This window comes from Rhineura floridana, chromosome 7 (genome assembly GCF_030035675.1).
Source record: "Rhineura floridana isolate rRhiFlo1 chromosome 7, rRhiFlo1.hap2, whole genome shotgun sequence".
In the NCBI taxonomy this organism is placed as follows: Eukaryota; Metazoa; Chordata; class Lepidosauria; order Squamata; family Rhineuridae; genus Rhineura; species Rhineura floridana.
The window spans coordinates 94,269,607-94,394,998 of NC_084486.1; the positions used below are offsets into that span (position 1 = coordinate 94,269,607).

Here is a 125,392-nt window from a genome sequence, read left to right on the forward strand (position 1 = left end):
CACAAACATCACTACATTTTCTGTAAACAGCTGAGAGGTTTCTCACAATCTAGCAGTATATAAATTTTGTTAAATTAAATCAAATCATTATGATATTGCCACTAAGTTCAGAATCAAACTATACATTCCACAGAAAAAGTTGATAGAATGAGGTGTTAGAATTCTGTACTGTACCACTTCAGACAGCTAGAAAATGGAAATGGACTGCCTTCAAGTCGATCCCGACTTATGGCGACCCTATGAATAGGGATTTCATGGTAAGTGGTATTCAGAGGGGGTTTACCATTGTCTCCCTCTGAGGCTAGCCAGTCTGCTGGCTAGGGTCTGTTCAGCTTGCCACAGCTGCACAAGTCAGCCCCTTCCTTGTCCGCAACTGCCAGCTGGGGGGCAACTGGGCTCCTTGGGACTATGCAGCTTGCCCACGGCTGCACAGGTGGCAAGGCATGTAACCCCTGAGCCACTCACAGTGGGGGTGATCTTTAGCTGGCCCTTGACACCCAGAAGACACAAGCAGGGATTTGAACTCACAGACTCTGGACTCCCAGCCAGGCTTTCCTCCGCACTGTACTATGCCAGCTGTTCAGACAGCTAGTGGGAGATCATATTTCTGAATGCTTCCCCATGTAAAATACTCCCTGTATGCTGTAGTAATCTATAGAGCATGTCAGAGAAAAAGGTTTATTATTGGGAATTTTTATATGTAACATTATTAACATGATTCCCCCATCTGTTGTTTTAAGAGATATAGTCCAGAATTCCACCTTATTCTGCAGATCAGCTTGCAATATGTAGGCCAGCTTTCAACAGTTTACTCTCTTATATCTTCTGTCATGCAGAATCTCTTTGCATTGTATTTTCTTGTATTACAGTTTGCATTCCATAGCATTCAAATGGTAATATAATAAAATACGATATAAGAAATAAAAGAAGCAATAAAATAACATTAAAAATCATCATGAATATTTAATAGGCCATGGACCACCTGAATGAAGCTCATGGACCACTGTTGGTCCACATACTATTGTTTGGTAACCCTGCTATAGAGAACTTACGTCAAGAGTTCCAGGGCCACCCTCCAGTACTACACAAACAATTGGTATTTTAATGGCAACTCCTATGAGGAAACAAAAGCTCAGTCAGTCCCAAATGCATTCATATACGAAGGCAATCATTCTTTTCTTCCTGCTGGTGCCCATCACACCAGAGAGGCAGACTGGCAGTTACCTGAGTCCAATGAAAATGAACAATATTTATCTTAAATAATGTTAAAAGCAATTAACAACAACCACTTAATTGACATTAACAACTTAATTAACATTTGTAATTAAGAACAAAACAAGAACACACAAATAAGTTAGCCTTAAGCCACTGCTGGTTACTCGCAATGGTGTCAATTATTTGTCTGTTTAAAATATTTTTTAAGGGACGTACACAATGAGATGATAACATCCAATATAAAAATATATAAATGTTTAAAACTTTTTTTATAAATTTAAGTTAACTTAATCTAACTTGCCTATCAGTTTTTATAGGTTTTAATTTGTTATGGTTTAAATTTGTATACTTGTTTTTAATGTTCTTAATTGCTGTAAACCACCCAGAGAGCTTTGGCTATGAGGCGGTATATAAATGCAATAAATGCAATGAATGAATGAATAACAGACTAGAGCAACAGCATGAAATGGAAATGGACTGCCTTCAAGTCGATCCCAACTTATGGCTACCCTACGAATAGGGTTTTCATGGTAAGCGGTATTCAGAAGGGGTTTACCATTGCCTCCCTCTGAGGCTAGCCCTCCCCAGCTGGCTAGGGCCTGCTCAGCTTGCAACACAACACAGCATAGAACTTCAAAAAAACTATTTTTGTAGTTTTTTGCCCCTGCCATAAAAAGCTTATTTCAGTTTTGTTGCTCATCTTCATTCTTCCTCTTATTTTACTACTACTACTACTATTATGAATAATACTTCTAACAAGAAAAACCGCATAACAATAAGATCAGTAATACCCAGTTACATATATTTCAGCTTTGTTACATATCAACTATTGTTGTGGCACTTGTTTCCCAGAGTTTGTACAGTATTCCTGAATACATGGAGATGAGAGTCAGTTGCTCCATGGCTGCCACAAACCACCGCTTTGTGCACTATCCCTCCAAGTTAAGACCATTAGCACCTTTCCATTTCTGCATAATGGTTAGTCACAAGCATAAACTGTACCAATTCTTTAAAAACAATATTTGAATTTGTACTCACAAAAATAGATTACAAACATAATTTCTGATTTTTTGCAATTTTGTTGTTGTTGTTATGTGCCGTCAAGTCGATTACGACTTATGGCGACCCTATGAATCAGCAACCTCCAAGAGCATCTGTCATGAACCACCCTGTTCAGATCTTGCAAGTTCAGGTCTGTGGTTTCCTTTATGGAATCAATCCATCTCTTGTTTGGTCTTCCTCCTTTTCTACTCCCTGTTGCTTTTCCCACCATTATTGTCTTTTTAAGTGAATCATGTCTTCTCATGATGTGTCCAAAGTATGATCATCTCAGTTTCATCATTTTAGCTTCTAGTGACAGGTCTGGTTTAATTTGTTCTAACAGCCAATTATTTGTCTTTTTTGCAGTCCATGGTATGCGCAGAGCTCTCCTCCAGCACCACATTTCAAATGAGTTGATTTTTCTCTTATCCGCCTTTTTCACTGTCCAACTTTCACATCCATACATAGAGATCGGGAATACCATGGTCTGAATGATCCTGACTTTGTGTTCAGTGATACATCTTTATATTTGAGGACCTTTTCTAGTTCTCTCACAGCTGCCCTACCCAGTCCTAGGCTTCTTCTGATTTCTTGACTATTGTCTCCATTTTGGTTAATGACTGTGCCGAGGTATTGATAATCCTTGAGAAGTTCAATGTCCTCACTGTCAACTGTAAAGTTACACAAATCTTCTGTTGTCATTACTTTAGTATTCTTGACGTTCACCTGTAGTCCTGCTTTTGTGCTTTCCTCTTTAACTTTCATCAGTATGTGTTTCAAATCATTACTGGTTTCTGCTAAAAGTATGGTATCGTCTGCATATCTTATTGATGTTTCTCCCTCCAATTTTCACACCTCCTTCATCTTGGTCCAATCTCGCTTTCCGTATGATATGTTCTGCGTACAAATTAAACAAATAGGGTGATAAAATACAAACCTCTCTCACATCCTTTCCGATGGGGAACCAATCGGTTTCTCCATATTCTGTCCTTACAGTAGCCTCTTGTCCAGAGTATAGGTTGTTCATCAGGACAATCAGATGGTGTGGCATCCCCATTTCTTTTAAAGCATTCCATAGTTTTTCATGATCTACACAAAGGCTTTGCTGTAATCTATAAAGCAGAGGGTGATTTTCTTCTGAAATTCCTTGGTCCGTTCCATTATCCAACGTATGTTTGCAATATAATCTCTGGTGCCTCTTCCCTTTCTAAATCCAGCTTGGACGTCTGGCATTTCTCGCTCCATATATGGTAAGAACCTTTGTTGTAGAATCTTGAACGTTACTTTACTTGCATGGGATATTAAGGCAATAGTTCAGTAATTACTGCATTCTGTGGGATCTCCTTTCTTTGGAAGTGGGATATATATTGAAAGCTTCCAGTCTGTGGGCCATTGTTTAGTTTTCCATATTTCTTGACAAATTTTTGTCAACATTTGGTCAGATTCAGTCGCAGTAGCTTGTAGCAACTCTATTGGTATGCCATCTGTTCCTGGTGATTTGTTTCTTCCAAGAATTTTAAGAGCAGCTTTCACCTCACATTCTAAAATTTCTGGTTCTTCTTCATATGGCTCCTCCATGAATGAATCTGTCATCCTTGCATCTCTTTTGCGGAGTTCTTCAGTGTATTGCTTCCATTTTCCTTTTATTTCATCTCGGTCAGTCAGTGTGTTTCCCTGTTGATTATTCAACATTCCTCCTCTTGGTTTAAATTTCCCTTTCATTTCTCTAATCTTTTGGAACAGGGCTCTTGTTCTACCCTTTTTGTTGTCCTCTTCTATTTCTATACAATAACTATTGTAATAGTTTTCTTTGGCCCTATGTACTAGTCATTGTATAGTTGCATTTAGGGTTCTGACCGTGTTTTTATCTCCTTTTGCTTTTGCTTTCCTTCTCTCTTTAACATTTTAAGAGTTTTGTCAGTCATCCATTAAGGTCTTTTTCTCATTTTAACAAGAGGTATTGTCTTTTTGCATTCTTCCCTGATAATGTCTCTGACTTCAGTCCATAGTTCTTCTGGTTCTCTGTTAACTAAGTTTAAAGCCTCAAACCTGTTCCTCATTTGATCTTTATATGATTCTGGGATGTTGTTTAAATGGTATTTTGGCATTATGATTGCTTTGTTGTTCTTCTTTACCTTTACTCTGATTTTCGATATGACCACTTCATGATCTGTACCGGAGTCTGCTCCTGGTCTTGTTTTTGCAGAAAGTATGGAACTTCTCCATCTTCTGCTACCAATTATATAATCAATTTGATTCCTATATTGACCATCTGGTGATGTCCACATGTACAGTCATCTTTTTGGTTGCTCAAAAACTGTGTTGGCAAGAAACAAATCATTGGCTTCACAGAATTCAGTAAGTCTTTCTCCTGCTTCATTTCTGTCACCTATGCCCCATTTCCCCACAATTCCTAGTTCTTCTCTGTTCCCTACTTTTGCATTCCAGTCCTCCATGATTACCATCATATCTTGTTTTGGTGTGTGATCAATTTCTTCTTGTACTTCTGCGTAAAATCTCTCCAATTCTTCTTATTCTGCGTTTGATGTTGGAGCGTAGACTTGGATGATGGTTATGTTAATAGGTTTCCCGTTTAATCTCATTGATATCACTCGCTCAGACCTTGCGTTGTAGCTAATTGCTTTTGCTACATCACTTCTCACTATTAAAGCAACCCTGTTTCTTAATTTCTTATTTCCTGCATAAAATATTTTGTAGTTGCCTGATTGAATTACAATTACAATTACATGGTTTATAGTAAGATTTATTTATTATTTGATTTATATCCCGCCCTTCCTCCCAGCAGAAGTCCAGGGTGGCAAACAGAAATGCCAAAAACACTTTAAAACATCATAAAAACAGACCTTAAAATACATTAAAACAAAACAACGTTAAAAACATTTTTTAAAAAGCTTTAAAAACATCTTTTTTAAAAAGGGTTAAAACATATTATTAAAAAAACATATTAACAAGCAATTCTAACATAGATGCAGACTGGGATAGGTCTCAACTTAAAAGGCTTCAACAACATGCTCCCAAAAGCATTCCACTTGAGGACAGCTCTACTGCAAGTGCCAGTATCCACCCTTATGCCTGAGCTTCTCTAGCACAAAGTTGCATCTTGCCTTGTCCTCTTAGCTAATTGGACCTAGATATAAAACCATCTGTGGAGAAGTTTCATGAAATTTTCATGAATATTGGCTCAGATGGACCTGAGAAGTATACATTCTCGCAGGTTTTTGCCCAAGTTCTTCACCAAGGTCATTTTCCCATTGATTTTTGAGACCTGAGAATCCTTTAATATTGATATATATCAATAAATCATTTTTAATGCCAGTCCTTTATAATTCTTTTCAAATTCAGTTTCCTCTCATTTCTGATGTCTGTTCATTTTTTTCCTCCTCATCTTCCCCAGGTCTCTACAACTTCTTCTCTTCAGGATCCACCCTCCAACTGTCACCAACTGACTTTTTTCTGCTTGCTCTTTCCCATCATTCTATGCCTCTCTTTTTACTTGTTGGCATTCCACCATGTCATAGGAGTATCCATTATGTTGTCACAAATGGGAACATAGGAGCTGCCTTAGTCCAGGTCAGAGAATCTAGCTCAGGATTGTACACTGACCAGCAGCCTCCTTCCAGCGTTTCTTCAGGCAAGCGTTTTCCCCAGCCTTGCCTGGAGATGTTAGGGATTAAACACAGAGCCTTTTGAATGCAAAACATGTAGCCCTTGCTAATAATTTGACATCAGAAATACTAAAACTAGTCTCCTCAAGATTGCAGTCCCAATGGAAGAAACTTCATGCCACAGGAAGCACTGTCGAAATCTGAAGAAACCACTGGTCCTCCCTTCTATCTCCAAGAGCAATAGTGTCCCAATTATGCCATACTATAAGAGCATCAATCCCATTATTCAAGTCTTCTGGAACCTCACCTTAACAAGCCCTGATATTAATCATGGTCTCCACTTCACCAGCAAATCCTAATGGGACTATGGATAAGCCTACAGAAGGTATGGGGAACCTTTGGTCTTCTGGATGTTGATGGACTGCCATCAACCCTAACCATTGGCCATGATGACAGGAGTTGGAGTTCAACAGAATCTGGAGGACTATGGGTTCCCCTTTCTTGGCCTGCAACCTGGCTAACATAAATGAACTCAAATTTGCCTAGTCTTGGAAGCTAAACAGGCCTTGCAAGGTGGAAGAGTTAAGGCTTTTATCAGCAATGATATACCCTTATAATAGATTGCCATTACCTCCTTTCACCTTGGTTTGCTCCGAAATGAACTTCTCAAGTTTGGTCCTCAAGAGGATCTCCACACCGTATTTCCCATGTGTCCCATCATCCACTAGAATGAAGTGTGAGTGATTACTGTCCAGGCAAGAGAGATTCCCTTGGGTTTCCTCATCCAGCACATATTCCGCTGGGAAGCTACCCTGTAAACATCCGGGGGGGGGGAGGAAGTAGTCACAAACTGACCAAAGGCTTATCAGGGCTCTAACCCTTGCTTGTGTATGGCTTTGTATGTATCATGTTGTATTAAAATCTTTCTGCAAAGAAATTGCCTGACCTTTTGGAAAGGTGGCATGTTCTGCATATTGAGGTATTTTGCTAGTGCTAAAGCAAATACTAGAAACAGTGTTCACTTTTCTCAGAATTTGATGAGGCAGCAATGGGATCTGCAGGATGTAAGAGCACAAATCTTCCCACTCTACAAGGAATGGTACATTCTTGCTCCTTGTGGTAACAAATCCACTCTCTTTCATTTCTACTGAGAATAAATGAGAAGACTTAACATGGAAAAGGCAATGCAGAGAACCCCAGTGCCATACATTTGGGCGTTATATTGATTAACAATAAAACCTTTGTCTTAGCGCTGCTCTAGTGTGTCTTCTGGATGCACACCATCAAGAGCAAGGATCATCATACCATCCACATTCACAAGGAGGCGATATGCTTCTGAACACCAATTACTGGAAACGGTAGGAGGGGAGAGTACTCTTGCCCTCAGGTCTTGCTTGCAGGCTTCTCATGGGCATGTGGTTCACCATAGTGAGAACAGGATGCTGCAACAGATGGACCATTGGCCTGATCCAGCAGGCTCTTCTTATGTACTTAAGGATCCAGTTATCATTTATTTATTTATTATTTGATTTATATCTCACCCTTCTTCCCAGCAGGAGCCCAGGGTGGCAACTTATTAATTGAGCTACAGAACACATAGTAGCGTATATCCAGAGTGGCAATTTTCACTGGATCTGCAACAGATATTCACGTGAAGAGGGAGAACAATACGTACAGCAGCTCAGGATCTCTCCCTGTTTGCATTCCATTGTTGTTTTTCTCCATATGCCTTACACATTTGTACTTCTTTGTTAAAGTAGAATATGAATGGCCTAGGTTTATATTTTTGTTGCAATTGCCCATGCTGCTTCATCCATCATCAGAATCTTACCAAGAAAAATATACTTCTTTTTTTTACAGGGTACATGCGAGACTGTACACTTACGTTAGTTTTATCTGCTAATTTCTTTTAGCAGAAGTTTAAATGCAAACTGGATTAAGTATATTGTGGAGGGGGGGAGTATATGAATATAGCTGCACACATTCAGTATTTATTAAGAAGCAAATCCCTCCAACATCTGAATCTGCTAAATTTAGGAACAGTAGGCACATTTGCATGTGGAACGCATTCATATTTGTTCTAAGACAGAACAGCAAAAATGAAATGCAATCTAACAGGAATACTGGTCTAGTGTACACTTATTGTGGCATCTCAATCACAGCTATTGTTAATAATAATTATTATTATCATCATCATAATCTTGTGTGTGTGCTATGAGCCTTCAAGTCAATTATGACTTATGGCGACCCTATGAATCAGCAACCTCCAAGAGCATCTGTCGTGAACCACCCTGTTCAGATCTTGTACGTTCAGGTCTGTGGCTTCCTTTATGGAATCAATCCATCTCATTTGGCCTACCTCTTTTTCTACTCCCTTCTGTTTTTCCCAGCATTATTGTCTTTTCTAGTGAATCATGTCTTCTCATGATGTGTCCAAAGTATGATAACCTCAGTTTCATCATTTTAGCTTCCAGTGACAGTTCTGGTTTAATTTGTTCTAATACCCAATTATTTGTCTTTTTCAAGGTTCATGGTATCCACAAAGCTCTCCAACACCACATGTTTCCATAAATCTAGCTCAGGGAAATTTAGGCTGCAATTCTATACTCAGATTCCTGGAAAAAGGCCCATTGAACTCAAAGGGACTTACTATTGAGTAGATATGTATAAGATTGCAATGTGAGCACTCTGTTCTTCTAATGACATGGTCTGAATATGGCTCACCATAGGGCAAATGAGGCTGTTGCGGTTGTGTATAGTCCCCCATGTTGCAATGCCAATGGTGATAACCTCGCCTTTGTAGCAGCTACTCATGCTGAATTCCCGTACTGCTTCTCCAACTTGTTTCATCACACCAGCATGAGAACCACCCGAGATGATCCAGGCACCTGAGGAACAAAGAACATAACTAGAAAAAGCCAGCTGCTTCATTTCTCCAGCTTCGTTTCAGATTAGTAGCTAGACCGTTTTGTCTGGGTGCTGTTTGAAATGACTCTGCGCCCGGCACCCGGCTATACACATCTTTACTATTTGATTCATTTTTTATCATATTGACTCTGTGCATTTTAAAGCGATTCTGCCATCTGCTAGCCATACCTCCCTTCTCCACTGCTGACTTTAGACCTTTCAGGACTGCCCACAGCAAAGTGTTGGGCCAATCACTGACTGTGCCTGAGCCTGCAGCAAAGCATTTTCATTAGCCCCACCTGGAAGGCAAATAGGTTGATCTACCAATCAGTTGCAAAATCTGCCTGAAGCTGAATTAAAAAAACACATACATTCAAGCTGATCTGACCAGAGTTTTAGAGTAAAAAAGGGTGGAGTTTGACTAGTGTCATGTGTCCCCGTTTCAGAAAAGAGAAGTGGAGACACACTGGAACTGGCACAACAGTAAGTGTGTCTCTACCCTTGATCACTGGGTTGATCGATCAAAACGTTTTGAAGTCGGTGTGAAGCTGACTTGAAATCCATCCGATCGCAAAAATCCCAGAATTGGAGTAAACAGAGGCAGAGTTTGAATGATATTGTGCGTACTCGGATTCACAAAGCAGAAGTGGCTGAAACCAGTAAAACTGCAAGTATGTCCATAGCCTTAGAGAAATAAATAAGAGAAACAATACACGAACGTTCCCTTTCTCATGCTGCCTTACCTGTTGTCTGTGCCACTTTGACAAGCCCCCTCCGGAATATGCTCTTCAGTCTCAACTTCATGTTGAAATTCTTAGCACCTCCTGTCACAGATATTAAGAGGTTGGGTATATCAAGGCCCCAGTGCTGTGTCATCAGCTGGTAGATGACTCTCGGTGGAGTGTTAGAGGAGACACGCACATACTACAACAGGAGAATAAAACACAGAAAGGGCATATGATATGAAGTATCTGTTCCCTGATTCTAGCAACTATGTAAAGATGCCCAGGGTCATAACAGTGCCAGGCTCTCCAATACTTCCTAGTTTATTCAACTGCCCAAGGAATCTTATGAATCAGTGACATATTCCCAAAGCTTTATGTGTGAGTGCAATAGGGAGTAACAGAAGCAATGGCAGGAGAATCTTCTGTGACTTCCTTGCAGAAATCCATTTCAGTCTACACAGGGCTCCTCTTGTCTCAGAGACAACTATTTTCTACCCTTCTACTTATGTTATTATTTATTCATCTATTTTTTTAAAAATAAACTACTTCACAAAAAAAACCTCTAAGTGGTGCACATAAAACAACTGCCAACAATACACCGATAAAATCATAAAATATTAAAAACAAGTATACATAACTAGATTATGGGTTGTATTCAACTAAGAGTACTATTCAGAGTAGACCCATTAAAATGAATGAACTTATGTTAGTCACATCCATTAACTTCAATAGATCTACTCTGAGTAGGACTGGCATTGACTACTACCCCATCTATCTGGAAAGACTTACTGAAACAACAAAAAAGGTTTGAGCAGTATGTTGAGGGTGCCTGCCTAATAACACTTCCCCTTCTCTATGCCATGAAAGCCCTATTCAGGCATTCTGAGAACTGGAAAAAACAGCATGTAAGGGTGGGCTGCAGGGACAATTGTGCTAGCTTTGTCCCTCCTCTGTGTGTTGAGGGTGACTGTCTGAAGCAGATAGCCTCCTGTATTGATGGAAGCTCCCCACATGAAGCAGAACCCTGGAAATAACAATAACAATAAATAGAATTTATATACTGGCCTTCCTCCCAAAGGAGCCCAGGGCAGCAAACACACCAACTAAATAATTTAACAAAATTCTGCATTATGTGGGGAGCAACCACTTCAGACAGTTGCTCTCCTTATCAGAAAAACACTGTTCAGTTGACATGCTCACATGATGAATCTACGAGTGGGGCTGTACCAACTAGTATCTCCCAGCTTAACTCAGTCTGAGGTTTATGCATTCAGTGCAAATGTCTTCAGTGAGGAACCATTTGCATGTACAGCTGTATGTGTGAAAGCTTCCTCACTGCGGGCATTCAAGCTATCATGCAGACAAGAAGCGCTGGAGCAAGCCATCAAGAATTACATTGGGGATGAGGCTAGTCTGCAGGGCCTTGTTTGCTGCTCAAATGTGTTGATTCAATGCATAAGCATTTCAACTGAATGGGGAGTTACCTTCAATCCTGGTCAGAGTACAATTTTGTAGTGAGACACATGCAACTGGTCCTGCCCACATCGTTGTGAGCCTTTAACTGTTACCGCAACACAGTAGTACTGTATGTACCCATGGAACAGGGGCTCCCTTGGAACTAGGGTAATATTTAAAGGATACCTAGTAAGTTAGAATTCCACAGTATGAGTATGGTACCTTTTGATGCCATGAAGCAAGTCTCAAAGAGCCTTTTGCCCTTATAAGCTATTCAAACAATGCTCTCAGCTTTTGAATCTTACAAGAAATCCTTGTGGCCTAAGCAACTTTCTAGTGCTGTGAATGCTGACTACTCATGTTGAATGAGTGGACTCCAGTCCCTTGCATGGTAGAGAGTCATGTGCTAACTCACCTTCCCTACTTTCTGTCCCAAGCCTATGAAGCTGAGATCTCCGAAAGCATCTGTTGGCACTTCCTGGACATGTCTTCTGGGATTCCATTCTTTCCCCTGGAACATGGCAGGTTTTATGGCTTCCTCTAAATGCTGCTCCCTCACATAGCCACACTCACATACCACTTTCCTGAAAGAGAGCACCACCACAAAATCTCAGGAACCTCTTGGTAACCCTATAAGAATAGCATGCTGTTATCCACAAAAAAATGATAGACAAACTGGATTGCATATTCTGCACCAAAATAAATGACATTGCACTGTATCCATCATGAAAAGCTTATTAACTGGCTTTGCTGGGGATGTCAAATTTCTTATAGCACAGAGCTTCTGTGTCTTTAATCATTGTGCCAAAGAGTGGATTTTGTCACAGTCCCTCAGTACTACCCAACATTCTTTGTTTCTCATAAGCAATAGTAAGTTAAGAAATTAGATTGTGGCCTGTTAATAGTGTCATTATATACATTAGTCACTAGGTACTCTGGACAGTTGAATCTGGGACCTGCATGAAGTCATAAGTTTCTTGTTGCTGTTTTATTCTTGTTGGAGATAGATAACAATAAACTTTTTGTTTAACTCCCTGACTGGTATGCCCTCCAATCCTTCTAAGATGACAGTGGGTTTCTTGGGCTCCTGGTCTCACAATTCCATAGTTCATAAGTTACAGTATATTTTCTTTTCCAGAACTTAGGATTCTTCCTATGGCACCTTAAAAACTCACATATGGACTGAGACACAAGTTTTCATCAGATGCATCTGTTCTATATAAACATGCATGCAAGCTGATGACTACTGAGAGTATGATGATAGCTGCTTAAAAATATTGTTCATGCTGGATTTCAGGCCACCTGTCATTATGTACACCATTGATCTCTTGACAAGCTATCACAAACATCACTATTTTGAGTGTCTGCTAGCACATGTTTATAGTTGAATTGAAGTGGCAGATACACTTGATCAGCTGGCGAGCTGTGGGGTATTAGTAATAGAATTTTCAAGTGATTTTTGCCACAATCACCTCCCCCAACCAGGAAATATGAATAGGTCCACAAATGTTAACAGGAAAGCCCCATTCTCTAAATACAAAGCAAGAAAATGTTTGCATATAAAGCTTAACAGCACAATTCTGTCCATACCTACTCAGAAATACATCCCACTGAGTTCAATGGAACTTATTCCCATGTAAATATATTTAGGTTTGCAGCCTAAATTGTTTTTGTTTTAAATTGGGTCCTAGGACAAAAGTAAAAACTTGCATGGGCTGGAATGCATCTGATTTTACTTCTGAATTTTCTACCACAATAACTGCATTCATAACAAGACAAACATGAAGTGTGAGCAAAGTTCAAATGCACTTAAGTGTCATGTATACAGGGGCTTTCAGCTTAACCAAACACAATTTACCTAATATAGAACTTGTACTGAGTTTGAATTGTAAAGTTTGGGACTTTATTTTAAACTAACTTTTAAAATCCTCCTCTAGGATGCACAGCTTAATGTGGTGAGGGGTTTGAGAGTGTCGAAGAAGCTGACAGCAATGCCGTTAGAAGTCTGGACCAAGAGGCTAGACTCCTAGCAGGGGCACCCAAGGCGGAATGGTCAAAGCTGAGACACCAGACTAAGATGTATCCAGACTCAGAGGAAGGCAATGGTAAACCACCTCTGAATACCTCTTACCATGAAAACCCTATGAACAGAGTATCCAAACTGCAACACGAGATAGTGGTGGAAGATGAGACCCCCAGGTCAGAAGGCACTCATCGAGATACTGGGGAAGAATAACGGTCAAGCACGAGTAGCACTGTGACAAATGACGCAGCTGGGTCAAAGCTGAAAGGAACCCCAGAGGCTGATGCACACAGATGCAAAAGGAAAGTCCAGAGTTGTACAACGTACACAATAGGAACATGGAATGTGAGAAGCATGAACCAGGGAAAGTTAGAAATTGTCAAGGAAGAAATGGAACGTATCAACATTACAATACTTGGGGTGGGTAAATTAAAATGGACGGGAATGGGACACTTTCATCAGGCAACTACAAAATATTTTATACAGGAAATGAGAAATTAAGAAGAAATAATTTAAGATATGCAGACAATACCATACTAGTAGCAGAAACCAGTAATGATTTGAAATGAATACTGATGAAAGTTCAAGAGGAAAGCACAAAAGCAGGACTACAGCTGAATGTCAAGAAGACTAAAGTAATGACAACAGAAGATTTACATAACTTTACAGTTGACAATGAGGACACTGAACTTGTCAAGGATTATCAATACCTCAGCACAGTCATTAAACAAAATGGAGACAATAGTCAAGAAATCAGAAGGCGGCTAGGACTGGGGAGGGCAGCTATAAGAGAACTAGAAAAGGTCCTCAAATGCAAAGATGTATCACTGAACACTAAAATCAGGATCATTCAGACCATGGTATTCCTGATCTCTATGTATGGATGTGAAAGCTGGACAGTGAAAAGCGTGGGTAAGAGAAAAATCAACTCAGTTGAAATGTGGTGTTGGAGGAGAGCTTTGCGCATACCATGGACCGTGAGAAAGACAATTAATTCGGTGTTAGAACAAATTAAACCAGAACTATCACTAGAAGCTAAAGTGATGAAACTGAGATTATCATACTTTGGACACATAATGAGAAGACATGATTCACTAGAAAAGACAATAATATTGGGAAAAACAGAAGAGAATAGAAAAAGTGGAAGGCCAAACAAGAGATGGATTGATTCCATAAAGGAAGCCACAGACGTGAACTTACAAGAACTGAACAGATGCTATTGGAGGTCACTGATTCATAGGGTCACCATAAGTCGAAATCTATTTGAAGGCACATAATTTTTAAAATTACTTTTCTATAAACAGTAACAAATATGATATCTTATGAACCAAGAAAATGACAACAAAACAAATGTTGAATAATTATCTTCTATACAAAGCAAATCTGAGATATTATCTTAATAAAAAATAAAATGCAATAAGAAGCTGAGGCCCTTCCTGGCCAGTGGCAGGAGTAATGGTTGAAGCAGAAGCCTGTAGTGTATGCAGTGAGAAGTGAAAAGAAATTAAAGGAAGACAATATCAAAGTGATTCCCTTACCCAGAATCTGACGTCTGGGAACTTTCAATAAAATAAATACATTCTTTTTTCCGAATGTTTTCAGGAATCCATGAGCTCAGATTTTCCTGAGAGAATGGGAACAGAACAGCCAAAGATCACTAACAGAAAGAAATAAAATGTGCAATTTTTTTTAATTTTTTCATGGTGATTTTTTTAGGGTCATAGTTCAAATTGTATCTAAGCTATCTATTTATGATGGGATTGTTTTCTTCATTCTGCACTCATGCTTTTTATTTCATGTCAGTTCACTCCTTCACCACAAAGAACCAATGTCTGATTCCTTTTTCTTGCACTTACCTTTTCATTGGAGCCACTTCCGGAAGGGAAGTGAGCTCTCCTCTTGTTTTTACTGAACTTGCTATTATTTCGTCTGAGATTTGGGACCATGTCAAGATCATAACAGCTTGTAGGATACACAGGATAGCTGTCTCCTTCATCAGGGCAGACCTTATTCAGCTCCATGGGGAGTTTTCCGATACGCCTGCCTGGCCCAGCCATGGCTATGTTTCTGAGGTCTCTCACAGAAGCTGTTCAAACTTCAAACACAATTAGAAGAGAAGCCCTGGAAACCATCATCTCCAAGATCATGATATACAACTGGAGTACACTACCTGTATTTTGGAAATACGGGAAGACACCAAAATGGATTTGCTGGTTGAATCACTTCCACTGAGATCTCATCTTTCAACCCAAACAATCTGAGGAATTTGCTAGATTCTCCTATGTTCAGAAAGTACTACAACACAGAAAACTACAGGTATTCAAAGTACACAAATATGTTTTGGGCACTGACATTTTGAAAAAGCACTTAGAGCTACAGCAACAAAAGTTATCTTGTTGATTAAACAAATATGGGGAAAAAAGATTTAGGAACATGAGAAAAGCCTTGTTCGATCAGGCCAGAAGCCATCTAATCCAGTATTCCGTTCTCATAGTGACCACCAGATCTGTGGGAAATCAGCAAGCAGAACCTGGGGCCAACAGCACTCTCCCCACCTGCGATTCCCAGCAACTGGTATTCAGAGGCAGAATATAGTCATCATGGCTAGTAGCCACTGAAGCTTTATCCTCCGTTAATTTGTCTAATTCTGTTTTAAAACCATCCAAATTATTGTCCATCATCACTACATCAATTGGGAGCAAATTCCATAGATTAACTTTGTGCTGTGTGAAAGAACTTTGTTTTGTGTGTCCTGAATCTTCCAACATTCATCTTCATTGGATGGCCCCAAACAACTTCTGTATGAGAAACACAGACCTGTCCATTTCCCCCAAACCGTGCATAATTTTATACACCTGCATCATATTCCCCCTTATTCAACTTTTTTTCCAAACTAAAAAGCCCCAAATGTTGCAACCTTTTCTCACAGGGGAGTTATTCCAGCCCCTTGATGATTTTGGTTGCCCTTTTCTAGCTCTACAATATCCTTTTCGAGCTGAGGTGACCAGAACTTTACATAGTATTCCAAGTAGATTCATAGATTCCATCATAGATTTGTTTAACAATATTATGATAGTGACAGTTTTATTTTAAATTCCTTTCCTAATGGTCCCTAACATGGAATTGCCTTTTTTCACAGCTGCTGCACGCTGAGTAGACATCTTCATTAAGCTATTCTCTATGACCCCCAATGTCTTGTTCTTGGCCACTCACCACCAGTTCAGACCCTATGAGTGCCTTTTGGTGGCACTGAGCCTTTTTTTCACGTCATACCATTAGCACATCCAGGTCCCTCATTCTACAGGAAAACTAAGTACTATTTTTAGGGCTGCCATCTGGATGGTTTAAATTTACTCTAATATGTTTTTGTATTTGCCTCTCATAAGATTTTTTTAAAACCTCAATTGCAATGCCACCAAAAGGCAGTTTAAATATTCATATATTTAAATGAATAACATATGCAAAAGGAGAGATATAGCAATTTTTGTTGAACCTATCTGTTACATACCAGGAAACAGCTTGTCTAAGGACCAGCACAGCTATACTCTTCAAGACCTAAACCAGGCCTGAATAACTTCTGAACCATCAAATCAAATGTATATTGTATCCTGTCAGCTGTCTGACAACCCTCTTGTTTTTGCAGTTACAGATATGCAGAATAAAACAAAAGGAGAATTAATTCCCCATTGCCATACCTAGTGGGTTGTGATGAGTTTTATGGATTGTAAGCTATGCAGGACTAATTTGAACTGAGTTCTGGTCACGACAGGAAAAATGCACTAGGAAGGAATGAAGAAGCCCCATCTCAAAGGGTGGATATGCAATCTTGGAGACAAAAGGAAATGGATCTGAAAAACTGAGGCATCCTCTCATCTTGGTTTAAATAGGGTCCATAGACTTTCTTCATTTCACTCCTTGAACATTCTACTACCACATAGTACCCAGTTTGGACACAATGTTAAATTACTGTTAAGCATTACACACACAAGTAGCTTGCACACTCTCCTCCCCCTCAACTTCTGGTATGGCCACAAAGACGACATCAGAAGCATTCACTTCCCCTTTTAAACTACCAGAGTTTCTCATGAATTGGGGGAACTATGATTAGTTTAAATGAGGTGTGTGGTACCTTTGCTTCTCCAGATGAACAACTCCCATCATCCCTAGCCAACTCTTATCATTCCTGGTCATGGCTATGCTTGCTGGGGCTGATGGGGACTGTAACTCAGGAACATCTGAAGGGTTAAAGGTTCCTCACACCTGACTTAGAGCTTTAGTAACGCCCTTGTTGCTACCAGTCACTCCTTAAACCAGCATTGGTACCCAAGATATCTGAGTAGAGGATTAATATCCAATAAAGTTGAGTTTCTCTGCTGTGAACATGCTTCCCGCGCAGACAACAGCAGAAAAGTCCTGGACAGGACCCTGTAGAGTGATAATAGTGAGGTACGGATCAAATCGGTTTTGCCATGATTCCCATAAAATGTTAAGACAGACGAGGAAAACCTGTGTCCTTCCAGATGTTGCTGGACTACAGCTCCCATCCACCCCAGTGAACATGGCCAATGGTCTGAGATTATGGGAGTTGTAATCCAGCAACACAGGCCTGTAACTAGTCTAAAAATGGGGGGGGCACCCAAAAATTGAGGGGGTGAGAAAAATCCTGCAATAAATTTATTTATTTATTGTAAAAAAAAATTAGGGGAAGAAAAATTTAAAGGGGGAACAGACCCACTGGCTACAGGCCTGCAGCAACATCTGGACAGCCACAGATTGTCCACCCCTGCTCTAAGGCAACATGGCCCCAAGTCTTTGATAAAGGCAAATTCTTGTATCTGCTACTATTTGTAATATCCTTTCCACAAGAAGCAGCACAACAACTGTTTTTCATCTTAATTCTGAGGATACTTTCAAAGCAGCAAGTCCCTTTGAATTCAGTGGAACTTCTAACATGCTGCACACCTACTGTAAGTAGTGTTTCTCTCTGCACACTACCCTGATCTGTTTAGTCAGGAAGCATTTGAGAAATTTTAGCCCAAAAGATACGAAACAGGGAAAATATGATGACTGAATGTCATCATTGATAGCAAATATGCACATTTCGTGGCTACAGTTAGCATGCAGCACCTTAAACTGTTTTCTCAAGATTACTAGTTCAATTAATAATAATAATAATAATAAATTTAATTTCTGTGTCGCCTATCTGGCCAAAGGCCACTCTAGGCGACGTACAAAACAGTTGAAACACAATGAGATAAAATACAATAATACAATAAAAAACAGTATGAGAATAATACAGCAGCAACAATATTAAAACAGGGTAGGAGGCATTTCAGTCACAGTAATTAACCCTCCCCGGAGATCCCAAAGGCCTGTTGAAAGAGCCAGGTCTTTAAGGCTTTACGAAATACATTTAGGGAAGAGGCGTGCCGGAGAACTTGTGGGAGGGAGTTTCAGAGAGTGGGGGCCACCACTGAGAATGCCCTCTCTCTTGTACCCGCCAATCTAGCTGTTTTTGTCGGCGGGATTGAGAGAAGGCCTTGAGTGGCTGATCTTGTTGGGCGGCATAATTGGTGGCATTGTAGGTGCTCTGTAAGATAAACTGGGCTGAGACCGTATAGGGATTTAAAGGTTAATACCAACACCTTGAATTGGGCCCGGAAAACAACTGGAAGCCAGTGTAGATCGAACAACACTGGTGTGATGTGATCCCGGCGGCGACTATTCGTAAGTAGTCGAGCCGCCGCATTTTGTATAAGTTGTAATTTCCGGACCGTTTTCAAGGGTAACCCCACGTAGAGCGCATTACAGTAGTCCAAACGAGAGGTGACCAGGGCGTGTACTACCAGGGGGAGCTGATGAGCAGGAAGGTAGGGTTTCAGCCTTCGTATGAGGTGTAGTTGATACCAGGCTGCCCGGCTCACCGCCGAAATCTGAGCCTCCATGGACAGCCTGGAGTCAAGTACAACCCCAAGGCTGCGGACCTGGTCCTTCAGGGGTAAACTCACCCCATTGAACTTCAGGTCAACATCTCCCAACCTTCTTTTGTCCCCCACAAGTAGCACCTCGGTCTTATCGGGGTTCAGCTTCAGCTTGTTCCTTCCCTTCCATCCACTCACGGCTTCCAGGCACTTGGACAAGGTCTCCACAGCCAACTCTGGTGAAGATTTAAACGAAAGATAGAGCTGAGTGTCATCTGCATATTGGTGACACTGCAGCCCAAATCTCCTGATGATTGTCCCCAGCGGCTTCATATAAATATTAAATAGCATGGGAGAGAGGATAGAGCCCTGTGGCACACCACAATTGAGAGGCCAAGGGTCTGAAACCTCCTCCCCCAATGCTACTTGTTGGTACCTATCGGAGAGAAAGGAACGGAACCACTGTAATACAGTGCCTCCAATTCCCAATCCCTCCAGGCGATGTAAAAGGATACCGTGGTTGACAGTATCAAAAGCCGCTGAGGGATCGAGGAGGACAAGAAAGGTGGATTCTCTCCTATCTAATGCCTCAAATCATCTACCAGAGCGACCAAGGCTGTTTCAGTTCCGTGACCAGTCCTGAAACCCGACTGGTATGGATCCAAGTAATCTGTTTCATCCAAGTGTGTTGACAACTGGTTGGCCACCACTCGCTCAATGACCTTGCCCAAAAATGGTAGGTTCGAAATTGGGCGGAAGTTATTGAAAACGTGGGGATCCAAGGAGGGCTTCTTCAGGATGGGCTTTACAATTGCCTCCTTGAAGGCTGATGGCATCACACCCTCTTTCAAGGAAGCGTTTACCACCGCCTTGATCCCCTCGCCCAATTTCTCTCTGCAGCTCATAAGGAGTCACGATGGGCAAGGATCAGTTAGACAAGTGGTAGGCTTCACAGATGAAAGCATCTTGTCCACATCCTCAGAAGGGAGAAGCTGAAACCGATCCCAACTTACCAGCATGCAACTGGCCAACTCTGGTTCATCCACTGTATCCACGGCGCACGGGATCGAGCTCCGTAAGTGTTCGATTTTGTCAGCGAAGTGCTTTGCTAATATATCACAGGAGGCCTTTGACTGTTCCAAGGGTTCCTGAGCAACTGGACTGACCAGGCTTCGGACCACCTGGAACAGCCTCCTGGGACAGCACTCCGCAGACGCAATAGAGGCAGCAAAGAAAGCCTTCTTTTCTGCCTTTATTGCCACTTGGTAGGCAGCTACTGCTGCTCTAACCTGTGTCCGGACATCTTCGGAGCGAGATTTCCGCCACAGGCGCTCTAGTCGTCTCACCTCCTGTCTCAAACTACGCAACTGTGGTGTATACCATGGTGCTAGTTGAGTTCTATTCAGGGGGAGAGGATGTTTCGGAGCCACCCGGTCTAATGCCCTGGTGATCCCATCATTCCACTCCTTCACCAGGGTTTCGACCAGGCGACCTTCAGCAGGTTCCAATTCCCCTAGCGCAGTCAGGAATCCATCCGGATCCATCAGGCGCCTGGGGCGGACCATTCTAATAGGTCCTTCACCCCTGCGGAGGGGGCATGGCATCGAGAAGTCCATGTTTACCAGGTAGTGATCTGACCATGACACAGGGGTGGAATGAACCACTCCCAACTTCAGACCACTTCTCTTAAGGAAATGTCTGAAACAATTATTATCTCACCAGGAACCAATAATGTCAGATGGTTAAATCAAGGTAGTATTTATGATGCTGGAAATGTTTCTGGCAAAGGAAAATAGAGATATGATTGGGAATGGAGTCACAACTGGCAGGGCTCTCATCAGCTGACAGACCAGTAAAAAGCACTGGTCTTTATTTAAAAGTATCAGCATGTGCTCTACCACTGAGCTACAGCCCTTCCCCTAAGAAACTGAACACTTCTTTCCACTGCCCTTTGCACAGTGGCATCTTGAGAACTTCATGCTAATTCTGAAAACCCAAAAGTATTTTTCCAGCTCTCCATAGCTCATTGTTGGACTCCTCATAACTACTCTGCAAAGGCTTTTTACAGACATGGGTTTCAGTCCTCTGCACACTTACTTAGGAATAAGAACTATTGAATCCACTGATCTCCCAGTAAATATACATTGGCTCAGGGTACACAGCTTGAAAAGAGAAAATGCATAATGCCAAGGTCTCTCTCTCTCTCACACACTCACACACACACTCAAACATGAACACACAGTTAACATGCATTAAGTTCCATGTGCATAGCACAAAGCAACCTCAGACTGTTTAAAATGCATCATGGATGTCTCCTCACCTTGCAGTGCAGAGCATTTCAGTCCAGTCAGTACAATTACTAAGCAATTTCTGAAGAGTCTGCTTTACATTATCCCAGTTGTGCAGAGCACCAGTTACTCTCCACATTGGCCGGGATACAAATCCCCAGCCTTTTGCTGCTTCAGAGGCCCATTTTAAAGGTTCTTAGAATTTGTGATGAAAAGCTACACAAACAGCTGCCTGTACCTTTCCTGCAGCATCCTGATCCCACTCGTACTCATGTGCTTCCTGCCAGACATGGGGGACATACCTCTGTCTCGTACTGCAAGCAGGTGACTTTATGGCTGGAGATGCCAGGAATCTGAGGAAGCCTCCCCGAAGTGACTGCAGTTAAGAGGAGGAGACTGCTCAGGGGCTGGCAGCTTGCCAACAAATCACACTGCAGAAACCATCCCCAGCCCTGCTGGGACAGAAAGACAAATCAAGTTTGCTAGACTGTGGTGTGTGGAGTCACACATCTGTCTGTCTTGAACAACTGCAGAGAAAGCAGTCCTGCCTTTGGAACGGCCTGCTAAGGAGGAGCTTCTTCGACTGAGCAATACAAATGATGGGGCAAAATTCAAATTGCATTTTCAAAGCTGTTCAAATGTTGCTACTAGTCCACATGCATTAGAAACAAATGACACCCCAAGGACTTGGGAAGATGCCTGTAGAGTGACCCTCTGCATAAAGTATGTATGGCTGCAATAAATTTGACTGCAGTTAGCATGCATTCTTTCTTGAGAAAAGCTGGCTCTCCTTCCTGCTAGTGTTATGCTATCATTCTATAAATGAGACTCAGCCGTGGCCCCCATGTAAAAATAGGTTAACAATTCCCCAGAGTGAATAACTGCATTTAGCTCAGGCTGTTCCATATAATTAGGATAAAATGTACAAAGTTTGGAAAAGAAGCCAAGGAATGGCCCAGGGTAGTTGGCAGATACAGCTCTACCCTACGCTACAATCTTAAAATCAGCAGTGACCACATGCAGACACAACAGTCCAGCCTTGTGGACACTACAGCCCAGCGTGTACTCACCCCAGTACATGCTTCCCGCTGCCATAATATTTGTTGGCTCCTTTGTGTTTATGAACAAAGGTCAAAATTACTTCTTCAGGGGTCCTCCCTTCATATCAACATAAAACAACATAAGCTGTGCCCAAAATAAATAAAAAGGCAAAGAGTATTGGGGGTAGGGGAAATGTTTGTTTACTTTTTAAATTTTATTTAAAATATTTCAAGCCTTTGACCATGGTATCCTCCTGGACTGACAGTGGGATGAATATTGGAGGCACTGTATTATAGTGGTTCTGCTCTTACTTTCAGGGTCACATCCAGAGAGTAACATGGGGTGAGTGTTCCTTGGCCCGTGGCACTTGTGCTATGGAGTTCCGCAGGGTACTATTCTCTCCCCAGTGCTATTCAAAATCTGTGTGAAGCCGTTGAGAGCAGTCATTAGGAGTTTTGGAGCAAGGTGTCAGCAATATTCCGATGACCTGCAGCTCTATTTCTCCATAGCATCTGAATCAGGAGAGGCTGTAAATGCTCTGGATCGGTGTCTGAATGCTGTAGTGGACTGGATGAGGTTCAGTAAACTGTGCTTGAATCCTGGGAAGGAGACTCTTGGGTAGCTGGTTCCCATGTCCAGGAGATAGGCAGGTTACCTATTCTGGATGGAGTCACACTCCCTCTGAAGGACCAGGTCTGTAGCCTTGGGGTACTCCTGGATTCATCTTTGTCACTAGAGGCCCAAGTATCCTCTATGGCTTGGAGTGCCTTTTACCTGCTGTTCCTGGACAGGGATAGCCTGACCTCTGTAGTCCATATGTTGGTAACCTCAGGGCTGGATTACTGCAATGCGCTCTGTGTGAGGCTGCCCTTGGCCCTGGTTCAGAAGCTCCAGCTGGTGCAAAATGCAGTGATCAGACTGCTGATGGGAGCATATGGCTGACAACATGTGACACCACTTTTAAAACATCTGCACTGGCTGCCCATCTGATACCAAGCCAGGTTCAAGGTCCTTATATTAATTTACAACCTCCTAAACAACTTAGGTCCAGGGTATCTTAGGGAATGTTTGAACCCTTATTTCCCAGCTTGATCACTGAGATCTTCTGCAGGAGCTGCTTTGGTCACCTCCCGAGTTGGTGAGGCTCATTTAACATCAACATGAAATTGAGCCTTCAGTGTCATCGGCCCAGTTCTCTGGAATGCTCTGCCAACAGAGATTCAGCGAGTGCCTTCTGTTTTAACTTTTAAGCACCTGCTGAAAACCTTTCTGTTCTGCGAGGCTTATGCATGGAATTAAGAACATGCTTTTCTCACAACAATTGACCTTTGTTTTTATTGTATTTTTAATGTTTTTTTAAAAAAAATTCCATGGTGGTTGATGTTTTAAGCGTGTTGCAAACTGCTTTGATGTTTTTAACAAAATAGTGGTATACACATATTTTTATAAATAAAATAAATAAATGCATAACTATTTATTTTAACTTTGCATACACACACAAGCATGCAAAAACATTTTGAATCACATCTTAAACAAACAATTGAAAGGTGAAGACCAGAGCCAAAATGGGAAAAGTTGTAAAGCAATAATTCTCTCTTCCTACACACAATTATACTACATTAAACTAAGTACTCTTTTCCTAGTCTTGTATAGTAACCTATCTTGTGACACATCCATTTTTCTGTGGAAAAAATGTAAAAGTACATGAGGACACATGTGAAATGCACATGAACCATTGGTGATAAACACCAGGAAAAGATAGCTAGTGTCACCAAAGAAAGGAGGTCCAGAAGTGGTTGTGGGTGTGAGTGGAATTGCATATCCATACCCATACATATTTAATAGACCATGCTAGCTCCCATTTTCCATCTAGTAAAGTCAAGACATACAAGACTTTCTCCTCTTTGTACTTTTTCATTCTTATCATAAAATGAGTATTGTGGAGAAAGATCATATATCATTCCCTTTATTTCTGATGTTCAGAGGTGAGTGCCATTGCTAGAATCATAGAATAGTAGAGTTGGAAGAAGCCTGTAATGCCATTGAGTCCAACCCCCTGGTCAATGCAGGAATCCAGCTTAACGTATACCAAGCTGTCTCTTGAATGCCTCCAAGTGTTGGAGAGCCCACCACCTCCCTAGGTAATTGGTTCCATTGTTGTACTGCTAAACAAAACACACGAGAGGGAGGTATCATGAGGCTCAGGGAAAGGCCAAGGTTTTTTGTTTGCTTTGCAGAAGTACAAAAAATATTTTTGGGAAAAACCCAAAACCCTTAAACAGCTTAAAGAAGACTGAGTGTGCTCAGTGGCCAGACTGTTGGAGGGAAATGAAATGGAGTGGATGGAATTCTAAATAGCAGCACTCCACGCTGCAATATTTTGATGCAAGTTCCTCTTGTATGGTGAACTCAGTTATTTAATACCCATTACTATGTAGCCATAACGACACTATCAATACATAAGAAGGATGTATCAGCAGGCTTTGGGGAACTCAAAAGTTTCAATATGTATAAAAAGTTATCTGGGGAAAACACTCTTAAATGGGGAAAGCCCCCTCCCCGTGACATTCCAACTAAATCACTGCACACATGGAATGACTTACATGAGTGCAACAGAACTTCCCCTCCCTCTCCCCCCTCCACGCCATCCCCAAATCTGCTCTGGAGGATTGGGGGAAAACCCAGATGAGATTTGGGTGGTGAGCAGGGGAAGGAGAGGGAAGGGAACCTCTGTTACACTCATGGAAGTCATTCCACCTTGTGAATGCTGGAAGCAGAGGGATGGAGAACAGGGGGAAAAGTGAACAGAGAATCCTGGAAAAGTGAACATCTGGAACTCAGAACAGGAACACTCCAACTACAACATTTTGTTGCAGGTTGCAGTAATTAAAATGTTTGTTACTTCAGAGGTGATTGTGATGTTCCTATATTAACGTATATATGGTAAGTGTTGGTTGTTTAGAAGATACATGGTAAGTGGAGTGAAAGAGGAGGGGGAGTGAATGGGCAGTAGAATGCTAGATGATTGGCTGAGTGTTTAAAATGGCTGAACGTATAAAAGGAAGAGTGAGAGTGGAATCAGGGGGGAGAAGAGAAAGAGTGGGTTGCTTGGTGGGGTTTGAGAGAGTTGTTTGCCAGGAAAGAGTGGAGAAGGAGGGGGGTGGAGTTCGGATTAGTATTGAGTAAAACCATATGCTTATGTGCCTTAAGAAGAAATCTTGTTAATCTTGTTAGCTTTGTTATCTTTAATAAATACTTAATTTGGTTTACCAAAGGCCTGATCCTTGGCTGGGGTTTCACAGACCAGAAGGGAGGGTAAGGTAATGACCAAGGCTGAAGGGGAACTGTAACAAATGGTGGCAGCGGTGAAGAGAATAACAATACCAGTATTCAGAGTCTCTGGGAATACTAGTATTAGGACGTGACTGGTGGTTGCCTAGCAGGGGGATCTGTTGAGATCTGTGCTAGAGCGGGGAGAGAAAAAATAAAATAAAGGACAGTCCGGACTGGTGGAGTCCCTGGTGGTGCCTAGTGACAGGCAGTAGCCACGCGCAGGTAGGAACCTGACAGGGAGAGCCAGGGAAGGACGCCTCACAGTGATCAGTCCCCCAAATTACTGTTCTAATAATTCTTTACAGTACTGTTTAGGGGCACTGATGGGATGAGTAGTCTTTCTCAAGATTACGCTACATAACAGCTTCTAGATTTCTGATAAGATTCATGGTAATAAAATTACTGGTACAATTAATAACTGTGTGCAAAAAAAACACAGTAAAAGTCTTAACCCTCAATAAAAATTAAAAACCTTAGTGACAGTGTCTACTTGCCACCCATGGCTCCTTCAGGAGGAATATAAATTCAGTAATAATCATAGTTCAAATATCTTCAAAATCTAGATTATCAAACAAAAGTCCAGCCTGAATTAAATCTGGAATATCAGTAGTGAATATGGGATACGCATAATGTACTCCAAAAAACCCTCATGTAACATGTAGACACATTACTAGTCTGTTTCACCTCCACGTGTAATAACTGTTTCAATAAGGAGGACCTACAGCTGGTTGGGACAATGCGAGCTGGAGTTCCTAAGTTTAACCTAGAGCACTGATGTTGATTGAGTACACCATGAACTTCCATTTGTGCAAATGAATGGGATGGTAAACATTTATTCCACTCATCAGGGATGCTCTAAATTTTACCCAAACTAAATATTGTCTTGTGCCTTAGGGTGTTCATCACTCAGGGTGCTTCCAGATGGGGGCCCAATACTGCGAACAGGTAATTCAGATCTGCTTCTTCTGTGTTTGGCACATTAACTTACACATAATTGTATTTTTTTGATTGTAATATTCATTGGTAATTTGCCACTTGCTGTCCACAACAGTGTGCAGAGCCTGACAGAATGTGTTTTTTTTTGTTCCTCCCCTAAATCACCTTCTCGTAACTTCCACTACCTTCTTCTCTTCTGGCCATGCATATAGATATTTTTGTACCTGTGCACACACACCGGAAATGTGTAAGAGCAAATGTTACCATGTAAGATGCTTCATGTCACCATGTTTCACAATGGACAAAATGGGGGCTTGTACTTGTTGTTGTTATGTGCCTTCAAGTCAATTACGACTTATGGTGACCCTATGAATCAACGACCTCCAATAGCATCTGTTATAAACCACCCTGTTCAGTTCTTGTAAGTTCAGTTCTGTGGCTTCCTCTATGAAATAAATCCATCTCTTGTTTGGCCTTTCTCTTTTTCTGCATTTCCCCCAGCAAATAGTGAATCATGTCTTCTCATTATGTGTCCAAAGTAGGATAACCTCAGTTTCATAATTTTAGCTTCTAGTGATAGTTCTGGTTTAATTTGTTCTAACACAGAATTAATTGTCTTTTTCACGGTCCATGGTATACGCAAAGTTCTCCTCCAACACCACTTTTCAAATGAGTCAATTTTTCTCTTATCCGCCTTTTTCACTGTCCATCTTTCACATTCATACATAAAGATCGGGAATACCACAGTCTGAATGATCCTGATTTTAGTGTTCAGTGATACATCTTTGCATTTGAGGACCTTTTCTAGTTCTCTTATAGCTGCCCTCCCCAGTCCTAGCCTTCTTCTGATTTCTTGACTATTGTTTCCATTTTGATTAAGGACTTTGCCAAGGCATTGATAATCCTTGAAAAGTTCAATGTCCTCATTTTCACCATTAAAGTTACATAAATCTTCTGTTGTCATTACAGGCGGGCCCCACTTTACGGTGCTTCGCCTTTCGGCCTTTCTCTAATGCGGCGACTTTCAATTAGGGAAAGTCCCCACTTTAAGGTGCTTGTTCCGCTTTTACGGTGGTTTTTGCTTGTCGCACATCAATTTCACACGACACACACCATTATCGTCAATGGGTTCCGCTATTCAGCGGCAGCCTGGAACGGAACCTGCCATATAAGCGGGGCCCACCTGTACTTTAGTCTTCTTGACGTTCTGCTATAGTCCTGGTTTTGTGCTTTCCTCTTTAAGTTTCATCAGCATTCATTTCAAATCATTACTGGTTTCTGCTAGTAGCACAGTATCGTCTGCATATCTTACATTATTGATATTTCTCCCTCCAGTTTTCATACCTCCTTCATTTTGGTCCAATCCCGCTTTCCATTTCATATGTTCTGCATATAGATTATACAAATAGGGTAATAAAGTACACCCGTCTCACACCTGTTCCGATTGGAAACCAATAGGTTTCTCCATATTTTGTCCTTACAGTAGCCTCTTGTCCAGAGTATAGGTTGTGCATCAGAACAATCAGATGCTGTGGCACCCCATTTCTTTTAAAGCATTCCATAGTTTTTAATGAACTACACAATCAAAGGCTTTGCAGTAATCTATAAAACAGAGGGTGATTTCCTTCTGAAATTCCTTGGTCCATTCGTTTATCCAACGTATGTTTGTGATATGATCTCTGGTGCCTCTTCCCTTTCTAAATCCAGCTTGGACATCTGGCATTTCTTGCTGCATATATGGTATTTGTTGTAGAATCTTGAGCATTACTTTACCTGTATGTGATATTAAGGCAATAGTTCAATTATTACTGCATTCCCTGGGATCCCCTTTCTTTGGAATTGGGATGTTCAATGCTTCCAGTCTGTGGGCCATTGTTTAGTTTTCCATATTTGTTGACAAATTTTTGTCAAAATTTGGACATATTCAGTCTCAGTAACTTGTAGCAACTCTATTGGTATGCCATCTGTTCTTGGTGATTTGTTTCTCCCAAGTATTTTAAGAGCAGCTTTCACCTCACATTCTAAAATTCCTGGTTCTTCATCATATGGTTCCTCTATGAATGAATCTGTCATCCTTGCATCTTTTTTAGAGAGTTCTTCAGTGTATTGCTTCCATCTTCCTTTTATTTCGTCTCAGTGTGTGTTTTAGTGTGGGGCAATACAGGATTCATTTCCATTTGCTTGCTTTTAATTTTAATACTAAAGTCTCGTGCAAGAGTGATATTTTCTTGACGTATAAAGCTTATGCAAGAGTTATAAAGAGGTCTTGAGCAATACTTCAGTATTATAATTATTATCATCACTGTAATCCAGACATATATAGAATGATTACAATCTATATGGTAATATGCCACATTTACTGTGTGGAGATCTCTTCTGAACCGGCTTGAAGGTGTGCTTTTACCACATAGCAATTAGTGGAAATAGGTATCTTTCATTTGGTATGAACAAAAGGTTTTAGTGGAATACAAGGACAATAAAATGGAATGACAGCGTTACTTGCTGCAGAACACAGTAATTCCATTGTTAAATCTCCACTCCTCTTCCATGTAATCACCATGCTTCGATGATTTCCATCTCCCCCCCCCCCCACTGGGTTCTGTGGGGGTCCTTAAAATATTGCCAGGAGAGTGAGAGGACAGGCAACTTGATGTAGATTGCCATATGTGTCTGCCTTGAGAGTCTGCTAAATATTTTTTTAATTCATTGCTGTTATTTTTGTGCTGTTTTTATTATATTGCATACATGGAAGGTAATAAAGTTGCTGCTATTGTTATTATCTGCTCCTGCAACGCCATGTTCATTATGATATCTAGTCCCTCAAGCTGCTGTCTCAGAGTGCAATCCTAACCATGTCTACTCAGAAGAAATAAGTTCTGTTAAGTTCAGTGGGGTTTATCCCCAAGTAAGTAGGGAGGGGGAAGAGATTTTAGTCCTCTAAGGCCTGGAACATAGCAAATAGGAAGCTGCCTTGAGTGAAGATCATTGGTCCATCTGGCAGAGTATTATTTATGCTGACTGGCAGAGGCTTTACAGGGTTGCAAACAGGGTTCTCTCCCCACCCTACCTGGAGACTGAACCTGCGACCTTCTACATGCAAAGCAGATGCTCTACTACTAAGTATGGCCCTTCCTTGAAGGTCTACCCATGCAACAGAATGAGGTGTCTGTGTGTATGCTGAGGACCTACAATGGAATGTACCACTAGAGACTGCAGGGAGCAGGGGATTCACATGTTTGAATGCTCCCTTATTTTAAACACCCTACACAAATAGGAAGCAGCTGAGCTAGAACGTTCTCCCTGATATACTAGTTTTCTATTTACATTTTTTAAAAAAACACGGGGGAGCGTTCGAAGTGGCATCCCTCACCGGTATTCAAAAGTAGACCAGCCCATACAACCACATCAGCATTCAACATCTCATTAATACTTCTGCTGCTCATGTAGACCCATCATAAAAACAACTCAGACCAGCGATTCCCAAATTGTCTCCTTTGACTGATAGTTCTCCAGGCTCTCATGCAAAGGTCATTAACAATCTTGTCACTTCAGATCTTTTAACAGGAGATGTTAGGCAATGAACCAGAAGTTTAATACATTTGAAACACAGGCACTAGCCCAGGGATAGCCAATGTGATACCCTCCATCTTTTTTTTTTTTTACAACTCCCATCGTCACTCACCATTGCCCATGCTGACTTAGACTGATGGGAGTTGTAGCCCACAACAGCTGAAGGGCACCACACTGGCTATCCCGATTTAGCCCCTCCTTTTCTCAGCCAACTCAGATGCCCTTGTGACGTCCTTCCCTGGTTCTCCCTGTCAGGTTCCCACCTGCTTGTGGCTACTGCCTTTCACTAGGCACCACCAGGGATACCACCAGTCCGGACCATCCTTTATATGGTTTCTCACTCCGCTCTAGCACAGATCTCACTAGATCCCCCTGCTAGGAAGCACCACCAGTCATGTCCTATAACCAATACTCCCAGAGACTTTGCCTGAGTCTCTCTAGCTGGTTACTTTTGTGACTGCGTGCTTATGCTGTTCCCAACCCCCTTGTATCTTTATAGATAACGCATACAACTCTGGGTTGCTCTGGATACCTGAATTGTTATTATTCCTCTCTTCACCGCTGCCACCATTAGATACTGTTTCTGTTCAGCCTTGGTAATTACCTTGCCCTCCCTTCTGGTATGTATATCCCCCAGCCAAGGATCAGGCCTTTGGTAAACCAAATAAGTATTTATTAAATATCAGAAATAACAAGATTAGTTTTAGAATGTTTCACAAGCGTATGGTTTCATTTATTCGTTTTGTACTTGACTTATTATTAATCAGAACTCCAACTCCCTCTTTCTCCACACTCCTGACCTCCCCCCTCAAACACCTCTTTCTCCACACTCCCAACATCCACCACCAAACACCTTCTTCTCCACCCTCTTAACATCCACCACCAAACACCTTCTTCTCCACCCTACTAACATCCACCCAGATTCAACTGTCATTCTTCCATTTATACTCCCAGCCATTCAAACGCTCAGCCAATCATCCAGCATTCTACTGCTCATGTACTCCCCCCTCCTCTTTCACTCCACTTACCATATGTCTTCTATATAAACAGCACTTACCATATTTACCCTACAAGCAGGAACATCACAGCCCTCTACCCCACCTTCATCATGCTGTCTACAATATAACTGCTGAGGGCCTGATCCAAGTCCATTTAGGCAAGTACGAGTTCTCCACCTTAGAAGGAGCCCCTAAGTGCCCATGAAAAAGAGTGTTTTCCACATATTTACAGCTCTGTGAAAGGAAAAATCAACCCACAATTACGTAAAGAGTACTTTAGAAAAGATGGAAACTACATTATTGTCAGGCATCAAGGTCACCAAAGAGCTTCTAGGATACGCGATGAAGCAATATGAAAGGTGCTCTGGCGACTGAGAGGAAGAGCCTTCAGAGACATACATTTTTCCCTCTATGATATAGTATAAATACAGAGTTGTCACTTATTTGTTGCACAAGTTTTAGATGTCTTTCCTCAAAGAGGAGCATCATTTGTACTGATTTTTGTTAATGCTTGTATTACTTATTTAAAAGCATTTATATACCACTTAATATTTCAAAAAATTATATAATACCATATGACAAAAGAGTTAAAATACAAGAAAGGAATAGAGATAAAACAATAAATACACCAATAAATAAAACAAAGCTTACAAATTTGTGCAAATGAGATAAGCAGCAAACAGAACCAAAGCCCAACAGCATTCATGTGCCGTACAGTTAAACACCATCCAAGTATCTCATGGGAATTCATAGGTTTATTGCTCTCCTCAAAATTCATAAAGAGAGGGCCAAGCACTACTCCCTCAGGAGGTCCCATAAACATAGAACAGTTACTGGGGAAAAAAAGATGCTCTGCACACCAACATCTTGTATTCTTCACAAAAAGAACACTGAGAGCCACATCACCAGATTTATTATTTATTGCATTTATACCCCACCTTTCTTTTCATGATAGAAACCCGAGGCAGTTTACATATGGTTCCCAGGCGGTCTCCCATCCAGGCGCTGACCACACTTGACCTTCCTTAGCTTCAGCAGGGAGCTGGCCTCATGTGCCTTCAGACCATAGCTGGGGACAGGTGAGGAAGTTCACAAATGCAGGAGTCTTTCTTAAGTATGTCAAGCCTTGACAATTTATGACTTTCGAGGTTAAAGAAAAAAAACCTTGAATTGTGACCCCAGAAGTTAAATGGGAGCCAGTGCAAATGTATTGGTGTAGTATCGTCTCACTTCATTGTATCAGTCAACAACTGCTTGTCTAGAAATTGTTATCAGGCTACAGACAAAATCAAATTAATAAAAATAAATAAACCTGGCAGCTGCAATTTGTCCAAAGTAAAGCTTCCCAGGTAGAGCGAAATTCAGTGTAGTAATCTATCTAGACATGACCAGATCATGATTAATGGTGGCCAAATCCCAACTTTTCAGAAGATAGTAGCAAAGTCTAGGAATAGCCACAAGCTGCAACTACCATCTTCAAGGGAATATTGTATGCGATCCTATCTATAACATTTACATCTGGTTCACTAGGACAAACCTTGTTACCAACAGATAATAATCTTCATCTTCTCTTAAATTTGTTCACCATCACTCAGCCACTGTTTTCTCCCAGCACTTGTTTGTTCCATTCACATGTTTTTTACATTCTATTATATGTTATTTATCCATTGCTAATGAGTGCTGTATGTAATGTGGTTGCATGAGTATCATGGGGATCTACTGCCCATGACATTAAGTACACATACTTTATGTTAATATTAAAAAAGGTTTGTTTTATTCATTTTTGTTTTTTGTTTTTTTATTTATTTATATTGCATCGTTCCTCCCATTAGGAACCCAGGGCAGCAAACATAACACAAAAAACACTCCAAAACATCATAAAAACAGACTTCAAAGTATATTAAAACAAAACATCTTTAAAAACATGTTAAAACAAAACAATTCTTGTTTTACTACAGTAATTTAGAAACTCTGTCTTTGTGTAGTTTTCTCTGAAGACTGGAAGCTTCACTGGTATCAGTGGCGCCAATTGCAAAGTACATTTGTTTTAACATGATGTATATACTGTTTAATCATTGAAACCTATGGGGTATAGAACAGGCGTGTAACAGTGGCTCGCATTTCTGTGTACCTGATAGATGGATCCACAAACTCAGCCAGAACACGAAATGTCATCAGTTTTACTATAAGGTTATTCATTCAAGTATATTGGACTATGCTTTGTTTTAAACTGTAGTTCAATACGATGCATGAACTAGGCTGCAGACTCTGTTCACACTGGATTTGACTCTATATGTGAATTTATCATTGTTTGGATTTGCAGCTCCTGCAGCAGCGTAGTGGCAAATTCAGAAGTACAGGATTCCTTCGTGATAGTCACAGCCATGCTCCCTTCTAAGATTACATAACCTTCTAAAATTAGAGAATAATCTGGCCAGGTTTGACTACTGCTTTCTGCTTCTCTATCACTGTTACCATTTGACTGTCCTTTCTCACTGTCAGAGATATTGCTTGAATCACTGAATTCAGTGTCTACTCATTTATCTCTTGCTGCTACCAAAATGCTTGATGATGTAGATCATCATCATCACTGTTTATTTGTATGCCACCATTCCATAGCAATTTATGCTCAAGGCGGCTCATAACATGAAAAAAAGTTACACAATTCACTGTTAGAAAATAAATTCAAATAGTCAATAAGTTAACAAAAACATCTTAAGAAATGTACAATGAATTGATACACCCTTATAATTCCTAATAAGATCTAACAATAAAATACAGAAACATAATCCCAATAATGTCAAAACAAAAAATTGACCAGCAGAATTAAATCTTTACCCAAACATAAGCCCCTCAACAACACCCCACAGTCAAGGTGGTCTCTGGCATCTTCAGGTAGTGATACCTTTTATAGCTGCAGTCACCCTTCCAGGCCAGGTGGAAAGAGGCCAGCAAGCAGGGAGAAGGTCTTGCAGGGCTTACAGTCAGGATGGTCTCTGGCATCTTCTGGTAGTGATACTTGTTATAGCTGCAGTCAGTCAAGGCCCCACCCTTCCAGGCCAGGTGGAAAGAGGCCAGCAAGCAAGGAGAGGATCTTGCAGGGCTTACAGTCAAGATGGGATGCTATCATAAGGATTCACTGTCTCTTCTTCTGCAGTTACAGAATTCTCACTCACCACAACTTGTCGGCTTTTTAAAGTAGGAACTAATAAAGGTTTGCTTGCAATTAACACTAACTGGGACTATTCTCAGTGGCTAAATACACTCCAGGGATCCTGTGGGGACCTGGCTCCCAACCCCCTCCAGACTCTGGATAACTACCTGCCTGAGCTCTGTGGCCAGCTTGTCTGCAGTTAGAAAAACAGGACTGCAAAGTTTGGGAGGACCAACTAATATCCCTTGGACTGATTAAGAAGGACCTGTGGGATAGGGCCTTCTTGGTGGCAGCCCCTAGGCTGTGGAATGCTCTTCCTAGGGATATAAGAATGACCCCCTCCCTGCAGTCCTTCCAGCATCAAGCAAAGACTTTCCTATTCCAACAAGCTTTTGGTACTGACGGTTGCTAAAGTTGGGACTGCTGGGAACTACACTACTAATGCCAAATTTTACTATTTTTAAATTGGTTTTGATTCCTTTTTATCTAGCAATATGATTGGTTTTAATATTGGATGTAGTTTAATTTCATTTTAATGTAGATTCTGTATGTTTTAATTATATGTGCTTTTATCTGGAAGCCACCACGAGTTCCAGTATTGGAAGGATGGTGGGATATAAATAAAGAATAACTAACTTAGAGAAAGCAGGAGTGAGGAAGCCATTAGCTCCTGAAGAGACCATCAATCAGCTTAAGAGGAGTTTGCTGTTTTACAATTTATACCATTTATTTGTTTTACTATTTTAAAATTGTAAAATGCATTGAGTGCCTTGGCAGAAAGGTGGCATATAAATGGAATAAGTAAACAAACAAATAAATGTTGTGTATGAGGACTATCATTATTTATTAAATATTATTGTTTCCATCCATACTGACTGACTGACAAGCTTTGCCCTGGTGTAGCCACAGGCTGCAATCCAATACAGGTCTACTCAGAAATAAGTTTAAATTCAATGGGACTTACTCCCAGATAAGTGTGCATTGGATTGCAGCAACAATATATCAGATTAGCCTACCTCACACGGTCATTATGAGGATAAAAGAGGAGTGGAAGAAACCATATAGGCTACTTTTGAGTTCCTTGGAGGAAAGGAAGTGAGATAGAAATGAAACTAACAAACAACAGTTTTAATAACAGAAATTGATACGTACCACTTCAAAGCTCACTGGGGTCAATCATACACTTTCCGCCTACCCTATCTCAAAGGATCGTTTTAGGATTTTGAGCTTCTGTGAGGAAAAATAGGAAACAAATGTAATAGCGATTATTACCATTAACGTGAAAAACAAACATTTTTCCCAAGTGAGTGGAGAACCTAGCATATTAGCTAGCATGCATATAGAAGATGCTGCAACAAAGAAACCCACAAACTTCCCGCCAACTCCGCACGCCCAACTGGCTCCACCCCTTAAAGAGTCCAGCGCCGCTAACTCCGCCCCTGCAGTCGTTGGCTCAGATTCGCGCTGCGCCGTTAAGAGGCGTGGCGGAATAGAGGAGGCGGGAGTAGGCAGTTACGCTCCACCCTTCGCTAAGTGTGCGAGCTGCGCTGTGAGCGGGATGGAGATAGAGACGATGGCGCCTGCGCCCGCGCCCAGGCCCAGGCCCGCCCTTGGAAACGCGTCGGGAGCTTCCGAGCGGGCCTTGGCGACCTGTCGCGGAAAGCCCGATGCCGGGACCATGAAACTGACTCGTAAGGTGGTTCTGGCCCGGGCGAAGGCCACCGACCTCAGCGGCGTCCGCAAGTTGAACTGCTGGTATGGGGCGACGCCAGCACTCACTTAGCGGACCCTGAGCAGGAGGAGGATGTCCACGGGCTGCTTTTGTCCTCTCCCCGCCAGGAATAGTCCCTGCAAAGATGGGAGGGAGAAGGAGTTGCATGCAAAACGGGATAGTCAATGACTGCTGAGGGAAATAAATGATAGTTAATTCTGCAAAATAAATATGCTGAAAGGAGTCCATCCCCCTTCCCCCTCCTCCGTTGCTCGGTGGCTCCATGTAGGGATGCCACATTTTCTGATAAGGCTCTAATGCCGCCATCGGCAGCACAGCTAACCACAATCAACAAGTGATTCCCCGCCTCCACAAAGCAGATTCAGCGGCAGGAAAAGCTTCACCAGCAGAATTCTTTCCTGCCATTCTGTTGTTAAAACGGAGCCCTTGTCTGGAAAAAGCGAGTTCTAGCCACTTCATGGTAATAGTAGAAATGTGATAAAGATGAATGGCTATTCTGAAGATTGTATGGAGATTTGCTAAAGTGTAAGTGATGGCAAAACCCAATCTGTGAATAGTAATCGTTAATAACTATAATTGTTGGATGTGAATTCAGCATCTTTATTTTGTGGAATTAAATTTCATGTATTGCATTCTTTAGTCATTCATTCATGTTTCCTTATGGATGTTTCAGTCCGCACTCTCATCTACTTCTGTCTTTCCATTACAACGTTCTCTGATCAGATTTGTGCTTAGGAGGGCTTTTGGAACTTGGCCTCTGTCTGGATGACCAGATTGGGGCTGTACCCAGATGAAAAAGAGGACAGGGCCCTCCAGAAGTCAGTTTCAGCAGAGGTTGGTTGTCATGCAGAAGCCCTGCCCCCACCTGCATCCAGTTACACTGTCATGAGGGTGCTCTGTCAGCTTTGGCTCATTTATCAGCTCTCCATCTTCCTGGACTAAAAGGCCCCGAACATGCCCTTGAAACTTAGACTGTAATGCACTTTACATGGGGCTGCCCTGAAGACTATTTGAAACATCAGTTACACCAACACACAGCACCCAGATGAAGTGATCAGTGTGACCATTTGCTTAAACAAAAACTTCTTGGAGTCATTGGTCTCTTCCAGATACTAATTTCCCAGTACACGTTTTTACAACATACAACCATTCAGGCTAGAGAGACCCTAATCCCACTCATTTATTCCAAAACACAGGGTGGACTTTTATGTGTGGCTCTCTAAGGATCAGAGTTAGAAGGACAGATACTTTGTGATTGCAACTCCATTGACTACAGATGCTGTCTTTATATAAAGCAGGAGCAGCCAATATGGTGCTCTCCAGGTGTTGCTGGATTACCGTTTCTATTATCCTGGGCTACTGGTCATGCTGGCTGGGTGTGATGGAAGTTGGAATCCACTATCTGGAAGACATAATGGCTATGCCTGATTTAATCTCTTTTCAATCATTCAGGCTTTGGCTCCTCTTCCATTGGGATATTTGCAATATGTCTACATGTGTTGTACACTTGTATGTTCATAGCAACTCTTCCACAGGTTCCCGATTGTGTGGAGAGGTATACATGCACATATAAGTGTAGGCACATTGCAGAGGTGCTAACATACATTTGTACACAGGATGTGGAAGGAAGAACCTGTCATTGCAATGCCACTCTACACACTTTCACTGAATGCACAGAGGAGAGTTGGAATGCTTCTAAAGGGCATTAATTGTGCCTCTTTCACATGTGGCTTTCCTTTGCTTACTGTAAATGCTGATTTGTAGTATAGTGATTCAACATTTGAATTGCATGTGCAGTTTTATCTACACCTGTTAAAATAATGTTGTTCTCTTTTAGGGGCAGCCGCATCTCGGACGTAAGTGCCCTTCCTAACTTTCTAAATGAAGTAGTAAATTGACATGGTGGTTACCATGTTTTCCTAAAAGATAGGGGAAGCAGGGTAATTTGAGCGTTCTCTATTTTCCCCTGGTGTATACCTTTACCTTCTTGAAGAGGCAGCATATCTCCAAAATTATGAACTCTGTTAAAGAACAAATGCTAATCTTCTGTATGTGATCTGGGAGCAGAGCATCCAGCCTTGGTGGAGGTGAACTCCATATCCTTTCCAGCTCCACAATCCTGGAATTTTTTTTTAAAAAGTCAGTTGATTCAGTGTGTTTTGGCCTCAAGCTAAAGAAACTATTGCAATATGAAACTTCTGAGTGCTGAACATTTTGAACAGCCGTACTGGGTCAGTTAGTGAACTGCATGTTTGTTTTCCCCTACCCACCGCCCACCCACAAGACACTGCGAAAGTTTGCTAAAGCTTCGCTTCTGCCTGATTCTTTTTCTCATTATCTCTCTTTCTAGATTTCAGTCTGCCGTGAGCTTCCCAGCATTGAGGTGATCACGTTCAGGTATGTGTTGGAGTCTGTTTAAACACCAGTTGCTGGCCTAACAGCTCAAGCCAAGGGAAATCATCGTCTTAGTTCTGAGGACAAAGCAAGACTTTCCCTTCAAAGTCTTACCGGTCCAGGCTATTATTCCACTAATGTGTCCCAACACCCACACACACCTCTTCTTGGCTGTTGACTTGTCTGTCTTATGCCACAATTTTTTTACCACCTTTATACTAGCCATGAATTTTGTTTGTGCCAGATTTTATGAAGCTAAATAATATTCCTGCCTTCCCTACACTAGCAGATTTTGTTTGTACCGCTGTAAAATTCAGCACCAGCTTAAAAATAAACCTAAATATACAAGCTTTGTGATGTGCAATACTTGCTAATCATACAGGTTTGTAATAAATATTACACTTTAATTGCAGCTTTCCCATTTGCTTCATATGGGATTGGTTTATTTATTTTATTTATTTATTACATTTATATACCGCCCCATAGCCAAAGCTCTCTGGGTGGTTGTGGGGATAAAAAGAGGAGATAGACTTATGTATACCACCCTGAATTCTGATTGTGCTGTTAACCTTGCAAACTGCCATGTATAGCCTGGCTATACTGTCCTGTGTCATTGAGGGAGCCCCATCTGCAGAGGAACCTCACTGGTGAGGGTGAACCTTCTCCCCAATGAACCTTCACAAATGGCAGGTGGATAAAAAGAGGGGAGACACTTAAGTATATCACCCTGAATTCTGATTGTGCTGTTAACCTTGCAAACTGTCATGGGTGCTGGCCATAACACCCTATATGAGAATATTATAAAGATACTCTCTCTATAGGTTTAAAAAGAGGAAAGCATGCACAATGTATACAGTGCAACTAAGAAATGCAAGGCTTGGTTGTAAGAATGAAGCAGCAATACAAATAATACTCTATCCAGTTGTAAATTAACATGGTATCCAAACCCTGATCTGTGCTGGTAAGGGTTTGGACACAGTGGAGGTGTCCCTCCACTCAGCCCTGCCTGGCTATACTGTCCTGGTGTCATTGAGGGAGCCCCATCTGCAGAAGAACCTCACTGGTGAGGAGCACCCCAATGAACCTTCTCAAATGGCAGGTGGAAGCCAGCAGGATCCCTGCCAATGGTAGCCAGCAGAAATCAGCAGGAGGTCTGGGCCAGCACAGGACCTGCTGGGCCGTGTGGCAATTCTGCTACCATCGTGTGGCTTCATATGCTCCCGCAGAGAGGTAGGGAAGTGCAGTAGATATTGGGAATTTTTTCCAGAGTGGGCCCAGTTAGCTCATGACCCATATATTTATTTATTATTTATTTATTATTTGATTTATATCCCTCCCTTCCCACCCATATATCATGAGAGCCTAATGTAGATGATAATGCTTTGCATCTGGTTTCCAACTTTCACTTGCTTTCTCCAATAGTGCAAATAACATCTCTGACCTGGAGCCAATGAACCAGTGCCAGAATTTAACTGAGCTTTATCTCAGGAGGAACAGTATTGCAAGTCTCCGTGAGCTGTTTCACCTGAAAAAGCTGCCCCGCCTGAGAATCCTCTGGCTCTCTGAAAACCCCTGCTGTGGTTCTGATCCTCATCACTATCGAATGACGGTGCTGCGTAACCTCCCCAGTCTCCAAAAACTTGACAATCAGAGTGCGTATTGCAGTAAATTGCCCCGTTTCTAATTTTTTTTAGTATTTTATTATTTATTTATTAGATTTATATCCCATCCTTCCTCCCAGTAGGAGCCCAGGGCAGTTTGCTGATTTAAACTCCTCTTAGGTTCTACACATGCAGCAGAATGTGGTAGCAGTAGTAGAGGTGTACTACTGGAGATCCCATTTTTTTCAATACTTCAAAATGTGGAAAACTCCTTGCAAATAAAGAGCTAGCAAACGAAGGGAGAGATTTGATATGGCTACTTAAGATATTTTTATACCTGTTCAATAAGAGTTCTGCAGGTGGCTTGCTGTTCTAGTTTTGCACTTGTAGAAAGCTTTTAACATATGTACAGTGTAGCGGTAAAACATTTTACTCCAGTCTGAAGTGATAGTGTTACACAGGAGAATGAACGCTACCACCTCATTCCCTCCACAGTCCCCTGCTTTTCTTGTAATCCAAACTTTATATTTTTTAATTTGAAAGATTTAGACCCTGCCTTTCAATTGAAAGATTCTAAATGCTGCTTTCAAACAGCCTGTAATAATAAACATGCACATGCTATCCATAAGGGGGGAAGTATGACCTCTGTTTGATTTGGTTTGCATCTTTGTTGCATGTGTACCAATGAAATAGACGAGTGTTGAGATACTAGTGCCTATCACACAAGGACTTCCTGCCCAAATTCTAGAATAGTAAGGTGAAGCTCTTTAAGGAGCAACAGGACATTGGTTTGGGAGGTGCAGGATCCTCTGAAATGTAACACAGCTTCCTGTGTGCTAGGAACAAGTGTCTGCTGCCTATGCTGGGTGGGGCTGGAGTAGTATTTACTGCTCTGTGAAGCTCTCTGGTGCCAACCTGCCTGCAGTCCCTGGTCCCTTACCACCAGTCACCTCCCTCATCTGGCCACTAAAGCATTCCATGGTTCAATTTGGCACTACTTATTCCTCCCCCCCTCCCTCCAGTGCTTTCCCTGGTTTTAAGGAGAAGAGCACTTGTTACCAGCAAAGCTATGTTCTTGTTCTCAGTGAGCCTAGTTCTCGCTGAGCTGGTAAATTTGTGGGCTGCAAGTGGGTGTTTACATGACTGAATGCTCAGCTGCTTAAAAATAAAATCTCTGCTCAAAGAAAAAGGAGCATTCAGTTACGTGAACCCCAACCTTCATTTCTGGTATTGTACCTCCCAGATGCAGGGTTACTGCCTTGGTGGGACCTGAGCCTTTGTCTTGTGCATTCTACAACTCCCACATGGAGATTGATTTAAATTGCTTGACATGGCGTGTGCCGTGTGTTGCAGCTGTTGATAGGTAACAGCCACCATGCAGAACAGATGATTTCTTATTCCCTTCGCCCATGCCAGAGGAGAGGAGGGTGGGCATTCACAATTGCATGGAGAAAGTGGTTCAATCAGTGATTCTAATGGCTTGTCATATTTATTTAAAGGAACCCTTATGTGGTGGCTACATGGCTGCACCCGCCATTACTTAGGTTTCTAGATATCTAAGAATTTACTGCTTGACTTGGAGAGACTCCCCATGCCAGCCCTAGAGCCATGAACTCAAACAATGCCCCCTGTGTGGCTTTTGTCTGTTTGTAGTGGTGACAGAGGATGAACTGTCCCATGCCCTGCTGGAAGGGGAGGAGATAACGGCACCCCCAGCCAAATTGGATGTGGAAAACAGCTGCCAAAACTTCACCACTGAGTCCAGTGTGATGGAATCTACGGTGGAGAATGAAAATGAAGTCATGAACTTCAGCTTGGAGGAGACAAAGTGAGAAGGGCTCTGTTTGCTGTTGGAATTTCTTTATTGGGACTGGATTCATATAGCCCCCTGGATGTTGTTGAACTCCGGTTCCCATCATGGCCAGACAGCCTATCCAACGGATGGAGAATTGGATTCCAGTAACATTGCAAGGGTCATAGGTCCCCCCATCCCTGATATAGAATGTCTGATGCCACATAGGGATATAAGCTCTCCTTGTGTACATTCACATAGCAGATTGTTGTGAAGAGCACCAAGAGCTTGTGTCTAACAATGCTCTTGTAGTATAATTTCTTTTGGCTAGCAGGAACAGCTTTACTCAGCCATTTCAAATTGTGCTGGTGGGTGTTTATATAAGGCTGCTTTGCTTAGTTATTTGCTTACTCTCTCTCTTCTTTTTTACCCTGCCCAGTAAAATCCGTGAGCAGCTTGGTATGAAGCCTGTTGTTCCAAGAGAGAAGTTTGTCTCCTTCTCCCCTAGTAAGGAGGTGGATGGGAACCGAAAGAAACTGGTGAGTGAGAGAACCTTCCTCCTTGTTCAGTAGTTCTGTGTGTATTTTCTCAATTGTGTGCTATGCTGCTGTTCTGAGCTGTTAGTATTACTTATTTATTAGTTGCCTCATACCTAGTGCTCAGCTCTGATATCCTTGTTTTGTGCGTCCTGGATTAACAGAACAACATCCTCAATGCCATCCTAATGCTTCTAGAAGAACTTGATTCAGATGGACTAGGAGTTGTCCATCAAACAACTGGGAACAAACTCCAGGCCTTGCAGAAGAAGGAACTCCATGAGGACCGATAGCCCATCCAAGGCAGCTGTTTTGTGGACCAGTGGAAGTAGCATCACCCGCCCTGGCTGCTCCTGCCCTGTCCTGTTGGGCAGTGTGTGGGGATGACCTACTGAGCACAGGAAGAAACTGCATACATTCCCTGTTCTTCATGCACTAGGATCCTGCTCTCAGACAAGCTTTCATCTGCCATCACAACTTGTGTGCCTGCATCTATGCAACTGCTACCCAATAATCCACAAAGGCCCATAACAAGCATACACACAATTTTGGCAAGTAGTTGTCACATGGAAAAAGGGGTAGGCATTTGTGGTCCTGCCTCCTACTGAGTGCCTCCCAGGTAGAAGAATCACTCCTAGTCTTGCTTCCGATGTGAATCTGTCATCTGAAGCTGCTGATCTGTTAGCGTGATGTTCTTTCCTTCCATCATAGTACTGGAGCGAGAATCCCCTTGATGCTTCTATCCTTTTACAGTTAGGAGCTTTTGACAATTAACTTGGTCTCGAGGCCAAATTCTCTCAAAAAATGGAGACACACACAAAAAATCATTGAACTTTAAATTTAGTGCCAAGCTTCTAGCCTTTCTCCCCATCTTTTCTTCTCTCATAAATAGTAATTTAACAAGAATGTCATCTGTAGTCAGAATTCTGGATTTGTATATTTGAATATCTTGTGTCTTATTTGATAAGAACTCAGTCTTGGGTATTTGCCTCAGATTTCTCCTGTCAATTGCCTGTTAAGTTTTCACAGTAATGTTAAGAAAAAAGAAAAAGCGTAAGGTCACCTAGGTGCTGTGAGGAGTGGGAAGTGAGATGATGGTGTATAGTTCAGGAAATGCATTAAATTCAATCCAACAATATACAGACTGGATATCTTCTTATATTGGCCCCATTGTGTGTAGCCTATCAAGCTGTGCCTGGTGCAAAGCAGCACACTATAAATTGCTGCTGTTAAGTAACTTAAACGTAGTGTGATCTCACTTGTTTATAGGAAGATGTTAGCTATTTTTAAAGGATATCTTTTCCTAATAACTGGATACAAACATATCTCAAACAAGTGCACTATTTTTCTGATTACATATAAAACTATAATTTGAGAGTTTTCCATTCCACCTCTGTATAGAAGGCACCCAGTGAGTTTTGTTAACTGTCTTTGAAGTAATGCTGCTTCTTTTTTTCTTTCTGTTGACCAGTGTCCCCTGTACTGGGTTGACATTATATAAGTAGAAGCAAGCTTTGAGTTCTCAGCTCTCCGATAATAATTCTTTCTCTAGGATATGAGCTACTTATGGAAAATGGTACATTCTGTGCTTTTCTTAACAGTGTTATTCAGTTATACCTAAGTCCTGGTGTTTTTTAAAAAAAGCATTCGTCTGTAAACTCCATTATGTTTCAATTAGAAGTACATAACTGGATGACTGTTGTAGAAATAGAACTCTACTTTGTATTACTATGTACTTTGACACTTTAGCAGTGCTTCCAGTGCCTTTGTCCTTCCCTGCATCTTACTTTGCTTTCACCTGTACTCAGTTACCAATCTTAGCATATTTTAAAGCATGCAAAAAGTTGTTAAAACTTGAAGGCTGGAAGTGTAAATGATGTGTTGTAGAATCTGGAAAATGCCCAGCTCTAGCCTCGCTCCATGTACTGAAGGAATTGCCTTGCACTTCTGTTCATCAGGTATTTTTAAAATGGCATTTTCTTTAAGTGTGATACCCATAATACTTGCATGATATGATCATTGCTTCTCATTTTCTAGCACTGTGATTTATTCATTCTCTACGCCTACTACTGTTGCCCACTTGTACAGAAGCAGCAAGACACTGGTCCCAAATATCCTAAGCCAAGGATAGGAAGTCTCCAGCCTGTGGATCTTATTAGGCCCCCCAGGCCTCAGCTGTTGGCCCAACCAGCTACTGTATTTTTAGCAAGCCATGCCCTCCGTCCCCCCACCTGATGTCAATTCATTAGGAAAGGAATTGAAAATAAAAGTGTAAATGCCATCATGACATTATACAAATCTGAGGTGTGGCTGCATTTGGAATTCTGTGTACAGTTCTGGTTGCCTAACCTCAAAAGTAATATTGTAGGGTTGGAAAAGGTTAAGAAAAGGGCCATCAGAATGACCAAGGGGTTGGAGCAATTCCCCTATGAGGAAAGGTTGTGGCATTTGGGGCTTTCTGGTTTAAAGAAAAGTTGAGTTAGATGCATGGTAGAAGAGTATAACACTATGCATGGCAGGGAGAAATTGGATAGAGAAAAGTTTTTCTCCTGCTCTCATAACACTATAATTCATGGACATCCAATGAAGCTTGGAAGATTCAGGACAAAAGAAAGTACTTGATCCAGTGTATAGTTAAACTATGGAATTCACTCCCACAAGAGGCAGTGAAGGCCACCAACTTGGATAGCTTTAAAAGAAGATTAGACAAATTCATGAATTTGGACAAGGCTTTCAGTGGCTACTAGCCATGATGGCTATGCTCTGCTTCCATGGTTGGTCCCTGCACGCTTCTGAATACCAGTTGCTGGAAACTGGAGGAGGGGAGAGTGCTCTTGCGCTCAGCTCTTGCTTGTGGGTTTCCCATGGGCAACGGGCTGGCCACTGTGAGAACAGGCTGCTGGACTAGATGGGCCATTGGCCTGATCGAGCAGGCTCTTATGTTCTTATCAAGTACAGGAAAGTTCAAGCATGGCTCCTGAGTTTTCCTTTGCAGGCAACTTTCTGTGCTTTTTGATTTTGGCACCTTTTTTGGTTGCTCTGCACAACCAAATTCAAAAAGTACTGATACAATACATTCCTGATTTATTTATATATTAAATTTGTCCCACCCTTTTTCCCAGTAAAGGACTAAAAACACTTTAAAACATCATAAAAATAGACTTTAAAACATATTAAAACAAAACAACCATTAAAACATATTAAAACAAAATGATTAAAATATATTAAAACATCTTCAAAAGCATTTTTAAAGCTTTAAAAACATCTTTAAAAAAGGGTTAAAAACATATTAAAAAGCAATTCCACCATGGATGTAGACTGGGATATTAAAAAGCGATTCCCACAGACTGGGATAAGGTCTACTTAAAAGGCTTGTTGAAACAGGAAGGTCTTCAGTAGGCACCGAAAAGATAACAGAGATGGTGCCTTTCTAACATTTAACAGGAGGGAATTCCAAAGGGTAGGTAGGTGCCACTACGCTAAAGGTGTATTAGAGAGGTAGTATGTCTCTAAATGCCAGTTGCTGGGGAACATGACTGGAAGAGAGCTCTTGTATTCATATCCTGCCACTGGGCTTCCTATATGCATCTGGTTTGCCACTGAGAACAGAATGCTGGACTAAATGAGTCTTCAGTCTTACTGAATAGGGCTTGTGTGCTTAGATTTTCAAAAATCATCTAAGGTTACCTGCTCAATGCAAAAAATGATGGTGTTCCTATCTTAGAACTTCTCATATATTTATTTATAAAGACATTTATATAGCCTTTCACATTGAGTTTGAATGAATTTTAAAATATAAACATTAACATTGCAATACAAATTCAGCTAATAATCCAAGATGTGGTTAAATCACAACCAGCCCAATGGAATTAAGCACCCTAAAAGCCTGGGAGCATGTTTTTAAAAAAAGTGCCAAAATGCACACTAATGGTGGTATTTGCATAAGCTCAGAGGGGGAAGTGATTCAATAGAGAAGACACCACTACAGAGAATGCTGGTTGCCATTAAGCAAACCTGCTCAGACTGTGGCACAATGAAGAGGGTCTATGAAGTGATTGTAGTAACAGAGTTGGGCAGTAAGGGAGAAAGCCCTTTTTCAGGTAACCTGGCCCCAAGTTGCTTAGGACTTTATATGTCAAAACCTGTCCTGATAACTTACTTACAGTCACTGAAGCTCTTGTAGGAGAGGTATAATGTGTGCATGATAGGATACCCCAGTAAGTATCCTAGCTGCTGTGTTTTGTTAGCTTCAGCTTCTGGATCAGCCTTAAAGGCAGCATTATTTAATGTGCATTACAGTAGTTCAGTCATGAGGTTACCAATGCATGTGCCACAGCACCAAGGCTATCCTTGTGCAGGAACAGTCACAGCTGGTGTACCAGCCAAAGCTAGTAAAAGGTGGTCTTAGCCACTGCAGCAACTTGGGCTTCTGGTAACAACGATGGATCAAGATGCACCAGCTTCTTTGGAGGAGTGCAGCCTTGTCCTGCATAGTCATGTTGTCCAATTCCTGGACCCCCACACAAGACTTCTGTCTTGTCAGGATTTGTCTGATTGGCCTTCATCCAGCCCATTGCTGCATCAACACACTGGTCCAGAGCTTGCATGGCCCCACCTCATTCAGGTGCAACAGAAAAACAAAGCTGGATATAATCAGCGTACTGATAACACCATTCTGCAACACCCCTATATACCCATCGGCATGTATGAACTTCTAAGGTTGCAATCCTATGGCACATATCTGAAAATATGTAACTCTGAACTCAGAGGGACCTAGATTTCTGAATAGACATGCATAGGACTGGGCTGAAAGATATCAATTATCTTGGGTTATATAGACTAAATTTGGTCCTGCAGCACATGACTGACTCAGTGTCATCTGTATTCCAGTATAACTATCAGCATAAAACTGCACTCTTTTTTTAGAACTCAACTCTGTATGTCCCAGGGTAGTCTCCTTCAGGGTGCCAGGAATCTACAATGAGTTGCAACCAGACTAATGAGCCTTAACAAGGGCCTTGCATACTACTTTGTCTCCACACTGGAAAAGATGGATTTGTTTCTTTATTTTAATTGTTCTTACTCATAGATCTCTAATTGGCTCTTCTTTTGAGGTTTGCACTAATAACTTTGTGTGTGGCACTTTTAGGTCTGCAATAAAAAAAAAAACAGCAAAGAAACTGGCTTGTTTTGAAATACCAGCAACTGAGGACACTTTCAAAAGAGACAGCAGGAGGAGCACAGTGTCAACTGTGAATGCTGTTAATGTTTTAGAGAAAATAGAAGAGGGTCCTTCAAAAATCAAAAGAAAGGGTTGTATTCAGTGTAGTGCCAAGCTGAATGTTCCATCAACGCAAGGACGTTTTCTTGTGCAAAGGAACATTCTCGCCTCTCTCTCTGTGTGCCCATTAAATCTATTCTGGGTTTCCCCTCAACCCTCGGGAACAGATTTGGGGATAGCATAGGGCACACATGGGGGGGGGGGAAATCCCCTTGCACTAGTTGCAGTTGTTCCGCTAACACAAGAGTTTAGTAGAATACTGCCCATATGCCCACTGTACCAAAAAAACCCTTGGGTTAATTAAAAGTTTGTTTTTCTTTGAACTTTTGGGGTGTCATCCCACGGCCAAGTTTTTGCCAATTGAAACCACAGCAAAGTACAGGCACAATCTTTAGATGATGTATTTCTCCCCCTGGACACTTCACTCTCCAAACACACACAAATTGGGTTTCTTTCTGTATGTTTACAGCATGTTCTGCAGTACAAAGTGTATTTATAGGGGAAGGGTGGAAAAACACCACCACTTGCCTGTCATTAGATCCACATCTCATTATAATAGCTCAACAATTAAAGCCCCTCTCAACGCATTATGGCGATAGGTGTCATCTGACTGCTATTTTTTGTGTTTAACCTAGTGACTGTATGATGCTAACCTTTTACTGTTCTCTGGCAGGGAGAAGGAAGGAAAGAATGAGTGAGTGCATACAAACAGTTCTTGAACAGTGTATAACAGTTACCATATGACTGAACCCCTTTCAAAAACAGGATCCTCTATATTCCCTGCCTTGGTGCACAGAGCTGTGGGATAGCTGATCCTTGATAGCCTATGTAGTGTAGAGGCTGCAGTGTCAGAATCAGAATGAGATTAAGTTCCCACTGAACTATGTAGCACACTGGGTGATCATGACCCGGTCACCATCTGTTACCTTGTTGTGAGGATAAAAAAGGGACCTGGGATGGGAAACCATCTGCATCATCCTAAGATTCTGGGAGGAAGGGCAAGATAAAAATGTAATAAAGGCTGGGAAGGAGCAACAGTCTTTTAAAGCTGGGGTGGGGAATTTTTTTGAGACCGAGGGCTATATTCTCTGCTGGGCAACCTTCCGAAGGCCACATTCCAGAGGTGGATGGAGCCAGAGGCAAAAGTGGGTACAGCAACAGATGTAAATTTTACCTTTGTACAGTGGACTAATTTCTACACACACTTGCACACCCCTCTCTGTCTTCCATCCCGATAAGCAAGAGGCACTGTCAGAGTTCAAGGGCACGTTTCAGCTAGGCAGACACTCAAGGGGGTGCAAAGTAGGGCTGGCCAGGATATGTGGCTGAGGTAAAGTTGTAGCCAAGGGGGAGCCAGAAAGAGAGGCTTAGGTTCCCCAGCCCTGGTTTAAGCCACACTGTGCTGTTCACAAAGCTGATTCTGACATCAGTTTGTTTTCATCAGATGTTAACATGATTATAGACCAGTAGTATTTGAAGAGAGATGAGCAAGCACATCTGAACTTTCCGTTATTTCCAAAGCTACAGCAGAGATATTTCGTGTTACCATGGAAAGCCATTTTCCCACTCATTGCTTTCATAGTCTCATCCTGGTTGTGATAGCAAAAATATAGGGGCTTGCCCATCATTTTCTGTGCACAATAATAAATGCAGACACAAGATTAGGTTTTGCAAACAAGAGCAGTGAGCTAATGACTCTGAGGATCAGCCTGTTCCCACTTGCAGGATGATGAAGCTATCACTGCCAACTTGACTGATCTCATTTGGAGAGAATTCTGGTACATTTATGGGTGTTTGCTGGGCTTATTGTGGTACATTCCTTTCACTGAACTTCTTATTCCTAGGTGGGCCCAGCCCAAAACTGTACCCTGAATCCTGTGGCTTTTCTCAGTCAATGTGTATTAAGTAATGAGGAATGAATAAATATCTGCTTTTCAGATAGGTCTACAGCCTGTATAGCTCAGTAACATTTGACATTGCAGAGTCCACCAGCAGTTCTAGGGCAAGTGCAAATGAGTCCATGGGTCAACTGTCCCAGCATGGTGTGCTATATTGCCAGCCTGCCCAGGATGCTGCATTATAATCTCACTGGGACCCAGAATCTATAATGTTTGTCCTGAAGATGTGGGTGTTAAAAAATCTGTTAATACATTTCTTGAGCAAGGCACTGAAACAGGCATTAGATTCTACTTGAGTGTAATATATTAAAAACACACCCCATGTATCAATGTTTGATCCTAAATTATCTTGTAACCTATTAATTCTCCCAGAAAAGAAAACGTTCTGGTAGTAGTGGAAAACAAGTGCCACATGGAGTACAGAAAAGGTTAAGAAAATGACGATTTTGATAAGCATCAGGCTTGTTGGTCTAGAGGCATGATGCTCATTTCAGATGTGAGAGGGTCTAGTTTGACATTTCTGACAAGCCATTCTCATCAGGGATGACTCATAGCTTAGTGGCAAACTACATGGCTCAGGGCACATGGTTTGCAGGTAAAAGTTCCCAGGTTCAATCCTTGACATCTGACTGGATCTGGCTGAGTCACTGGAGAACTGTTGCCAGTCAGAACAGCCAATATTTGAGGGGGAAATGGTCTGACCTTGTATAAGGAAGCGTCTTATGTCCTTATGTTTTCATAGTGAACACAGCCGAGGCAGAAGATCCATCACCACAAATTATCCCACACTTTCTGTCCCTTATTCAGCACATTCCAACAACGATCTCCCTCAATGGAGAACTTGGGATGGTATTTCAGCACCACTTCTGTTAGCCCATCCCATACTGTGTGGAGTCAGACGCTGGTCCCCAACCAAGAATACAATCAAATTCAAAACACACACAGGTTTGGTTCAGTGGATTTTGTTTTAATGTATCTCTAGAGGACACAAAGCTGTGGCACAGACAAATACAGGCAACACAGAACACTGAGTTCACATAAGTGTATTGGGAAGAGCACACAAAGCTGCTGCCACAACGCAGCTCTAGCCAGGGATAATAAATCAGACAAATCAGCCAGACAGCATGGAGAAGAGGGTTTTCCATGCAAACCCACGACACACTGGCAACCCCAGCCTAGCATCCAGACATGATGCCCAATCCTGGTTGGCATATCACCCCAGTGAGGGAGGGTAGGGCAGGGAAGAGAAGAACTCTCCTGCTGTCTGCCACTATTTTGCAGGCAGAACATGCTGGTGGCACACTTCCACTAAATAGGACCTTTTGTGTTGGGTGTTAAAATGATAGCAGCATAAGTTCTTGGGCCCTAAATCAGACCCATCAGTTGGGGAGACACTGGGAATCCCACATTCTCTGGGGCTCCCAACTAAGAGATACTTCTTTCTGGAATCTTGCATTTTCCATGGCACCAGGCCAAAAAGAATCTAAGACCTTCCCTTTTGTCCATAAGACAATGAGTACATGATTCTTTAAATAGTGTCTGAATAAAAGGATAGTCTGGGAAATAGGGATGGACCCTGCCTGGCAAGGGGTGTGTGCTTTCCTAAATCTGCTGCCATCCTTTGCTGCCTGGGGTGAATAGGCTCCAAAATAGGAGCCATGGACATGAGAACACCTGCCTCCATTTGGCAGTGAGGAGTGTACCACTGTGGGTATGGAGTGATTCTGCAACATCAGCCAGGCTGCCCCCAGGCACACTCCTGCAGGCTCACAGTAGCACCAGCACCACACTCAGAAGGAATGAGAAGGTCAGAGAACAGAGGGAGAGAACTACAGAGAACTAGTCAGGGTGAGTAGAATAGAAGATTGTAGCTAGAATCCCTTCTCAATGCTGAGCGTGCGCCGGGTGACATGCTCCAGCTTCCCAGACACATATTCAGTCAGACTGATCTGGTAGTGGGCCAACATCTTCAGCATAAGGCGTAGGTTCAGCCACCATTGTTCCTTGGGGAGCCTGTGCCTGCAGGAAGGGGTGGGGGAGAGATGTCAGTGCCAGGGTTTAATCTGAGCCAGGGCTCAGCCCTGGAATATGTGAAGTTAGTAATAAACAGAGCAGCTCTGTGCAAGTGCAGAGTATCCCCCTCTCACAGGTAGGGGATGCTTGAAGAATTCATTATTTGTGAACTGCAATATGGATTGACCCAATCTTTATCTTCCAGACTAAAGTGCAGATCAGAATGCAGGTACCTTTGGACTTTGCACTTCTCTGAATTTCACAATGCAGTTCTCAGCTCAAAAAGTGCAACAAAATATGTATTTTATGATAAACTATTTTTAGAAGCATGTACCTTCAGAGAAAATACTTTCAGAAATGTGTATTTTGTGGAAAAGTGCTTTCAAAAATACTTATTTAAATGCTATTTAAATATTTTCTCTCTGATTTTTTAAATTTACAAATTAATGCAAAAATGGGATGGAACAGTTTATGAATGAACACAAGTAAAATTGACGTGGACTGTAAACAGACTGATTGGTCTGTCCCAATTCACAGGCAGCCTACACGTATCTGTGGTCATGGAATATTTTTTTTTAGGAAGATCTGAACTCTAACATCTCTTTTTTTTAGGAACTAAATATTTATCAAGAGAGGTAAGCATACAACAGGCAAGGAAACCACCTACCTCACTTTTATACTCAATATGGTAAACCCTGAAAATTGCTCCAAAGGAGAGAAAATGTCTACACTGGCAGACAGAAAGAGAGACCCCAAGGCTGACCAGCAAACAGAGAGAGCATCTGGAACCATCCAGCTTGCAATATCCCAGAACATCTGGGTATTTTCCACTTTCCTTAGAAAATAAATATAAAATGGAGCTGAGAGAACCATAGTTAACACCTCACTGCCAATCTGCCCACTACTTATTTCCATGAGATATGTCTTACAATGCGACAGGAAGTGTCCTCTATGTTGCCAGAATCTCATATCCCATGACTCAGATGGCGAAAGGAGTGCTACTTACTCGAAATCTGTGACTTTCTTGAGTTCAGTCACAGGGCTAAAGGACACAGCCTTCCTCTTCAGGCCTATCACACAGGCAGAATCTGCAGCATTGGCAAACACCCGGCCTGTGGAAACAGGAAGGATTTTTACCTGCAGTGCCAGGCAATTCTGACATCAACCAAATGGCCTGGTATTCCTTGGAGGTGACTGGATGTGGTTACCCTGGAGGTTTTCAGCAGAAAGCCAGTAGCTACAGAGGCTTCTACAATTCTAGCACTTAGCAGGGCTAAAAAAGGCCTACTGTTCTCACTGAATATGGACAAATACTGAAGCACTGCCCTCATGAGTAGTCCCACAGAGCACTCAGTTACTTCATAACACAAGCACAGCCCACCAATGAGGCCTAAGTTTAGGATGGGGTAATCCTTTTGAGGACAGGCAAGATGCCTCAAATCACAATTTTGGGGGGAACATAACCCTGAACTGTCATGGCTAGGCCCTGGTGAGTATGATTATCATTAGCTTTGTTTGTTTTGAGGACAAGACTTTCTTTTGCAAAGCATGCTTTAAGAGGACTACTATAGGGCTAAAGCATTGCTTTTCATAGCCAAAAAGGCATTTGTGGCTTGGACAGAAGTTAGCCCTGTATAATGATGTTGCTGTTGTTAGTGGTGGTAGGAGAAGAATCTGAAAAGGAACACCTTTGCCATTAGACATAGGTGGGGGAAGCTGTGCTCCTTTGGATATTGCTGGATGACAGCTCCCATTAGTGCTGACTATTGGCCATGCTAGCTGGGGCTGATAGGAGTCCAACTTCATCTGGAGAGCCATAGGTTCCCCATTCCTGTTGTAATCTGGTTGCATACAAAACAGCACTGACTACAACACAGAGTATATACAGGCCTAAAGTAGAGGTGCTGAAATTCAACCAGGCCAACAATGTCAACAGTTTCTGCTAGAGACTAAGATGTGGCCATGCTCCTCTTCCCCTTTCTTTGGAGTAAGTAGGCACGTGACAGGAAATGGCCCATCCTTCATGACACAAGGGAAGCTCAGAGGCAGAGCAGCCTCAAGGCGTTTGTCCCTTACTACAGTAGCAGTGGTGCTTCACCTGCAAGTAACTTCTTTATCAGACTTCCTTAATCCCTCTGCTCAGTTGATTAGCAACAGTACAGTGTTCGACAGGCAGTCGAGGGCATGGTGCTTAACAGGTACAGCCCATTCTACCAAAGTTATCCTGAGCATCTTCCCCAACACAAAACGCTGCAGGGAACATTTTCCATTCCCAAGATGGTTCTTTCGACATACCCTTGCGATAAACTTCCTTCAACTTTTCTGACATCCACAATACAGCTTTCACACCCAGCTTGGTGCCATAATTGCGGTCAAAGGGTGTTGGAGCACCTCCCTAGAGACAGAAACAGGAAACTGAGGCAGGGCCAAAAGGATTATGCCACGCCTGCTGCAAGAGAGGCCAGGCTGATCTGTTATTTTGCATGTATCTTCTGCAAAAAGGAGATAGTTAAACGAAGCGGGGGGGGGGAAGGCCAAGTCAGCTGCAGGATGGAAAACAGGACCTTGGCATGACCCTACACAGCTCTGAATGGAAGAAGCTGCTAATTGGTATTTTTGTGGATGACAAAAGGTATTCAGGTTAAGTACTTGCAACAATTCCACCCCCTGCCCAGTTAATATCCACCTTTCTTCCTTTCCCCACTACAAATATTTTAATCAGCTATATCCTTGAGTGACCTGTGCTCACATCACCTCTTGGCAACCCACAACGTAGCCCCACTTACCTGTTGGAGGTGGCCCAGGACGTTGATCCTGCAGTCGAATATTCCCTTCCCCTCAGAGGAGTATAAGTTGTAGAGGAACTCAGTGGTATAGTGCTCATGGCATTTTTCATTGCTAAGGAGAAAGCACAGGTAAGAAGGCAATTTAAATGTAGAAACCTGCCTAATAGCAAGTCAGACCCATCAGTCTATCTTAACTCAGTACTGTTGACACCGACGGCAGTAGCTTTCTGGGGTTTCAGAAAGGAATGTTTTCCCAGCCCTTCTGGGAAATGATGGGAATTGAACCTGAGATCTTTTGCATGCAAAGCGTGTGCTCTACCAATGAGCTACAGCCCCTCCCCTTTGACACACTAAGTGAGTATGACTACATCTGTCACACAAAAGACAGCATAGAAAGAGGCTCAACTCAAGGTGCCGATTTTAAATTCTGAAGTCCCTCTGTGGCTGAATATGGTGTTTCTTAGGGAGTGGCTCCTTCTATGCAAGGCTTCCTGCCCTTGTAGCTCATAAGGAGGGCCCCTGCTTCAGGTTTCCTCCTCTGCTCCTCGGCAAGAGCAAAGGGCAGGGCTTTCTTGCTGGAACGTCCAACAGAAACACAGTAGGGTCACCCATTTTTAACCTTCGGAAGGCAAGTGAAGACAATCTTTGATTCAGTGAGTGGTTCCTGATTTTTATTTACCTCTTTACACTGCATTTCTATTGGGTTTTTCAGGATATACCGTTTAGTAGTTAATACTTTTGATTTTTTAAATTCTGTATGGTGCTTTGATTTTAATTCTGAAACAAGGGGAACATAGTTTTTAAAGAAAGTAAAATCAAAATGAAGTGAGTTTGCATAAGTTAACAAAAGCAAGTGGTAAGAGCTATGGGGAACAGCCACTTATGATCCAAGAAGTGTGAAGAACTGAATGTTTCCAACTTGTAGCTCTGCCAGGCCTACATGGGGAACTGAGTTTCAGACAAATACCAACATTGCAGACAAATAAAACACAGCTAAATCAGCTACTGAGCACTGGCACTGCCTCTACTGGGCTAGCTTTGCACTTGAGGAATCTCTTCTGTCCTTTTTCTGCAGGACTGCTATAGAATCCATCAAACCTCCAACCTGACAGGGAACCAAGCCCAATCTCATCACATTTCTAACCATCCATCTCTTTTCAGTGTTTCAGAGGTTTCTAGGCTGCAAATCCCTTCATTTCTGCTGAATCACTATCCAGCCACACTACAGAGATGTAAGTCTTGGCAATACGTCAGGGATTGGGTCAGCTGAGAACACAGAGAACAATGTCAACTCTGTGATCCAGCAAGTGATAGCATCCTGCACTACTCGCAGATGCTTTCCATAGTTCAGGGGCAGGGAACAAGTGACCATCCAAATTGCTGGACTACGACTTCCATCATTCCTGACCACAGACCATTCTGACCGGGGCTGATTGGAGTTGGGAGTCCAACATCATCTGGAGGGCCACAGGTTCTCAACCCCTCCCAGAGATCTAGTGTAGCATACTGGACTCCCTCTCTCTCTGCTGAGTGCAATGTTTGCTCCCTCATTTCTTGTACATTGAATGAAAACAAAACCCCACATTCTGATGGACCCATTTTGAGTCCCAGATCTCTTGCTGGCTTTATCAGCTATCACTTCAGTCTCTTTAAAACACTGTTGTCATAGGGTCAGCGCACTTATATAAAACAGTATATCATAAAAGCTATTGAGGTTCAATCTTTTTCAATCTCAAATTACACTAAAGATTTCCACCTTCAACAACTGAAGCACGGCCATTTCAGAGCCATTTCCACAACTCACCGAAGTACTAAGCCTCTCTGAATTTCTGTTTTCATTTTGTCAGTCAAATGTTCAACATTTGCCTGGAAAGACAAAGACCAATTGTTTTCATTGGACAGACTTTTGCTGATTAAAGAGAAAACACCTCTTCAGACAAAAGGAGGAGGAAATGTCACTTCTGAGCTACAGAGAGAATGAGATTAGATAAGACCATAAATGCTTTGCTCGCATCCGATTGTGCTAGAATCAATAGTCATTAGTGCAACAAACAAATGAGAAGAAAAGCTTAGACATGAGGAAAGCAAAGTATTTTAGCAATTGAAGAAACCCAGGTCATTGTTGTTTTTGATATCAACACATTTATATGAACATCCGTTATACTGATCTCAATGGAACAAATTCCTTAAGTAAGCCTTCCACAACCTGGTGCCCTCCAGATGCTGTTGGATTCCTACACCCATCAGCCCTTGCCAGCATGACCAGAGATGATGGAAGTTTTAGTCCAAAACAGCTGGAAGGCACCAGATTGCGGAAGGATGTCTTGTAGTAAACTCTTTTAGCTAATGTGTGTTCACTCCCAGCACGCATCTTTTTGCAATATTTAATGCTTTTTTATTTTAAAATGTTACATGGTTTTAGCATGCACTTATATATGGTGTAAATATCTTTAAAAAATTTTAACTAATAGTGGTATATAACTATTTTTGGCAAAGTAAATAAATATGGCAAAGGCAAATGGTTCCATTGAAAACAAGAATGGAAAAAGTCAGAGATGGAATAGTTACATTGAGAGAAGTGGTTACCATCAGATGATAACTTGCTCTTCCCCTATGATCCGGAATTTGCTGGCAATCAAAGTCAACAAGGCCCATGAGGGGTGGGGAGCACTGTTCCCCACCCTGCCATATACAATGCGCCTTTCAGGACAAATGTATATATAAGGCGATTTTGAGTGTGGCAATATTTAATTACCAATTATTTCACTAATAGGAGCCTTACTGATATAGGAGTGTTGTGCTACACTCTCACCCAGGCTCATTTCCCCAGTCATGTAAAGTCCAACTCAGACATCTTTTCTTCCTCTTGCCATACAAATATTCTCCTTGGAACCTATATGATGCCTCCTCCCAAAATGTGGGGCATAAGAGAAAATATGGCACAAGGAGAGAGGGATACTACCATGGTACATGGGCAACCTATTTCCTATCAGGGGCTGATACCAGCAGTAGGTGGAGCCAGAGTTAAAAGTGGATGGGACCACCCCTTTCCTCTCTCTTTCAGCCATCCCCTTTCCCTCCACCTTGCTAGTCACAAGAAAATATGCCAAGGGCTGGATGAAGTTGGATTGAAGACTACAAAAGGTCCTCAGGGTCACAGGTTGCCCACTCCTAGGCTAGCAGATGTTTACAGGGAGTTATTCTTTTTATTCACCCTTCCAACCAGACATTCACTTTCTTGGGCTTTGGAGCAAAGATTTCCTGTAGCAAGAAAGGGTGACAGAGGGATAATTAATTTCTTCTGCCTCACTCTTGCTTTACCCTGTAAGGAGGTAGACTGGTTTTCATGATGGGAGTTACTACCACAGGCAGCCCAAATGCCTTCTTTCTCTCTCAGCCAATTCATCTCATCTGTACTTCCAATATCCAAACAGTTACAGGATTCACTGGGAGCACTTCATTCGTCCCCACAGAAAAACATGTTTTATGTGAGAGAGGGTATTTGCATTTTATATTACTACATACGGTGAAAGCTCATTATAATGTGGGGGTCAGGGGATAAAGGATGCACCCGCGTTCTGCATCATAATGAAAACTGCACTGAAAGGCACCTAGAATGATTTTTTAAAAATAAAACACACAAGAGGATTGGGGCAGAAGCAGAAGCAACCAAAACTAATAAAAATAGTAACCAGGAGTAGAAAAAGGAAACTGGGAACAGATATAGGGTGTTGGAGGAAAAAAGAAAGAAAAAAAATGCATGAAAAAGGCAAACTGCTACCACCACCACAGCCAAGGAAAAAATGGGAAGGGAAGAAGTGGGAAGGGCAACACTGAAGAAAGAATAAGCTAACAAATTAAAACCCACATACATAAATAAAAGGCTTGAGAAGTAACCAAAACCGAGAAGACTTGAGTGATAAACGATCCCTAGAAAAAAGCTGCCAGGAAGGAAAAAGGGTGGGAAACAGGCAGGGAGAATGTCAGGAGAAAAATTAAAGGAACTATTGACAGGAAAAAATGGTTCAAAAACACCCAGGGAAGCAAACAGAAGGACATACTAGTGAAAGGAAAGCTGAGGATGAAGAACAAGGTAGAACAGAAAAAATAAAGTAGAAAGCAAGGCTGATATAAGAGTGAATGAGAAACCTTCCCTGGTTGGATTTCAGCTCAGGCTCACCCTTAAGGGGTGAGCCTTATTTATTTACATTTATATCCTTCCTTTCCTCCCAGAAGGAGCCCAGGGTGGCAAACAGAAACACTAAAAGCACTTTAGAACATCTTAAAAGCACAAGACTTTAAAAACATATTAAAACACAACATCTTAAAAATATCTTTAAAAAACAAATTTAAAAACATCTTTAAAAGCAATTGCAGCACAAACACAGTCTGGAACAAGGTCTGTACTTAAAAGGCTTGTTGAAAGAGGAAGGTCTTCCACAGGCACCAAAAAGATAACAGGGATGTTTCCTAGACAGGCACTGAAGTGAGGAAAGTTGTTTGGAAGAATGGGCACCTGCCACGTTTTTTGATCTTGTGAGTTAAAAGATATGCAAACTGCTATACTGTATATTTTACTCAGGGGACATGGTCATAACTGTGGTATATCCAAATCCATGGCACAGTGAGATGTGTTATAATAAGCTTTCACTGTATGTAATTTATATTTTGCTTTTCCAAATATCGTTTAAAGCCACTTACAAGGCTGCAACACAAAGTACACAAATCAATAACAAGTTATCAGTTCCTGATAACCATCTATATGCAGTTAAATAAACATTCCCAACAGGAAGCAACCTCTTTTCCATGTCTCTCCCTTTGCCCCACCCCAATTATCATACAGTATCCTGCCCTTCATACATGTGACTAATGCAGGGAAACCTTTTTTTTCCAACCCATGGTACTCAAGCAGTACTTCAATAAGCACATTACATACATGCAAAATTTCACCACCAGCGCACCTTTAAGTCATGAATGGTGAAAGGATCTTCATAGACATAGGCAGCATCAGCCCCCACTGCAATGCCAGTCACTGTTGACAAGTAGCCACAGTAGCCACCCATAGTCTCCACAATGAAAACACGTCGTTTTGTGCCGGAAGCAGACTGTTTGATGCGGTCACAGCTCTAAAGTGAAAGGGGAGGAACGAAGAGAACACTTAATTGCCCAGATGTTGGGTGGCATTAAATTATGTCTGCAAACTGCAAACTGCACACTGCCAGGCCATGCAGCTACACTGGGATGAATCTGGTTATGGAGAGCAACCCTTGTTAGGGATCACAGCAGAGCAAGCCCAACATTCAACAGAATTGGAATCACATTGCTTGAATTATCACCACCACTACCCTTGACTGTTTTTTTGTGAAAAACTATTCAAAAGTCATTTTGCTTCCTATTGTAAGAGTTCAATGCATTCAGCTTAATTTAAAAATATGCCTGACAATTGTTCTGGTAAGTTTCTTCCTCAATGCTACTAACTCCTGGTCTGATCAGCCTACATGCCCTAAAAGTTGCCCCTCTCCACTCTAATTATCTGACATTCAGACCAGCAACATTGCATTGTGTTAAGAGGACCCATACTGCTTTAAATAAATAAATGTATTTATTTTATTTATCTCACAATAAATAAAATCATAAGAACTGTTTTGCTTGGACAGAGCCTTTTATATAAATATAAGGATGCTGAGCAATTTTGCATATAACAAAAAACTATTCAGGACAGCAAAAACACAAGCAGCCTGTGAAGAGCTCCAAGATGCTGTCTCTCCAATGGGAGTGAATGAACAATGCCACATGGCAAATTGGGATTCAAAGTGTAAAGTGATACATAGGTGGCAAAAAATACTGACTTCACACATAAGTGGATGGAGGTTTCAACCTGCGGGGGCTAATCAGGAAAACAATGTTATGATGTACTTGCTCAATGAAAGGTCTAAGTGTAATGTCAGTGAAAAGGTAAAAAAAAATGTTGGGGATTATTAGGAAAAGGACTGAACATAAAATAGTATCATAATGCCTTTTATATAAATCTAGGATGCAGAGGCATTTGGAATTCTGGATATAGTTCTTGTCATTCTGTCTCAAAAAGGATATCATACAGCTGCACAATGCACAGAAAGGGGCAGCCAAAATGATAAAGGGGTTGCAACCTCTTCCCCATGAGGAAAAAGCATGTGAGACTTTTAGTGTAATTTAATACCTCCACCCATACTAGCCGCCTCTCGGATGCACACCTTAACGTAGTGAGGGGGTTTGAGAGTATCTAAGAAGCTGAGAGTAATACAGTCAGGAGTCTAGACCAAGAGGCTACACTCCTAGCAGGGGCACCCAAGGCAGAATGGCCAAAGCTGAGACACCAGACTAGGATGCATCCAGACTCAGAGGAAGGCAATGGTCAGAGCTGCTGCTAGGCACCGGGAAGCAGGGCAGTTGCCCTGGGCCCCGTGCTTTGGGGGCCCCCGTGCTTGGCGATCTGCTCACCAGCCAGCTCCTCCCTCCCTGCCTGCTCGCCTTCGCCACACCAGGCAGGGCGCAGCGCTCTCTCTCTCTCTCTCTGCCAGGGACAGGGGCTCGCTCGCCTGCCCGCCATGCCGAAGCCGCCACCGCCGCTCCTGCTGCGGTCAGTGAGCAGTAGCCGCCCCAGGGACAGTGAGCTGGGCCGGCAGTTCTGGGACTGGTGCCTGCGCACCTACGGCGACTTGGCCAAGACCAAGACCAAGACGGTGACCCGGAGCAAATGTGGGGGGCCCCCAACTATGCTTTTGCCCTGGGCCCTGCACATGCTAAGGGAGGGCCTGGCAATGGTAAACCACCTCTGAATACCACTTACCATGAAAACCCTATGAATAGACTATCCAAAATGCAACATGAGATAGTGTTGGAAGATGAGACCCCCAGGTCAGAAGGCACTCAGTGAGTTACTGGGGAAGAACAAAGGACAAGCATGAGTAGTGCTGTGACTAATGACGCAACTGGGTCAAAGCTGAAAGGAAGCCCAGAGGCTGATGCGCACAGATGCGAAAGGAGAGTCCGGAGTTGTACGACACACACAATAGGAACAATACTTGGCGTGAGTGAACGGGAATGGGACACTTTCAATCAGGCAACTGCAAAATATTTTATGCAGAAAATGATAAATTAAGAAGAAATGGGTTGCTCAAATAGTGAGAAGTGATGTAGCAAAAGCAATTAGGAACTATAATTCAAGCTCTGAGCGAGTGATATCAATGAGACTTAATGGGAACCATATCATATAATGAGGAATCAAATACTGAGGATTTTTAATCTTTGATTCATCTCAGTGAACCAGAGTTTGGAAAGCCAGCAACAGCAAGGATTCCTGGGAGACAGCCCCTCTGTGACCTCTGAGTAAATATCTTGCAAACCTGAAGGTATAGACTTCCTGACTCCTATGGAAATTTGGGGAATGTCACCCAGTAAGAATAGGCTCTCCTTTCAAACAAAGAAATGTTTATGATAATCTAGGCCTTCAGGAGGAAACAGAATAGCTCCTTTCAAACTAGGAAGTATTGTGCATTTCTAAGCCTTTGGAACAGACAGGATAGCTCCTTTCAAACTAGGAAATGGTCTGCATAACCGTTATGATAATCTTAAAGGAAGAGACAGAACATTAGAAGTTCACAGGTAGGAGATTGCAGTCATTATCTGGGAATCCCTCAAGGAATGGTTTCTGGAAAAACAACACATTCCTTGACTGATGATCCTAAATTATTTTGTTGTTCTTATTTGTCACGTCCACATCTTCCTGGAGACATTTACATTGGGTTTACATTGGGGTCAGTTTAGTTAGGAAAAGGTATAAAACATGAGGAGTGAGAAGGGGAGGGCAGTTCCTCCTTCGGTAGGGCTCAACAGCTGCCTTTCTTATCAACGCACTCTAGCATCTTTGGGACAATTTGCAGAACCTCAGGGCTAAGGATCTGAGTGAGATCTTTCAAATCTAGCGCTGGTTACAAAGGGCAGAGCATTTGGCTCATTGGGCTAGATACGAAAGTCTCTCTCCCAGCCTTAGTCTTGCTGCAACTCTCGAGGAAAAGTATATGCAACTTCTGTGCTTCTTTCTCTCCTTTTTTCTTTCTGTGTGGATGAGTTTGATGTGAAAGTGTTCATACGGTTAGTCTCTTTGCTTTAGTCTATCCAGTGTTGCTGGCTGAATGAATAATACGTAGAAAGCTGCTTATTGTTAACTGTAATTGTAAAACTGCAATGTTTTTCCTTGTTTCCTCTCTAAATAAAATCACTATTTTACTTTCTGTGTATGTGTCATTGGGTTAAGGGTAAAATTATACATGCTCTGGGGGGTGGCGTGTGGGTAACTCCAGCAAAAGTTCCTGCTACTCTCTTTATAGGGGAACTTGCATTTCTAGTGAGCTCCGCTCATGAGGAAGTTCAAGATCCATTCGTAACAATCAACATAACCATCATCCAAGTCTATGCTGCCAAGTCTTGGCAAACACAAAAGAAGAATAACTGGAGAGATTTTACACAGAAGTACAGGAAGAAATTGATCACACACCAAAATAGGATGCTCTGAATATCATGGGGGACTGGAATGCAAAAGTAAGAAACAGAGAAGAACTAGAAATTGTGGGAAAATGGGGCTTAGGAAATAGAAATGAAGCAGGAGAGAGACTTACTGAATTTTGTGGAGCCAGTAATTTGTTTCTTGCAAACAAATTTTTTGAGCAACCAAAAAGACAACTATACACATGGACATCACCAAATGCTCAATATAGGAATCAAATTGATTATATAACTGGAATCAGAAGATGCAGAAGTTCCATACTTTCTGTGAAAACAAGACCAGGAGCAGACTGTGGTACAGATCATGAACTGGTCATATTGAAAATCAGAGTAAAGCTAAAGAACAAGAAAGCAATCATAATGCCAAAATACAATTTAAATAACATCCCAGAAGAATATAAAGATCAAATAAGGAACAGATTTGAGGCTTTAAACTTAGTTGACAAAGAACCAGAGGAACTATTGAGTGAAGTCAGAGACATTATCAGGGAAGAATGCAAAAAGACAATACCTCTAGTTAAAAAGAGAGAAAGGCCTCAATGGATGACTGACAAAACTCTTAAAATGGTTAAAGAGAGAAGGAAAGCAAAAGGAGACAGAAACACAGTCAGAACACTAAATGTAATAATGCAGCGACTAGTGCGTAGGGACAAAGAGAACCATTACAATAGTTATTGTATAGAAATAGAAGAGGACAACAAAAAGGTAGAACAAGAGCCCTATTCCAAAAGATTAGGGAAATGAAAGGGACATTTAAATCAAGACTAGGGATGTTGAATAATCAACAGGAGAACACACTGACTGACCGAGATAAAATAAAAGGAAGAACTCTATAAAAGAGATGCCAGGACGACAGATTCATTCATGGAAGAACTGTATGTTGAAGAAACAGAAATCTTAGAATGTGAGGTGAAAGCTGCTCTTAAAATTCTTGGAAGAAACAAATCACCAGGAACAGATGGCATGCCAACAGAGTTGCTATCAGCTACTGAGACTGAATCTGTCCAAATTTTGACAAAAATTGCCAGCAAATATGGAAAATAAAACAATGGCCCACAGACTGGAAGTGTTCAATATACATCCCAATTCCAAAGAAAGGGGATCCCAGGGAATGCAGTAATTATCAAACTATTTGCCTTAATATCCCATGCAAGTAAAGTAATGCTCACGATTCTACAACAAAGGCTCTTACCATAAATGGAGTGAGAAATGCCTGATGTGAAAGTTGGATTTAGAAAGGGAAGAGGTACCAGAAATCATATCGCAAACATACATTGGGCAACGGAACAGACCAAGGAACATAAGAAGAGCCTGCTGGATCAGGCCAGTGGCCCATCTAGTCCAGCATCCTGTTCTCACAGTGGCCAACCAGGTGCCTGGGGGAAGCCCGCAAGCAGGACCCAAGTGCAAGAACGCTCTCCCCTCCTGAGGCTTCCGGCAACTGGTTTTCAGAAGCATGCTGCCTCTGACTAGGGTGGCACAGCACAGCCATCACGGCTAGTAGCCATTGATAGCCCTGTCCTCCATGAACTTGTCTAATCTTCTTTTAAAGCCATCCAAGCTGGTGGCCATTACCGCATCTTGTGGGAGCAAATTCCATAGTTTAACTATGCGCTGAGTAAAGAAGTACTTCCTTTTGTCTGTCCTGAATCTTCCAACATTCAGCTTCTTTGAATGTCCACGAGTTCTAGTATTATGAGAGAGGGAGAAGAACTTTTCTCTATCCACATTCTCAATGCCATGCATAATTTTATACACTTCTATCATGGCTCCTCTGACCCGCCTTTTCTCTAAACTAAAAAGCCCCAAATGCTGCAACCTTTCCTCGTAAGGGAGTCGCTCCATCCCCTTGATCATTCTGGTTGCCCTCTTCTGAACCTTTTCCAACTCTATAATATCCTTTTTGAGATGAGGCGACCAGAACTGTACACAGTATTCCAAATGTGGCCGCACCATAGATTTATACAATGGCATGATGATATCGGCTGTTTTATTTTCAATACCTTTCCTAATTATCGCTAGCATGGAATTTGCCTTTTTCACAGCTGCCGCACACTGGGTCAACATTTTCATCGTGCTGTCCACTACAACCCGGAGGTCTCTCTCCTGGTCGGTCACTGCCAGTTCAGACCCCATGAGCGTATATGTGAAATTCAGATGTTTTGCTCCAATATGCATAATTTTACACTTGTTTATATTGAATTGCATTTGCCATTTTTCTGCCCATTCACTCAGTTTGGAGAGGTCTTTTTGGAGCTCTTCGCAATCCCTTTTTGTTTTAACAACCCTGAACGATTTAGTGTCGTCAGCAAACTTGGCCACTTCACTGCTCACTCCTAATTCCAGGTCATTAATGAACAAGTTGAAAAGTACAGGTCCCAATACCGATCCTTGAGGGACTCCACTTTCTACAGCCCTCCATTGGGAGAACTGTCCGTTTATTCCTACTCTCTGCTTTCTGCTTCTTAACCAATTCCTTATCCACAAGAGGACCTCTCCTCTTATTCCATGACTGCTAAGCTTCCTCAGAAGTCTTTGGTGAGGTACCTTGTCAAACGCTTTTTGAAAGTCTAAGTACACTATGTCCACTGGATCACCTCTATCTATATGCTTGTTGACACTCTCAAAGAATTCTAATAGGTTACTGAGACAGGACTTTCCCTTGCAGAAGCCATGCTGGCTCTGCTTCAGCAAGGCTTGTTCTTCTATGTGCTTAGTTAATCTAGCTTTAATAATACTTTCTACCAGTTTTCCAGGGACAGAAGTTAAGCTAACTGGCCTGTAATTTCCGGGATCCCCTCTGGATCCCTTTTTGAAGATTGGCGTTACATTTGCCACTTTCCAGTCCTCAGTCACGGAGGAGGACCTGAGGGACAAGTTACATATTTTAATTAGCAGATCAGCAATTTCACATTTGAGTTCTTTGAGAACTCTCGGGTGGATGCCATCTGGGCCCGGTGATTTGTCAGTTTTTATATTGTCCATTAAGCCTAGAACTTCCTCTCTCGTTACCACTATTTGTCTCAGTTCCTCAGAATCCCTTCCTGCAAATGTCAGTTCAGGTTCAGGGATCTGCCCTATATCTTCCACTGTGAAGACAGATGCAAAGAATTCATTTAGCTTCTCTGCAATCTCCTTATCGTTCTTTAGTACACCTTTGACTCCCTTATCATCCAAGGGTCCAATCGCCTCCCTAGATGGTCTCCTGCTTTGAATGTATTTATAGAATTTTTTGTTGTTGGTTTTTATGTTCTTAGCAATGTGCTCCTCAAATTCTTTTTTAGCATCCCTTATTGTCTCCTTGCATTTCTTTTGCCAGAGTTTGTGTTCTTTTTTATTTTCTTCATTCGGACAAGACTTCCATTTTCTGAAGGAAGACTTTTTGCCTCTAAGAACTTCCTTGACTTTGCTCGTTAACCATGCTGGCATCTTCTTGGCCCTGGCGGTACCTTTTCTGATCTGCGGTATGCACTCCAGTTGAGCTTCTAATATAGTGTTTTTAAACAACTTCCAAGCATTTTCGAGTGATGTGGCCCTCTGGACTTTCTTTTTCAGCTTTCTTTTTACCAATCCCCTCATTTTTGTGAAGTTTCCTCTTTTGAAGTCAAATGTGACCGTGTTGGATTTTCTTGGCAATTGGCCATTTACATGTATGTTTAATAGCACTGTGGTCACTGCTCCCAATCGGTTCAACAACACTTACATCTCGCACCAGGTCCCAGTCCCCACTGAGGATTAAGTCCAGGGTTGCCGTCCCTCTGGTCGGTTCCATGACCAACTGGTCTAGGGAATAGTCATTTAGAATATCTAGAAACTTTGCTTCTTTGTCATGACTGGAACACATATGCGGCCAGTCTATGTCCGGGTAGTTGAAGTCACCCATTACTACCACATTTCCTAGTTTGGATGCTTCCTCAATTTCGTATCTCATCTCAAGGTCTCCCTGAGCATTTTGATCAGGGGGACGATAGATCGTTCCCAGTATTAAGTCCCTCCTGGGGCATGGTATCACCACCCACAACGATTCTGTGGAGGAGTCCGCCTCTTTTGGGGTTTCCAGCTTGCTGGATTCAATGCCTTCTTTCACGTATAGAGCGACTCCGCCACCAATACGTCCTTCCCTGTCCTTCCGATATAGTTTATATCCAGGGATAACCGTATCCCACTGGTTTTCTCCATTCCACCAGGTCTCCGTTATGCTCACTATATCAATGCTCTCCTCTAAGACCAAGCACTCCAGTTCTCCCACCTTGGTTCGGAGGCTCCTAGCATTAGCGTACAGGCACTTGTAAGCAGTGTCTCTCTTCAAGTGTCTTTGGCACTTGTGGTTTGGCCTGTGGTAATTTTGCTCTTCTGAATTTATATCCTGTGCCCCTGCTCTCACAATGCCGACTTCTAGGCCTACCCCTTTTAAAATTTCATCATTTCTTTGGTTTTTATCCCAGGGGGGAGGTTTATTCCGAATTTCAGAAGAATATCACCCTGTGCTCTATAGATTACAGCAAAGCATTTAACTGTGCTGATCATGAAAAACTATGGAATGCTTTAAAAGAAATGGGGGTGCCACAGCATCTGATTGTCCTGATGCGCAACCTGTATTCTGGACAAGAGGCTACTGTATGGACAGAATATGGACAAATCGATTGGTTCCCAATAGGAAAGGGTATGAGATGGATGTATTTTATCACCCTATTTGTTTAATCTATATGCAGAACATATATGGAAAGCGGGATTGGACCAAGATGAAGGACGTGTGAAAATTCAAATCCTGATTGAAGGACCCAATTAGCATTAGTGCAGTGGCAAGGACTTGGCATGGTATGCACTACTTGATTAGGAAAAATGGAAATGGACTGCCTTCAAGTCAATCCCGACTCCCTGGATTAACAAACTACAGCTCCCATCATCCCGACTATTGGCCATGATGACTACGGCTGATGCGAGTTGGAATCTTAACATCTGGGGGGCCATAGGAAGGTTCTCCTTTCCTTGTTTATATAAACTCTTCCTTTTAAAAAATGCTGTTTGGATTTAGCTGCTAGTTGGTTCTCCAAGAACTGAGAGACGATATGCCAAAACCTGTAAATATCTTGAATAATCAAGCCTTGAGCTGTGTAGGCAGGCCCAGAATTTGGCTTCTTGAGAATCAGTTACATCTAGCCCATACAGCAGTGAGAAAATACTTGAAAATGTGCAGTATCTGTTGTACAGTCTCAAATGTGGCCTTGAGCAGAGTTTCTACTGTTTGGAGGGGTTGGGTGGGTTATGTATTCTGCATTACTCCATGTTTTGTCCCCCTCCACCTTGTCTACTTTTCTAGCCAGAATATCTGATATATACAAGAGGAATTCATCTCCCAACATCCCTAGTTCCCTGGATGCTACGGCTACTGGATACACCCATCTTACCTCCATGGCAGCATTGACAGCTGTATCGGATCCCAGACTGAAGTCAGTGCCAGGGACATTGTTACTGATGGTAGCTGGTATCACGCACATGACGATGCAAAGCTCATCATACAGTCCACGCGCTTCCACCAACTGCAGTACTCCCTCATATGCCTGCGAAAGACAAAAGTGTCAGAAACGTAGTTCCACACACAGGCAGCCCAATGCTTAGGCTTAGCAAGCATAGGATAAAGAGATATTTGGCACCTTTGAGCAGCTTAACTAAAAAAATTGATCCAATCTCCGAGCTGGGTATCTATCAGTCCAGAGATATTTTCATATACAGTTACTTACAGCATATGTTTACTAAATAGTCAGGATTGCAATTGTTGAAACAAAAGGCACTATGCAAAAAAGACACACAGACCAGTGAAAAGACACACTCACTGTCTCTGCACAGGAAGCTGCCTTATACAGAGTTGGACCTCTGGTTCATATAGCCCAGGATTATCTGCATTGACTAGCAGCAGCTTTCCAGGATTTCAGACAGGCTTCTCTCCCAGCCTTACTTGGAGATCCCAAGGATGGCACCTGGGACCTTTTACATACAAAGCATGTGCTCTATGACTGAGCTACAGCTAAATAGGAGCTGCAGATAGAAATTTGTACATAGCTTTGTGTCTTAATACCAGCCTTGCACTCTGAAGTACCAATATCAGTGCAAACATGCTTGGCCTAGGTTTTTAGAAAAGGGAGAGAGGTATTTCTCATTCAGTCTTGAAAGGACCCAATGAGCTTCTCACACCTCAAATCCTCCGACAACCAGCAGTGCCTGGATGTTAAATTTCCGGATGTTTTCAACAATCTTTTCCATGCATGTCTTTGGGAGAGTTCTGGCAAAACAAGAACAAAACAGGGTGTTAGCAGTGCCTGTCTTTTCCATTCATACCCTTGTTTTACAGAATATGCTTTAGACTATGATTGTCTTAGCACAGTGAAGGGGAAAAAAGAGAAATTAATTCCATGAAGCAGGCAGAGATATCCTCAGAATCCTTCCAAATTAATCTGCTGCCTTACCTCTATTGGCACTTTCCAGATAATAGTATGAAGCAAAGATAGGACACACAGCAATGGCCAGCCTTTGAAAGAATATGTTCTTTGCCAAGGAAGCAGAGAGAGATTCACTCCCACAGAATGGTAAGTGCAACTCACTTAGGCACAATGTGCTCTTTGTATTGGTTCCTGCAAAGTGAATGGCCCTGTGACCAGTAATGGAAAAGAGGAAACACGTTTAATAAACCAACTTCCTCCCACTTTGGCCATGCCAACAATTGCAGAATAGTCCAGATACTCTTCTAAGGCTTTGGAAGAGACTCTTATGTTCAGATAAACCATTGCCCAATGGAAGAAGAACTTAGCCAGCTAGCTCATAAAAATCTGTGGTCTGTTCTCACCTCCAGAACTAGGCAAAAAGAGGCTGCCTGTGTGAGGGAACATAATCCACCCAGTTCACATAGCAGATAGTTATTGCAGTTACTTATTACATTCCCTTAAGAATTATTGTACAAGTGAAACAGAGCTTGTACAGGAAAGGGTAAAGACGTAACATGCAAAACTGTTACATCTGGAATTGTTTTGCAAATTATTTGGAAATCAGTTTCTGCTTGCAATCTGTGACTGTTCTAGCAATACAATCTCTGCAACAGGATAAAGCAACAATGTATACACAAAGATTATCTGGCAAGGCAGCTGCCACAGCACAACTGAGTCTGAGGATCTGTAATGAGGCAAACTCTGCCTGCCAGACAGTCTACAAGAATAGAATTCCAGAGGTATTCTTCTTTGGTGAAACAGTCCAATGAAACTCATGTCTATACCAGAGCTGGCTTTTGCACATATTACAAGTCTAAATACCAGTCCTTGTAGAGACTGCATGCTATATGTTGACACAGGATGACAATGACTGGATGGCAATGTTGTGTGGATGGTCTGTAAAAAACGAGTGAATCAAGTATGGCAATTCCACACTAAATATCTATTTTGGAAACACTCCAAATGTGACAATGAAGAATTGGCACAGGAGTGGGGTATAGACAAATTACTGAGTTTGTCTATTATACGCCACCAAAACATTCAGGACAGGCAGAAAAAGCATCCTATGAGAGAGAAATAAAAGCATCCAAAGGGCATGAACTAGCAATAATGAAGGACTCTGTAAAGATAAAATAGCAACATGATGACTATCCAAGGAGATTTTGGCATGCATTTTTCATTTTCGACAGCTGAAAAAATAAGATAGGAGCTTGGCCATATTAGGTTTGGTTCTAAGAAATGAAAAAGAAATAGATACTAGAACGTCAAAGGAGGAAAGCACCTGATTATGGTAAGAGGAAGAGTTGATCATGGTAAGGAAATAATAGAACAGCAAAGAATGTGTAGATGGAAAAGCTGGGTTTGATAAGCTTGTTGAGTTATTAAGTAAACATTCATGGAAAGATGTTGAAGTGGACTGATAATTTTTAAGAAGAAATCATATATGAAAAACAATTAAAAATGCATTTCTGCAACAGGATGGCAGAGGCAAGGCAGTAGGAACAAAATCTTAATTACAGTAACAGTTCAGTAATAAAGTAAGTAGCAAGACATTCTTGACGATCTTCATGAAAGGTCAGGAAAGATTTAGAACAGGGGTGGATAACCTCTGGCCCACAAGCCAAATTTGGCCCACAAGATAGTTTTCCCCAAACCATGTCCACTTACCCCAGTTTCTGTTTAGTGTGGGACAGCAAGAGAGTTCCCCACAGGGAATTTTCTCCCGCCTCTGAACCCTTCAGAAAACTTAAGATGATACACGGGGACTTCAATCCTGTTTGGTCACTATCTCCCCTCATCCACACGAGCCAACTCTGACATGTGGGCAGGAATATAAAGATCTGGCCCACTAGACCAAAAAGGTTTCTGATCCCTGGTTCAGAATATCCTGTTTTAGTGAAAAATAGATTATGGAGAAACACTAATGTTACATCTTCACCGTCCTGTCTGCTTTGTGTTCAGTTCTGTAATTTCTCCATTTGCAGAGAACCTCTCTGTGAACTTTGATGTCACTTACCGTTTGGTCCCCAGCATGGATCCTCCACGCCCTAACCAGCCTGCAACATCATGCCAGCCCACCTCTCGGACCTACGAGAGGAAGCATTTTATTAAGTCCTTCATTATTTGTTCAGTCATTCCCAACTGTATCACACCAGATTGTCTCCCAAACCTTGGAAATGGAAGTGAAAACAGTGTGATTTAAAAAGGGAAGATCACACTAGTTTTGTGTTTCCTGAAAGCCTATTAGTACCAACTCCTCCTCACCCCCTTCTAATGAGAAATTCCAAAGCCTCCCTGAATAGGATCAGTCTTACAGTACAATACATAGAGATCCAAATGAATGTTGCCCTTCTGGTTTACAAAGAAACAGGAATATGACTAGGAAAGAAGAACCTCCTCCCTACCAATCAGAGAAAAACTCACCTGTCCTTTGCTCAAGCCTTCAAAGCCATCATTCACCACATACATTGTGTGACCCTGGCAAATCCCAATGCGCACAGCTGACCGGACTGCAGCATTCATGCCTGCTGCAGGGGCCCCCACATTCAGAATGGCGATGCTGAAATTGCTCTGAACAGAAGAGAAAAGGATAATAAGCAGTCCACACGCAACTTGAACAAGTCACTGCAGTATTGAACTGACACTCCCAGGGTCATGGAAGGAGCGCTTAGGAAGTACTTGTGCTATGGAGACAGTGATTTGTAAGGATACTGTGTGTCTTGCCCTGCAATACTTCAGTTAAGTATTTTTAAGGACTCCAGCAAGGTTAACTGAGAGGTGTCTCCTTTTCCTAAATATCCATCTAAAAGAAATGATCAAGGGGCAGACCATATAGCCATATTACAATTCACAACATTTTTGCCCAAACTTTGGCTTTAGAAAGAGAGACAAGTATTTCTGTGGTTGTCCCACCCTATGAAAGGAGTCCAGAGCTGCATAGAGCCACAACTTCAGGTCCTGCTTCCACATGCCCTCTCCATCTTCCTGCACATCTATGCAGACTACTAAGGAAGCAGGGCATGGTTCTGTTGACCTGTGTTCTTGGGATGCAGCACACATTAGGGCAAATGGAATTTCCTGCAGAAACCAGAGGATTGCTTCTGCATTCCTTTGAACAGAATAAGCCAGAACCTTTTCCAGTACAGATACCAGCTCTTTCCTGGTCTGTAAGGACACATCCAACCTCTATTGAAAAAGGCTGGGCATGCAACCAACTGCTTCGAGGATGTGGGGATCTGCAAATGGGATGAGGAGATGTCTAGAAGTCACACTTTTTTCATGATCTTATTGAGAACGCACTATTAGATATACCGTGTGATTTCTAGCATATATAGTGATTCCAAGTCAAAAGGGAGACACTGTTTTTACTGTCTGTGCCTGAACTTATGATGCAAGTGCAATTTGCTCACATGCTTTTAAACCCTCCCTCATTAATTTACCAGATGCAGCTCCTAGGCCTGTGCCCCACTGCTTCGGAGGCTTTTTCTTTATGCTTGTGCACACAAACCTTTTTAATTAATAATTTATACCCAGCTTTTTAGGAAAATTTTCCTTACAACGCAGCCCACACAAATTAATTTTATAGAGAGCAACATAATTAAAACTAAAACAGTGTCAATACAATCACAAACAGACAACGATAAATACTAAACCATTAAAATAGCAAAACACAGGAAGCCTATAAAATAACAAAACAGCACCACAGTAAGAGCAGCCTCATGAAATCATAGAAAAGCAGGAGTAAATAAATAAACTTTTAATGACCTTATTGCAATTTATTACCCATGTGTTGCAATCTCACCTATATTTAGGCACTCTCAAGCCCCAGTGGTTTAAATGGGATTTATCCCCCTTTATCCATTCCTTTTCACATTGCACGATACCTGTAAAACAAACACTCAAATAGCCCACTTTTCCTTGCTTCCTCACCTTTTCCTGTGCCAGCTTCTGGTGTGCAAGAAGCTTGTAGATGTTCCAGTTGTTTTCAAAGCTCCTGTGAAACAAGTCCACAATTAGTTACTTTCATCTTAAACATCTCATGGTCACTGCCAAAGTCTAATCTGCAAGACAGTTTCTCTCTCTCACACATGTTTGGATTCAAGAGTGCTGTTAAGATGCAGAATGTAATACCTTTAAAAGTGGGGAGAAAAAACCCTTTTCTTTCTTCCAGAGGAAGTACAGTCAATGAAATGCATTGTGTATGTAGAATCTCTAACTGAATTTAACTTTTGCCTGAAAGCTGAAGTGCTGTCTTATGGAAACTTCCACCTATTTCAAGAAAGGTAAGTGAACTCTCTACTGTGCATACTAAAAGAATGCTCAGACCTCTTAACCTATATTTCCCATCTGGATACTCAGTGCAACATCAGCACAGGCTGTAGGGACAGGGGCGGGGTGGAGAAGTTGCTGTGGTCTACAGAACTTGCATCTCTATCACCAGGGAGCCACTCTGTCTTGGAGCTGGCTGTGAGGGCCTGCACCTGGTGTAAGGCCAAGGAGACAGTAAACTAGGGTTGCTGCTGCCGTGCCATCCACCCTGCTGCCTGGCACCTTCTCTGACCGAGCTCGCGGAGGCCGTCTCGGCTGTGGTATTGGAGGAGCCCAGAACAATAGACCTCGGTGATTTCAATGTCCATGCTGAGGCTGCCTCTAGTGTTCGGGCTTGAGACTTCATGGTTTCCATGACAACCATGGGGCTGTTTCAAGTTGTCACCGGCGCAATGCATAGGGCAGGGCACACCCTTGACTTGGTTTTTGCTCTAGATGGAGGAAGGGGTGGTCTGGAGATGGGGGGAATGGATGTCACACCATTGTCATGGTCAGGCCACTTCTTGGTGAAGTTTAGACTTACAGCTCCGATGCTCCACTGCAGGGGTGGTGGACAGATTAAAATGGTTCGCCCCTGGAGACTAATGGAATCCATTGGATTCCTGAATGCTCTGGGGGAGTTCCCAGTAGATAGAGCAGGTGACCCTGTTGAAGCCCTTGTCACGCTGTGGAACAGTGAGGTGTGTCAGGCTCTTGACACAGTTGCCCCTCAGCACCTTCTCTGGCATTGTGGAGCCCCGTTTGCACCTTGGTACACCAGTGAGCTAAGGGCAATGAGGCTGGACGACAGCTAGAGCACAAGTGGTGACAGACGTGCTTGCGAGGGTGATCGGGCACAAGTAAAACATCATAATTGTGCCCACTGTGTGGCGGTGAGGGTGGCGAAGAAGGCCCACTTCTCTACCACCATAGCATCCTCAAGTAGCCGTCCAATGGAGCTTTTCCATATTGTCAGGGGTCAACTCCAGGAAATGGACTTTTAGACCCTTCGGAGACCCACTGTAAATTGTACGGAAGGCACTTTGAGAGTCAAGTTGCTCACCTCCGTAGCAATCTTGATACCCCATCCACATCTACTGTAATCCCTGTGAGATGTCCAGTGCAACGTCTACTGCAACGTCTTGGGATCGGTTTCAGCTGATGCGGCCTGATGAAGTGGACAAGGTGCTTGCAACGATGCAGCCAGCAACATGTCCTCTCGACCCTTGCCCTTCTTGGATTATTAAAGCTTGCTGAGGGGGTTTGACTGAGTGGATCCAGGATATGGTCAACGCATCATTGTGGGAAGGAGTGGTTCCAGCCACCCTGAAAAGAGGCAGTGATCCAACCACTCCTGCAAAGTTTCACCCTGGACCCATTGATTTGTGACAACTACCGCCCAGTCGCAAATACCTGTTTTAAGGAACATGATTGAGATGGCTGTGGCACAGCAATTGCAAGTACTCTAGGATGAAACAGATTATCTTCATCCACTCCAGTCTGGGTTCAGGCCTGCTTATGGGACTGAATTGGCCTTCGTCACCCTGATGGATGACCTTTATCGGGAGAAGGACAGGGAGAGTGAGACCGTGTTATTCTTACGATCTCTTGGTGGCTTTTGATACCATTGACCATGGTATCCTTCTGGGCAGACTTGGCGAGATGGGTATTGGAGGCACTGTTTTACAGTGGTTCCAATCCTATCTCTAGGGTCGTTTTCATAGAATAGCACTGGGTGATTGTCTTTTGGCCCCCTGGCAGTTGTGCTGTGGGGTGCTGCAAGGTAGCATCTTGTCCCCAATGCTGTTTAACATCTATATGAAGCCCTTGGGAGCAGTCATCAAGAGATTTGGGGCAAGGTGTCAGCAGTACGCTGTCAATACCCAGCCCTATTTCTCTGTTACATCTGAATCAGAAGGGGCTGTGCAAGCCCTGGGCTCCTGCTGGGAGGAAGGGTGGGATGTAAATCAAATAATAAATAATTAATAAATATATAAATAAGCCCTGGACCGCTGCCTAGACTCGGTGGTGGGCCGGATGAGGTCAAATAAACTGAGTTTGAATCCTAGCAAGATGGCGGCACTGTAGGTTGGTGGTTCCCAAGTTCAGATAATTGGTCAGTTGCGTGCTTTGGATGGGGTTGCACTCCCTCTGAAAGAGCAGGTCCGTAGTCTGGGGGTGCGCCTGGAGCCATCTTTGTCAGTGGGTAGGAATGCCTTTTACTAGCTTTGACTGGTAAGACAGCTGCGGCCATTTCTGGGCCAGGATAGCCTGACCACTGTTGTCCATGCACTGGTAACCTCCAGGCTGGATTACTGTAATGAGCTCTATGTGGGGCTGCCCTTGAGGTTGGTCCAGAAGCTGCAGCTGGTGTAAAATGTGGTGGCAAGACTGCTCACTGGGGTAGGGTATCATCAGTATATCCATCCTGCTGCTAAATGAATTGCACTGGTTACCTATTAGCTACCAGGCTAAGTTCAAGGTGCTGGTTTTGGTGTACAAAGCTCTATACAGCTTGGGACCTGGATACCTGAAAGACCGTCTTATCCCTTATATACCCAGTCGATCACTGCACTCTGCAGGTGATGGCTTCCTGCAGATACCATCTTATCACAAGGTCTGTTCCGCACAACATGGGAAGCAGACCTTTAGTGCAGTGTAGGGTTGCCAGGTCCATGGCCTGAGACTGATCTTGTATCTTTAGGAGAAGAGAAAGTCAGCCAAGTGCAGGTGTTCTTGCAACCCTGTAATGGGAAAAACCACAAGGTGGAATTCTCCCTTCCCCCTGCACAACTTTTAAAGATACAGAAGACCTCTTGGAGGCTGGGCCTGGCAACCAAGAGGTCTTCTGTAAGTTGTGCAGGGGAAGGGAGGATTCCACCTTGTGGTTTTTCCCATTACAGGGTTACAAGAACACCTGCACTTGGGTGACTTTCTCTTCTCCTAAAGATACAGGATCAGTCTCAGGCCATGGACCTGGCAACCCTGGTGCAGTGGCACCTACCCTTTGGAATTACCTCTGCTTAAATATTAGACAGGCACCACCTCTGATCTTTTTCTTGCCTACTGAAGACCTTCCTCTTTCAACAAGCCTTCTAAGTAGAGACTTTATCCCAGTCTGTGTCGGAACTGCTTTTTAATATGTTTTTGAAGCTTTTTTAAAAAAAAGATTTTTAAAGATGTTTTAATATGTTTTAAAGGATGTTTTGTTGTAATATATTTTAAAGTCTGTTTTTATGATGTTTTAGAGTGTTTTTAGTGCTTTTATTTGCCACCTGGGTTCCTACTGGGAGGAAGGGCAGGATATAAGTCAAATAAATAAATACATTTATGTAAACAAAAAAAATAAGCACAAGAATATCTGCAGTCTAAAAAAAATGAGGCTTTAATTGCTACTCCTGCATGTTCTTGCCAGGGAGATCAGTTAAAGCAGCCTTCCCCGACCTCAGGGATGGAGAATATGAGCCCCTTCAGCCCAGCACAGCCAGTGTTCAGGGATGATTGAGGCTGTAATCCAACAGCATCTGAAAGGTCACAAATTCTCCATCCCTTCCCAATTTGGTGGCCTCCAAATATTTTGGACTGCACCAGATGGGGCAGGCAGTGCTAAGTATTCAGGAGCACATTATTGCCTTGTTTTACTGGAACTAGTTATCAATCACTTCCTCAATTAAGCCCATATTTTCAAAGCAATCAGACTGATAGTTTATCTAAGTCTTTCGTCATTGTGATGTCTTATTGGTGAGAGGAAACAGCATTAGCTTGTACCTCCTTCCTGAGACATCAAGGATTTACTTGAAAGAATTACATGACCAGAATAAAAGTCAAGTAATTTCCTCTATATCTGATGACCAGGCTTGGAAATATCATTGCTTGCATAGCCAAAATGGCACCACCCACGCACAGGAGAATTAAAAACCCACAGTTTGCAGAAGTACAAAAAACTTTGGGGGGGGGAGGGGACCCACAAAAACAGTTGACTGACAGGGGGAAAAACAGAGAAGGGGAATGGAAAGGAGTGGCTGGAATCCTAAACAGAACCACTCCACACTGCCAGCTTTTGTTGCAGGACTCCCTTGCATAATTCCCCCACCTCTACCAATTTTAGTACCTGTAACAGTATATGGTTACGGAGAGAGACCAGGACCCCATCTGCACTATACATTTAAAGCGGTATCATACAACTTTAAATCACTGTTCCTCAGTCGAGGAGAGGCATATGAAAATCTCAGGGGGGTGAGTGTTTCCAAAGAATATGTACAATATAAGTAAAATAAAAATAACAATATTATACCATAAAAATATGAAATGTTATGTTTGGAAGGTGGGAATATTGTACATAGCTTATTACAAGATCTGCACATTATCAGAGGTCTGCAATTGTTTGGCATTACTAAGGGAGCAAGGTTTGAAGGGGGATGGGGGTTTTATGTTAGTTAAAAAGGGGGCTTGGGTTAAAAAAAGGTGGAAAAACGCTGCTTTAAACAATCATGGCTTTCCTCAAGAATCCTGGGAACTCTAGTTTGTTAAGTGTGTTAAGACTTGTTAAGGGACCCTTATTCTTCTCACAAAGCTATAATTCCCAGAGTTCCATGGGAATAGGGATTAAACTGTTAAACCACTTTGGGAACTGAAAGTCTGTGACGGAACTAGGGGTCTCCTAACAACTTTCAGCACCCCTAACAAACTCCACTTCCCAGAATTCTTTGGGTGAAGCCATGACTGTTTAAAGCAGTATGATACTGGATGGGAACATTGTCTCTGAATGTGCAAGTAGAACACTCCCTCCACCTGCTCCTGAGTAGTATTAGGGTTAAAACAGGAAGAAACCCCAAGCGCTCACAACCTGGAGCATCTGTGAGATTTCTTTTATTTTACTGAACTAATGACCAATTAAGAAAAAAGGGTTAACCCATACAGCAGACACTTAAAGATGTCCATGTTTCTAATAATGTCTCCTTTTGCATACTGTGGAGTGGTTTGAGATAGGAGATGGGCATTGTGAGTCAAGTGGAAAGGAGAATGGAGGAATAGGTAACAATCAACCTTGATAATATGACTCACAACAAACAGGACTGACCATCAGAAGGTGAAAGCACAGCATAGATCCACTAACAACCAGAGACTTCCTGATTGTGAATGGTGCCTATGGGAGGGGAAATGCTGAATATTTCCATGTCAAGGCTTTTAAACGAGCAGAAAAAAAAGGGGGGGGGGAAAGAACTTCTATAATATTAACTGTGTCTAAAATACATTCATTCTTTTAACTGACTTCAAATTTCCTATGGGAAAAAACCCCACCTTGGAAACTAGTAAATGTTAAAGAAAGGAGGTTTGAACAAATGAGTAACAAGTTCTTATCTTTGCTACTAAATATCAGATGCCTGCAGCCACTGTGGAAGACATTTCCACTCATAACTGTACTTATTGTTTTTAAAATGCTAATACAAACAGTTGAGAGGAAATTCAGTTTCTTCTCAAATTCCAGAAAAATCTCTCACCTCCCTCTGAGCTGGATTGCTTCATCAAATCTTTTCTCATCCATTGCTTTCTGAACATCTTTAGTCTATAAAGATGAAGGGGAGGAAATCACAGTGAAGCTCTTACAGAGAAACTATAGGAAATCTAATAAAACCAAGGGCACAGTGAGGTTAATTCATCTTCTGTTAATTCCTATTCAGGACCCTCCACCACCACCCAAAAAAATCCAGTCCAGGGACATTGAGAACACACTGTCATTTCAGACAGAGAGAAAAAGCAACATAAAGGGGGAGGGGAAGAACCCAAGGTTTGCAGAAACCCTTGGGGGAGATGCACTGCCTTTTCACTTTCTTCCCAGGAAAGGTTGGGCCAAGACAGACCAAGAAAGAGAGGCATTCTCCTCCTCCTGGTGAAAGGTAGCTGACACAGCCTGTTTCTTCATGCATGTCAGGCTCCTAACACAGAAAAGCCATGGTTCATCCAAAACCCTACACCCACAAATCCCACGTTGCAGGGCTGTAACAAGTTTTGCATGTATATTGCACAGCTGATTTGGGAGGCATTGATTTTGTAAAATAAAATAAATGAATTCAATTTGATTTACTCAAGAACTAGAACAAAATGCTTATTAGTGGTAGTAGTAGTTATGTGTTCAAAATAGTCATAGGAACATAGGAAGCTGCTTTCTACCATGTCAGGCCTTTGGTCCATCTAGCTCAGTATTTCCACAAGACTGGCAGTGGCTCTCCAGGGATTCAGGCAGGAGTCTCTCCCAGCCCTTCCTGGAGATGTCAGGGCTTAAACCTGGACCTTCTGAATCCAAGGCTCTACCAATGAGCTACAGCCCTTTCCTTTATTCCAAAGCATCCGATATGGCATACAAATATTTGAATAATATACAACACACAGTAACACACATATTAAAACGATAAACCAATAACTATTGTAAAAAAATTCCACAATATATACAATCTTGCAGCTGACAGACCATACCTTAAGCTCACATATCCCCAGGCCAGAAGGAGGGGAAATGATTTTCACATGATGTCAAAAACAGTGACAATATGGGGGACAGTCCCACCTCCAGTGGGAGGGAATTCCACAACTGGGGGGGGCACAACAGAGAGGTCCCTGCATCACCACAGAATGGGATTTAGCTGATGATGGGATTACAGGCAAGACCTCCCCTGCAGATCTCAAGGCTCAGACCTCATGGGAAATTATGGGGACACTAAGGGCTTTTCCTCTGTGCACTTCACGCACCAAGCCCACACACACACACACACACCACAGGGACACCCAAACACACACAGTGACTCCTAAACAGGTTGCCCTCCCCCTCAATGGGTCGCCAAGCATTCTCCACCTCCACACACCCCAAAAGAGTTGCCAAACGTCTTCCTCTCCTCCACTTTAGACTTTCCCCTATGAGAAGAGAGGCAGCTGGCCAAGGGACACCTGAACAGTGGGGAGTGGCTGGGGCAGTGCCTTAGCAACCGTCCTGCTCTCCCGCTGCTTCCCTCCTCCTTGTCTTCTACCACTGAGGCTGTTGGTGAGATTGGGGAGGGGGCAGCAACAGCAGAGCAGGATGCTTGATGAGGAGCTACCCGAGGGCTGTCCTGTTTTTCCATGGCTTCCCCAGGCCGCCTTGCTCTCCCACTTTGCTTGCTTACTCGCCTCACTCCCACCCCTCCACCATCCTTCCCTGTCTCACGCTCTTGCCACATTTGTTTCCTGCCCACCGTGCCTCCCCCCCCCTACAGAATTCTACCGTCATGCTGTGTAATGATGTGACAGCTCACAGAAATACTATATGTATAGAAAATACACCCGGACAGCTCTATACATATGAGTGCAGGGGCCTGGGCAGAGGCTGGTGCCTGTGCTAGTCAAGCTCCATGTCCAGCCCACTGGAGTTCCAAGGCAATATGTATTTTCTTTGTTTGTAGCAAAAGCTCGGAACATGCTTTCAAATTTCTTTCTGTAACTAAGTAGGCTAGTTTTATTTTTTTTAATGAAAGCAGAGATTTTTGGTATTCCATCTCCAATGCCATATTCCTTCTGCAGCTGTATAATGGCCACACACAAAAATCCAGAGCAGCTAAGATATACCTGGTTAAGCATTGATTACCATCACCATGTGGTAATTGCCACCTTCTCTGCCTCCACACTCTTGTATAAAATTGAGGCCTTAACTCCTTTCCTCCTCATGTAACTCTGTACAACACTGTAGCTCTCTACATTAGATAAATTTGGCTTCTGTGGTCATGTGAAATACTCACCACTTGTACACATTCCATTAGGGGTAGGCGCACTGACTGGTTCCCGGAGAGGCTCACCACACAGGCTGGAGTGTCTGGTGTTGCTTCCAGTAATGCCATCACAGCTTCCATGCCCATTTTGCTGCTCTGGGGAACACACAATGCATTGGCTGTGATAGTCAGCTCTATATACCTTGCATATTTAGCTGCATGGTGTGTATTTCTGGGATTCTGTAGCACCGCATGTCTTTGGCGGTAGACAAGCCTTGCCTCATCAAGCATCAGAAATCATATTTACAAATGAGTATGTGTTTTAATGTGGAAATCGCTGAGATAGAAAGCTGGGGTGATCATGACACTAAGAGAAGTTGGTAGTTTGCACATCACTATTTTGGTGGGAACAAACAGCCTGCAGAATATGCAACTCCTAACACTACAAAGGGCAATAATCAGAAGCAAGACTTTGCAAAAGAACACCAATGAGAAAAGACTTGGATACTTTGACTTGGAGACACAGCCAGGAACAAAGATTCCCAGCAACAGCACTATGTGGTGAGGTGGTGGGAAGAACCAGCAATCAAAGTATGCTCTGTAGGCAAACACTTCCTTGGAACACTCAAACATTAGAAGGCGCACAATGCATTTAGCCCACAGCTGCTCCCTCTCCCCTAAAAAAGTTCTGCAATACTATCTGACACCTGCTCACAACAGTTGTTTCCAGACTGATTTCTCTCGTTAATTCACTTTGCTAACTACCATGTAGACAGATCTTGTTTAACAGGCCCAGAGAGCAATTTCTTCAGAGGAAAAGGGAGACATGCAGCTAAGTTGGGTTGTTTGTTTAAGAAAGGGAAAATTGTCTTTTCTGTGAATTCCATTGTTATTAGTGTCAGGGTGGGGCAGTCTGGACTTTGGGGCAGTGCTTCCTCTTGGGCCAGCTTGCAAAGATGCCAAGGAGGGCACTACCCAGGTTACTCTGCCAGAAGCTGGAAAAGAACCCCTCCTATCCTGTAGCACTAGATAAACCAGCAGATTGCAAAATTCAGCTCTTCCAACAGCAAAAATATTATTTTAAAAACATAGCTACTGGATCACTTCCAAAAGAGAAAACATGAAGACAGCAGGACAGAAGGTTGTCCCCAGAATGCAGAAAAACTGACTATATATTCATCCACTCCTCTCCTGTGTCACTGGAATTCTTAGTGCAATCTTCCATCCCTTTCCAGGCTTTTTTTGGAAGGGTGGGTGCCAAAAATGAAAAGAAAGAAAACCCTAGCCTAGCGCAAAACCTCTCCTTCCCAGCCCAGTCCTAAACCAAGATGAGGGGGAAGGAGAGGGAGAGAGAGAAAAGAAATATTTAAATATTATGAACTTTGAATGAAGTTCTGCTGAGAACCTGTTTGCAGCTAACCAGGCAGGACCAGTCTGGAAATCCAGATGGCAGCCCTGGCCCTTGGATTCTTTGCAAGTTAGCCACTGCCTTTTACAAAAGGCAACGCTATCCTAAAAGTGAAGATTGCCCCATCCTGGCACCAAGGAAGAAAGTCGAGATCCTGGAAAACTAGAAGATTAACTAACACTGTAAACAATAAATAGAAGTTATTTATTTATTTATTGTATTTATATACTGCCCCATAGCCGAAGCTCTCTGGGCGGTTTACAGTAACTAAAAACATTAAAACAAATATACAAATTTAAAACACATCTTTTAAAAACAATTTAAAATGGAATGAAGAAAAAACACTTGTCACTATTACACAGAGCAGATTGTTCAGAAGGGACTATTCAATGACTCTGAAGCCAGACACACAGATCCACAAGCACTAGCCTAAGAAAAGGTTGAGCGATCCTCTGGATTTCACACCAGAGCCTTCAAAGCCAGAACGATTCTCCTGTTTGATTCCTACTGGCCAAGCTGAGACTAAATAAAGCAAAGACCATGCATGGTGCATTAAATGCTTTGTTATCCATCCAGTCTATTATACATGGCATGCACTTGCCTATTATGTATTTAAATGCCAGTTTGAAAAGAGATTTGCAGCCCAACATACCAGCAGTGTTTCCCTTTAGTTATGGCTTACTTATCACCATTCATACACAGCGGGGCATAACGCTCGACCAGTATGGACTATTGATTTCTGTATAGCAACAACTCATGCATTCGGTTTATGAGATAACTGCTTTTTGAAGCTACTCAGCTTTGACCCACCTTAACAAAATAGCACTTTACTGAAAGTGTGGGAAGCCTTTACTTAGACATACCCTGAATGGCTCACCCACCTAGTAAACAAAACAAAACAAAAACAAAGAAAGAGAGAGAGTAATACTTACCAGGACACGATCAAATGCTGAGGGGGTCCCACCACGCTGCACGTGGCCAAGCACAGTCACACGAGTGTCAAAGCCCAGACGCTTCACAACCAGCTGATCAGAAGGGGGGAAGGGGAGAATGCAAATATAGATTTTATACATCCATGCACCTTTCCCACAGTAAACTGGGAGAGGGGCTCTGGGTCAGACGTATTTACAAGTATAATCTGCATTAACAGTGACAGTGCCCACTTCAAATTTCTGACCTGGAAAAAAGCTAGGAAACCCAAATGAAAAATGGACACATGGCAAATTCACAGGAAATATTTTCACTGGGAATATTTCCAGAATTTGGAAAAGCCTGCCGTGACCTTTTGTTTTCTAAGATGGGTGCACTGATAAATATTTTCTTTGTTATGGCTCCACACCGTTAATCTGTTACTTACATCCTTCACGTAGTTAGAGGTGATTGGTTTTCCATTCCTGTCAATGGCCCCTTCAGCAATGATGATAATATTCAGTCGGGATCCTCTGCTTCGTGCCTGACCAAATAAAAATATGGAAACCAATGACTGATACATGAGGCAGAGGCAGAGTCTATGTTGTCTGAGACTCTCTTAGCAGAAACCTAACATAACCTTGCACTTGACATCCAAGCTTTCCCCCACTTTCATCAGTGAGTTTGTAGTTCAAGAATGGGGAAGCAATGGCCCTCTTGATCAGGTGTGGAGAGCCTTTGGCCCTTCAGATCATACTGAATTACAAGTCCCATAATCCCTGGCCACTGGCATGCCTGTTGGGGGTTGACGAGAGTTGTAGTCCAACAAGAATGGAGGGTTAAAGGTTTCCCACACCTGCTCTACCTGTTGCTGGACTACAGCTCAATAATCCCTGACTACCGGCAACAATGGCTGGGGCTAATGGGAGGTAGGGAGTCCAACAATATCTGGAGGGCCAAGAGATCCCTGCCCTGTTGCAGTTCTTGCTTGCTGAAAGAGACTGAGAAAAGTTGTCTAAACACAGCTGGGTGGCTCTGTGTCCTTTACAGCTCTAATCCTCAGATCTCTCAGAGATCCTGCCCTTCTTTCCCCAGCTCCATGTCTCTGTTGGCCAGCTTTTCTAACCCAGTATCACCTGTTCCTATCTGCAGTAGGGGATGCACAAAGGAACATTTTCCACAACGAGCAACACAACAGTGGCAGAGACAGCTCTGGAAAGTTGCTTTGGGTTGGTCACAATACATTAATAGTCCTAATCCTGCTAAGGTCTCTAGAAAAAAATATGGTCCCATTAACAGGGATAGAGCTATTAGCCAGACATTTCATTGCAGGAGAGAATAAATCTGTCCCACCATTTGTATTTGTTAGAGAAAAATTGCATGGTCATTTGTGTTGAGAAACAGACACCACCACACCCACCTCACCAAGCCTCTCACACATGAAATCCTCCCAGCCATCCTCAGGAGGTGACTCAGGGATGAAAAGCCAGTCAGCACCAGAAGCCAAAGCTGAAACTAGCGCAAGGTACCTGGAGAGGGAGAAGAGAGTCAGCTTGTGAATGACAACCCCAGGTATCAATCATAGTGAAGGAACTGGCAGGATCCAAAGTAATTCAGGACTCTGCAGATTTGGGCAACGGGTGGGTGGCAGTCCATTCTACTGCACACACCTCTCTTTAGATTTGATTCCCTAATTGGAAACCCACAAGCCCCTAAGTCTATCTTAATATAACAAATAACAACAGAGGTCTTTTCTTACCCACAGTGCCTGCCCATCACTTCCAACACAAACGTTCTCTGGTGACTGCAAAGCAAAATAAGAGAGTAAAGACTTGTCCAGATGATAATTCAGTGCATGTTTCAACTGCATCTTAGTGCAATATTCTCTCTCTCTCTCATACACACACACGAGAGAGAGAGAAAGAGAGAGAGAGAAGCTGGACAGTGGGAGGAGACAGCATCAATGCTGGGAGTATGAGCCCACAAATATGCTTGACAGCTTGCTGCTGGTGAGTATTTTTTTTTATTCTGGCCAGTCTCCTGAGCCTGAAGGGAATCTCCCTGACCTTGTACTGACTTCGGATGGATAAAAAAGCAGCAGGATATCTCTAGACTTTGGAGAAGACATTTTGCTGCTTACTCAGCAAGACTCTGGATGTAAGGAATGAGCTCCTATGGTCACACTGCACCTTGGAAGTGATCAGCAGGATGTCACAATTAAGACCCCCACCTTCTCTCTAAATAAAAGGGGAAGGCAACTTTGTGGAGCCTAGCTTGGAAAACAAACCATATTGGCTGGGTGGGGGTGACCATGCTGCTGCTCCTCTTTTCTGAAAAAGTGTAGGGTTGTGTGTTTGAGCCCAGGAGAGACAGACTGTGCCTGGTAGAAGGCTGCTGCAATGGTGGCTGTTCACTTCTGAAGATTTGTGGAGCCACATGGCCGAAAAAGGCAATCAGGTCTTGCTTCTCGATCATTTGAGAAAACAGATATTGCTATATTAGGGCTCTAGCACAGCAGCTCTAAAGTGGAACAGTAATAATCTAACATGGATTGTGAGTGTATGTGTGTGTGGAAAGGTATTCACATTTTCTTAGCAACATATTGCTGAATGAGTAGGGAGAAGCACAATATCTAAGCCACAGAAATGCTGTACTTGATGAAGACATTCAGGTACTTGACAAATGAGTTCCTTTTATAGTGCAAAAAGAAAAGCAAAGAAAAATTCCAAACAATTATCTGGAAATGCTCTAACAGGAGTTAGGCCCAGAAAAGCAGTTTCATCACCCCTTGGAAAAAAATACCACAGGGGAGGAAGTAACTGCTGGTTATGTAGCCCTCAGGCTTGTCCTAGGCATGGTGCAGCCTTGTGAAAAGGAAGATAGAAAGCAAAAGACCTGAGAAATAATTTTGCTGACCTCTGGGCAGTCGTAGTGATTGCATCAATCACCTCCATGATACGATGCAGGGCAGAGTCAGTGCCAATGGTCATATCTGTGCCACAGAAATCGTTGTCAATGGAACCCACCAGGCCCACAATGTTTAAATGACAGTATGTCTGAGATACCTCCTCTGTGATCTTCCCTGAGAAAGACATAGAGAGAGAAAATTAACAAATGTGTTTGAATGAGATGTTATCTGTCCAGGATATAACAACTAAAAATTTAAAGAGCAAGACAGTATATCCTATAGCAAAAAAACAGGATGAAGTTAGCTCAACTGGAAATGGTTATTTGTTACTTTGACTGAAGTATTGTCTTTCTCCTAGGTGCAACTGTAAATGAGATTCTAACATTAATGTATTTTCACTTTACCAAATTCACTTTACCAAATTCAGTTGCCATCTCTTGTCTACTCTGTCCCAGTTCTTGTTTCGTTATCTTAATCTCATCCATTATCTTCTGAAACATATCCAGAGGGGAAAACCCTTCCAGGGATACATCCAGGGTCTCTGCCACTTCTTTGATTGTCATTCTTAAAGCCAAAGAAAAAACCCTTCAAATTTCCAATATAGCCACAATTCCCAAGCAAAGAGTAATTTGCTTCTTTTTCCACCAATAAGGGGGTTAATATTCCAGGCCTGTTGACATCATCTGGCCAGCACAGTTCTTATCTCCCGCACGTCCAAGAATGCAAAACAAATTTGGTTCACAGCGCCGAACAATTAGTAACATACTTGAACAGCAGATTCGTCTAAAGAAAGTAGTCCAAGAAAAAGTAGTCCCAGACATATATCAATCAAATAATCATCTAGATCAGATTTTCTCTTCGGGTAAGTTGCCCCTCATCCGTTTTAATCTTTATAGTTTCCAAATTCAGGCCAGCTTTTTGCCATAAAAAATAAGATAAGCTTTTTAAATTTTCTTTCCTCCTCCTTAATTCCTTGTATAAAAGAGAGAAGTGTAACTCACCCAGGTATCTTGATTTCTGATTCTTAAACAAATCTCTTTTACTGTAGTAATTTAAGCCAAATGATAAGATTAGACAGAAGAAAGCTCGCCCATTGTGGATCGTTTAAAAGAAAAAACGTCTCGCTTTTTTCAGCCCAGCTTGCTGGAAGTCCTAACTCCGTCCTCGGCTGCTAGGTATGCCTTCCTTTCCCAGGGAATTCCTGATCGATTCCAGCCACCGACAGCCTAACAAAGTTTCTGTGGATAATCTTCGGTTCACCCTTGCCTGGGAGAACATTTATACCAGTCAAAGTTCCCTTTTGACTGATTTTAAACTGAAAAAAGCTTCCTCTGAGACAGAGCTCATCTCAGAGGCAGCCACAGGCGGAGCAATCCTTCCGGGAAGTGCAGAATCACATTTTTAACTAGGATTTCTTTTTAAAAGGAACAGGATGCAAATTAGGCCCTACATATCAAGTTAGCATTGACTCCATTGAAACTGAAAGCTTTCTAAACATAAATATAACTGGCCTCATGTACTAAATGAGTTACTATTGTGTAATTTTTGGAGAGATGAAAGGACCAAACATTTGTTCCTTGACTGCTTCCTTTCCAAGGTGTTTAGAGTGATATATTGCGTTCTTGGTTACAGACACAATCTCATGTATCTGAATAAATTTTTGTTTAGGCAGGCCTATCCAGACGTGCAGATGTTGGTGTGATTTAATCTTTTTTAAATTTACTTTTAATTATCTTTTAAAAATTTGATTTGTTTATATTAAATGTTTTAAGAAATTGTTTTAACTGTTTTTACTGATTTTTAAAAAATAATTATAGTATTTTTTGTAAACTGCTTAGAGGTTTATTTCAAGGTGGTTCATGACAGATGCTCTTGGAGGTCGCTGATTCAAAGGGTCGCCATAAGTCGTAGTCGACTTGGAGGCACATAACAACAACAAAATTATTAATTTAATTAATAAAATAAAATAAATAACATTTGTATTCCAAGCTATAAAGATGCATAAGCAACTTTTTACAGAATTGTTAGTTTTTAATTTTGTCCTATTGTTTTTCTTCTTCTTACAATTAGGCTCTCTTGTATTTCTGAGTTTCTTTCCCCTTCATTGTATGGAATCAATTATATTTGGAATTTAAAGGTGTGTGGACTATCTATAAACTTTAACAGTCCTCATGGGTCGGACCCCTGTGTTTGTATTTCTGTGTAACTGTTTTTACTTCTTTTCCTTCTGCTCACTGCACATATGAATTGAGGTATAAGAGGGTGAGTGAGTCTGTGGTTGAATTTAAAGAGGTTCACAACAACTTTCAAAGTCACTAATAGTGAGATGTTTTCACAAACGTTGTAAGGACACTGATGTCAGGAAGTAAGGTGAAGTGGGATTTTGCAGAAATTAAATGAGGAATGAAAACAAATTACAGGCATTTGCAACTATTTCAAAACAAGTTTTTATTGATAGTTTTTTTCCTCCCCAAACACTCACTGCAGTTTTTCTCCCAGAGCCCAGTTGTGAGCTGTTGTGTTACTAACCATGTGGAATGTGATTGTATGAGCCACTGGCACCTATTTGATTTTGCTTCAGACATTATTTAATGTGATGATGGACTCCCTATCCCTGTCATAATGCATTTCAGAAATCTTTTGTTTTAGGGGTTTGTTTTTTAGAGGAAAAATGCCTGAAGGTTGGGGAGTCCCCTTCTGTATAATGGTTGCATAGGAGTGCACACCCAGCCAGATTTTAAAGTGATAAACAGCAGCAATGCCATCTCCCTCTAGCAATGCTAGCACCACTTTGTGATTTTTAAAAAAAATGTTTTATTTCTTTAAAGCCTGTGCCCATCCTTGCTAATATGGCACCCATGCAGGGATGCACATCTAACAAGGTATTATTTTTATTTTAAAAAGAGATAACTGGCGTAAGAGGTGCAAAGCATAATATCACACTATTGTCACTGAAAAGTCTCCTGCAGGAACAAGAGCACAATGAGTAAAATGTGCTTGTGCCACACTTCCAATGGCTGCTTAGAAAGGTCCTTGATGACTTAAATCAGCAGATTCTGCTGGATTGTTACAAAGTCTTCTACTGAAATCCGCACACAGTCAGCCATGAGTAGAAGGCCATAAATAAAATACCTATAAGTGGGGCCTGCAACAAAATCTTGCAGTGTACACTCGCATCATAATAGGAGTGCTCCAGTTCAGGATACCAGCCAGCCACTGAAGCCCTCATAGAGGATGCAGTAAGTTGAAAAGGGCTCAAGTAGGACATTCCACTCATGACACCCATCCCAGTTTTATGTTTTCATTTTCCGACATTCAACATTCTGAAGATACTGAGCATGCTCAATCCTTAAAGGGCTGGGGAAGAGGGGTTACTCCCTAAGTGTTTTTTTTGGGGGGGTGCTTCTGCAAACCTCTGGATTCCCCCAAGCACAGAGATACATCCCTCTTGTTTTTCAGAGGCCCCATATTAGCTCCAATCCTGTTGACACTCATCAAGTGAGCTCACTGCTCAGAAGAGTTCTAACATTTAAGACCGATACTGGGAGCTCTCTGAGGTAATCAGGCACCAAGTTGGTATTGGTATTTGGATGCGAAGGGGACCAAGGTTCACACATACCTTCTTTGACCAGTTCCTCCAAAAGACCACCCCACTCTGTGCGGAAGATATTTGCACCAGTCAGGCTGCCATCCCCACCAATGACGCACAAGTTGGTGATGCCATGCTGTACCAGGTTGTACGCAGCCTGGAGACGGCCCTCCCGTGTCATGAAAGCTTTGCAGCGGGCACTGCCAATGATGGTACCACCCTACAAATAAAGAAGCCAGATGAGAAAGGAAACTCAAACCAGAAATCAGAAGTCAGCAGACAGAGCCACAGATGAGCCCACAAGCCATCAACAACATAGGACTAGACTTTGAAGAACTGGGAGTTCCAATAGGAAGTCAACATGGGGACTTTCTACAGCAGGGGTGGGGAACCAGTGCCCCTCAAAATGTTGGACTACAGCAACTATCACTCCCAGCCGGAATGGCCAATGGGAGCTGTGGTCCACCAACATCTGGAGGTCTACAAGTTGCCCACTCCCATTCTAACGGGAGACATTAACCAAACTATGTCTTCTTTGAAGCTCCAGATTCAAGTATCCTCTAACTACAGGAGGTCTATGCCACACAGTCCTAGGAAGAAAATGCAGGATTATTATTTCTATCCTGTTGTACCAGTGGAACTCCAGTACTACTAGGTATGAGGATAAGAGCAATAATCCCAAGGCATGGAATTAGTTTGATACACCAATATGACACGCCAAAATGCCAAGGAGGGAGATTGAACTGCCAAGCTTGCCTGTTCAAGCCATGCTGCCAGATCTGTGGTATTCAGTGGACTTGCTGTTGCAGTCTTTATAAATCATGCTATAGCTCTGAACATTGCTAAAGTAATATGTGCCACTCAACAGCTGGCTTCACTACCAAGGCAACTCTCCTTTTGAAAGGATCTTGGGCAATGCAGCTAGGGGAACGCAGGCCTTTCATAGCAGGAGCCCAGCCAAGTTTGACACAATCTGTTCTGTCCCCAATCACAATACTGGGGCATCTCTCATTTCACTCAAAGTCACACTTGTTCCTTGATGCACTGTCTACAGAACTGCTACTCAGCTGCTTCTCCGACTGGGATCCTCACAGTGCTGATGAACACAGCTGTGATGGGGGGAAACTGTCTTCCCTAACACCCTACTCCCTTGCATAGCAGAAGAGCTATAGGATTAGCACAGCAAACCCACACCCATTGAACTAGAACTCTGAACTATAACCAGTAAGCATCGCTTTGGAGGAAGCAAGCAAGAGGGGTCGAGAAACACAAAGATGGGAGGGGGTGCAAGTTGCTGCTGTTATTGGTAAATATAAAGAGCAATGTGCTGTGGAGGCCTGGAGAGGGAGAACATGCTGTTAGCACAGTTAGATCATTGCTTGGAGTGCTGTTCTATCCTGTTAAAAAGAAGCAAGAGGACCACAGAAACTGATACAACTGCTATCCTTATTCTCCTCTTTAAGAAAAAGGTTGTAGGATAGTCTGCACGGGCAGAAAAAATAAAGCACTGTATACAGCATGCTGGCCTTGCTTAAGCCTACGTTCATCAAAAACAGCTGGCTGTATCAACAACATCAGAAAGACATGAAGGGTGAGAGAGGAGAGGGGGCAATCCTGAAGAGACATGCAAGACCAGACTGTTACCTGAGGGAAAGGAGACACACCAGTCAAATTGAGAAAGGCTCTAAGAAGAAGGGGAAAACAATACAAACACTATTATGAGTGGGTTGAGTGGGTCCAGTTCAGATAGCCCCTGACTATGGAAGCAATTTCAGCTCAATGGTGTGAGAACCACAGCACTCTCCCTCTCTACTATCACCCCCTCACCCCCTGGAAGGATGCTATACCCAGATGAACAGAACAGAGCTGGATTAAACCCAGCCTGCAGCAGAGTTTCTGAGACATCTGGAATTACTGGGGGATAACCCAGGCTGTGGCATAGTCATATTCTGAAAGGCCCAAAACATGGGACCTGAAACAATATGCAGCAATGCAGAATGCTGCTACAGTGAATACAGTAACATGAAACAATATACAATGATGACAGACAATGGAAAATGACACAATAATGCAAATATGACTGTTATTCCGGATTGTTAAACTGTTTCAATGGTTCTTCAGACATTCATAATACTCAAATTTCAGCAGACAAATATTTATTTATATATTATATTTATACCCTGCCTTTCTTTTCATGATAGAAACCAAAGGTGGCTTACATATGGTTCCCAGGCAGTCTCCCATCCAGGCACTGACCAGACCTGACCTTGCTTAGCTTCAGCAGGGTGCTGGCCTCATGTGCCTTCAGACCATAGCCTGGGACTTCTAATGCCAAGCAGGGTCTGCTTCTCTCCCGATTAGAGGTAATTAGAAGTCATTTTCCATTGTCTGTCATCATTGTATATTGTTTTATGTTACTATATTCACTGTGGCAGCATTCTGCATTGCTGCATATTGTTGTTTCAGGGTCCTATGTATTGGGCCTCAATATATTTATCTATTCTGTGATTCACAGTCATTGTGCTAGCTTTTATTGTTTTGCTAGTTTACATTTCGGCTGCATGCGACAGTGCTTTTCATTGTTCTTTCCAAATTTGGGTAGTGACTTTTTCTGTGTATTTTGTGGTTGCACTAGGAACCCTCTCCTTTTGGTTGGCAGTATGGTCATATTCTGAACACTTGACCAAAGCAGGGTACATATATATATATATAGCAGGAAGCTGTGGCCATTTCGGGATTCCTTGAAATCTGTACTTGTGCTGTACACATATTTTAAATGTCATGATCTATTTTCATCAGGCATTTTGTATTTGGGTACAGATATAAAGTACAAAATACACACACATCTAGTCAGGTATGACACACATATATATTGACTGTGGCTTTTTCCACACAAGCAGAAGCCCAATCCTCCTTTTCCAGGCACTACCTGAACATACTTTTGAAGGAAAACATTGCAGTTTACACAAATGTGTCACTTCATACAATCCTAACCCCGGCTGGGCAACAGCAGGGCACAACGGGTTGGTGGAGATGCCACTACAACTGCAGCCTTGCTGCTGCTTGCAGAAGCCAGGAAAAGCTAGTTGCTTTGCAACATCAGCTCCAGGGCTGAGGCAGCAAGTGGGCCCAGATCAGACTCCCTTGTCACAGTTTACAGCTTGCTAGTTCAGCTCAGGATCCAATAGATCATTGCCTGTCTTAATTCTGACCCTTCCCCACCTTTGAAACACTCCATTTTAGGGCTTTATGTTGATTACTGCCAGTGCAGATACCACCAGAGGCAGCTTCCACACTTTTGGCAGTTGGAGTCAGGTCCCCTGTACTAACAGACCCTCCCCGCAGGCAGAGCCCAGCATAGCTGGGCAGAGTTGTTCAGAGGGACATCTCCATCTCATCCAAGCACATTCCAGCACAGCGGATTGGGAAGCTGGATTGCAGTGCCACACTATGAGTGTGTATTTTGTATTCACCTGAAAATGGAAGTGTTTTCTGCTAATGAAAATGGATCCCTATCCAAATATCTGGTAAGAAGTAGCCTGAAGACCTCTTTCCCCACCAGCAGTCAGTCAATAAAAGGCAATAGAAAAGATATCCCACAATGCTCAGCAAGGGCACCAGGCTCTTCCACTCATCAAGTCTTGTGATGGACTAGAAATCTAGGATTCTGACACAATTACACTGTTTCACATTACCTGGGGTGGGGAAGAGTCAGTTGTCAATAATATGCACTGTTTAAACACCTATACTAGCTGGGGGTCTGATCTAAAATCTGACAAGGCCCTGGCAATCATTTTTGTAACAAAACACCCTTTCTCGAACCCGAGGAAGGAAAAAGTCAATTTATAATCTCTGAAAAACACTTAGGAATCACATGACACAGCTATTTTCAAATTGTGCCATCACAAATTAATTCATATCACTTGTGGTTGTTTGCAGGGGTGGGTCACGAATATTTGTCCAACCCACCTGCAATAAATTGCTCTTTTTGTAGAGCAAGCCCAAAATCACTATTTGACTTTTTCTGAAATCTGGCACAGAGAAGAAATCAATCATAAAGATGAGGGGAAAGGGCAAGTTATGCATGCCAGGCAGACAGATGAAATAGAAGGGATTTCTCTGGAGGATGTCCATATGTAAAACAATGACTGACAAGGAGAAGGAATGTATTTTTTTCTGTGCAGGAGTTTTGGATTGGGGCATGCATCAGGTATGAAATAATGTTAAATCAACTGACAGGAGATTTGTCTGACTGGATTGCTTTCTTCCATCTCCACCCTTCCCTGAGATTTTCCTAGGAAAATGTTCCTTAGTAAACTGCTGGAAAGCTGATGCTAAATATCCCAACTGAGAGAGAGACCCTGCCTCATCTCACAATTAGGGCCACATTAGGTAGCAAAGAGGAGAGGCCTCTATCTGAGACACCAAAGCGCTTACCCCTTATACAGAGTCAGACTTAATTGGACCATCTAGCTCAGTATTGTCTACACTGACTGGTAGCAGCTCTCCATGGTTTCAGGCAGCAATCTTTTCCTGCCCTACCTGGAGATGCCAGGGACTGAATCTGGGGCTCCTTGCATGTGAAGTTTGTGCTCTACCACTGAGCTACAGCCCTTTCTCAATGCTCCTCAAGTTTCTGTTAGCGAAGAATGAGTGGAATCAATGCAGGGCAGCTCCTTAACATCTTACCATTTGTGCTTTCTCTAGAACTCCAATAATATTATATATAATATATTATATGGTATATTATTTGGTACAATAATATACCAAAACGCTCCTCCTTTTCCCCTGAAGTGGCAGCAAGAATATCCCCCATCTTTGATGAGGCCATCTTAGCCAGCTACCCAAACCATCACAGGACTTTTCTTAAACCAAACAAGTGATTTCATTTCCAGCACTAGTCAGCATAAAACATCTTTTTGGTCTGTTATCTAACTGGCTGCACCCTAGCTATATTCACTTCTCTGAATTCATGTACTGTAGACTCTTCCTCCAAGAGATCCCTATTTCCACCCGTTTAACATGGACCCTTCTAGGAGGAGATTGCTTCAGCCTATTCCATCAAGTTTGGAAAGAACACTGGTATTAATAAAGGGCACTGGAAGGCATGGGAGTTGAAACAAGCCATAACTGGTGATCGGTGTGACAAAGCCTGAGAAGCTGAACAGATCTTTTGGAGAAATAAGTAGGCTATGTTGCTATACCACCACAGACCTTTTCCCTCTCCTTGACTAGCAAACTGCATCTGCATTTCAGAAAAATGGGACCACAAGAAGAGATGGTATGTCTCACTAACACTATAAATTATTCACTAATAGGCAAAAAACCTTGTGGTTTAAGAGCATACCTATAGCCCACAGATATTTCTATCAAACTTTAAAAAGCAGGGAAATTGCGCAGCTATAGTGAATGTACCAATCAAACGTACCATGTAGCAGGAGACCTGACCTCCTCTCTGAGATATTGGCCTGCCCTATAAATTTGTCAAAATGCAAACACCATTTGGGTTGGTCTTTCACAGTCCAATCCACTTGCTGTGTAGCTTGCAAGAATTTGGTAACATGTGCCTTTGAGCATATGGTGAGTGGTGGCAACACCTGCCATCTCCAAAGATAGAGAATTACATTTTTGTATGTTTGTTGGTGTTCTTCTTACTTTGCTTCTTTCCTGTGTTACTAATGTTTCTACAGAGAATCTAAACTAGAAAATTTTATTTCCCTCATTATTCATCCTAGAAATCTGTGTCAAATTTATTTTTATTAATTCCAAAGCCTTTTTATTGGTCAGTGTCATATGATGGTGAAGACAGCCTTTTGTGTTTCAAATTGGAGGTTATGTTCTATTTCTATTTTGGGTGCATTAACAGTTGAATCTGAAACTGCAGTTTGATGTAAAATCAGACAGATTACAATATGTTGCTACTTCAGCAATGACTTTAGCTGCTATGTTTAAACCACTTTATTTAAAGCAAGGTGGGCACGGTCAATTAAAAACATAGAACACACCTAGAATTTTGCTAGAATATATTTCACCTCCCACTGTTTTATCTTGTGCAAATTGAGACACTCCTGAGGTCCACTGGAGACTATTCTGCAGAAGTCAGTGCCATTATTTGTTGTAAACTGTCCAGAGAGCTTTGGCTATGGGGCCGTATAAAAATGTAATAAATACATAAATAATTCCACAATTATGTTTGGAGTTTTTTTAGTGTAAATTTTGCAAAGTGTTGCTGTACTTCACATCTTCACAGAAACAGAATCAAAAGAAAATGATTTCCTATAGGAAACTTCACTAAAATTGCAAAGGAAATCAGACATATTTAAAGTGACCATCTGAACTATATCAACTGTCTTAATAATGTTGCTTCCTCCCTGCTAAAACAAGATCAGCACAGCACATGTCTTGTTTCTGTTATTTGGGCTGGTTGCAGGTGTTGCCACCACTCACCATATGCTAAGAGGCACATGTTACCAAATTCTTCCAAGCTACACAGGAAGTGGATTGGACTGTGAAAGACCAACCCAAATTGTGTTTGCATTTTGACCAATTTGTAGGGCAGTCCAATATCTCAGAGAGGAGGTCATAATAATAATAATAATAAATTTTATTTGTTAGTCGCCTATCTGTCCGAATTAACAGACACTTTAGGCGACTTACAGCAAACATAATAAAATACAGTATACAATCAAAAAAGGCACAAGGTAGTCTAAAACATCAATTAATACATTATAAAAACTCATCCACCCTGAGGATTCTGTAGGCCTGCCTGAATAGCCAGGTCTTTAAGGCTCGGCGAAAACCCATCAGGGAGGAGGCATGTCGGAGATCCAAAGGAAGAGAATTCCAGAGAGTGGGGGCCACAACCGAAAATGCCCTCTCTCTGGTCCGTACCAGTCTAGCTGTTTTGGCTGGTGGGACCGAGAGAAGGTCCTGCGTGGCTGATCTTGTTAGGCGGCCTAATTGGTGATGCTGGAGGCGTTCCTTCAGATAAACTGGGCCGAAAACCGTATAGGGTTTTAAAGGTCAAGACCAACACCTTGAATTGGGCCCGGTAAACAACTGGTAACCAGATCAGATCTCCTGCTACCCTGGTGCATTCACTATAGCTGCCCAATTTCCCTGCTTTTTAAAGTTTGATAGAAATATCTGTTGGCTATAGGTATGTTCTTAAACCGCAAGGTTTTTTGCCTATTAGTGAATTTCCCTGCTTTTTAATCCAGGAAGTAAGAAATGGGATCCTGTCCAAATTTGCTGAGAATAGATTGATCATTTGCATGCTTACTGAGGTCAGTGGGATTTACTCCCCTGCAATCATGCTTAGGATACGTGAAACTGACCACAGGGGATGGGGAGGGGAGGAGAAGGGAGGGGAGGAAATGCAGAGGGGAGGACTGGGATGGGAGCAGGCAGGAGGGGGAGGGGAGGAGAAAGACAGGTTTGATCATTTGCATGTTTGTTGAATTCAGTGCAATTTACTCCCACACAATCATGCTTAGGATAGGTAAAAGTGACCGGGGGGGGGGGGAGGGAGGGCTGGAGTGGGCAGGGGAGGAGAAAGAAGGAATAAGGGAGGGGAGGAGGGAGAGGAGAGGGGAAGAAGGGGAAAAGCAGGTCTGATCATTTGCATGCTTATTGAGTTCAATGGGATTTACTCCTATGCAATCATGGTTAGGATAGGAAAAACTGACCATGGGGGAGGAGGCGGGGGAAGGGGAAGGAGCGTATTGGAGGGGAAGAAAGGAAAGGGGAGGGGAGGGCAGGTTTGATCATTTGGATGCTTATAGAGTTCAATGGCATTTACTTCTGTGCAATCATGCTTAAGATAGGTAAAACTGACCATGGGGATGAGGAAGAGGAGGGGGAGGAGCGGGAAAGGGAAGGAGGGGATTGGAAGGGGATGGGTAGGGAGGGGCAAAGGGAGGGGCAAAGGAAGGGGGCGGGAGGGTGGGTTTGATCATTTGCATACTTTTTGAGTTCAATGGGATTTATTTCTGTGCAATCATGTTTGAAAATGGAAATGGACTGCCTTCAAGTCAATCCTGACTTATGGTGACTCTATGAATAGGGTTTTCATGGTAAATGGTATTCAGAGATGGTTTTACCATTGCCTTCCTCTGAGACTGAGAGGCAGTGACTGGCCCAAGGTCACCCAGTGTGCTTCATGGTTGTGTGGGGATTCAAATCCTGGTCTCCCAGGTCCTGGGGGAGGGGCAGGGAGGGGAGGGGAAGCCCTTTTCCTTTCTAAAAGGAAAACATTGTGAACAGTATCACTGTTTTTCAGCCTTTCCCCTACCTTTCTATTCTACAGCAGGCACATATAGCCTCCCACCCAAATTTAAACCAAAGCTGCCCCTGGCCACATCCACACCAGGCCTTTATTTCACTTTGGACAGTCATGGCTTCTCTCAAAGAATCCTGGGAAGTGTAGTTAGGGAAGGGTACTGAGAGTTGCTAGGAGACGCCCTGTTCCCCTCGCAGACTTCAATCAGAGTGGCTGACTGTTAAACCAGTCTGGCCACTGAAGCTCTGTCAGTGGAACAGGAGTCTCCTCTCAACACCCTTCACAAACTACACTTCCCAGGATTCTCTGAGGGAAGCCACGACTGTCTCAAGTGAAATCAAAGTCTGGTGTGGGTGTGGCCCCAATTAGGCAAGCCCAGCAGCTGTGAGTCTGGCTTTTAAAACACCGACAGTTGGTTCTTACTGAGCATGCCTGTGCTTATCATAGGGTCCCAGCCAAAATTTATGAAATTAATTAAAAATCAGCCAAGCATTTTTTTAACTTTTAAACTGCAGAAGTTGAAGGTCAGAGTATGGGGCAAGGTCAGTATTAGGATTACAGGGATAACCTGGCTTCAGTTGTCCATGCTCTGGTAACCTCCAAATTAGATTACTGCAATGCACTCTACGTGGGGCTGCCTTTGAAGATGGTTCAGAAACTGCAGCTTGTGCAAAATGCAGCGGCCAGATTGGTAACAGGGACCAGACGGTCCAAACATATAAAACCGATTCTGGCCCGCTTGCATTGGTTGCCTGTATGTTTCCAAGCTCGATTCAAGGTGCTGGTTTTGACCTATAAAGCCTTAGACGGCTTGGGACCACAATACCTGATGGAACGCCTCTCCCGATACGAACCCACCCGTACACTACGTTCAAGATCAAAGGCCCTCCTCCGGGTGCCTACAAGGGAGGGTAGCAACAAGAGAGAGGGCCTTCTTAGTGGTGGCCCCCAAATTATGGAATGACCTCTTTGATGAGGTGCGCCTGGCGCCAACACTGTTATCTTTTCAGCGCCAGGTCAAGACTTTCCTCTTCTCCCAGGCATTTTAGCATGTGTTTTTAAATTGTTTTTATATTGTTTCGAATTTTAAAATTGTGTTTTAAATTGTTTTTAAAATATGTTTTTAAATTGTGTATTTGTTTTAATGTTTTTGATTGCTGTAAACCGCCCAGAGAGCTTTGGCTATGGGGCAGTATACAAGTGCAATAAAATAAAATAAAATAAATAAATAATGAATTTCAACAGATTATGAGAACTCTGAGAGAAAAAAGTCCAAAAGGGCTCTGAGGTTTTTTTCTCTCTCTCCTTAGACTTTGAACTCTCTATTCTGTCTGACTGTTTTGTACATCACCATGAAAATTGAGAAGGTTGTTAAGCAAGCGTTTCTGAGTTCAGGACTATAAGTTTTGTAAGCTTTAGTTTTGAAATGAGCTTATGGGAAGCATCAGAATGGCATGGGGGGTATTTTCAATTTAACATTGCGGAATGTGAAAAATTCCCGCTGGCTATAGTATACAGCCACTTTTGTGGCTGTATAATTATCCCAGCTCAGAAAGGTACACCTAATCTAAATCACTCAGAGAGTCAAGTAAGAGTTCTGTACTCTAGGAGTACAGCTATAGACAGACTTGAGATGGAAAACGTCATAAGGCCTGTCAATTTGCATAGCAGGGGGTCAGGAAGGGCAAACATTCAAGCCTTACCAGTTGAATGATGTTGGACACACTGAGCCAGTTTGCCTGCTTGATGTTCTCTCCTCCTTCTACCAGTCCCTCATAACCCTAAAAGAGGAAAGACAGCAACGTGAAGGTGCCATTGCATCAGGAAAGCTTGTTCCGTGTTCCACTAAAATTAATCCTGCATAAGGTATCTAGCAAGAGTCCCTTAAAACATACTAAAATACTCCTCCCCATCTCTCAAAATAGCTTTTATGTACAGCAGACCTATGAAAGAGGCAGTATATAAAACAAAGCAGACCCCCACCACAGGTTCTGCCAACATATCTCAGCCCTAAGCCCCCCCTCTTATCACTTCATCATATTCCTCACATGACAACAATACAAAGACTGACACTGAAATGGGAAGTCCTTGAATATACACAAATAAAATTATAAAAATGTCAAGGTCGAACGTTACAAAGACAAACTGTACATTATAACAACTTTTCTACAGCATAGCATTCAGTCTTGACTGTTTATAGCAGACTTCTTTCAGCAGCACAACAGAATTTCTTGTACAGCTTGCTGAACTGTGGGAAGCTCACGAGAAAAACTATAGAATTGAAACAGCTCAGCAAACAGGAAAACCTGTTAACAGAACCTGAACAGTTTAGGTTTTGCCTCTCTTACAACTGCCTGCCCCAATTTACAACTAGAATGGATTTTATTGTGGATTTACAGTTTGAAGTTACCATAAGAACAAATATTGTTTTTGCCCGTTTAACTCACTATTGTCATTGCTTTAACTTTTCTACAAAGATCATACTAATGTTTTTTGAAAGTGTTATTAATGCTACTCAGCTTCAGCACTATTGGGGATATCTTATAATTAACTGTGCTATCACAGAAATATAATGTATTCAGCATTTGCTTTTGTAAAACGTGTTGTTAAATTCTTATACTACAATTCCATGGTTTGTCAGTTTTTGTGGAATGGTGATCTTAGGTGACATTTAGTTCTAATTTGATAATCATGCTTCCCCTGTTTTCTTTTTTGTTTTCTTTTTTTTAGTTGCGATTCATATGATCATTGGTTAAACTGTGACATAACTGCACCTTAGGAACATTAGTTTACTGCATGACTTATACTGTGAATTGCGAAATCTGGCTTCAGATGTGCTATCTGGGGCATGTATTAGATTCCTGGCTTCACTTTAAAAAAATTAGGCAATTTATTTTATCCCTGTGGGTAATGGAAGGGTGTTTTGTTTTTTTAAAGGCTACACCAGTGGCCAGGATCCAGATGGTCATATGCACTTGGTTCATTTGCACATCTAATTTTACTTTTTGTATATCCATTCTAGAAACTGTCCCCTGGATTCCCAAGCATGTTTTGTAAACTCCCAAAAGCTCACAAAACAATGTACTGATACCAATACTGCTTGTGGGAAATTTGCAGAATTCACCTTTCCAAGCTGCTGAATTATAGAGGGAGCAATGGAGTCAGTTATGTTTCTTAATTACACAGCCCTTGCCAGGGCAGTTTCTGAGGACCAACCTTCAGAGAAAGAGACTGATACTTTTACCACATCAACAAGGCCCAGGCCCAGTTTGGATGATACACTGTATTATTTTCTCTCTATGCATGCTTGGTAGGGAGTTCATACCTTCCTATTATGCCCATCAGACAGATCTGGTCTGCCTCTGACACCCCCTATATGTCCAAAGTTTGAATAAGGTTATACATACATAAAAGTCAATGTGCATCAGCCCAAATCATACAGTTGATTTCCTCCCACCCACCCCGATTCTGGGAATTGGCCCGTCACACAGTGGAATTTATGCATGCACACCCAACGCAAATGTGGCCAGTAGTGTCAAGAGGTGGGACAGGCACACTTGTGAGCAGGGCATAAAAATGTGATCTCACTCTCCCAGTGCTTAGAGGAAGGAGATAGGAAGCAGGATAATCTAAACCAGGCTCCACTTTCATTTTCATGTCCTCACAGTCTCCCAGCGGCTGTCCAACCCTTTTATAAGGGCAAAGCTATACCAATAACCATCCCCACACCAACAAACAAACAAAACAAAACAGCATTTTGAAGAGGGGAAATTTGAACCTCATAGATCAGGAACACTTTTGCTCCAATATATATTCCCATGCGAGTTACGGCTCGGACAGCAGCATTCATACCTGGAGAGATGGAACACAAGGTAAACAATGGTCTCAACTTGAGCTAAACTGGTGCAGAGCTCTGCACTTTTATCTCAGCAAAAACCATGGCTAGTTTTGCATAGAGCCACACACAGGAAAAGATGTTCTGTACTTAGGTATTTGTTGGGCATGGCACAGAGGGCTTACAGTCCACAGTCCTAGATAAACTTATCAGGGAGTAAACTCTACTGAACACTGTGGGATTTACATCTGATTAAATATGCAAAGGATTGCTTTGTTGGAGTACTCAAGGTGGCATTAGTGACATGCTGTTTGTCAGTAACATGGTAACTCCTAGCATGGCAAGGCTAATACACCAAAAATGAAGACAAGGAACAAGTATAATTGGATGAGAAAGAAAATGATATGAATGAAATCCCACAAAAGTTCCACAAAAAAACACAGCATACTTGGGAATGCATGAGTGTTTTTCTGACATATTAATTGTGTATGTGCACCTTTATTATATTTTAGCTGCCAAAGGAAAATGCCAAAGATTCTGTAGCCTCACTCCCACATTTGAAAGAATTACTAGGGAGGAGGGAAGCAAGTTTTTAAATAAAATATATTAACTTTTAATAAATCATGAAAAATTAACCAACAGACTGATTTTTGCAAAAGCAGCAGATATGTCATTGCCAAGTTAAAAGAGGAAACAGGACAGGACTTTCCCAGCCATTGCAGTTCCAGAGATTTCTCAATTAGAAATAAAGTGTTCAAAATCTGTGACAGAGATGCAATGAGGAGAAACAATACACACTGAGGACTCAGGCTTCATTTGGCCTAAATACAAGGCAGTCAAACTAGCGAGGGATGAAAGGCTTTAGAACTAGTGTCATTTGTCAGCATTTCATATACTCTCTCACTTAATTCATCCACTGAATCTTGGTACTTGCATGGTGCCTTTCCTAATGCATGAGTAATCCTAACAGCCTTGCAATGTAGAATGTAGTACTGCAAGCTAGCAGGGGTGAGGTGGGATTATAACAATAGGAAAGTAGCAGCTTGCCTAAGTCCACCCACTGAGTAAGTGGCTGAGCTGGGATTTGAACTGTAAATTCCCAACTTACTGTATTACGTCCCTGACTGTTAGAAACCATATTCTGCACTGTTCTACATGGCACATGATACTGAGACAATACAATTTAGCTAGTTGTATTGATCATGCTTTCTGTACAGAGAAATGGGAACACTCAAACACTGTTTCCCCCTCTTAGGTATTATTTTCTCTCTTTGATCTGACAAAAGAAAGTTTATTGGAAGCCAGGAAATTTAAATTGGTATTTCCCCCAAAAGGGGAAAGTCTGTTAAGATGTTTTAGAGTGTTTTGTGTTCCGCCCTGGGCTTCTTCTGGGAGAAAGGGCAGGATATAAATTTAATCAATGAATAAATACATAAATATTTTTGCCAAGAAATATGCATTGCTATCATTCTCCTCACACTTCACGCATGTTGTTGACCCTGTTTTTGTTTCATTGTTCAAGGGCCTGCACGGTTATCTGCTCAAATATTCATCTAGTGCCTTGTGGTGTTTTTGCTTTAACAATTTGTCCCCCTCCACGCACACACACACACACACACACACACAAACACTCTCACACACTTTAAAAACCACTCCAAGAAAGTGGGGGATGGTGACTTCATGGCTGACATAAAGGTCCACCAATCAGTTGTTGTGAAAATCCAGCTTCTGCTGAAAATTGGAAAACCAGTTTTCCCTGAATTTGATTCGTGGGAGCAAATGGTATGTGTCCCAGGGTTTCGCCTGAAGGCATATGAGGCCACCACCCTGCTGAAGTTAAACAGATCTGGGTCTGGTCAGTCCCTGGCTAGCTGCCTGCCTAGGAACTATTTGGATTCCATGATGGAAGAAAGATGGGATATGAGGTGTAAGAAAATAAATAAAACGACAAAACGTGCAGCTAAAACTTGGGAAGTGCACTTACAGATGGCTTACCACTGAAATTATTTGAGTCTGCACCTCCACCAATGTCTTCTCATTTTGCTCCCCTACGAGATTCCCACAGTATCTTCATGAGATGGCTATGTAAGAAAGTTATCTGCTTGCACAATACATACAGTGACTTTATATTTCACTCCAGTAGATTTCTTGACACAGGGAATTATGTGGTCTGAATTATATATTCAAATAACCCAATATCCTGATATCATGAGAGGGTAACATTTAAAATAATATCATCTATGACAGGCATCTCACTTATTTCCTTATATTTTCTTAAAAGACATGACAGAGCCTGCCTCTGGACTTAACTAGAAAATGCTCCATCTGGGCTTTTCTCCCAGAGGACAACACCATACAGGCCTGTCCATGGAACAATCAGCAGAGATAGCAAAACCACTGGCAGCAACTGTAAGACAAGGAAGCAGCAACTGCAGTCCAGCTGAGTTGCAGGGAGTGTGCTCATATATGTCCTCATCAACAGATGCCAAGCAGACAGAGTAAAAGGTGTTGTGTGTAAGAGGGAGAGGAGAAACTGTAATGTCCTGATCACCCAGGGAGGTTAGGGCTCTCCTCCAGATTTCATTCAAATGTCTTCCTTCTGCTAAGTAAGAAAGCACGTGTGAACATTACACTCCATTAGAGCTTGCCCTATGAATCCTGCTCACTACATAGCAAATCTTCCCCCATCCCTTGATCTGCCTGGAAGATTATGATGCCTCGTAGACTCACTGGATTCACGGAGTCCAATTCCCTGCTCTAAAGATGGGACCATCCAACACATCTTCCTCTTAAGAGGCCAAAAGGCAAAAAACCCAAAAAAACTTAACTGTCATCAGGGAACTGGTTCAGCTATCTGATAAACTAATCACAGTGAGCAATTTGGCTACCTAGGCCTCACCCCTGCAAGAAATGCAAGTAGGTCAGCATTCCTGTGAAAATACTATTTACCAAGACTATTTTCTCCTAGACAGAGGAAGATAAACGGAAGACAGCATTAAAGCATACATTTGACTAGTGCAGCACAATAGCTCAGACCTGATTTAAGTTATTTCTCATAGGAAGCTGCCTTCTGCCAGGTCAGTCTATTTATCCTTCTATCGAGCCTTTCCCAACCTGGTGCCCTCCAGATATTTTGGACAACAAATCCTATCAGCCCCAGCCAGTATGAGGCTGTAGTCCAAAAATATCTGGAGGGCACTAGGTTGGTGAAGGCTGCTCTGGCCCAATATTGCATACTCTGAACTGGCAGCAGCTCTCTAGAGTCTCCTTCCCTTTTAAACAGAGACAACAGGTTTGAGCTTGGGTTCTTCTGCCTGGACTGTATGTGCGCTGCCACTGAGCTCTGGTCTTTTCCCTTGCAATTTCTTCAAACCAGACACATCCCCTTCTTCTACCCTCTCACTCCACCCAGCCAATCTCATTTTGATCTCAAATCTGTACCAAACCTCTAAAAAAGGCTTATCCAACTTAGTGCCCTCCGGATATTTTGAATTACAACTCCCACCATTCCTGGCCATTGCCCATATTTACTGGGGATGATGCAAGTTGCAGTCCAAAAACATCTGGGGGGGCACCAGGACAGGGAAAACTGCTCTACAATATAACGGCAAGAATCAGCTGCCTATCATTTGCCAGAGTTCACAGTCTTGGATCTGGAACTGCCACATTTCGAGAAGTAAACAGCAGTGTGCCAACCTGCTGAGTAAGAAGGTGAGAGGCCAGCCTGACAAGCAGGTATCTATACATAATCTAGAATAAATCTCATGTCCCAAATAACACTAAAATTGTGGCAGCTATACCAGAGGACGCTGATCCTGCCTTGTCAGTCATTAGAACAGATGCTCCAAAGCGCAATGGCAGATCAGGTTCTACAACATCACATCCCCTGACTACAACTTAAGAGCACGATTAAGGAATATGAATCCCAGTGAAATCAGAAAGGTTCTCTAAATGCATAGTGAATTGCAGACCAAGGAGGAAAAGGAATAAGGTTTGAGTTCTACTGAGTAGTACTTCAGAGGCTAATTAATTGTAATGATTTCAAAGAGCCTTAATATAATTTTACCAGGATTGTGCAAATTTTTGCACTACTCCTTATCAAGAAGCAGCTAATTCATATACCTTTAAGGTAGCCTCAAGGCTACTTGGAAATGATAAGCAGCCCAAATATAAAGGTTTATTGGGAAGTAACTCCACTGGATTTTAATGGAGTTTGCTTCCACAAACATTGTTTTAGGATCACAGTTCCAGTTACTCTTGGTCCGGCATTGAAGGTGCCAAACATGACGGCCCGGATCCAGTGACTTCCTGCTGAGAGGGCTATGAAGCCACTGCACAGATGGAACAGTGGTTAAACGGCAGGTTTGGACAACTCTTTGTTCCAAAGGGCCAATCTCTCTCTCTCTCACACACACACACACACTCACACACACAGTCTCTTTTATGGAGCAGATGCATGAGGGAAGGATTAACCCTCCACATGCACCTTCCTGTCCATCATAATTGCCCTCCCCAAGCTTGCCAAATGACTATATGGCAGGCTGGGGGGCATGCCATTTACTTGGGAAAGACAGGACAGGATTGACCCTTCACACGCACCCCCCTCCCCAAAACAATCACACAGCAAAATTTGGCAGCCAGGTGTGTGTGTGTAGTTTGAGTACAGATGCAAGTTGAACTCAAGGCCTCAGGGAGCTGGATATGGCCTGCAGTGTGTCCACATGTGTTATACATGGAATGCAGGGAGGAACATGCAATCATCATGCAGGTTGCAACTGCATGAGGAAAACAACCAGATCATTGTATACAGATGGGGAAAGTGACCATTGCTTCACCTCGAAATACATAATGAAGCAGTCATAACCTCAGATGGGCTACCATCCTCTGATAGCAACAGCAAAATAGTACCTTCTGTACCCAGATACAAATTACTACCTGTCTCCTATCTGCATATGCCTGCTGATCTTGTGTTCTTTATGCGAAATAGCTCACAAGCAGCTTCTTTGCAGGTGAGTCATCTCTGCATTGGGGTGTTTAAAGTGTGCAACAAGTCCTATTTATCTAACTAATTTGCCATATTGAGGCATACCTTGCATAAGGTTTCTTGCAACACCATTAAGAGTGATAACAAAATGACAGGACATAAATTTATTCAGAGTATGCAGCCATTTGTTCCACTATCAGAAGACTGCCTCATATCCTCCAATATACTGTTAAAATTTGCAAGGATTCAACAACCTATTTACTTTAAAGCTTTCTATCTTACTTTTCTTTTACTAGAGACCTCAAAGCAGCTACTTAAGAGTTACTTTCTCTTTTTGAATGAAAATAAAGTATCAAAACCAGTTCAGAGAGAAGCCAAGCCAAGCTCTAAAAACAGGGACATGGGAACCTTTTTTAACCCAAGGACCACATTACCTCTTGGCCAACCCTCCAAGGACCGGATGCCGAGGGTGGACATGGCCAAGATAAAAGTGGATCTGGTGACTCCTACACAAAAACCACACAAATACATACTTTTAGTGCCCTGTGCTCCTTTGGCAGAAAGGTGGAACAGAAATTAAACTAATAATACATACATACAGCACATTGCACACACACAAAAAGCAATTTTATGGAATTCTATTGATATGTTCTTCCCATCAATGTGGGATGCTATGGTTTTCCATAGTCAATGGGGACCTGCATCAGGTTGCATGTTTGGAAAACAAATCAGTGCAACATTATTATTTTTTTAAATCTCATGCCTTTTAAATCAGTTTTAAAATATAGGGATTAGATGTGCAAGAGTACATACAATGACTTAACTGATTAGAGGCAGCAGTCTCAACTGGCCATCTGGTGCCATCAGTTTAGCTGTCATCATACTGTACTTTGTTCACAGGCTGCACTGGCTACACAGGTCTAACCCCTGCCAAACTTCCGCTATGCCTCCATTCAGTGCAAGGGAGAGGGAGAGGGAGAGAGCTAGCAAAATGGGACATGATGAAGGTGCCGCTTCCAAAATCCTGGAGTGGTATTGCTATCATCCCTAACAAGGGACAAAAATAAAAATAGTTTGCATCATAAAGTACAATCCAAGTGATAATGTTACATAGCTGTTCCCTTAGAGAAAAACATGGACAATTCTGTCAGGGCAAGTGCAAAACAGCAAGGCTTCCACATCACAAGGCTCTGGGAAGGGATTTGCTACACATTTACCTCCCAAAATTTGCCACAAGCCCCGAGTGAGCACACAGGTCTACAAGCATGCTTCAGAATCATAGCCTCTTCCATACTATACAGATCACATCCTTGACTGGTTTACGTGAGGCTAGTTTCACTAAAGATCCACTTATGTATTTCCACTTGAAGAGATGGATAACTTTCCAAGTACTGGACCATGTCAACAGTAAAGATTAGAAACCAAGTCATTCAAAAGACAAGGGAGTAATTAGTGGGACAAAAGGGCAAAACATCTTTGCCAACTGATTGCTGATGCAGGAAACAGATAGTTCCAAGATTGTGAAGCATGTAATTCACTAGTAGAAGAGGGGAATGGTTTCAAGGACACTTAACAAGGAATATTGTGTGTTGATTATTTTTACAGTGCTATTATAATGTACAGTGCTTTACAGGCAAGGTCTCTGTCATAACATTTTTCACTCTACTGATTGGACAAATTATTTCATCACAAATGACCACAGAAAACAAGGGCAAAGAGAAAGCTGTGTAAGGGTAAAAAGCTGTTCCTGAATTTCCCCCTCCACCTACACACCCACACATCCAGCAACTTCCATTTTTCTGTCACATTCTCCTTTCACTCCCAGGCTTCACAGCTGCACAAGCCAGCCCCTTCACTGTCCGCAACTGCCAGCTGTGGGGTAACTGGGCTCCTTGAGACTATGCAGCTTGCCCACGGATGCATGGGTGGCAGGGCATGTAACCCCTGAGCCACTCACTCTGGGGGTGATCTTTAGCTGTCCCTTGACACCCAGGAGACACGAGCGGGGATTTGAATTCACAGACTCTGGACTCCCAGCCAGGCTCTCCTCCCCACTGTGCTATACCAGATAAATGCACTTATGAAGGAAGAATATTTTCTGTCAGTGAAGCATAAGTGTAACAATTTGCCATTCTAGCCTTCTGAAGAGATACAGGCAGGAATCACATAGCAGAAAGGGTAAGTCTGGTTCAGGCTCCTAGTAGCACGTGTACAGCTCAATCGCAGTGAATGGGAAATGAAAGGGCCTTGACTTCACACTGAAATTATCTAGGGCAGGGTGGGTAAATGTTCTGGCTCCATGGGCCAGATCCTTATTAGAATTGATGTTGCAGGCAAAATTTGGCAGCTGGGAGGGGCTGCTCACTTGTCAATCACCCAAAGGCACATAAAAACCAGTTAATGTATTTTGGACCCAGTGGCTCCATTAAACAGGTCAACACTTGTGCTATGTGGCCTTGATGCTGATTCCTGCCCTACTGTGCCTAATCTGTAAGGCTACTACATGGTATGTAGTAATGGAATCCACACTGCCTAAATTTTCACTGCAGTCTTTATGACAGCGATGGAGAAATTCTGACCCACTGGCCTAATTAAGCCCACCAGGCCTCCTAATTTGGCCACCTAGGTTGTTTCAGCTAAGCCATGCCCACTCGCCCTACACCTGACATAATATATAATGTCAAGTGTGGCGCAGGTAGAGACATGCTTTTTTTCTGAAAGAGGGTGCCTACAAAGTGCTGCACACCTGACTTCACAAGCTCTGATAATCAGCTAATGGTCATGTCTTAAGAGGAGCTGTGGACTGAGCTTCACAACCCCAACAATCAGCTGATTGTTGGCGCTTACAAAGCACATTGCACAGTGCACAAAGTGCTGATCACCTGTGATTTGAAGGCTGTGTCTTCGCCCAGTTTGATTTCCAATGTTGCAGGCAAAAATGGGCCATCTGACATTGTGATACCAGGTGGCTGACCCTGCCTGCCAGTCAAACTTAGTCCAAGGGGGCAGGGAAGGGAAGGATCTGGGCCACCCCTGCCTTACAAACAAGCTGTAAGGTAGGTCAGCATTATCCCCATACTGCAGTTGGGAAAGAGGGATGAGACAGAGACAGCCTAAAGAAAGCTAAGGAGTTCATGGTAAAGATGAAACTTGAACTGAGGATGAAGATTTCCCTGCTTACAGACACTCATTCTTTCACCTGCTTTCCATCATGGAGCTCAAGGCACTGACCAGTCTTGTTTAGCTTCATCAAGGTGACTACTCTTATCCACTAAGTCAGGGATGGGGGACCTGATGCCTTCCCAATGTTGTTGGACTTCATCTCCGTCCCCAGCCAGTCTGGCTGGTTGATGGTCAGAGCTGATGCGAGTCTAGCAGCATCTGGAGGTCCACAGGCATGCCATCCCTGCACTGTGTGTGTGTGTGTTATGTGTCTTCAAGTCTATTACGACTTATGGTGACCCCAATAGCATCTGTTGTTAACCACCCTGTTCGGACCTTGTAAGTTCAGGTCTGTGGCTTCTATGGAATCAATCCATCTCTTGTTTGGTCTTCCTCTTTTTCTACTCCCTTCTGTTCTTCCCAGCATTATTGTCTTTTCTAGTGAATCATGTCTTCTCATTATACCTCCAAAGTATGATAACATCAGTTTCATCAGTTTCGCTTCTAGCAATAGTTCTGGTTTAATTTGTTCTAACACCCAATTATTTGTCTTTTTCACAGTCCATGATATGCGCAAAGCTCTCCTCCAACGGCACATTTCAAACTAGCTGATTTTTCTCTTATCCGCTTTTTTCACTGTCCAGCTTTCACATCCATACATAGAGATTGGGAATACCATGGTCTGAATGATCCTGACTTTAGTGTTCAGTCATAGATCTTTGCATTTGAGGACCTTTTCTAGTTTTCTCATAGCTACCCTCCCCAGTCCTAGCCTTCTTTTGATTTCTTGACTATTGCTCCATTTTGGTTAATGACTGTGCCAAGGTATTACCATCCCTGCACTAAGGCTTGCAAATGGGAACCTTCTCCCCAATCCCAGACGTACAGGGATGTCTCATTAGAGAAGAACTCTTCACATGCTCAAAGGTACTCTGCAGCTGCTTCACCTATTCTAAAGATGCAGTGTAAGGCTAGAGTCAGGCTCTGGGGTTTTTCTTCTAGTCTTCCCACACGCCTTTCAGCGTGATGATAAAGTCAGACACAAAAACAGCTCAGATGCACTCACACACAAAAAAAACCAACCCAGAGAAGGCCTCTTGTAAGCAATTGGGAAAATTAATCATTATCGAGCAGAGGTGATAGGAGGAGTTCGCCGGCACCTTCTTCTGGGACGGGTCGTGAAGGGCGGGCTCGGGTCTGGCTATCAGTTTCTCTGGTATCGATTGGACAGACCCCCTCCCCTATTAAGTCCCCCCTCCCGGGGGGCTTCCACTGGTTAGGCCTAGGTAGATAGCTCCTGTTTTTCCTAGCCATGTTCGGCTGCACGTGCCACCTGGCAGCACCGGACAGACAGACCGGGGGTGGGCGACTGTGCCTCGAGAACAGCAACTCGCCCATCTTCCTAAAGGGGGGAGGAGAAGGGGGCAGGGGAAGGAGGAGAAAGAGGAGGCTAATGGGACTCCTCCTTCCCCCTCTTCTCCGACTGACCTTGTGCGTCGCCGCCGCTGGTGAGCACAGCTAGAGCCAGGCCGGCGCCCGCCATGCGCAGCTTCTCAAAGTCTAGCCCCGCCGAGCCCAGGCTGGTGCCCGCCATTGTCCCGACTGACCAAAGTGCAAAACTCCCGCGAGAATGACAGGAGGTAATAACGGCGGCAGCTGCAGCGGGAGCAGCACCCTAACCCCGAGAGTCCAGTTCTGTCTGTTCAGCCCCGACCCCCAGCTGCCCTCAGCCGCTGGCTCCTCCCACGTGGAGGGTGGAACTATCTGGCTGGCGCAGCCGCTGCAGGGCGCACATCGCTGCCTGGCCAATGTTCCCGCAGGGCTCAATTTTCTGCGCTCTACCTGAGGAGGCGGCGGAAGGTGGGGGCTTTGTGCCGTTCTGCAGACTACATCTCCTACCTAGAGGGCCTGCTGCAAAACTGCCTTTACGGCGTGCTGTTCAGAGGGAGGCGGGCGAAGTCACTCGCAATGACAGACCGTGAGGCTATAGAAATAGCCCTGCTGGTTCAGACCACCACAGGTCCCCCCCCTCTAGTTCCGCATCCCGTCTCCCACACTGTCCAATCAACTGCTTCTGGGGAGCCCTCAAGCAGAGCGTGAAGGACACAGTGCTTTCCAACAAATAGTAGTCAATGGCATACCGCGCTTCTGAGGATGGAGGTCAACTTCTCACCCTATGAGCATCACAAGTAAAAGCAGTTAGTGGCCGCTATCTCACTACATCTTGTGACTGTGAATAATGTACATTAATTACACTTTGCCGGAAGGAGGACTTTGTTGTGCCTGTCCTGCCAACCAGTTTCATTTCTCTGTTCGCGATTCTCTACACCACGCACAGATCTATAATCCTCTGTCATGGCCCCTTTTCCTGGTTAACTGCCTTTAGAAAAAATTAAACACCCCAAATATATTCGCTTTTCTTGCAGAGATGTTGCTCCAACCTTTCCCCACACCCAATAAATTGGGTTGCCCTTTCTGAACACTTTTCCAGTTCCATTTTATGGGGTAAATGGGTGGTTATTCTTGACCTATACTGTATTTCGGGCCAACTCGCTGGCTCTACACAGTGATTACTGTAACAAACAGTTAATTGACTCTGTGGCCTCTGAATTAATGCTAAAAGCACAAAGAGTGCGTGAAACTGTTTCATGGTTCTGTAGTTATTATGAGATATAAAGAGAGATAATTGCAAAAAGAGCTCTTAAAATACGTTGCTTTTTGCCATTTGACCTTGAATACTTCGAAGGGTAGGTGTTTAAAGCTTGTTAATACCCCCCATCTTAAAAAATGCTGCTCCCTTTGGGGTGAGGAAAGTATCACTTCTAGCCTTTCAGTTACAAGGGATATAAAGCTCTTCACTCTAGGGTGATTTTTAAGCTGTGGGGAAATTGCTTTTTACTGACACCAAATCACAATTGTTGGAAAAAGGTAACCAGTGTAGATATTACTAGGTATGTAACATAGTTTTTCACCTGGCTTAGGCAATATTGAATAATGCACATGATGTTACTTATTGTGGGATACACAACACTGTCCTGTTCATAGCATTAATACTGGGCACATTTGAGCAGTCCTGCTTGTGTATGGGGGTGTGTGAATGTTGGCAGAAGAGAATGTTTACAAGTGAGATACTTGTGAACCTAGGACATCCTTTAATCCCATTCCAGTCCATTAACTATTCCCTATAATGTGTCTAAAGCAGGATGGCTTACCACTCTACATTTCTGTTTCTTTTATGCATAGTTTTGGTCAATTTTCTTATAAAAATAGCAGAATACATAATATAAAAGAACCATTTTCCCAGCATCAAACTGAAATGCTCAGAATGACTGCATTCTTTGAATTAATCATTATTTAGAAGACTATACTGGCCATTTTGCAAAGTGGAAACATGTTTTCATACAAAGTTATTGTATACAAGAAGATTTAATGCAAGAGAATTGCAGAAAGAATGGAACAAAACTGTAGTGTTGTAGAAAATTGTATAAATTGTAAGTTGTGACTAAGAATAGTGTGTAATTGTGGCATGCAGCCGAAGTGTAAAATACAATTCCACACCTACGACTAGAATCTCAAAAAGATTGTTGATTTTGTTACTGCCATTGCCCATTCATATAAGATTCCTTTTGGTGCTTTTGTTTCTCAACTCTAGCCAACTTAACTGGGCCTTCTATTGATAATTGTTTGGCTGGCCACAGATGTTCAGCTTTAGTTTGCTCATCTATATCCACTTCCATGCAGCAACAAGAAATACATTCAGAATTCAAGACTGCATCAGGTTGGATGAAAATAAGAGAAATTTTAGGGTTTTTTTTAAAAAAAATTGATAATTGGATATTATTGCTACTCCTACATCTCCTCACATCCACACCACATGGTCTCATATATTGACCGAACAGGAAATGGAACATGCTTCTTAAATATTTCAAGAATACATAGAAAACTTCCTGACAACATTTTGTACTTTAACATCTCTATTGCCCTTTGGGACCCCTTTGTTAGATATCTTAGATATAATAGCATTTAGTTACTAATCTATACTTGTCCAACAATCTCAGTTACAAGATGCATAAACGTTTGGGATTATTTTTTAACATTTGTACCTTTGTGGTAGGCACTCTACCGATTTCAGCCATACACACATGGAACTTAAAATTCAAAAACGCATCTTTGTGAAATGAAACATCTGTTTTCTTCTGGGAAATTGTTCTGCCCATAATTGCGTTGTTATGTTTTTGAGGTGATGTTGCAATGCTTCATTCAAAATTCCACTTGTACATCTCCCACAACAGGCCTTCTGAAGCCACTTAGTGAAGTTTTCTCTGCCAACAAGAGGGGGAAGAGAGGGGAGCATCCCTGCTGTGGTAACACATATTAACCAGGGAAACCTTTAAAAAGAGAAACCCCAGCACTATGCTGTATAAAAGAAAGCCTCTTGATAAGATTGTCTGCTGGCTGGAAGGAAAAGCATAGCATGTCATGACTATTGATGTTTTAATAAACTGATTCTTGGCAAGAAGGAGGTGCTGTGGGTGGGCATTTCCTGAGTCTGGCTGCTGATCAATTGCCTGCTTTGGATGGGGTTGACTGCTGAAGGAGCAGGTTTGTATTCTGGGGGTGCTTCTGGGCCTATATTTGTCATTAGAGGCCCAGGTGATCTTAGATGCTAGGAGTGTCTTCTACCAGCTTCAGTTGGTAAGGCAGCCATGGCCGTTTCTGTATCAGGATAGCCTTACCACTGTCATCCATGTACTTTTAACCCCCAGAGTGGATTACTACAATGTGGGAAGGCCCTTGAAGGTGACCCAGAAGATGCAGCTGGTGCAAAATGTAGCTTCTGAATGGAATATTGCCATCATATTATGCCACTGCTTAAATAATTGTGCTGGCTGCTAGCTGGCTATCGGGCTAGGTTCAAGATGCTGGCATTGGTGTACAAGGTCCTATTCAGCTTGGGAGCAGGATAGCTAAAAGATCCCCTGACTGATCACTGAATTCTGCAGGAGAGGACATCCTGCAGATCATCATCCTATCAGGAAGTCCATTCTGCAGGATGTCAGAACTGGAGCTTTAGTGTGGCGGCAGCTACCCTTTGGAACTCCTTCCCACTGCCTAAAAGACAGGCACCTTCTCCATTGTCTTTTCACTACCTGCTAAAGACTATCCTTTTCCAACAAGTCTTCTAAAATCTTTATCCCTGGTGGTATCACTCTTGGATTTGCACTGATTTTATATATGTGCTGTTGTTGTTTTAAACTATTTTTATATTGATATATTTTTAAAATTGTTGTATATATACAATTATTTTAACTCTTTTTATATTTGCAACTGATTTATATATGTTATTATATTGTAAATCGCTCTGGGATACCTCATGGGAAGCGATTCAAAAATGAAATAATAAGGAAAAGAGAATCATTGGGGAGAACTATTAGGAAAACTAGATCAGTATAAGAACGTAGGAAGTAAAAAGCTTAGTAGCTAAAACCGTTTAATGAAGTAAAACAGCTCTGGTAAACAAACAAGATTATTAAACAAACACCATGAAATACCAGAGACCTAAATATGTCTATGGAGTTAAAGGATGAGATAAAGCTACCTATACTTATGGAATAAGAGAGAAAGCTAAGGGGAAAATGTGAGTGTGGTGTCATAGGAGAATATAAGGAACTCGACATTATAAGGAAAATCCTGTTAGATAATTATTGGTGTTGCGCTGTGTGTAGTTGTGTTGCTTAATTTCATTTAAAAGCAACACCACAGCAGCAGACAGTAACAGCAGATGTTGAAATGCGAGTGTGCCAGCGTGTGTGTGTGTTTGCCTAAGAAAACAGGCTTTTACCCTGCATCAGCATCACTGAGACTGGAGACTTAGTAAAATAAGGAAAGCTACTGTATTTATAGAAATACATAGCAGATAGAAAAGGCTTACCTAGTTCTAACTAGCTAAGTTGGAGGCATAACGCCCAGGTGCGGGAGTCAGCCCCATGCTTGGAGAGAGAGAGACAAAGGGATGTCTCATCTCTCCTGGACAGCCAGAGGACAAAGGAATGGAAAGGGCAGAAGGAGGAGGCGCAGGTAAGCTTCCCTAAAGGCATCACAGTCTAGCAACAGAAGGAAGTCAGTCAGAGCATCACAGGTAAAAGGTAAACAAAGCCTATCCATCTAGAGGACCCTAGCTCTATCTTCCCTCTGGAGCTTAAACAAAAGAACAAAACAGGAGTTGCTCTTGCCCCACTTCCAACACCCCTTCTCAACGAGTGTTTGGTTCAGCCCACGAGATTCATCTTGTCTCTCAGCTTGCAATGCCTGACTTTGCCCAACGTCTTCGTGAGAGCGTCTGCAGTCATGTCTTCTGTTGGACAATACTCCATCTTGAGTAGTCCTCTGCAGTAGGTATCTCTAATAAAATGGTGCTTCACGTCTATGTGCTTGGTCCGTGAACTCACCCCTCTGACTCCTTGAGTCTGATGCATCCTTGGTTGTCCTCATGCATCACAACAGGCCCAGGTATAGAGATACCTAAATCTTTGAACAGTTCAAGCAGCCACATCAGCTGTCTGCTTGCTTCAGAAGCTGACACATACTCTGCTTCTGTGGAAGAGAGTGCTACAGTCTCTTGTTTCTTGCTTGCCCAGCTGATCGCTGAATTTCCGCAGTAGGAGATGTTTCCACTTGTGGATTTTTGATCTGTAGTGTCTTCAGCCCAATCAGCATCTGCATATCCCACTAGTTTGGGATCTCAGGTAGCTGCTAACTTCAGTTTCATTGTTGCAGTGCCCTTTAGATATCTCGCCACTCTCTTTATTGCTTCCCAGTCCTTTTTGGTTGGCAAGCTGGTTTTTCTGCACAAGTATCCCACTCCTACTGCCACATCTGGCCTGCAAACAGTGCTGATATACAGAAGTTTTCCAATAGCTTGTCTGTAGCTCTCATGGTCTTCCCATGGTTGGTTGTTCTGGTCTGGTTTCAGGTACCCTGCTTCCATTGGAGTAGGTGCTGGATGTGCATCCTTCAGTCCTAGACTCTCAAGAAGGTCTTGGATCTTTTGTTTTTGATTCAGCAAGAAGGATCCATCATCTTCTCTTTCAATTTGTATTCCAAGGTAGTGAGTGACATCACCCAGGCATTTAACTTCAACCTCCTTGAGATGATTTACTAGCTGTCGCTTGTCCGTTGGATCTTGATACGACAACAGCAGATCATCAACATATATCAGTAAGTAAGTCCATCTATTGTTCTTGAATCTGCTGTACAAGCATGGCTCTGCTTTGCCTTGTACAAAACCTTCCTTCAAGAGCATTTTGCTCAGTTTCTCATTCCAGGCTCTGGCAGCCTGTTTCAGTCCATAGATGGATTTTTGAAGTTTACACACTAGGGTTTCCTTTCCTGGAACCTCAAACCCTGGTGGTTGCTTCATGTAGATTTCTTCTTCTATTTCTCCATGCAAGAATGCTGTTTTTATATCCATGTGCTCCACCTGCATTTTCCTGTTGGCAGCAACACTCAGAAGAGTTCTGATGGTTGTGTATTTGACTACAGGAGCAAGTGTTTCATGGTAGTCTTGTCCATATTTTTGAGAGTATCCTTTGGCTACTAGTCTTCCTTTGTATCTCTCAACATTTCCTTAAGCTCTATCTTTCTTTCCAGATGTCCCACTCTGCACAATAATTGAACTTTCCCTCTTCCTTCAGAGAAAAATTCCTCTCCAGATGCTGTCAATATCTTTTGCCTGTGACTTTCAAAATTTTTAAACAGGCTTCTATCAATTATTATATGTGAGTCAATAAAAAATCTGCCTTTACAGTCACTCTTGCCTTGAGGAGACACATAGCTAAAATCCTCTGGTGGAGACATCCTTTGTCTTTGTTTAAAGACTGTATGCCTGGAGGCTGGCCTTTGTTTGAAGTCAGGCTCTCGTCTGCCCCCTATCGCAATTTCTTTGAAAATGGTTTAGAGAGCCACATTTGAAACACAAATCCTGCCTGTCTCCTCTCCTTTGTGGATTGAGTTGATGACCCATCTGGCTACCTTTTGTTTGTTTGTTTCTCCCCACAGTGAGGTTTGCTTGCTCAGAGAAAGCCTGCATTTCCTGTTTTTCCCTAAAGTCCTGATCCTTCAAATACGACACAAGCTGATTTAAACTTTGATCAGAATTTTCCAGTATGCAGGAAATTAATTTATGATCCTCATTAAGAGAGCTTAAAAGCAATCCTTTCTGTAATTCTTCATCTAGAAAACGGCCACATCTTTGCAATTTTGCTAAAAGTTCTGAAAATTTTTCTATGTATTTACTGAGACTGCCTCTCTCAGTAGTTTCCTTTAGAGAAAACAACTCCTTGTACAGAAACATAATGTGGCTCTTTGTTTTCTTGTTATAGACTTCCTGCAATTTTCATAAAATTCCTTTACAGTGCTGCAGCCTGTACAGACATTCAATGCATCATCTGATAGAGCAGAAATAAGCAGAGATTTTACTTTTGCGTTCTTACGTGTCCATGCAGCCCTTGCGTTTGCATCCTCAGCTAAGGGTTCAGGATCAGTCAGTATTCCTTCCAACTCTTCTCCTTCCAGGAATGCTTTAAATCTCAAATCCCATAGTTCGAAGTTATCTCTTTGCCATAGATTCATATTACATTTTGTATGGAAGTGCTATAATCTCCTCATTTTACTGTTGGTCTAAAATAAACCCAGAAGTTTCTAGCTTTGCTTGCTAAAAGGTATAAAGCAGGGTGTTGGGATTTTCTGTCAGTCATGTGATGTCTATTGTTTAATCAAAGTTAGAGCCTCGCATCACATAGATGAGATTTTACTATCTGCTGAAAGGAGATTATTCTACTTCTGCAAAAAACAACTATCTTGAAATCACTGAACTTAATCATCACTACTGATAGAAATACATTTTTGTTTAACTTTGGAAAGGTGAGTTAATTGAACAAGGGTTTTGTCAACACTGTGTACATTTGTTATCTTGCAAATACTCATAAAGGAAGATGCATGTGCCTTACCAAGGGAGAAGCAAAATAAAGAGTATGTAAGAAAGCCAGTAGTTAGACTAGTTTAGTTGACTTGCTACATCTCCTGGATTCTGTCACACATTCCAGAGACCATAACTGGACATTGTGACTCATGTAGGATGGCTACTTACACATTGTCAAAAAAAGTAAATGCATCACACACAAAAAAGCCAAAAGTGGACACCCATTTCATTTGCATATGCTAATGTCTGTGAATAGATAAAAAAATGTAAATGTACGGTCCTCAAGTCGATTCTGACTTATGGCGACCCTATGAAGAGGGTTTTCACAAGGCTGAGAGGCAGTGACTAGCCCAAGGTCACCCAGTGAGCTTCATGGCTATGTGGGGATTTGAACTCGGTCTCCTAGGTCGTAGTCCAACATCTTAACCACTACACCACACTGGCTTTTTTGATGTGAATAGATACAGGCTTAGAAATAGTTCCAATAATTTAAATAGATTACATCTCACCATAGTGGGGAAGACTTGAGCAGGTGTCCTGTGTCCTTGCTCAGCCTGCTGTTCAGGTGTTCACTGTTGATGAACAACTTCAAGGCCTCTCCTGCTCTCCCTTCTTACTATTCTTTAAGTTCAAACTGGACTTTGACAGGACAACTCTTTGAATAGAGGACACATGGCCACTCTGTTGGCATTAGGCCGTACTGCCTAAGGATGTTTTCATCAGGTCTGGAAAGTTACAAGCATGTGTTTTGAGAAGCAGTCTTATCTGCCATGTCTGGCCTGAGAGAGCAGACTTGAAGGTCAGACAGGTTGTCATGGTAATGGGAGATAACAGCTGGGAAAGTTGTGACAGAGTCTATGTGTTGTCGTCTTCTGAATTATGCCTCTGAGCTGAGAGGCTGTCTTTTGTGTTTATCTATGGAGAGAGATGTACCAGAAGGGGGGTGACTGAGGAATCTCTACATGTATTTACTCTTAAGCCTCTGGCCTTAATGTCTTTCAATAAAGACTCTTAACATGCTCTGAAGAAGTTTCTTGCTCAACTTAACTCCAACATAATGTATGCTGTTTCACACAACAACGCACACAAGCCAACAGTGGTAGCAGAGGATGGTTGCGCTCCACAGCGCATTACACCGGAGTAAGTTGCTGGTCTGAACGGCAGACGGAGTTCCAGAGAGGGCAGCTTGATTGATTGAACCAGACGGAGGTGAGCAACATGGCTGTAAACCTGTCTGGGGGAGGCTTGCCGATGGAACGGCTTAATGAAGCGAATTTTGGCAGCTGGAAGCCGAGGATGAGGGCTTTGCTGATAACAGAGGATTTATGGGACGTGATTGAAGAAACCCCCCTGGCGGTGCTGACTGCGGCTTGGACGCGTAGAGATCAGAAGGCGCAGGCTTTTATACTTCTGGCTCTATCTGACTCTCAACTGCTACACGTGAGAGATGTTACAAACGCCAAACAGATGTGGGACGTGTTGGAAGGCATTCATGTGCAACAGACTGCGGGATCTAGATTGTGTTTGGCACGGAAGCTTTATCAAATGCGCTTCACGGGTGAGTGCGACATGTGTGAGCATCTCACGGAATTCAGACGCCTGTTTGCTGAGTTGACGGACCGAGGCGTCGAACATTCTGAACTTCAGAAGACCTATCTGATCCTGGCTTCATTCGATGGGACTTGGAATAATATGGTCATGGCTTTCAAAGCTATGCCTGACGGAGGTTTGAACGTTGTGTTTATTGAGGAAAAACTGACCCAGGAATGGCAGCAGAGACAGGAGGCGAAAAGAGCCGAGTCGATGGAGGCTGTCAGGAGTCCAGAGGTGAAACATGCCGTGCCGAAGGATAATAAACGGGAGCAGCAGCGGCTGAAGTCTTGTTTTGCCTGTGGGGCCCGTGGGCATCTCCGTAAAGATTGTGCAATCAAGGGAAACTCCAGGGACGGAGGCTTGAAGCAGGGAAGTGTGAACTTTGTTTGTAAACAGAAGTCTAAAGACTTGGAACAAATTAACTTTATTCTTGACAGTGGAGCAAGCCATATATTAATTAAAGACAGACGTTTGTTTTACGTTTCAGAAGAAGTGAAAGACTTTGTTTTACTTGCTGATGGATCACGGAAATCCGTAAAAGCTAAAGGTCTGGTGAAATTTGACAAACTTGGAATAATGTCAGACTGTTTGTTTGTTCTGGAATTGGCTCATAATATTTTATCAGTGGGCAAACTGGTGAGTTGTAATTATTCAATTTTGTTCCACAAAGACCAATGTTTTATAATGAGGGGAGATGAAGTGTGCATGCAGGGAAGCCTTAATGATTCACAGTTTGTAATAAAGAGCAGTCAAGCAGGGTGTGCTGTGTTAAACGCTGAGGCACAGGTACATCAGGGCTGCGTCCATGAATGGCATCAAAGGCTGGGGCATGCAAACCTTGACACGATAAGGAAAACCCCTTTGCACAGTGAAGGCATGCGTTTGAAGGATTGTGGACAGTTAATGGATTGTGATTCTTGTAATCAAGCTAAAATGACTATTGCACCAACAAACCGGGAGGCTGAGAGAACCACAACAGCTCCCTACCAGCTAGTACATGTTGATTTAGCAGGGCCAATAAATGCTTCACGAGGAGGTGCGAAATTCTTCATGGTACTGGTAGATGATTTTTCAAGATTTTGTCATGTTTTTCTGTTAAAGCATAAAAGTGAAGCTGAGCAGAAGCTGAAACTGTTCATTAAGAGAATCGAAACTCAACACTTGGTCACGGTGGGGGCTATACGCTCGGACCAAGGTGGGGAGTTTACGAGTAAAGCATTGAGTGACTTTCTGGAGAGTAAGGGAATAAACCAGAATTTCACTGCTCCACACAGCCCGTTTTCCAATGGAACTGCCGAGAGAAAAAATAGGGTGCTTGGGGAAGCAATGAGAGCCATGCTGCTGGATTGCAGTTTAGGGAATTCTTTCTGGGCAGAAGCAATTCTTTATGCGAATTACATTCACAACAGGGTATTACACAGTGCTATTGGAATGTCTCCTTATGAGAAACTTACTGGCAGAAAGCCTAGAATACAACACATTCAAAAATTCGGGGCAAGGTGCTGGATCCACATCCCACAGGGAAAAAGGAGGGGCAAGCTTGCGCCCAGAGCACAGCAAGGTTTTGTTTTGGGATTTCAGAATGCATATTACAGAGTTTGGTGTCCAGGAACACAGCAGTTAATTCTGAGCAGAAGCATTAAAGTCTCAGAAAAGCCTTGGGATCAAAGGGAGACAGTCCTTCTTACAGGAACAAATGACACACAAACACAAACACGAACACAATCACAGAAATTTAAGCCAGATGTTGACGTTAAAGTGGAAGGTACACAAATACCTCTCAGAGATGCTTTGAATGAGCTCATTTGTGGGAAACGCAGATCGAAGAAACGAAAAGCTGAGGAAATGGAAGCTCCTGCGCAGGTTGTGCCAAGCACAAGCACAAATGGGGGGGCAGAGAGAGCCGAAGCTCTGGTTCCTTTAAGACGCTCCACGAGAGCGAATTTAGGCAAACCGCCTGACAGATTTACTGTGGGATTAATAACAAGTCCTGGAATGCATAAAGTTGTAGACATGGATCCTGAGACACTTTATTTGACATGTGTTGAACCAAAGTTTGATTGAACAACGTTTTAGCTAAATGTACAGAGAGTTTCTGAAATGTACTGCTATGTACTGAGATGTAATTCTGAACTGTACTGAACCGCAAATGTATGATGCAATGTACTGAAATGTATTGCAAGATGTATTGTAGAAATGTGTTATTGTTGTAATGGATTTACAGACATGATGAAAAAGGGGGACTGTTGGCATTAGGCCGTACTGCCTAAGGATGTTTTCATCAGGTCTGGAAAGTTACAAGCATCTGTTTTGAGAAGCAGTCTTATCTGCCATGTCTGGCCTGAGAGAGCAGACTTGAAGGTCAGACAGGTTGTCATGGTAATGGGAGATAACAGCTGGGAAAGTTGTGACAGAGTCTATGTGTTGTCGTCTTCTGAATTATGCCTCTGAGCTGAGAGGCTGTCTTTTGTGTTTATCTATGGAGAGAGATGTACCAGAAGGGGGGTGACTGAGGAATCTCTACATGTATTTACTCTTAAGCCTCTGGCCTTAATGTCTTTCAATAAAGACTCGTAACATGCTCTGAAGAAGTTTCTTGCTCAACTTAACTCCAATGTAATGTATGCTGTTTCACACAACAACGCACACAAGCCAACACTGTTCAGGTGTTCACTGTTGATGAACAACTTCAAGGCCTCTCCTGCTCTCCCTCCTTACTATTCTTGAAGTTCAAACTGGACTTTGACAGGACAACTCTTTGAATAGAGGACACATGGCCACTCTGTATAAATCTCTGGACTGACTCCTCTCAACTGCTTTTATATATGCACAGTCTTGCTCAACCACCTCAGTAAGAGGTTTTCATCCAAGTAATGATGTCTGGACAAATTTGTCCTTCACAAACTACTAAGGCTGTTAATTGGAGGCCAACAACATCTGGCAGGCCACGCAAGTCATGGCTCCACTTAATCAAGTGAGGCTTTGAAATATTTGCCTTAATGATGTTATGGCTTTGGGGTTTGAGACAGATGATTTCTATGAGTCCCCTTCCAGCCTTTGATTTGAAGCCCTGCACCTGGAGGTGAGAAACCTAGTCCACTGGTCAGATGAATCTCTTTTGTTAAGAGTGGCCAGGTGGGCTAATGGGTCTGCCAAGTGCCCATTAACTGGCAAATGGGCCAGAGAGATCCTGTTTTTTAAACTTCAGGAGAGCCCCCCCCCTTGGGGTCAAAAAAGAGACTTGCATTTTTAGTTGGGTCTGAGGAAAGGCTGGGAATTGGAGACAGGCAGGCTCTTTGCACCATGGCTTTAGGATATCTTCTGTAAGCCTGATGGAAAAGCAAGATCTATTGGACTGCTGATGCGTTGAATCTCCTCCATCTTAAGCTCAAGTTGGAATGTGTGTAAATAAACAAACCATATTTCATAAAGTCACCACAGTCTCCACTGACCTTCTTTCCAAGAAAATCAAACCCTGGGCAAGCGCAGGGACCCCTGGAGATCTCTTACAGTTTGGAGATTGGGGTGGTGTGCAACAATACATTTGTTCATCTTAAAAGCACCATATGGCTCAGGTACGTGTTCCAAGATTAAGAAATACTGTGGATTTGGGGTTGTGTGCTGTATTCCATGCAGGGCAGTATCTCTAATGCCCACTCCTGTAATGTTATGGAATGTGGCTGGAGTAAAAGGAGGGACACTATTCCGAGACATTCATTTTAGTGAACGAATGAGAGCTGGTATATTGTATTTTTATTTATTATATACATATTGTACATAATTGCAGTGGATAATGGTACAGTCCTAGACATATCTATTCAAAAGACCCACAGAGATCAATGGGACTTGCTCCCAGGTAAATGTGTACAGGATTGTAGGATTGAGCTACAAATCAGGATGTTTTGAGTTCAAACCTCACCTTTGCCATTGACTCACTGTGGCCTTAGGCAAGCCACTCTCTCTCAGCCTCAGTTTCTCCATCTTCAACATGGGGGATAATACTGACTTATTTTACAAGTTGTTGTATGGATTACAACTTGATAACACATGTGAAGCACTTTGAACGCTTGAACGAGACATACAGTATTAAGTATTACTCAGGGGTGTAGTCGTCCAGGGTCTCAGGGGGTCTTAGTCACTATACTTTTTTGGGAGCAGGGTTCCAATGTCTCCAGCATCCTCCAAGCCAATCTGCATGAAAGGGGATTTGTTAGCCACTGAGAAGTCTTCTAACTTGGTACCTTGTCTTTTCCTGCTGATTGGATCCAATCAGAGTAAAAGGAGGTGTCAGCCATTCATAAGACTCTTCTCAGTAGCTAACACTCTCCTCTTTCATATTTATTGGCTCCTAGGGACATCTGTTGTTGTGGGAGAATGCATTAACAAAGATCTCTTTCTTAACCCAGCAGCAAA

General features: G+C 42.5%; 3 protein-coding genes across 12 annotated transcripts in view; 1 reads left to right on the forward strand and 2 right to left on the reverse strand.

Moving 5' to 3' along the window:
- TRPM2 (transient receptor potential cation channel subfamily M member 2) overlaps nt 1-15,097 on the reverse strand; it is a 55,160-nt gene extending 40,063 nt beyond the window's left edge. For all 3 annotated transcript variants that reach the window (XM_061634418.1, XM_061634417.1, XM_061634416.1), the window contains exons 1-7: nt 14,849-15,097; nt 14,531-14,616; nt 11,385-11,553; nt 9,533-9,713; nt 8,607-8,770; nt 6,514-6,694; nt 1,053-1,114 (exon numbers count right to left, since the gene is read on the reverse strand). In XM_061634418.1, the coding sequence (XP_061490402.1) occupies nt 1,053-1,114; nt 6,514-6,694; nt 8,607-8,770; nt 9,533-9,713; nt 11,385-11,553; nt 14,531-14,616; nt 14,849-15,049 (1,044 nt within the window). In that variant the 5' untranslated portion in view covers nt 15,050-15,097. The remainder of the gene's footprint in view (nt 1-1,052; nt 1,115-6,513; nt 6,695-8,606; nt 8,771-9,532; nt 9,714-11,384; nt 11,554-14,530; nt 14,617-14,848) is intronic.
- Nucleotides 15,098-35,694: 20,597 nt separating this feature from the next.
- On the forward strand, nt 35,695-52,247 carry CFAP410 (cilia and flagella associated protein 410). Of its 4 annotated transcripts, none has more exons than XM_061636565.1 (7): nt 35,695-35,988; nt 37,803-37,821; nt 38,316-38,362; nt 39,782-40,011; nt 41,614-41,788; nt 42,192-42,291; nt 44,326-44,587. In XM_061636565.1, exons 1-7 carry the CDS (start codon nt 35,792-35,794, stop codon nt 44,521-44,523), a joined length of 966 nt encoding a protein of 321 aa, XP_061492549.1. In that variant the 5' UTR covers nt 35,695-35,791; the 3' UTR covers nt 44,524-44,587. The 4 variants fall into 4 exon arrangements, with proteins under 4 accessions (XP_061492549.1, XP_061492552.1, XP_061492550.1 ...); XM_061636568.1 differs by lacking the exon at nt 44,326-44,587 and adding an exon at nt 52,093-52,247 and having other exon boundaries at nt 35,698-35,988; XM_061636566.1 differs by lacking the exon at nt 44,326-44,587 and adding an exon at nt 42,453-43,426 and having other exon boundaries at nt 35,701-35,988.
- PFKL (phosphofructokinase, liver type) lies at nt 50,414-112,422 on the reverse strand. Of its 5 annotated transcripts, none has more exons than XM_061636561.1 (22): nt 112,306-112,422; nt 102,204-102,277; nt 100,129-100,206; nt 90,175-90,364; nt 86,564-86,729; nt 85,407-85,451; nt 85,068-85,176; nt 84,096-84,191; nt 83,671-83,763; nt 81,361-81,486; nt 79,099-79,163; nt 73,220-73,283; nt 71,714-71,860; nt 71,307-71,377; nt 69,003-69,090; nt 68,219-68,371; nt 59,228-59,392; nt 56,071-56,132; nt 54,267-54,378; nt 53,776-53,875; nt 52,487-52,592; nt 50,414-51,486 (listed from the first exon to the last, which is right to left on the reverse strand). In XM_061636561.1, exons 2-22 carry the CDS (start codon nt 102,273-102,275, stop codon nt 51,339-51,341), a joined length of 2,256 nt encoding a protein of 751 aa, XP_061492545.1. In that variant the 5' UTR covers nt 102,276-102,277; nt 112,306-112,422; the 3' UTR covers nt 50,414-51,338. The 5 variants fall into 5 exon arrangements, with proteins under 5 accessions (XP_061492545.1, XP_061492546.1, XP_061492543.1 ...); XM_061636562.1 differs by having other exon boundaries at nt 112,249-112,422; XM_061636559.1 differs by lacking the exon at nt 112,306-112,422 and adding an exon at nt 111,895-112,199.
- Nucleotides 112,423-125,392: the final 12,970 nt, after the last annotated feature.

Excerpts from the sequence above, each read along its gene's own strand:
- PFKL (XM_061636559.1), bottom strand. The coding sequence starts at position 112,000 with ATGGCGGGCACCAGCCTGGGCTCGGCGGGGCTAGACTTTGAGAAGCTG. Across the intron at positions 100,207-102,203 it reads AAGTGTTCCTGATCTATGAG|GGTTATGAGGGACTGGTAGA; the intron begins GTTCAAATTTCC and ends TTCCTCTTTTAG. Across the intron at positions 52,593-53,775 it reads GAAGGAAGTTTATCGCAAGG|GCCGGGTGTTTGCCAATGCT; the intron begins GTATGTCGAAAG and ends CTGTTTCCACAG.
- CFAP410 (XM_061636565.1), top strand. The coding sequence starts at position 35,792 with ATGGAGATAGAGACGATGGCGCCTGCGCCCGCGCCCAGGCCCAGGCCC. Across the intron at positions 38,363-39,781 it reads ATTGAGGTGATCACGTTCAG|TGCAAATAACATCTCTGACC; the intron begins GTATGTGTTGGA and ends TTTCTCCAATAG. Across the intron at positions 41,789-42,191 it reads TTCAGCTTGGAGGAGACAAA|TAAAATCCGTGAGCAGCTTG; the intron begins GTGAGAAGGGCT and ends TACCCTGCCCAG.